Source organism: Theropithecus gelada, chromosome 9 (assembly GCF_003255815.1).
Source record: "Theropithecus gelada isolate Dixy chromosome 9, Tgel_1.0, whole genome shotgun sequence".
Taxonomy (NCBI): Eukaryota; Metazoa; Chordata; class Mammalia; order Primates; family Cercopithecidae; genus Theropithecus; species Theropithecus gelada.
This window is the reverse complement of record NC_037677.1, coordinates 18,507,547-18,651,725: the sequence shown is the minus strand read 5'-3', so window position 1 is coordinate 18,651,725 and position 144,179 is coordinate 18,507,547. Positions and strand designations below refer to the sequence as shown.

The 144,179-nt window shown below is 40.9% G+C and overlaps 1 long non-coding RNA gene and 1 pseudogene across 1 annotated transcript; one reads left to right on the top strand and one right to left on the bottom strand.

Moving 5' to 3' along the window:
* Nucleotides 1–57,674: 57,674 nt before the first annotated feature.
* Nucleotides 57,675–135,118, top strand: LOC112632039. The gene is made up of 3 exons (XR_003121242.1): nucleotides 57,675–57,993; nucleotides 133,544–133,598; nucleotides 134,561–135,118. It is a non-coding gene; the product is annotated as an uncharacterized LOC112632039 (long non-coding RNA).
* Nucleotides 135,119–140,697: 5,579 nt separating this feature from the next.
* Nucleotides 140,698–141,679, bottom strand: LOC112631733 (annotated as a pseudogene).
* Nucleotides 141,680–144,179: the final 2,500 nt, after the last annotated feature.

Below are 144,179 nucleotides of genomic sequence, written 5' to 3'. Positions count from 1 at the left end.
AGTCCCTCAGACTATTGGCCACTGTGATCCCTCTCCATTAATACACCAGGCTTAATTAGTTAAATTAACCTATTAGAGGTCAGATATTTAATTTTTAATTAACCAATTATTAGCAATTTAAATAAAATTTATATCTACCATGAGAATTCTACATGCCTATAAGAGCTTTTAAAGTCTTAACAAGACTGTAAATTAGAAACTATTATCTCTATGTACAAATAAAGTACCTGGGCACAGAGATGCTAAGGAAGTCCTCCAAAGTCATATAGCTAAGAAGTGCCACAGCTGGATTTAAACTCAGGTGACACTATAGAGTACCCCAATGCCTCCTTAATCTACATCTTCAATGCTTTTTTTTTTTTTTTTTTGAGATGGAATCTGGCTCTGTTGCCCAGGCTGGAGTGCAATGGTAAAATCTTGGCTCACTGCAACCTCCACATCCCAGATTAAAGCGATTCTCCTTCCTCAGCCTCCCGAGTAGCTGGGACTATAGACTCATGCCACCATGCCCAGCTAATTTATGTATTTTTAGTAGAGATGGGGTTTCACCATGTTGGCCAGGCTGGTCTCGAACTCCTGACCTCAGCTGATCTGTCCACCTCAGCCTCCCTCAATGCTCTGTTTGTCAAAAACAACAATTTGTCACATGGCACGACAAAGAAATCAAGGGGAAGGAGTTGACCTTCATTATGGCAAATTAATCTTGTGCAGATCCCTTGATCCCAGCTCCTTCCATCTCTCAGAGCCTAGGAGGAGTTGGGGGGAAACGGTGCCACAAAGTTAACATTGAGCTTCATCGATATCCCCCAGCTGCAAATGTTACTAGATGCTTCTTCAACAAACTATCTGCCTGAGGACAGTGCACATGAGCACATCACAGGCTCTGTGAAATCTTGTGTTAAAGAAACCTGTTTGCCTGAGGATCCCTTTTTGAGAAGCATCTACTTGACACTCATTTGGAAGAAGGCAGTTTCAACATCATCGAGGTGCAGAATATCACAAAATAATAAATTTGAAATCACAGCCCCTTGGTACCAGGCAATTCCCACTGGTACTCAGAGTGCAGCCGTCACAGCTTGTCCTGGCATCCCAAACAGAAAATGTCTGTATGGGTTTCTCACTAACTTAAGAGGAGTCAGACTATTCATTGGCTCAACAAGTATTTATGGGGCATGAGCGGCCAGGCACAGTGCTGGGTGTGGCGCTTCCATCCATGAACAGAATGGCCAATTTCTGCCTCACAAAACTTACAGTCCAGGGGGGAGGGTGAACTTTGCCCAGTTGTACATGTGATGAGTATTACGAAAGAGAAGACAAAAGAGCTACAGGATCCTGTTACTGGAGGAACTGATCTTGCCCAGGCACCAGGGAAGTGACATTTCATCTGAGGCCTGAGGAATGAGCGGGAGGGGAATGGGTTGGGGTGGGCTATGCAGAGAGACCTACGTGGGCAAAGGGCCTTTCTCCTGGTAACTTTCTACTCACCCTTCCAGCCTCCACCTGGACATCCTCCCTCCCCAGGAGCTGGGCTGAGGGCCGCCCTACCGCTATCCATGGCACTTGTCACCCAGAGCCCTGGTGAGCTGTTTGCTTGTATGCAGCACCCCTCACCACATGATGAGCATCTCAAGAGCTAGGAGTCTCCTTTCTTGTATCCCTGGTCGATCGCCTGATCTTCAGCACACATGGGGCACCCATCAAAATGTTAGTGAAAGTAAAGGAGGAAGGGAGGGAGGGAGGAAAAGAGGGAACAAAGTGATTAGGGAATCTCTAGCTACAGGCACAGGTTGATTCTCTGCAATGTCTCCTTTTCTGTCATACAGAAAAAGAGCACAGTTAGAGTTCACAGGGACCGCGCCCCCGCCACACATTAATTTATTCTCCAAACATTTGTGGAAGATGCTAGAGACACAGATGCAGTGTGTTTACAAGGAGCTTATGAGCCAGCGGTGGAAGCGCAACAGAAGTGCAATTCTTTCATCCTTTTGCCCAAGCAGCCAAGGCACGATTAATTTTGATGTCAACTACCCAGGCAGGACTTTGCCCAGCCCAGGGACCCGCACGAGGCCGAGGGCAGAGATGAATCCCCCTCTCCACTGTAGTGCAGCTTCCTGTTTATTCTCGCAGTGCCTTTAATGTTTCGCTGTTAAAAGCAGTTGACTAAGACTCTGAAACAATCAGTAGAGGTTCGCAGGTGAATGGCAATATACTCTTCTGCCCACTCCCTTGATCTTCCCCTCAAGGGGCGGGGGCAGTCTGAAATCCATCTGCCCCGAGGAGAAGGGCCCCCCGGGCCAGCGCAGCTTGCTCCTCTGCAGACCCCGCTGTATTTGTGCGTCCCAGGTTTGGTAGGCCCGGCGCCCACTCCGCCCTCCCGCCCCTCCCCCGCGCCACGTCACCGGGTCACGTGAGTGACCAGGCTCCGCACCCCAACCCCCCTCCCTACTCCCGCCAGACTCAGCTGCTCTCTCTGGGAGCTGGGGAGCCGGGGGCGGGCAGCCGCGTCTGCCCTGCCCCTCCTCGCCCCTTCCCCCGCAGCCTGAGGAGGGCGTTAAGGAAGGGGCTTCGGAGAAATTAGAACCAGTGTTCTAAATTAAGGGGAGCAGATGTCCCTGTTTTGCTTGCGAGGCCTGGGTGGCCTGCTGTTCAGACAGAAATGGTTGAGGCGCTGACCTTCCGGGGCTGCTGTCAATCTCCGCGTGCAGATGGCCAGCCCGGAGCCTTGCCGCTCCCCTGCGTTGGAAATGCGGCAGCCGGGGATGCCGGCAGCTTGAGAGAAAAGTCTGCGTGGAGGAGGGGTGGGGGTGGTGAGGGGGAGGCCCGGGGAGACAGAGGGCAGGAGAAAAAGGCCGGCCCCGCTCACAATGGAGCCCCTGTGGCGGCCCCTCCGAGGACAATGCGGTCCCCCGGGACCCGCGGTGGGTTGCACCAGGCCGGTCCGCGCTCCAGCTGCCTCTTCAGAACAAGGCAGTGCAAATGTGCCCTCTTGATTCTAAATCTTCTTAGGCGCTGTCCATGTGAACAAGGAAAGGGGTGGCCCTAGGATCCTTTACAATCGGGAGGCCTGGGAGCCCTGGAGCTCCAGAAAATGTCTGCACCACGCATGCAAATGGGTCATTCGCTTGGAGAGAGGCATCTGGCGGCATCGGCAGAAAGGCTCTCTGCCCAGTAGACGGTGAACAAAACCCACAAAACCAGCCAGCCAACAGCGTGCAGTAAACGCTCCTCTCTGGCCCTTCAGTGCCACCGGAGTCCTGAAAAATTTTCAGGGTGTTTCCCCTGGGAGACAGCCCATGAAATGTTCAGAAAAGCCAGCTGAGCTGTGCAGTCATTAGTCACCCAGGTATTTACACTGTTTTTCCTATTTCCTTTCTCTTTTGGCCTCTGTGGTCAGCGGTATAAAATTCCTAGGAACTCCCACCTAAACACCAGCTTCCTGTTTATTCTCGCAGTGGCTTTAATGTTTCGCTGTTAAAAGCAGTTGACCAAGACTCTGAAACAATCAGTAGAGGTTCGCAGGTGAATGGCAAAACATTTTTTAATTAAAAAGTATATCTATCGGTCAGGTCAAAGGTCCAGGTTCATTTTTACTGCTTATGTCAGAATCACAGAGGGGAAAAGGTAAAATTAAAATGTAACTTAATGCCTAAGATCTTGGTTTAGTTTCATTTGGCCCCTCTGTCTACATGAACATATAAAATACGATACACTAAAGTATGAATGTTTTCATTTCTAGCAGTGGAAGACCTTTCTTTTTCTTTTTCTTTTTTTTTCCCAATGTGGCATGACATTCTTTTGTTAGAGAAGGTTAAAGTTCATGCATTAGCACAATCTGTGTGCTCCTGCGTGTGCCTTACACCTCGCTATGCCTGTTCTGCCTTAAGTTCCTGCGGTAAAACCTTGCATTTACAGAGCCATCTGAATTGCAGCCTCTCTGGCCTGGAAAAGAACCCTTGAAGTCACCTCATTCAACCCTTTTCCAATACAGAATTCCTTGTATGGTCCCTAGGGAGTGCATAACGATTCTCTGATGGGATCCCTTAGTGATGGGACCCTTTCTACCTTAGATTTTTTAAATTTATTTTTTTAAAGTAATCAATTTATTTTTTAGAGACAAAGATCCACTCTGTCGCCCAGGCTGGAGTGCAGTAGTACCATTATAGCTCACTGCAGTCTCTAACTCCTGGGCTCAAGTGGATCCTCCCATCTCAGCTGCCTGAGTAGCTGGGACTACTCATGTACCACCATACCTGGCTAATTTTTAAAAATTTTTTACAGAGATGGGTTCTTGCTATGTTGCCCAGGCTGTTTTTTGTTGTTGTTGTTTTGTTCTGTTTTTTGTTTTGAGATGGAGTCTCGCTCTGTCAACCAGGCTGGAGTGCAGTGGCGAGATCTTGGCTCACTGAAAGCACCACCTCCCAGGTTCAAGCTATTCTCCTGCCTCAGCCTTCCAAGTAGCTGGGACTGCAGGCATGCGCCACCACGCCTGAGTTATTTTTGTATTTTTAGTAGAGACGGGGTTTCACCACCTTGGCCAAGCTGGTCTCGAATTGATCCACCTGCTTAGGCCTCCCAGAGTGCTGAGATTACAGGCGTGAGCCACTGCGCCCAGCTCCAGGCTAGTTTTGAACTCCTGGCCTCCAGTGATTCTCCTGCCTCTGCCTCCCAAAGTGCTGGAATTACAGGTGGGAGCCACCGTGCCTGGGTAACAATCTTATTTTTCACAAATGTCTTCTATCTATAAAACCAAAATAAGTCTCCACTTTTGAAGTCATGCAGAATAAATCTAATTTCTTTTACACATGATATTACCCTACCAATATTTTGGAGATAGCTCTGCTGTCCCCACACAGTCTTCTCCCTGCTAAACATCCTCAGATCCTGCAGCAGTTTCTCTCATGGGTATGACTCTCTCGCATCACCCTGAGTTATCTAGCGATGCTCTAGTTAGTGTAAATCCTTTCGAAACTAAAGACAGAAATTCAACTCATGCGGAAACTCAGCTTCTCAGGTAGCACGGGGGAACATGGGTTAAAACCAAAAGAAAGATCGATCGGACCATGTTCGAGTTACTCAGACAAAACTACATTTCAGTTTCTCATTTTAGTCCTTTTCTCCTCTAGGTCGGTTATGCCACACTCAGTTATGAAGCCTAGGAAAGAAGAAAAAAGCCCTACTGTGTGCTAGTTCATGTGCTTGCATTTTATCCTCACAGAGAACCTCTGAGTGGGTACTATGGTGTTTCCCCTTTTATAACCTCAAAGGTTAATTCATCTACCCAAGGTCACATAGCTAATAGGTAGGAGAGTTCATACGTCTGACCTGCGACTTACTCTTTACATTATGCAAAACTGCTGCTGCAGACGTTTCCAGCTAAAACTTATATCCCAAATTTGTTTTTCAGCATATTCTATGGCATACAGTTTTTATTCAAGGCCAGCTTGTAGATATCATATTTATACAGTGACAAGAACTTTTGAAATACAAGTTAAGAACTTTAAGGAGAAAAAAAAGTTCTTTTTGGAAGCAAATGAAACAGAAATTCCAAGTTAAAGCCAAAAGTCATCCTGAACATGCTTTTAATCCAATGGCATTACTTAACAGCAAAGTGTTATATTACCCTTGAATTTCCTGCCTAAGCTAAGGGTAGGCCAGGCCCTTGATGCTGTTTAAATTGTTCCATGTAACCCAGCTATATCACAAGCAATGCCATCACTCTTTACTTGTGCCTGATCTCCAACTTGTCAGTTAGTCAAGAAGGAGGAAAGAATCTGTTTCCCTTGCACACACTGTAATTTTTTTTCCCAGTGTTGCTAAGCCTGCCAGAACAAAAGTAAAACCACAAAACAAGATTTAGATCAGTGTCTTGATCAGCCCACTGCTATTTTACAGTTTTAGGAGGGTTGGACATCAAACACTTGAAACTGTCATCTACACATTCCTTCTCAGAATAAAGAAGCATTGGCCTGTACCCCTGCTAAATTATTCTCTACCCCCAAATGTTGGAAACTTTCTCTCCAGGAAAATGCTCTACAGAAGGCACGTTGAATTAATGGAGTTAGTTCTGAGAAAGGTTCTTACTGTCTAAGATGAACTGTCATATGCTGACTTCCGGCCAGGTGGACTCAACGCCTTAGCAGGAATGTTGCTTAGACATTTAGCTTTTTCTAATTTGTTTGCTATTATAAACAGTGCTTGAAAAATCTAAAGTACCCCCCGCCCCCGCTAAAATTACTATCACGTAGATCTGTTTATCTTCTTTATAATTGCTTATCCCAACTGAATGTTTCATTGCTTGCATACTTGTTTATGTTCTACTTTCTTTCTCGGGATCATGACTTGGGCATGACACTAGTTACCTCTTCTGTCTTGTTTATTACCACATAGTAAGGACTCAGGAAATATTTTTGAATGAATGAGTATATCTTTCATACACATGTATTTTACTGTTGTACAATTATCTTCTTAAGATAAATCTTTTGAATAGTCAAATTCATAGACACGGAAAGTAGGATGGTGGTTGACAGGGGCTAGGGTGGCGGGAGGAATGAGAAATTAGTGTTCGATTATTTGCTTTTATTTTATTACTATTATTACTTTTGAGAGAGGGTCTCACTCTGTTGTCCAACCTGGAATACAATGGCGTGATCATGGTTTACTGCAACCTGGAACTCCTGGACTCAAGCAATCCTCCTGCCTCAGCCTCCCAAGTAGCTGGGACTACAGACACACACCACCACACCCGGCTAATTTTTTTTAAATTACTTTTTGTAGAGACAGGGTCTCACTATGTTGCCCAGGCTAGTCTCAAGCTTCTAGTCTCAAGGGATCCCCTTGCCTTGGCCTCCCAAAGTATGGGGATCACAGGCATGAACCACTGCACCTGGCTGAGAGTTAGGGTTTAGTAGGTACAAAGTTTTACTTGGGGAAGATTAAAAAAAAGTTCTGGAGATGGACAGTGGTGATGATTGCACAATGTGAATCTACTTAATGCCACTGAGCTGCACAGTTACAAATGGTTAAAATGTTAGTTGCCTCACAGCTTGAACAAGTAAAATTGAAGCTGTAATTAACCTTAAAAAATACATATGTGTCGGAGATAGAATTGTAGGAATCTCCCTTCTGATCGGCCTCATTCGGGATACTGCTGGCTTCCACAGTTAGGGCAGGGTTCTGCTCTACCTAACAAGCCTTCTTTCATCCTCTTTTTTTCCTCTACAAACATTCTTGATATGTTAGTACCATGATTTTTATTTTCTTGCAAGGGATGTCTTGGTGGTGGATTAGGAGGTCTGTTTGGCCTTAAGTCTCAACCACAGGCTCCAACGCAGCTTAACCGGTGAGCGTCTGTTGGGGGCAATTGGGAAATAACAATACAGTGGTAATTTGAGTATATGTGTACAGATATGTAAAATACTTTTTAAAACGTAAACTAGAACAAAAATATTTTACATTTACCTGTAAAATGGTTAAAATGGTAAATGTTATAGTATATATATTTTACTACAATCAAAATAATTAAATTTGTTGAATTGCCATTCTTGGGCTAAGGGTAAGTGTGCATATTTTAAGCTGTGGTATGTATTTCCAGACTGCCCTTCAGAAGAATGATGCCAGTTTACGTAAAAACTAAGCAACCATCAGGGCATGAGAATACTCATTTCAACAGTAGGTTTTCTCAGTCTCTTTATTCTTTGTATTTGATAGGCAAAGACAAAGACAGACCCACACACACAGACACACACAGACACACACACACACTTTACTGTTTTATTTATTATTTTATTTGTGAATATTAATATAGTTCAAACTTAAGGTTGAATATCTTTTTTTTTTTTTTTTTTTTGAGACGGAGTCTTGCTGTCGCCCAGGCTGGAGTGCAGTGGCTCGATCTCACTGCAAGCTCCACCTCCCGGGTTCACACCATTCTCCTGCCTCAGCCTCCCGGGTAGCTGGGACTACAGGCGCCCGCCACCACACCAGGCTAATTTTTTTGTATTTTCAGTAGAGACGGGGTTTCACCATGTTAGCCAGGATGGTCTTGATCTCCTGACCTCGTGATCTGCCCGCCTCGGCCTCCCAAAGTCCTGGGATTACAGGCATGAGCCACCGCGCCCGGCCAAGGTTGAATATCTTTTCATATGTTTGGCATTTCTTCTTTTATAAGCAACCTACATGTATCTTTTCTCATTTTTATTGGGCTCTTTAATTCTTTTTATTGATTTGTAGGAGCTCTGTGTATAGTAAAGATATTAATTCAGTCCATCATATCATTTGCAGATAATTTTTCTCCAGTTCTTTATTTCTGTTTAAATGTCATTTGTGATCTTTTGCCACAGGAAATTTAAAATTATATATTGTTTCAAGATAATCTTGGGGTAAGAAAACTCCTCATTCCAAGATTATGCAAATATTCATCTGTGTTTTCACCCAGTACATTTCTGGCTTTGTTTGATGCATCTGTATGTTGATAATAAGGAATCAGGTAAAGATATAGCTGAATTGTTCTTCTTGCAAATCCATTATTTGATCATAATTTGTTATATAATCCATGCTTTCTATCAGTTATTTGAAATGTCATCTTTTCTTTATAACAAGTAACCATATTCTTAGGTCTATTTCACTGATCTGTCTATTCCAGCACCTAGACCATGCTTGTTTACTTACAGTGAAAGCTGTTATATCAGTCTATCTAGATGGTGTTTGTTGCCATAAATCCTCAATTAGTGAGTCATCTCTGTGTTTGGGAATTAATGGAAGATTGGAAAAATTTTAAGTTATATATAATCATAAATTGGAAAGGCCCAGTGAGATCAAGAATTTTCTGTAAATGGGAGTCGGCCAGTGTGTTAGAGGTAGGTCCCTAGAAGGACCAGCAATGGTAGGTAAGGGGAACCATCACTTCCTGGCAGAGCGGGACACCTGGCACAGTGTCAGGCTTTGTGCTTAGATCCAATGTATTTCCCCCATCTAGATTCACTTAGCAACCAGTGTGTTGGACAGCAAGCTGGTGGGCTTTGCCCTCTTGATAGTGAATGCTCTTTCTGCCACCTACTTTGCAATCTTAACCAATCTGCTAATTCCGAGACTAATAGCAGCTATCCAATATGATTGTTATAAAGATTAAACAATACATTTAAATGCACTCTGAAAGTGATCATATTGAAATATTGATCGTCATTATTTTTACTACTACTACTGTTGGGGAGGGATGCTTCCTTCCCATGTCTTCATGCTTGTGCCCATTCACCTGCCTCCTGGCCTTGCTGCTTCTCGTGAGACAGACTTCTCCAAGCAAGCGCTGCTATCAGGACAGTCAGACTCAGAGGCCACCTGTTGACCTCCTTTGATGATGGATGGGATTGCTGCTTGCAATGTGATGGACACTCCAGGAGTCTCCCTTCTGATCCACCTCATTCAGGATACTGCTGGCTTCCACGGTTAGGTCAGGGTTGTGCTCTACCTAATAAGCCTTCCTTCATCCTCTTTTTTTCCTCTACAAACATTCTTGATGTGTTAGTACCATGAGTTTTATTTTCTTGCAAGGGATGTCTTGGTGGTGGATTAGGAGGTCTGTTTGGCCTTAAGCCTCAACCACAGGCTCCAACGAAGCTTAACCAGCGAGCATCTGTTGGGGGCAGTTGGGAAATAACAATACAGTGGTAATTTGATTGCTATTCCTTGTGTGTTTTTAGACTCATTCCCCTTGTGTTATTACACACAATCAAACCTCATGGGAGGAGGACTGAGATTGACAGGGGATTTGGCATTCCTAGTTCCCCAGCACAAATACCATCCTGACTGTCAAACCCTCACCTCTTTAACCTCTGACCTCTATCAATGACCAATCCTTAGCATGGATCAATTACTCCCATAAGGAGGATACTCTGCACAGCACAGTACCCATAGTAAGAGTTCAGTCCATGTTTGTTATTCTGATTGCTACTGCTTTTAGTTGCTACTGCCCATACAGAAAGCACAGAAGTGGCGTGCTCTGTGAAAGTGCCCACATCTCCTTCGCTGTAACCTTGGCCTTCTGCCTGACTCCTTGCCCTTCATATGGTCTTCCATCTGGCCCGTCAGGCCTGGGACTGCATACCTGGCTCTCCCTTGATCATCTGCCCTCTGAATCCAGCCCATTTTTAAACCAGTCCCTGCCTTTCCTTCTTGGGTTTGCCTGTGTGCCTCTGCCTTTTATCTCCATTTCTCAGGCAGTTTGCCCTGGTCAATAAAAGAAAGCTGAATTACTGTTCAAGGCGTCCTGGTGATGAGATGGTGAGAGCTTCAAGGCCATCAGGGAGATCTATGAGGTGCAGGCACACTGCAAACGGTAGGCCTGGGGACACTGACAACCCCGTGGCCTGCTCTTATTAGAGGAAGGCTGCCACAATCCTCAGGCAATGTCCAATCATTAGTTTAATGAGCATTTACATTTATTGAATATATGTGCCACAAACTGGGAATAAGAGGTGGGCAAGACAGACATGATTCTTTCTTTCTTTTTTTTGACTCAGGGTCTTGCTGTGTCACCTAGGCTGGAGGGCCGTGGCATGTTCTCATGGCTCACTGCAGCCTCAACCTCCTGGGCTCAAGCAGTTCTCCCACCTCAACCTCCCAAGTAGCTAGGACTACAGGCCTTCACCACCACGCCTAGGTACATTTTGTATTTTTTGTAGAGATGGGGTTTAGCCATGTTGTCCAGGCTGGTCTTAAACTCTTAGGCTCAAGCAATCTGCCCATGTCAGCCTCCTGAAGTGCTGAGAATACAGGTGTGAGCCACTGTGCCCAGCCCAGACATGATTCTTAGCCTCGAGGAACTTACAATCCAATGAGAGAGACAAATGCCATCAAAACTAATGAATGAAATGACCTACTGTGGCCACTGTGTCCAGGTGAAACAGGGTGCTGAGATCAAGACCGAGGGGCTGGCACGGTGGCCCACTTTAGATTTGATATCAGGGATGGCCCGAATCTGAATCTCTTAATCCAGCTTTCAATATGAACAGTTTTTTCTCATCCCATAAATATTTGGAAAGATTCCCACCAACTTTTCCTACATTTGTGAGTTTTCTGTTGACAAAAGAAAAAAAAAATCACGAGTCAGAGAAACCTGAAAAATAAAGCGTCACTGTTCCCAGTCATATTTTCCTCTTCTTTTACCCTTTGACACCTTTTACTTTATTGCTTTTAGACCTAGATTAATTTTGTCTGGCCCGAGCCCCATGCTAATTTGCATGGCTATTCTGTGTACGGGTCAGATGCACGAAGACAGCAGGCCAGCCTGAATTCACAAACCGATTCACATCCATCAAGTGGCGCTGAGCTCAATGTACTCACTGCAGAAGAATGGAGGATAATGAAAAATCCTACCACGGCCTAAAATCCTGACTCATCAGGGTTGCCCTGTGGTCAAGCTTATGGGTAAACCACTCCATCATCCTTATGTTCTACTTGTCAAACACTTGTGGGATTCCATTTTGGGCTTTGGACATGTAATTATGGTTCCCATTATTTCCAAAGCCAGACTTAAGCCTCAGATTATATAATTAATTGTGAGTGAGTGGAGTGCCTTCTTGTATTTTACACTCTCGTCCATGATATTAATACAAATCCTTCTTTCGTTCCGTAATACCACATATTGCGGAGCCACACGAGTAGATAAAATGCGCATTAGTGTTGTTCTATTTGTTGATGCTGTGAATGGGTGACTGGGAGACTTGCTTACAACTGGAAAGTCTGTTTTTTTTCCTGTATTTGTTGACATAGTCTACATTCTTTTAGTCTCCAGAAGTGTCTGTTCATTCATTCATTCATTCATTTTAGGCCTATCATGCATGAGGAACTATGCTAAGTGCAAGGTAAAAAACTTGGTCTCTAGCCTCAAAATCACACAACCAAGATGGTGCCCATCTTGAGATGGGATGTGGTGGGCTGCTGTATCTGAATCACCTGGACAGCATTCTAAAGTCATTAGTGAGTCAGGCACGGTGGCTCACATCTGTAATCCCAATGCTTTGGAGGCCAAGGCACGAGGGTCACCTGAGGCCAGGAGTTTGAAACCAGCATAGGCAACATAGCAAGACCCTGTCTCTACAAAACATTTTATTTTAAAATTATCTAGGCATGGTGGCATGCACCTGTAGTCCCAGCTACTCAGGAGGTTGAGGCAGGAGGATAACTTGAACCGAGGAGGTTGAGGCTGCAGTGAGCTGGGATCATGCCACTACACTCCAGCCTGGGTGACAAAGTGAGACCCTATCTCCTAATAATAGCAATAATAATAATAAAGTCATATATGCCTGCCCATCCCACCCCAAACTCATCATTTGAGATTCTGATTTGATAGGTCCAGAGGGAAGTCCTGACATGTGGATTTTGAAAAAACTGTAATCAGAATTACATCCTTGGGTTATGAACTACAGGTCTAGTTGTCTTCCCGGAACTCTGCAGAACTCAGCTGCTTGCTGGAGATGTACAGCCATGAGCTTCTTTGAACCAAGCTGGATAGTCAGAAGGCTGACGGTGCCTGAGTTGGTCTGGTGATAATCCTGGGCTCCTGGTCTTGAGAACCTGCCCTCTGTGAGAGACTGGGCCCAGTCCTAGGGTCCGGCCTGCTCTGGTCACCTATTCTGATACAGTTTCGATCTTTGCGCCCTCCAAATCTCATGTTGAAATATGATCCCCAGTGTTGGAGGTGGGGCCTGGTGGGAGGGGTTTGGGTCATGGGAACAGATCCCTTACGAATGTCTTGGTACTGCCCTTGTGGTAATGAGTGAGTTCTTGCTTTGTTAGTTTCTGTGAGATCTGATTGTTACAAAGGGCCTGGCAGCTCCCTCCTCTCTCTCTCTCTTGCTCTCTCTCTCACCATGTGACACACCAGCTCCCCTTTCTCTTCTGCCAGGATTGGCTGCTCCACGAAGCCCTCACCAGAACAGATGCTGGTGCCATGCTTCCTGTACAGCCCGCAAACTGCGAGCCAAATAAACTTCTTTTCCTTGTAAACCTACCCAGCTTCAGTATTCCTGTATAGCAATGCAAACAGACTAGTACAGTTCCCACGCCAACTCTAGCCAGGAGCATCTTTGCTGTTCTTCATCCTGGGCTGTTTTGGCCCCACTATGCTCAACTTACCTGATTGCCTGGCCTCTGAACTCAACTCATGACCTTTACTTTGGCCTCTAAAACCCCACCTTCTGATGTTGTCTCTGCAGTGACACCTCATGCCTGTCTTGTTCTCCTTCTGAGCCAAGTGAGCGCAGGTCATAGATGTCAGACATTGGGCTGAGCAGTTACTTTTCTGTGGGCCCCGGTGTGGGGAGCTGACAAAGCAGTCAGAAAAGTAGCATTTAGGAAAGTGTTGAATCCCAAAGGAGGGGATGGATGGGAGGGCTCAGCTACCCAAAGGGGCTGGACAGAGCGGGAGAACTCAGCACGGTGTCCCAGACAAAGAGAAAGTACCTTCTCTGGCAACAAAGGAGAGCCAAATTAGACAGTGGGGAGAGTAGGGGCTTCTTTGCATCAAAGGCCCACTGGGGATGGGAAGAGGCGTGACAGGACAGTGAAAGGCCTGAGCAGAAAGCCCATCTCAGAAAGGACACAGCCCTGCCTGCAGCCGCCTCTCCAGCTTGCTCTCCATGAGAGCTGCACCCTCACCGCCATCCTCCTCCAAGTCCCTGTCCCGATCCATTTGGCTCAGCCCTGTCCTGGAGTGCACAGGAGGAAGCTCTGGTGACCCTTGGAAGAATCCCCAGGAGCAGTGCCAAAAGACTCTTTTTTTCCCCCTTTTTTTTTAAAAAAATTTTTATTTCCAGGATACATGTGCAGAATGTGCAGGTTTGTTATATAGGTATACGTGTGCTATCGTGGTTTGCTGCACCTATTGACCTGTCCTCTAAGTTCCCTCCCCTCACCCCCCACTCCGCAACAGACCCTATTTGTGTGATGTTCCCCTCCCTGTGTCCATGTGTTCTCTTTGTTCAACTCCCACTTATGAGTGAGAACATGCGGTGTTTGGTTTTCTGTTCCTGTGTTAGTTTGCTGAGAATGATGGCTTCCAGATTCATCCATGTCCCTCCAAAGAATATGACCTCATTTTTTATGGCTGCATAGTATTCCATGGTGTACATGTACCACATTTTCTTTATCCAGTTTATCATTGATGGGCATTTGGGTTGGTTCCATGTCTTTGCTATTGTAAATAGTGCTACAATAAACATACGTGTGCATGTATATTTATAATAGAATGATTTATATTCCTTTGGGTATATACCCAGTAATGGGATTGCTGGGCCAAATGGTATTTCTGGTTCTAGATCCTTGAGGAATTGCCATACTGTCTTCCACAATGGTTGAACTAATTTACATTCCCACCAACAGTGTAAAAGCGTTCTGGTTTCTCCAAAATAATTGCCTTTCTGACTGGAGTGAGATGGTATCTCATTGTGGTTTTGATTTGCATTTATCTGATGATCAGTGATGATGAGCTTTTTTTCATATGTTTGTTGACTGGCCCTGGTTTGCCTCATGCAAAGGCCATCATCAGCTTGTGAATTCTGGTTCTTTTTTAAAAATGTCTGTTGTCAAGTCTACGATTTCAGATATGATATTCTGCCTGCACATGGCCCATATCGGTGACAAGTCAGAGAAGGTATTTTCAGCATTTTACAAATATGATCATTTTACATGTATAGCATTTGGCCCGACCAACCCAGGTTTAGGTACCATCAGTCTCTTGAGTGGATAAACAGAGTGAATTCATAAACTCTTACTGAAACTAACATGCTTTGTAAGTAGAAAACAAAATCAGGATCATGAATTGGCTAGTTTTATTTTTTCTAGTGGCTATTTGATGATTCTTGGCCTTAAATGATAACATCTTTTTGTTGCATGTCATTTGATCATTCATTCATTCAGCTTTCACCGAACACTTGTTATGTGGGACTTCCTGTGACGCTTTACAAGCTGGCCCCAAACTGTGCCTCCAGCCTGGTCTCCCACACATTCCTGTCATGTCCCTGCACCCGTCTAGCACATTTACTCTCTGGCACACCTGCAGTATACGGATGAATAAGACATGGTCACTGTCCCTCAACTTCTCCCAGTCTGGCGACAGTAACAGCCAGGCATCTGTCATTTTGAGGTGATAAAGGGTATGGTGACATTTTACCTAGGTCTTGAAGGACACAGAGCAGGTAAGTGACAGGTGCAAAGCCCTGAGTTGGGTGAGTGGGGAGGTCAGGGAGATCAAGGACGGAGTGCCTGCCTCATGCCTCATGGGGACTAACTGGCACGAAGCAGGACTGGAGAGACAGCTCCCCGCCCAGGCCTGCCTGAGTGCTCTGTGATCAGCTGTTAGAGGTCCTAGTTACTGCATGTGACATTCCTGCCATACTGCCTCTTCAATGTGCCCAGATTCCCAGGTCACGCTTCCTCAGCCACCTTTCATGACTTGCTGTTAAGGTGGAAGGGAAAACTCCAAACTTTGTTCTTGGGGGGTTGCGAGGGAGTTGCCAAAGGCTGCTTATTTCTCTTCCTTTTGACTTTCAATCAAACCACATGTAACTGCTCCCTGGATCCCTGCTCAGGTGTGCAGCAGACCTTGCGGTGCATGAGTCTCATGCCTGGTGTGGACTAGCCTCGCCGGAGACTCCTATCTGAGCCCTCAGAAAAGTCTGCAGAACACGTCTAAAAATAGGTAAGCGAAGAAGCCCAGACTCAGGGAGAAATGCTCTTACCAGGCCCCAGAACAGCCAGCTGTATCAAGTTCAGGCCTCTTCCCCGCCAAGCCACAGGGTCGTGAGAGACTTCCCCTCTTGGCTTTCCGAGTTGGGAAAGGAGGGGAGGAAGTGGAGAGGCAGGATGTGGTGGAGGGGCTGTGTGCTGCCTGCAGGGCTGGAGGCTCAAAGCAGAAATCCTCCGAAGGACTTTTTGAACAGCCAGTTAGGCGCACATGCGCATACACACACGCGCACACACACACACACACACACACACACACACACGTGCGTGCGCGCAGAACCCCCAAACAGCCTATTGGCTTTGGTTTCCTTCAGTGAAATCTGGGATCAGGAATAATCTCATCTGGGGTGGCCAGTCACTCTGGACTCACGGTTCCAGGGTCTTCTGAGTATATACAACCATCCTCCAGACCGCAAAAAACACGGTATTTACTCTGACAAAGCCACAAGAGCCCCAGGTTTATGTCCATGAAAGATCAGACAAAATCCAGGGCAGCAACTCATCAGTGGTGACTGGCAAATAACCTGATGTGCAACTAATGTACGAGTCCCTTTTCTGAGCGTCCCGTGTCAGCATGTCTTTCCTCTGCCTTCCATCTGTTTAGTTGGGTCCACTGGGGGGTGAGACAGTTTTGTTGCAGGGGATTTGGGTCCAGCTGGCTGGAATTATCATAGGTTTCAATCCCGATTTGGTGTGTTCTAGGATGGAAAAGACACTTCCTCTTTGCTTCTGACCTCTTTCCAGAACAAATAAAAAACATACACCAAAAAGCCACTCCCGGGAAGATGAAACAACATAGTCACCCCTGGATCCCCAAGGGCAGCTTCAGAGGGCTTCCATTAGCAGGGTGGATGAGCTATTTTCCCAGGGTATTACATGTGAGAAGCTTTGAGCGTGTATCTGGTGAGTCACACTGAAGGGGATGACTAGTGTTTTAGAGTCTGACAAGGATCGTTACTGAAATACATAATGCAACCATCATCAGCATTTGGGGACTCGTACATTGTAGAGATACTGATATGCTCTACCCTTTTAAGTCTTCATGCAACTAAAGGGAAAGATCCTCTCAAATAGGTTGTTCTCTTTCCTAACCCTAAGAAGAGTCTTTCTTTAAGTTCTCCTGTATGACTGTGAGATAGGATTGATGGAAAAGGAAGGGACAGGGAATTAGTATTTCCTGAGTGACTACTGGATTCCACCTCACGAATGGCCAGGGAAATGGCATTCTCACCCGAGCAGGGCTCCTCCATTAGACTAGTGTAGGAAGCCCAGAGGGAGGATGGCACATGGTTAGGACTCGCCAGAGACCAGGCACTGTGGCTCAGGTCTGTAATCACAACAACTTTGGGAGGCTGAGGCAGAAGAATTATGTGAACCTAAGAGTTCGAGACCAGCCTGGGCAACAGAGCGAGACCCTGCCTCTACAAAAAGTAGAAAACTAGCTGGGCGTGGTGGCACATGCCTATAGTCCCGTTACTTGTGGGGCTGAGGTGGGAGGATTGTTTGAGCCCAGGAGTTAGACGCTGCAGTGAGCAGTGATGACAACATTGTGTTCCAGCTTGGGTGATAGAGTGAGATCCTGTTTCAAAAAAACAAAAACAAAACAAAACAAAACAAAACAAAAAAGCCCAGTATAGTGGCTCATGCCTGTAATCCCAGTACTTTGAGAGGGCAAGGCGGAAGGATCGCTTGAGTTCAGGAGTTCAAGACCAGCCTGGGCCTCATAGTGAGACCTCATCTCTCAAAAAAAAAAAAAAAAAAAAGACAAGCCTAAAGTCACACACTGCCCAGTTCATATTCTAGTTCTGTCACCTACAAGCAGTGTGGCTTTGGGAAAATTGTTTAACCTCTTTGCAACTCAATCTCTTCTTCTCTATAATGGGAGAATTGAATGAAGATTTCTCAAAACTCTAAAAATATGACTTCCATTCAATTCAGCAATCCCACTACTGGGTACCTACCCAAAGGAAAAGAAATCGATATATCAAATAAATACATGCACTCTCTTGTTTATTGCAGCACTATTCAAAACTGCAGAGACGTCAAATCAACCTAAGAGCCTATCATTGGACAAATGGATAAAGAAAATGTGCTGTATATATACATAATGGAATATTATTCAGTCATAAAAAGGAATAAAATCCTGACATTTGCAGCAACATGGCTGGAACTGAAGGTCATTATCTTAAGTGAAATAAGTCAGGCACAAAAAGATTAATACCACATGTTCTCTCACTGACACATAGGAGCTAAAAAATCTGATCACATGGAGGTAGAGAATGAAAAGACGGAGAACAGAGACCAGGTGGGGTGAGTGGCAGGGTCAGGGAGAGGATGAAGAGAAGTGGGTCAAAGGCTACAAGCCTACAGTTAGATAGGAGTAAATCCAGTGTTTGAGAGCAGTAGAGTAGGGTGGCTATAGTTTAACAAAAATATATTATACCTGGGCAATGGACACCCTAAACACCCTGTCTCGATCACTCCACATTATATACACGTAACAAAATTTCACGTGTACCCCACAAATGTGTGCAAATAATGTAAAAAATTTTAAAAATAAAATAACGTGGGAGGACTGAATTCCCTGCCTCATGGGTTCCTGTGAATTGAATGAGCTCACACACTAGCACTTGGCGCAGTGCCTGGCACAGAGTAAGTGCTCAGTGAATGCTAACTCCCCCTCCTACTGTCATCATCATTTACAACCAATAGACCTGAAAACGTCTGATGTTAATTAAACACCTTGATTCATTTGGAAAGATTGATCTGGCATTAATCGGAACTACTGTACAAAAACGATGACTTCTTTGGATACATATTTTTTGGGAAAAGGCCCAAGGTATGGGCCATAAAATAAACTGAGAGTTTGCCTTTTGGGAGCGTAGAAACATGTCATGAGTTCTACACTTCCACACTCATAGAACTAAAGCCTCCCAAGTAGAAAAAAACTCCACTCCCAGAGGGTACTTAACTCTCTATTTGGAACAAGCTATTACTTGAAGCTTCTCCCTTTTATTTCAGAAACTTCTTGCATTTATTCGATTTAGTTCTAAAGACGTGAAGTGTTATGGAATAAATTTGCTTATGGTAATGGATGGGCATTTTGACAACCCAGGACCTTGCTTCTAAAGCATTTTTATGACCACTTGATATCACCAAACAGTGAAACAGCATAGGACACCAATCAATGAGGTGCATATTCTACTCAGGCAGCAGAGAGAAGAGGTGGCCTGTTTAAAAGTGCCCAACCCGGCTGCGGTAATCCCAGCACTTTGGGAGCCCGAGGTGGGCAGATCACCAGAGATCAGGAGTTCGAGACCAGCCTGGCCAACATGGCAAAACCCCGTCTGTACTAAAAATACGAAAATTAGCCGGGTGTGGTGGCAGCCGCCTGTAATCCCAGCTACTTGGGAGGCTGAGGCATGAGAATCGCTTGAACCTGGGAGGCGGATGTTGCAGTGAGCTGAGATCATGCCATTGCACTTCAGCCTGGGCAAGCCTGGGCAACAGAGTGAGACTCCATCTCAAAAACAAAACAAAACAAAACAAATCAAAACAAACAAACAAACAAAAAACCTGCTCAGCAAACCGGTGACAGGCAAATTGAGATGCCACTGGGCCACACTCCTTCACACAGAGGTCAAAGGAAGGAGCTGGCCATCCTCTGCCCATATGTCTTTAATTAGAAACAGAGGAAGTCAGGATTTTTATCCACTTGAGAAAAACATGAAACTTTACCAGCTAAATTGAAAAATCCCTGTTACTAAAAGTCTGTGTCATTGCACTTCGGGAGGGCGGGCCCAGTGGCATACGTTTGTGACGTGGCTGTCCAGTCACACTGGTTGTGAAGAGTAGGAGCTACTGGAGAACCATGACGCAGAGGATCAGGGGCAGGGCCCTGGGCATGTCTTTCTCAGCCGTCCTGCGAGCTGTCAGGATGGTCACCCTTCTTCTGTTCTCTCCTCCTAAGGCAAAAATTTTATACCACTTTTTTTTCCCCAATCCAGATGCAAAACCAAACACTCAAATCCAACTTTTCTCAGTCACGTGAAAGCATTCCAAGACCTCAGAAATGCTCACTCACCAAAGACCGTTTTCCTGACTTGTAATTTGGTCAGTTATCACCGGTTTTAGACAGGTTCCGGGTGGTCCAGTTTCCTCTGGGAACTCTGTAGGTTTCATGGTTTCCGTTTCCGGAGTTTTCTGCTTGCCTAGGAGTTCCAGGGCAACTGAACTTGCTGAGAAAGTGAGCACCCACCGCTCAGCTGCACAAGGTCCTTTGGAAAACCCAGTTAGGGTTCCTGCCCCTTTTTTTAACACCAGGAGTTGGCCCTAGCAGGCTCGTATGGAGGTGGAGGCAGTTACATTTTGATCCGTAGTATACCTGCCTTAGAAAGATGCTGGACTTAAAATTTCAAACCATTTCATGATGATTTATACATTTTTTAGTAAGTGCCATTAGTTCTCCTTCCACCTTTCAGGTGTCAGAACTGCTGAGCCTCATGTAGCTTCTTCCCTAAGGGCCCAAGTAGGTTGTTAGTGGGGTGGGTTGAGTCTCTGATTCCTGCATACTTTAATGCGATCTTCTAATCTGAAGTATGCAAACTAGGTTTGCTCCCTTCGGAACGATCCCATGCAATTTGGTTGAGGAGCTGAGCACATTTCACAGCAAGAACATAGGGACCATCCGAAAGGGATAGAAATTGCTCAAATGAACAATTTGCATTTACTGTCCTCCTGGGGAAAAATAAATGCAAAAACATCTGTTGTGAAAGTTAAGGTATAATCTTCAACTCCTCCAACTTTCCCCATCCTTGGTTTGTACAGCACAGCACTAACTAAAGGCAAAGTGGTTTTTTTTTGGTTTTTTTTTAGAAGCACACACAGAGAGGCTAATTCACCATAAATGGTCCAGGCCACCACTATGGAGACTGAGAACATGAAAGTGAAAAGCAGGCCAGTCAGCTTGTAGAAGAAGTCAGTGGTGGGTTCCTCTGACAAGGGAACTGGTTGAGAAGTGTCAGCAATCACACCTGGGCATCCCAGGGCTGTCCCCTACCCAGAGAAGGCCATTATCCTGCTCTCTGTAATAATAAACATCAGAAAGCACAGCCTGGTTGTCTAAATGAGCAGGAATCTTTTCACACTTTTCCACCCCAATCTAATATTTCTCCTTTCAGAGGTAAGAAGAACCTGTATTCACTGAAGCTAAGAAGATAGGTTTTTTTTTCAACTATATATATATATTTTTAATATATATTTATATATATATATTATTTTTTTTAGTGTTTTTTTTTTTTGTTTGTTTGTTTCAGACGGAGTTTCGTTCCTGTTGCCTAGGTTGGAGTGCAATGGCACGATCTCAGCTCACCACAACTTTCGCCTGCTAGGTTCAAGCAGTTCTCCTGCCTCAGCCTCCCGAGTAGCTGGGACTACAGGCATACACTACCACGCCCGGCTAATTTTGTATTTTTAGTAGAGATGGGATTTCTCCATGTTGGTTAGGCTAGTCTCGAACTCCCGACCTCAGGTGATCTGCCCACCTTGGCCTCCCAAAGTGCTGGGATTACAGGCGTGAGCCACTGTGCCTGACCTAAATATATATATATATATATATATATATAGCACAAGTGCAGATTTCTTACATTCATATGTTGTGTAATGAAATAATGAAGTCTGGACTTTTAGTGTATCCATCCCACCTGAATGGCGAACATTGTACCCCACAGGTAATATGGCAACCAATAAGAAGACAGTTTGAGATACCAAGTGGAAAGCCACCTCTTGGAGGTTACTAGATTCCGTCTTTACTGTCAGTTCCCGGGGAGCCCAGGGAGCTCACATGGGTATCAGATTATCAGATGGGATTTTCCTCCACACAGCTGCATAGCAATTGTGAGAAGATCAGGCAGTACCAGATCTAGAGTTCCGTATTCAATTAGGGCAGGTATTTTATCAAATGTCAGTGTACAAGTCAGTTTTCTTCCTTCCCCTCAGAATTGCTTTTTCTAATTTCATTATGTCCCTAGGCTTGCCATGAAGACCAATTAGAAGAGAAAAAGATAATGCCTGGGAGTGTGTGGGCTGAACAGATAAAAGCTGTCACTTGCAGATCACAGTGGAGCTTTCCTGCAGGAGTGACTCTCCTGAATCCAAACCACTTGGAGCTTATCTATAGGATGCCTTGACTTTCCAGGACAGCTGATAGACCTGCTTCAGTCTGATTTGCAAAAGTATGCCATGCTTTTCAGCTATGACCTTGACTTGCCTCTCCCTGTCTCTCCAAGCAGGCCACTCTCCATATGCAGTTTAGTTCCATTGACCAAGGATGTTAGAAGCAAGCTCTGGGCTCAGACCTGTCAATGGGTCCTGTCTCCTTGCCCCTCAGGATGGAGGAACTCTGTGCCAAGATTTTATCTTTGCTGATCTTGGCACATTCTGACATCCTGCATGTGTGGGCCCCAGACGAGCCCCAACTGTGTCCAGCTGGATAGATGTCACCAGGGAAAACCTCTCATCACAGCAGGTCACTTCCTTTCTCAGGCTATAGCCACCAGAGCTGGGTCAACTGGGGCTAGGGAAAGTAGGCCAACACAGAACTGGCTGGAGAAGGAAATCATGCAGGGTTTATTTAGAAGTGTCTATGATCCACAATGAGATTGATACCTCATCTCTGTGTAGGGAGATTTTAGAATGATCTCCATTTCCCTTCTAATTCTGAAGGCTGTGTACTATAGTTCCAACCACGTAATTCACCCAAATTAGCACTGATGAACTAGCTTTTCACATACAAATATCTTTTCCAAGCATCAGCATAGTTTTATTTTGTGTCTCCAAATATTGCCAGTGATGTGTGCCCAGGGTGTGGATATAGCAGGGCCAAACTTGGGTTGCCATCTGCACGAGGAGATGTTCCTCATATGTGCTCCTTCACCAGTTTGCTGCCTGAAATCCTTAAATGGGAAACTCAGTCTTTAATTCTACCATCTGATATAAAGACTCTATGCCAATGTGATGGGAGAAGATGCTCATTGAAAATTTCCCACCAAGATTTCAATGAATCATACAGATTCTTGCCTGAAGCTAAGTTTTTTAGGCAGTTGGTATTGGGGATGGGGAAGGACGTTTGAAGCAGGAGGTCCTGCGGCCCCCGACGTGGAAGAGACTGCCTGGAAGTGCACTAAAAGGAGTATACAGAGAAAAGGAGGACAATTTCACCCACTCCATAAAGTGCTGAGTCTCTCAGTTGATGATTCCCCTGTCAGCTGAGTCTGCCTGTGGGCCAGGCATCTTGGAAGGAGAGAGGTTGCCTTGCTGCTCTCAGGCCATACTAACAGAGGCTTAGCGTCTCAGGCTTCCTTGGGCACCAAGGCTAGCAGCACCCAGAGCTGGGTGTTCGGTTTGCCCTGAACTGCACTGACTCACTCCCAGCAGAACTGGGAGGAGCTGACCTCGTCGTGAGGCCCAGTTCTCATTCACCTGGTTATAGGCACGGTGACTCGGCCCTGTGGTTTTCAGGCCTTCGCCAATGACGCACCTTCATGGGCAGGAATCCATGGGCCCACCCGGGTCTCTGTCTTAGTTCATTTGTATTGCTATAAAGGAATACCCAAGGCTGGGCAATTTGTAAAGAAAAGAGGTTTATTTCACTTACAGTTCTTCTGGCTGTACAGAAAGCACGGCGCCGGCATCTGTATCTGAGGGCCTCAGGCTGCTTCCACTCATGGTGGAGGGTGAAGGGGAGATGAAAGGGACCTGGTGTATAGTGATCCTGTAGCAAGAGACAGGAAGAGAGAAAGGGAAGGAGATGCCAGGCTCTTTTAAACAACCACTTCTCATAGGAACTAAGAATAAGAATTCACTCACTCCTGCAAGAATGGCACCAAGCCATTCATGAGAGATTCACCCCCATGGCCCAAATGCCCCACACCAGCCTCACCCCCAACACTGGGGATAAAATTTCAACGTGAGACTTGGTGAAGACAACAAACCGTACCTAAACCACCACAGTCTCCATTCAAGGAGCACTGATATTGAAGCGGAGTCTACTCTTGACCCAACCACCCTTTCCATCAGATCCTCCAAAGGCCAAACTAACATTTATCTGGACAGTACAGAAAGAGGAATTTCTTATCAGAAAGAGCTCTGCAAGAAGACAACCTGACTTCCCCTCTCCTTCTCTTTTTTACTACTTTCTTTGCTTGACTTAGCCAGGCAAGCTCTTACCCCAGTCTACTCTTCTTGATGGCACTGAAGGGAAGGACGTAGAAAAGACTCACATCTAAGTTTTCTCATAAAAACTTCTTGAATTTTTTGGTCAAAAGTACAGTGAGCACATGGTGTTGTATATAAATGTATCTAAACCATTGAAATGGCTGGGGATGTACAGTCACCAGTCACTTACTATGCTGTTAGGTGATTTCATCATTGTGCAAACATACCAGAGTGCACTTACGCAAACCTACATGGTAGAACTTCCTACACACCTAGGCTACATGGTATAGTATTGTTCCCAGGCTGCAAACTTATCCCAGGGTCCCTAGGTTTTTGGGTATAGACTGTGAAAAGGTAACCACTAGTACCTGTTGCACCTTGAGTTCTTGTTGTTTCCAAAAGTTCTAGGAAGAAGCTTAGTCCTGGAAAAGCCCATTGGATCCAGAGGTGCCTGAGTTGGAGATGAACTTTGGTGAACTTCCCCTCATTACCATACTAAAATCCCTGCCCAGAGAGGAACTTGTCATTTTGTATACATGCGACGTATGTAGAAGCATGATCAATGACTGCACACGGGCTATTAATATCTTGCTCCATCTCAACATATAGTAACTCAGCTCACCAGCCCAATAAAAGACCTGTTCTCAGCTTTGATTGGAGGAGGCACTCCTTTGGGAATTATCCCCTGTGTCCTCCTTATTTGTTGCCAGTAATAAAATCCCCTTCAGTCCCCATTGATTAAGTCCCCATTGGTTGTGGTCATTGGACTGCCACCTGCCAGGTGATGGCACTCACCCGTTGTATGGGTAACAAAACTTATACAGTGTATCACTGTCTTGGATACTGCAGGCAATTGGAATGCAATGCTAAGCATTTGAATAACTAAACATAGAAAAGGTATAGTAGGACCTAAACATAGTAAAGGCTCACACCTGTAATCCCAGCACTTTGGGAGGCTGAGGCAGGCAGATTGCTTGAGCCCAGGAGTTTGAGATCAGCCTGGACGACATGGAGAAAAGCAGTCTCTACAAAAAATACAAAAATTAGCTGGGATTAATGGCCCGTGCCTGTAATCCCAGTTACCGAGGAGGCTAAAATGGGAGAATCCCTTGAGCCCAGGATTTTGAGGCTGTAGTGAGTCATGATCACACCTCTGCTCCAGACTGGGCAATAGAGTGAGACCCTGTCTCAAAAAAAAAAAATAAATAAATAAATAAGATACAGTAAAAATATGGTATTATAGGTCAGGTGTGGTGACTCATGCCTGTAATCTCAGCACTTTGGGAGGCCAAGACAGGTGGATTTCTTGAGGCCAGAAGTTCAAGACCAGCCTGACCAACATGGTGAAACCCCATCTCTACTAAAAATACAAAAAATTAGCCAGGCATGGTGGCGGGCACCTGTAATCACAGCTACTAGGGAGGCTGAGGCAGGAGAATCGCTTGAACCCAGGAGGCGAGGGTTGCAGTGAGCCGGGATCACGCCACTGCACTCCAGCCTGGGCAACAAGAGTGAAACTCTTGTCTCAAAAAAAAAAAATGGTATTATAATTTTATGGGATCAATATCCTTCATGTGTCTGTCATTAACTAGAATGTTGTTATGCAGTGCATGACTCTTCTTGGTCTCGACCACCTGGGACCTGGTTGAAGAGACTGGATACCAGCTAGTTCAGCCTTTATCTTGACAAAATCAGAAGAGTTGCCAGAAAGTCTAGAATCACCAATTGTATTTTAAATATTGTGCGTATAAATATAGTAAGCAGTATTTGGTTTTACTACCAGCATTTATTTCAGCATAATAAAAGTCATTTCTTCTTAAAAATAGACTGTCATATTTATATTTATAATCTGAGTTCAAGATTCTAAATTTTACTAATTCTTTTACTATTTCGTCTTTTAAAAAAATCATCTAACATATGAAAAGAAAATGGAAAGAGTACTCACTTAACTGGAATCATGTTTGAAACAACTCTGAATATGTTTCCTAACATTTCCTGATTGATTGCCTGGGAAATAAATACACCCAAATGGTAGCATTATATTTATAATTCGAAGTCAGGAATATTTCCCTTATTGTTCTGCCTCTGAAATAGAGTCCCAAGAAAGTGCATAAAATATCAAAATAGCATTTTCAATATCTGCCAAACCTGAACATTTGCATCTCAGCAAGCAAATGTGCAACTAGTGAGTAAACTGCCTCTTTGTCAAACATAAATGTGGCAAATTCTAAGGCAACTCCTTTTCGACTAAATTGTCTCAGCATGCAGAGCAGCAGGGAGAATGTTTGCTATAGGACACCGGCAAAAAAACAATCTTTATATTATTTTTTCCAGGAGGGTATTACATTACGTTTCAGAGAGAAATGATGAGCTATTCATGATGAAATGGCACATTTTCTTGCAGAATCACCTACTCCATTTAAATGTGTTCGATTCTTTAGAAGGTGTCCCTAATGTCCCACTGAGTCCCAGTCTCCTCCCTGCCTCCTCTCCAAGTTCTTCCTTCCCAGCAGAGGAGATGTTAATGAGTTATGAAGCATGACTCCTTGCTCTGGATGTCCACGTAGCCTGACCTCTCTAGACTGACTCTGACAGCACATACATGCTTTTCAAGAGACACAATTTTGTCTTGTCTGGAGAGCAATGTAATTAGAAAGCAATTTGGCCCACACACGCAGCTTCCATGGTCACTTGGCACGGCCTCAGCCTCCTTCTGGCGGGGCTGGTTTTGTTCTGCTTTGGCTGGCCTCCTAGATGTCTAGCGGCTCAGTGATCCTGGTCCTCGCTTGCTCGGAGCCCAGGCTTGGCCAGACTTAGAGAGTGTCAGGTGCTGTCTGCTGGGAAGCCGTGGGGGCTACACTGGAGCCCGGCGTCGGCCCCGTGTCCCACATGGCCTCCGGACATGTGCGGTGACGCCTTTGCACAAAAGAGACTCAGAGACCTGACATGAGCTGCCCAACCACTCTGTCTGACTGACTTCCTTGACTTTATTTGCTGAGCATCCAGTGTACAAAGAGAATCCGGTGGCACATCCAGCCCCCCAGATCTCCCTTACTACATTGATCACAAATTTTTCCTCATCTCCCAGGCTCCAAATTGGCAGTGATCTTTAATTCGGCTCCCTCCACTTCTCTCTGCGTCCAACAAGTTGCCATATCCTACACATTTGGCCTTCTCATTTCTGCCCTCAATACTGTAATTCAGGCCTCTTATCCAACCATTGTAACAGCTTCCCAGCTGTTATTTCTACACGGAACTCCACTTCCTCCAATTTTATTATAGCATTTCCCGGTGGTCAGATTAGTTTTCCAAATATATAGCATTGGCAATGTTATAATATCATCCTCCTGCTCACAAATCTTCAGTGGTTTCTCATGGTCTGTAGTTTATTTGTGCATTCTGGCCCACTGCCTGTTTTTATAAATAAAGTTTTATTAGAACATAGCCACATCCATTTGTTTATGTATTGCTTATGGCTGCATTTGTGCTATGATAGCTGAGTTGAGTCATTGTGACAGAGACTACCTGGCTTTCAAAGCCTAAAATACTATTTGGCCTTTTACAGAAAACATTTGCTGGCCTCTGCTCTAAACTATGGTTCTGATTTTCCTTTCTGGTTTTATTTCTTTTTTTTTTTCCCCCCCTTTTTTATTTGAGACAGAGTCTCGCTCTGTCACCAGGCTGGTATGCAGTGGTGCAATCTCAGCTCACTGCAACCTCCACCTCCTGGATTCAAGTGATTCTCCTGCCTCAGCCTCCCGAGTAGCTGGGACTACAGGCACGTGCCACCACGCCCGGCTAATTTTTTGTATTTTTAGTAGAGATGGGGTTTCACCATGTTAGCCAGGATGGTCTCGATCTCCTGACCTCATGATCCACCCGCCTCGGCCTCCCAAAGTGTTTTTATTTCTTTATAGCCTGGGCTTTCATGCTGTCTTGCCTTGGCTTTCATTAATGCACTCTCTGCTTAGGGAAATACACCCCTCCAGGCCCATTTCAGGGGCACCCTCTGCATGGACGCTTTCCTAACTCCTGTTTCAATGTGACCTCCCCTCACTTTTTACTTTGCTACAGCATTTTGAGTGTTCTGGCTTTTACTACAAATATTAATCAGTATCCTATTGCTTCTCCTCTCACCCCAGTCTCTAAGCTCCTTACGGGCAGAAGTTATGTCTTATCCATCTTTAAATCTCCCCAGGGTTACCTGAGTATAGTTACTCAGTAGATATTTGGAGATTTTCCTGACTCGGAAACTAGGAGTCTTTTCTTCCAGTGGCTTCCAGAATAGATAATCAACATTCCCCTACTGGGGAGAAACAAGGTGGGAGAATGAATACAACCTCTGCCCCCCTAGGAAGGTTTTAAGAATTTTATTTTGTGTTTCCTGTTTTGTTTTGTTCTTTTGCATAAGAGATTGAGGAAATACACAGCTAAGAGACTCCTTCAGAAAGGGATGGAGTCAAGACCAAGGAATGCACAAAGGATGGAGTATTTTGCCATAAAAAGTAACTGCAATACACTGAATGTTTGTGTCCTCCCAAAGTTCATATTTTTAAAAAATTAAATAACTGCTTTTATTGTGATATAATTTGATATTTTGATATGCATATATATTGGGAAATTATTACTATAGTCAAGTTAATTAACATATCCATTACCTCATATAATTAACCTTATTTTTGTAATGAGAACACTGAAGATTCACTGTCTTAGCAAATTTCAAGTATACAATGCAGCATTATTAGCTATAGTCACCATGACGTACATTAGATTTCTAGAAGCTAATTCATCCCAAATAACTGAAAGTTTATACCTTTTGACTGATGTCTCCATTTCTCCCAGCTCTCAGCCCCTAGAAACTGTAGAGATCCATGTTTTTGCAAATGACAGGATTTAGTTTCCTTCTTTTCTAAAGCTGAATAATATTCCTGTGTGTGTATCACACACACATGCATCTATCTACGTATTACCTATCTATCTATCTATCAATTTCTTTATCCATTCACCTGTTGATAGACACAGATTGTTTCCATATCTTGGTTAGTGTGAATAATGCTGCAATGAACATGGGAGTGTAGCTACTCTTCAATATACTGATTTTATTTTCTATAACTTTGTAATATACTTTGGAATAGAGAAGTGTGATGCCTCCAACTTCGTTCTTTTTTCTCAAGACTGCTTTGGCTATTCAGGATCTCTTATTGTTCCATACAAATTTTATGATTATATTTTCCATTTCTGTGAAAATTGCCACCAGAATTTTGATAGGGATTGTGTTGAATCTCTGGATAACTTTGGGTTGTATGGACATTTTAACAATATTAATTCTTCCAGTCCACAAACACAGGATATCTTTCCATTTGTGTCTTCTTCAGTTCCTTTCATCAATATCTTATAGTTTTCTGTGTAATAGATCTTTCACCTCCTTGTTTAAATATATTTCTAAATACTTTATTACTTTTTATGCTACTATAAATGAGATTTTTATTGATTTCCTTTTCAGATAATTTGTTGCTGGTGTAAAGAAACACTACTGATTTCTGCATGTTGATTTTGTATCCTGCAACTTTACTGAATTCATTAGTTCTAACAGTTTTCTATAGAGTCTTTAGGGTTCTCTACATATATAATCATATCGTTTGCAAACAGAGATAACTTTACTTCCTTCTTTTTGATTTGGATGCCTTTTATTTCTTTTTCTTGTCTAATCACTGTGGTGAGAACTTTTAGTACAATGTTGAATAGAAGTCACAGGGTGGACATTCGTGTACCAGACCTTACGGGAAATGCTTTCAGATTTCCTTCAATGATTATGACATTTGCTGTGGGTTTTTCATAAGTGACTTTTAATGTGTTGAGGTAAGTTCATTTTATACCTATTTTGTTGAGAGTTTTTTTTGTTTTTTGTTTTTTTTTTGAAACGGAGTCTTGCGCTGTGTCACCCAGGCTGGAGTGCAGTGGCGCGATCTCGGCTCACTGCAAGCTCCGCCTTCCAGGTTCATGCCATTCTCCTGCCTCAGCCTCCGAGTAGCTGGGACTACAGGCGCCCACCACCACGCCCAGCTAGTTTTTTGTATTTTTAGTAGAGACGGGGTTTCACCATGTTAGCCAGGATGGTCTCGATCTCCTGACCTCGTGATCCACCCGCCTCGGCCTCCCAAAGTGCTGGGATTACAGGCGTGAGCCACCGCGCCCGGCCTTTGTTGAGAGTTTTTAGCGTGAATGGATATTGAACTTTGTTAAGTGATTTGTGTGCATCTATTAGGATTATCATGTGATTTTATCTTTCATTCTGTTAATATAGTGTATCATGTTGATTGATTTGTATGTGTTGAACCAACCTTGTATCCCAGGGATAAATCCCACTTAGTCATGGTGTGTAATCTTTATGTGCTGCTGGACTTTGTTTGCTAGTAATCTGGTTTGCTGGTATTGAGTGTTCTTGCTTTTTTATTTATATATCTAAAGATTTTATACTTTTTATATATCTAAAGAGATATTTGTCTTTAGTTTTTATTTTTCTTCCTTGAGGTGTCTTTGTAGGACTTTGGTGTCAGGGTAATGCTGGATTCACAAAATGAATTTGAAAGTATTTTCTCTTCTATTTTTTGGAAGCGTTTAAGAAGGATTGATATTAATTATTATTTGAATGTTTGATAGAATCAATCAGTAAAGCCATCATGTCCTGAGCTTTTCTTTGTTAGAAGGTTTTTGATTACTGATTTAATTTTCTTATCTCTTAGTGGTCTCTTCAGGCTTTCTATTTCTTCTTAAGTCTTAATAGGTTATATATGTCTTGCAGTGCATCCATTTCTACTAGCCTATCCAATTGGTTGGTGTGCAATTGCTCATAAAAGTCCCTTATGATCCTTTTTATTTCTCGGGCATCCATTGTAATGTTTTCTCTTTCACTTCTGATTTTGTCTAGCTAAGGGTTTGCTAATTTTGTTTCTTTTTTTCAAAAAATCAATTCATCTTTGATGATTTTTCTGTTCTTTCTTTTAATTCTCTATTGGATTTATTCCCACTCTAATCTTTATTCTTTCTAGCTAACTTTGGGCAAAGTTTGTTCTTCCTTTTCTAATTACTTGAGCTATAAAATTTGGTTATTTGAGGTGTTCTTTTTGTAATGGAAACAAGCATTTATTGCTATAAACTTCCTTCTTAGTAGTCTTGTTGCTGCATCTCATAAGTTTTGATGTGTTGCATTTGCATTTCTGTTTGTTTTGAGGTATTTAAAAAATTCTTGTTTGATTTCTTGACTCAATGATTATCAAGGAAATGCCATTTGGCTTCCATATATTTGTGAATTTTCCTGCTTTCTCGCTGTTATTGATTTCTATTTCATTCTCTTGTGGTCTTAAAGATACTTGGAATGATTTCAGTCTTAAATGTGTTAAGATGTGTTTTGGGACCTACTTGTGATCCATCCTGGAGAATGTTCCATATATGTTTGAGGAGAATGTGTATTCTTCTGCTGTTGGGTAGAAAGTTCTAAATATGTCTGTTAGGTCCATTTAGTCTAGAATGTTATTCAGTCAGCTATTTCTTTATTGATTTTCTGTCTGGTTGTTCTGTCCGTTATTGAAAATGAGGCAGTGAATTCTCCTACCGTTTTTTTACTGCTGTCAATTTCTTCCTTCAGATCCATCAATATTTGCTTTATATATTTAGGTGCTCTGGTGCTGGGTGTATATATTTTCATAATTGTTAGATCACTTGACCGTTTTCTCATTTTGCAATGACTTTTTTTTGTCTTTGGAGAGTTTTTAACTCAAAGTCTATTTTGTCTGATGTAAGCATAGCTAGCCCTGTTTTCTTTTGGTTACTATTTGCATAGAATAATTTTTCCTTCCCTTCACTTTCAACCTATGTGTGTTTTTGAATCTAAAGTGAGTCATCTATAGAAGAAAATTGATGGATCTTCTTTTTTAAATACATTTGGACACTCTAAGCCTTTTGATTAGGGAGGTTAATCCATTTATATTTAAAGTAATTATTAATAGGTAGGACTTACTCACTGCCATTTTGTTAATAGTTTCATCTATTTTGTTATTGTTTTGTTTCTCTCTTTCTTGCTGTCTTTCTTTGGTATTTGATAGTTTTTGGTAATGATTTGTTTTGATTCCTTTCTTTTTATCTTTTGAGTATCTATTATGGACTTTTTCCTTGTGGTTATCATAGGGTTTGCATAAAATATCTTATGGTTATAATAATCGTATTTTAAGTTGATAACTTGACTTCAATTGCATTAAAAACTACACTTTTACTCCCCTCCTCTCACACTTTGTTTTCTTGTAGTCAGAGTTTACTTCTTTTTATATTGGGTAGCCATTGACAAACTTTTGTGATTCTGGTTATTCTTTTTTTTTTTTTTTTAAGACAGTGTCTCGCTCTGTTACCAGGCTGGAGTGCAGTGGCATGATTTCGGCTCACTGCAACCTCCGACTCCCTGGTTCAAGTGATTCTCCTGCCTCAGCCTCTCAAGTAACTGGGATTACAGGCACGTGCCACCACGACCAGCTAATGTGTGTGTGTGTGTGTGTGTGTGTGTGTGTGTGTGTGTGTTTTAAGTAGAGATGGGTTTCAGCATGTTAGCTAGGATGATCTTGATCTCCTGACCTCATGATCCACCCACCTCAGCCTCCCAAAGTGCTGGGATTACAGGCGTGAGCCACCACTCCCAGTTGATTCTAGTTATTCTTAAAATATTTTTTAACTTTTATATTAGGGTTAAAATAAATTTATGCACTGCTATTACAGTATTATGTTATTCTATATTTGACTCTATATTTATCTTCATTTATAAGATTTATGTTTTCACATGCTTTTACACTGCTATTTAGCATAATTTCATTTCAACAAAGAACTCCCTTAAGTATTTCTTGTAAGGCAGGTCCAGTGATAATGAACTTCCTCAGTTTTTGTTAGTCTGGGGAAGTGTATTAGTCAGGGTTCTCTTAGAGGGACAGAACTAATAAGATATATATATATAATATATATAATGTATTTATAATATGATATATTATATATTATAAATATATAATATAAAAATATATTTATATTTTGAGTGGCAGCTCAAATGAGTGGCAGCTCTGACTCTGTCAAGGGAGGGTCAGCACACGGTGGCTCCAGCTCCAAGAGATACAGTGGCTCTGGCTCCAGGCAGTGCCGGCAGCTAGAATCTGCATCAAAATATAAATATATAATAAATATAAATATATAATATATAAATATATTTATAGTAGGATATATACACACACATATATATACAAAGGGGAGTTTATTAAGTATTAAGTTACACAATCATAAGGTCCCACAATAGGCTGTCTACAAGCTGATGAGCAAAGAGAGCCAGTTCAAGTCCCAAAACTGAAGAACTTGGAGTCTAATGTTCGAGGGCAGATAGCATCCAGCATGGGAGAAAGATGTAAGCTGAGAGGCTAGGCCCGTCTCACCTCTTCACGTTTTTCTGCCTGCTTTATATTCACTGGAAGCTGATTAGATTGTGCCTACCAGATTAAGGGTGGATCTGTCTTCCCAAGCCCACTGACTCAAATGTTCATCTCTTTTGGCAACATCCACACAGACACACCCAGTATCAATACTTTGTATTCTTCAGTCCAATTAAGTTGACACTCAGTATTAACCATCACAGGAATAATTTATCTTTCCTTCATTCACAGAAGATAATTTTGCCAGGTGTAGAATTCTTGGCTGACAGTTTTTTTTTTTTCTTTCAGAACTTTAACTTTATATCATCCCACTCTCTCCTGGCTTGAAAAGTTTCTGATTAGGAATCTACTGGTAGCCTTATCGAGGTTCTCTTACATGTGATAAGCCACTTTTCTGTTGCTGCTTGCAAAATTCTCTCCTTGTCTTTGACTTTGATAATTTGATTATAATGTGCTTTATTATATGATGCACTTATAGTTGTATATCTTAAAATGAGGTCCTCTTTTGGTTTATCCTATTTGGGAACTTTTGAGTTTTATGAATCTGGATGTTGATTTCCCTCTCAAGATTTTGGAAGTTTTCAGCCATTATTTCTTTATGTAAGTTTTGTGCCTCTTGTTTTCTCTCTCCTCTTCTGAAAATTGAGTGACTATATTGGTTCTCTTGGTGGTGTCCCTTAAATTCCATAAGATTTGTTCATTCTTGTTCATTCTTTTCTCCCTTGTCTGTACAATCTCAAATGATCTGTACTCAAGTCCACTTATTCTTTCTTTTCCTTGACTGAGTCTACTGGTGAACCTCTCCATTTTACATTTCATTGTATTTTTTAGCATCAGAATTTCTGGCTCTTTTTTTATTTCTATCTTTTTGTTGAAATTTTCACTTTATTGATGCATTCTTTTCTGATTTAGTTGAGTTCTGATTTAGAGATCTGTTTAGAGATCTGAGCTTCTTTAAACCAATTATTTTGAATTCTTTGTCTGGCGATACATAGATCTCTCTTTCTTTGGGATTGGTTACTGGAAAGTTATTGTATTATTTTGGTGGTGTCATGTTTCCCTGTTTGTGTGTGTGTGTGTGTGTGTGTGTTTCTTATAGCTTTTATGTTGTTGTCTTTGCATTTAAAGAGGCAGTCACCCATTCCAAACTTGAGGGACTGGCCTAGGTAAAGAAAGAGCTCCTTCTATGGGAAGGCACAAGGGCACCAACTGGGTAAGATGTGCAGTGGTGGCCGGGCACGGTGGCTCACGCCTGTAATCCCAGCACTTTGGGAGGCTGAGACGGGCGGATCACAAGGTCAGGAGATCAAGACCATCCTGGCTAACATGGTGAAACTCGGTCTCTACTAAAAATACAAAAAATAGCTGGGCGTGGTAGCGGGTGCCTGTAGTCCCAACTACTCAGGAGGCTGAGGCAGGAGAACAGTGTGAACCCAGGAGGCAGAGCTTGCAGTGAGCAGAGATCATGCCACTGAACTCCAGCCTGGGCAACAGAGCGAGACTCTGTCTCAAAAAAAAAAAAAAAAAAAAAAAAAAGATGTGCAGTGGCTTCTGATCTGGGTCTGCTGGTTCCAGGAGTGCAGCCAGGGCTTGAGTCTGTTGGACATATGGGCATACACTCAGATACCTGGTCCATTAGATGTGGTGTGCATGCACTGTGGCAACAGTGAGCATGCAGGAGCCCAGGCTAATGGGCAGTGGGTACAGTTTCAGGGGCACCTGGTCCCATGGCTGTGAGTGTGCAGCTGAAGTAGTTACCTGTTCCCATGTACATATGGATGCATATTCAGTGGCACCAGCAGGCACTGGGATTGCTGTGCAGGCCTGTGCTATGCAGCTGCTGCCTAGTTCCCAGGTCTAGGCACACATGGACTTACCAGGGTTAGGGTTGGGGATGAGTGGCAGCTCTCCCTCTGTCAAGGGAGGGTCAGCACATGGTGGCTCCAGCTCTAGGAGATACCGTGGCTCTGGCTCCAGGCAGTGCCAGCAGCTGGAATCTGCATCAAAAACGATCACTGGAGTCATTTGTAGCTAGGGCTGTTGGGATCCTCAGTGGCAAAATTGTTGAGGTTCCCTACTCTCACTCTCCTCCCATAAGGGGAGTTCATGGACAAAAGGATTCTTTCTGGCCCTGTGCCAGCCTGGAGGATGGAGCGATGCGGGCAGAATATTTTCTACCCCTTTCAATGCATCCTTCCATAGTCTCTGAACTCCTCTGCATCACTTTAGGATTCTAGGATTCATACCCTAAATATACTGTGGGATTCTCCCGAAGCTATCCTCATCCATGCAAAGTTGACTTTATTCTTGTTTTTGTGTGCAGGTGAGGTCTGGGATCTTCTATTCTGCCATCTTACGGACATTACTCCCCAAATTTATATGTTGAGTCCCTAGTTCCCAGTGTGATGGTATTAGAAAGTGGGGCCATTGGGAGGTAATTAGGTCATGAGGGTGGTGCCCTCAGGAGTGGGATTTGTGCCCTTTTAAGATGGCCCCTGAAAAAGCGTTCTGACTCTCTATCATGTGAAGATAAAATGAGATGTCAGTAGTTTGCAACCTGGAAGAGGACCTTCACTAGAACCTGGCCATGCTAGCACCCTGATGTCAGACTTCCAGCCTCTATAAATTTCTCTTGTTTAAAAGCCCCCGCTCCCCAGCTCCCTGCAGTATGTGATACTTTGTTATAGCAACCTGAACTGCCTAAGACAGTAGTATTCACTAGTTCCAGGGATTGGGACCTAGATATCTTTGGGGGCCATTTAGCCTCCCGCAGGAGCTATACAAGAAAAACAAGCAGCAGTACCTCACATGGGAATGGAATGCTGCTGTGAGGGGAAGAGGCTATGGAAGCAGGAGACACTGTGGCTGGTTAAATGTGGAGCGAAGGGATGAGGGAGGAAGAAAATTATTGAAAGGTTCCATGGTACAGGGCAATGTTCTTAGAATAAGGACTCTGAATGCCAGAGAAGCACAGAAAAAAAATGTGGGTTTGCATGAATGTGACTCATTGGTGACAAAACATGATGTAGGCAGGCAGATCCAGACTTTGTAAGGACTGTAGCTTAGATTACCTTGAGAATGTCGTTAAGAACAATAGTCCAAAGTTAATATACAAAATTGAGTAGGAATGTGAATTTTTTAAAGAATGCGAACAGAAAAATCACAATAAATCAAAAATTGTGCAGCCTGGGCAACATGGGGAAATGTTGTCTCTACAAAAACACATATAAATACAAAAAAAATTGACTGGGCATGGTGGCACAGCCTGTAGTTGCAGCTACTCAGGAGGCTGAGGTAGGAGGATTGCTTGATCCAGGAAGGCAGAGGTTGCAGTGAGCCAATATTGTACCACTGCACTCCAGCCTGGGCGACAGAGTGAGATCCCATCTCAAAAAAAAAAAAAAAAAAAAGAAAGAAATCATAAATTGTGTAAAGCTGACAAATACCACAAACATATATGCTCTAAAAAATAACATTCTTTTATTAACTGATGCCACTTTATGATGCTGTCATTCTAATTTCATGTCTGTATACTTTTTGAACACCATTTTGTAAAACAATTTTATAGTATTTTCTACAGCAGGAAGAGATGGCTAATTCAGTCATGTCCTCTAGCATGATGGATCAAAATGTGGTTTCGTAATTGATAGTTTAGAGAGGTTTCTTTCATCTGTGCAACTACTATTGGCAATACCATAATACCACATACATTTTTAGGATAGTTGTCAAATTTGAAAAAAATCCTGTTTCAAGTCTCTTTCATATATGGACTATTAAAACTGTATTTTCTCCCTACTTACAGCACCATGATACTAAAACTAAAACTAGCCCTGAAACTACAGGAATTTTGGTCATTTCATTTTGTGCAATTTCTCATTAAAAAAGAACAAAATGCATAATGCACTTATCATTGTATATGCTTCATTATCAAGTATAAATCCTGACAGGAGAGACTTTCCGTTTGGGTTCAGCAATTAGGAAAAGAAAATTTTTTGCTGACAGTTCTATATATCTGATGTTTGAAATAATTTACCTGTCTATGGCTCTGTACATTTCAAACCTTATTTATCCTGCTAGATAGTGTAGGACTCATTTATATCTCCTTCATGTCATGATGCTGGTGAGTTTCTACACTGGGTGGTAGGAGTGTTCCCTGCAGTATTCTCATACTGGGATGACTAGTAGTAACTTAGCTGTACTCAAAAGAAACCACCATCTACATATATAAGCCCCTAAACCAAAATGAAATATATCCCCAGTTGAACTTCCCCTTAACCAGATGCCCAAAATGTCCATGAGCCCTTTAAAGCCATCCAAAACAAGGGGAACTATGATAGTAGAAAGAGGCAGTTGCCTTGACAGACTTTAGTTAAAATATCTTACTTTCGGGAAAAAAAAAAAAAAAAAAAATGACCACATTGTGTGGGTCCTTCTCAGGGCCTTGGAAGGAGCCAGGGTAAGTGAGGAGGAGCCAGGGTAAATGAAGAGGAGCCAGGGTAAGCTCAAGGTTCATTAGCTTCTTGGTCAATTGACCCCTGTATCTAGGAGTCACTCAGATGTGAACCCTTTAATGAGACTGCTCAGGAGAGACAGCTGAGGGAATAGAGAGACATGCTCTGGGCTAATGAGGTTTCCAGATCCAGAGGGTACTCTTATCACTCAGTCTTTGCTATTGCATAGCAAATGCCCTCTTCTACATTTTTAATTTCATCTGTTTTTTAAAAAAAATCTTGCAGGTTTGGCCAGGTGCCGTGGCTCACACCTGTAATCCCAGCACTTTGGGAGGCCAAGGTGGGCGGATCACCTGAGGTCGGGAGTTCGAGACCAGCCTGGCCAACATGGTGAAACCCCGTCTCTACTAAAAAAATACAAAAAATTAGCCGGGCATGGTGGCGGATGCCTCTAGTCCCAGCTACTAGGGAGGCTGAGGCAGGAGAATCGCTTGAACTCAGGAGGCAGAGGTTGAAGTGAGCCAAGATCATGCCACTGCACTCCAGCCTGGGCAACAAGAGCAAAACTCTGTCTCAAAAATAAATAAATAAATAAATAAAAATAAAAAAAATAAAGGAAGAAACAAAGAAAAAAAATCCTGCAAGTTTGCAATGGGAAACAGTTTGGTAGTTTCTTGAAAAGCTAAACAGAGAATTACTGTATGGTCTGGCAATTTCACTCTTACGTATGTATACCCAAAGGAATTCAGAGCAGAGACTCAAACAGACACTTGTAAGTCAATATTCATAGCTGTGTTATTCAGCATAGCCACGTGTCCATCAACAGATGAACAGATGAACAAACTCTGGTATATGCATGCCAAGGAATATTATTCAGCCATAAACAGAAAAGAGTTCTAAAACATGATACAATATGGGTGAACATTAAAAATATTACACTAAGTAAAATAAGCCACATAGAAGAGGACAAATAGTTTATTATTCTACTCACATGAAATATCCAGAATATGCAAATTTATAGAGATAAAAAGTAGATTAGAGGTTACCAGGAGCTAGGGAAAGGGAGTTGGGGTGAGGAACTATTATATCCAAGTTTCTATCTGAGATGATGAAACAGCTTTGGACATAAATACTGGCAATGGTTGTACAGCATTGTGAATATAATTCATGCCACTGAATTGTACACTTAAAAATTATTAAAATGGTAAGCTCATATTCTGTATATTTTACCACACTCAAATAAAAGAAAAAAAGAGCAAGGTAAGATTTGAGCATCAGAAATGAATTTTTCCAGATCAGGTTATTCATGCATAAAAAATATTTACCTAAAATGATCATAACAGCTGAGGGGTAGTTGCACGTGCCTGCAATCTCAGCTACTCAGGAGACTGAGATGGGAGGATTGCCTGAGTCCAGGATTTCAAGATCAGCCTGGGTAACACAGTGAGAACCCATCTGTAAATTTAAAAACAGATATAAAGTGATCACAATCTCTTGAATAAGAATTCTGTAGATCTTACTTCACACCAACCACATGTATATCCAAAAAAATCTCGCAGATTACTGAGCCAATGAAAATGAGTATTAGGCCGGGCACAGTGGCTCATGCCTGTAATTCCAGCACTTTGGGAGGCCAAGGCGGGCTAATCACCTGAGGTCAGGAGTTTGAGACCAGTCTGATCAACATGGAGAAACCCCATCTCTACTTAAAAAAAATACAAAATTAGCTGGGCTTGGTGGTGCATGCCTGTAATCCCAGCTACTTCGGAGACTTGAACCTGGGAGGCAGAGGTTGCGGTGAGCCAAGATGGTGGCTTTGTACTCCAGCCTGGGCAACAAGAGCGAAAACACTGTCTAAAAAAAAAAAAAAAAGAAAGAAAGAAAGAAAGAAAATGAGTATTCATCTGGCATACATTCGCCAAACCTCCCTACACTTGTCAGCAATCTATTATGGGTAGATTACACGGCAGTGAACATGTAGTTTGGAGAGATGGTGTGGGTTGTATTTACCACTGTTTGCCTTCTAAAAAAGAACAAACTTACTTGATGGTGATTCAGCTGGCCTAATTTCCTTCAGACCCTGAAGTGCCTAAGGTCTGCTTAATGTGCCTCAATGTCTATCTGTTTAGACACCGACAACCAGCTGGAAAAGCAGGGAGGCTCCAGCCCCTCACACCGAGGCCCAGGCAAGCTTGCAGTTTCACCCTGAGCACGAAAGCATTGATAAGGAGAATCCTTAAGTGGATGGAAGATACGTGTGCTACCAGGACATTTTGAGTCATCTCTCTAAATGTATAATCATTTGTAATTCCTGCCTCCCATTCCTCCTTTCCCCCAGATTCTCCTTTCTCCCAGTTACCTCTCAGTTCCTTTATCTAAGACTCAGCAGTGTCCAAGGGGGAGAATATAGTCATGGGTTCTGTATTAGTCTATTTTCACACTGCTATAAAGACATACCCAAGAGTGGGTAATTTATAAAGAAAAGAGGTTTAATTGACTCACAGTTCCACATGGCTCGGAGTGGGGGGCCTCAGGAAACTTACAGTCATGGCAGAAGGGGGAACAAAGACCTTCTTCACATGGTGGCAGGAAAGAGAGAGCTAGCAAGAGCAGGGAAAATTGCCTTATAACACCAGCAGATCTTGTGAGAATGCACTCACTGTCACAAGAACAGCATGGGGGAAACCATCTCCTTACTCCAATGCTTCCCACCAGGTCACTCCCTAAACACCTGCAGATTACAATTCAAGATGAGATTTGGGTGGGGACACAAAGCGTAACCATATCAGGTTCTTAATTTCTGTTTCTGGTTGGGTCAGTAAAGCCCCTTCCTCATCCCTCTTTTCCACTCATCACTAGAGACAGAAACAAAACCGTGGATCCAGGCTGCTAAAAGCCTAAAACAAAACAGAACAGAACAATAACAACAAAATAAGGTGAGTTGGACAAGCTTGGTAGAGACTATATTGGGTAAGGTGAATTAAGTACTGTTTGATTCTGAAACAAATTCCAGAATAGCTTAGCACAATAAAAGTCTTATTTTCATTCAAGCAAAATCTGATATGCTTGTTCCTGTTCGGCAGCTGGCTTTCCATGTAGTCATTCAGGCATCTGCACTCCTTCCATCTTGTGGCTCCACCATCTTATAGGGCTTCCAGGTTTTCTGCTAGATTCTGTGTATGTGACCAGTAAGCAGGAGAGACAGGTGGTGGAAAACAGCTGAGGTTGTTTCTGGGAGTCAGGCCTGGAAGGGATGCACAACACTTTTGCTTACATCTCATTGGCTGGGACCCAGTCCCATGACCCCCACCTAGCTGCAAAGGAGTCTTGGAAATAGGTTCTGGTGAGTGTATAACAGTGTCTCTGCATAGGGACTTTAAAAGTCATGTGACCAAATGCCTTTTCCCACCTTCTGTGCTATTTTATCCTCACTCCACCATCATAAAACAGGAATAGTCTTGCCTTACAAGAGGAGGAAATGGAATCACAGAAACCTCGAATGCAGGACTGAAGCCTGGATAAGGAAGCCTGGGATGTCTTGACTCTGTGTGCCCCTCCACCTTCCTGGCTGGGTGCCTGTGGTGTCTTCTTTCGTGACCTGCTCTGAGTTTCAGGGCAGGCTAGGACAACCTCCTCCCAGAGGGAGATCAGCTTGGAACATCTGGGATCCATATGCTGCTGGTTTCCTTAATAGCTCTGAGTGCAATGCAAGGTATTGGTCTTAAGCCCTGAAATCCTGCCTGGTCTGCTTTTCGTCTCTCTGAGAGATCTCCTCTCCGCTATTGCACTATTTGAAGGTGGATTTCAATGGACACCGCCTTCTATAACAGCTGACAGGGAATTCTCAGTGGAGGCCAGTTGATTTTGGAGCAATTCCTGCTGTCAGTCCTGCAAAGTCCAAGTTTCCTGACCTATGGGGCATGATGACAAACCCATCTGCTTTTGCAGTTAGTCATTTGAGGGGCTTAATTGTAAAACGTTTGTCTAACATTAAGCTGAGATGGTGCACAGAAAAGGATACATTTATTTGACCGGTCATCCCACTCCCTGCCCTCTTGCAAATCTGCTCCAGGACCAAGCAATGCAGGTTGTCAGGATATCCAGGACACGTTCAGCAAGAAAAGCCTTTTGCCCTCTCTCTGTGTAGATCTCCATCCAGACATCTGTCTTGGCATTTTATTTTTCATGAAAGTGATCTTAGAGATGAAGTTGGCCTCCACCATGTGATCTTAATTCATCAAGTGAAGAGCCATATTAAGAATTGGGGAGATTAATAAATGGTCAATTCATAATGGATTTCTATGGGAAACCAAAGTGTATGGTGTGCAACTTTAACTTTCTGAGGTTGCAACCAAGAACTGCATGACTATGAATGTTCTTCCCAAGGCATCCTTTAGTCGCACATAGTCCTGACCTAGATGGACTGTGTGCTGACTCCCAGAAAGATTCTTTATGTTTTCACATAGTTCTATTGCTAAAGTTGCCTTACAAATAACTGTGAGAAAGTAAATGTTACATCAACACAGCATACAAAAGCAACAAGGCTGAAAAATACAATTGGTTTAAAGTTAGGGAATGTAGCTTTCAAATGTTCAATGAAAGGGATAAGATCTGTATTCCTGTTTTCTCTTTCACTATTTCTGAACATATGTGCATTCAGATTTGCTTTCTCTATACCACAATGAAGAAGGAAGGGAGGTGCTTTTTGGGGGATGCTTTCAAATGTGCACATCTGACCAAAAGTGGGGTTTATCTCCTTACATAGCCAGACATCCTGGAGGTAGGGTGGTGCCAAGGTTGGTTGATTCAGTGGTGCCAAGACATGATTTTTTTACTCTGCAGTCCTCAGGCATTCCCCCCTCATAGCCACAAGATAGCTGCTGCAGCTCCAGACATCACATCCTCACACAACTATTGCTAAAAGCTGCAATGTGTTTTCTCCTCTTATGAGAGAGAAATATCTTTGTTAGAATCTCCTAGTAGACTTCCACTTGTATCTCATTGGCCTGAACAAGGTCAATTCTTATCCCTCATACAATCATTGACCAAGGGGAATGAAATTATCATAACTGGTTTAGATGAGTGGTTTTCAAATTTCAGCACAAATTGGAATCTACTTCTGGGGTAGATTGCTAAAATATAGATTGCAATGCTCCACCACCAGGGTTTCTGATTCAGTAGATTCTAGTAAGTTGTCCGGTATTCTGCTGTGGCTAGTCTGGGAATTATACTTTGGGAACAACTGGTTTAGATTGATTTGATTCATTTTCTAGTGCTGGGGAAAAGTCACCTTTATTGAAATCTACTCTGAAAGCAGAGTCAAGGTTGGGGGAACTAGGAAAAAGCATTAGAATAAATGAGTTAGTGAGAGAAAGCTTATTAGGTAGGCACCCAGATTCATCTACAATATATATTTTTAAATTTTTTCCTCCAATTTTTTTGCCTTCTTTTCAAGACCACTGCAGATTTGATGGTTTTCATGAAATATTTTCATTAATTTGATTCCTACAGCAAGTCCTTTTCCTTTGGGACTAACATAAATCCTAAATCCATCACTGTGTACTGCACACACTAAATTATGTAGAGCTTAAATTATTTCTCTCTGTATCTATTACCTTTTGCCCTTCTCTGTAAAATGTTATCAGTCTTAGTGTTTGTTCAGTCAGCCAGCTTTATTAGATCCATCTTAGGTTTCTCACCACCCTCCTTAGCTCTTCCCAACCTAAACACTTCTGTGTCATCAGCAAATTTTTCCACATGGCCATTCACTGCATCCTCTAAGTCATTAGCAAGTATATTGCGCTAAATCACTGGAACTGCTAACTTGAACTTCGTGTATTAGCAGCATCTGAAACAAGTATATACCAAGACTGGCAGTACACTTAGATCAGAGATTCAGTTTCTTGGTTGAAAAATAAAAAATGTATAACTCATATTTGATTCCATTCTTTCCTGTGCAGAGTTTGCAGTAGATTCATTGTGCTTGTGTTATTGTGACTGTAGTGTTATATGTAAGAAATCTTTGCCTAACCCAAGGCCAGAACAATTTTCTCCTATGTATTCTCCTAGAAATTTTCTAGTTTTTGTTTTTATGTTTAGATCTCTGATCCATTTTGGTTTAATTTTTGTATACGGTGCAAGAATTGAACCAGAATTAATTCTTTTGCCTATGGATATCTTATTTTTCTATCTCCACTAGGTCAAAACATTATACTTTCTTCCTTGAATGGTCTTCATACTTGCATGGGTCTATTTCTGGATTCTCTCCTTTTTCCTCTGTTGATCTTGTTGTCAAGACCGTCTTGACACCAGTATTGTACTTATTTTAATTACTCTGTTCTTAATTACTCTACTCTGTTCCGCTAATCTATTTATCTCTCTTGATGCAATACTATAGTATCTTAATTACTGTAATTTTATAATAAATATTAAAGTAAGATAATGTAAAATATTTCTTCGTATTTTTTTTTCCAAGTTGTTTTGGTTTTCCGAGTTCGTTTACATTTTCAAATGAATTTTAGAATCAGCTTGTCAGCTTCAACAAAAAATTTCCACAAAATTTTTATTGTGAATTTATGTTTCTATAGATTAATTTGGGGGAAATTTGACATGTCAGCTAGACTGGGCATCTGACACATCAAACTGGGAAATCTATTTATTTAGATGTTTCACTTCTCTCAGCACTGTTTTGTATTTTTAAGTGTAAAGGTCTTCTACATATTTTATCAGATTTATCTCTGTTTCACATTTTTATGCTATTGTAAATGAAATGTTTAAAAATTTAATTGGTAGTATACAGAAATAACTGATTTTTGTATAATAATTTTATATCCGGTGATATGTCTAAAGCCATTCATTAGTTTGAGTAACTTTTTATAGCTTCCGTAAGAGGTTTTACATAGTGTCATCAGGAAATAAAGACAGATTTACTTCTTTTTCTATCTGAATGTTAGAACCTCCAATAAAATACTGAAGAGAAGTAGTGAGAGTGAACATCCTTGTCTTGTTCCTGATCTTCAAGGGAAAGTATTTGTTCCTTCACTATAAATGTTAGCTATAGGCTTTTCATTGATAACCTTTTTCAGTTGAAGGCATTCTCTCTGATTCCCAGTTTGCTGGGACTAGGAACTCCAGTTATACATATATTAGGCCACTAAAGATGCACTACAACTCATGGATGCTGGTGGGGGGTGGTATTTTGGTTTTTGTTTGTTTGTTTTTTAGTGTTTTCCCTCTCTATTTGCTTTTGCTTTGTTCCTATTGCTGTGTCTTTGCTAATCTTTTCCTGCATAATGTCTCATCTGTTTTAATTCCATTCAGTGCATTAAAAAAACCCTCAGATATTGTAATCCTCATAGAATTTCACTTTTTTGTGTTCTATGTTCCATGTCTGTACTTATCACACATGATCTTTCCTCCAATTTCTTGAACATAGCGAAACAGATGATGGTTTAAATGCCTTTGTCTACTAATTCTGTTATCAGTGTCACTTGTGGATCAGTTTCACTTGGTTGATTTCTTCTTCTGACTGTGGGTTGTATTTTCCTCTTTCTCTGCATGCCTAGTAATATTGATTGCATGCCAGACATGGTAAATTCTACCTTTTCGGGTGCTATATATTTTTGTATGACTGGAACTACTCTGAAACTTTATTCTGGAGCACAGTGACATTACCTGGAAACAGTCTGAGCGTTTCAGGTTTGCTTCTAAGGTTTGTTAGGCAGAAACGGAGCAATGTAGTCTGGGTCTAATTCTGCCATACCACTGAGGCAAAATACTTCTGCGTGTTCTACCTAGCACTTCATGAATTATGACATGTTTTGTTCTGGCTGGTGGGAACAGAAACTGTTTCTGGCCCTGTGTGATCTCTGGAAAGTGTTCATTTTAATCCTTTTGGGTAGTTCTTTCACTGAACTTGGACATTTCCTCACATCCATGTGCTGATCAGTTGTCAGCTAAAGCCTCATGGGAGACCCTCCGCATGTTTCTGGAATTCTCTCTCCATATAGATCCCTTCTTTTCTGCCAAGTTAATCACCTTGGCCTCCCTAGACTCTCATCTCTGGCTCTTCAACTTGGAGAGAATATGAGGATCTGCCTGGGTACCTCGATTATAATGCTCAGTTGTTTGGTCAAACACTAGTCTAGATGTTGCTACAAAGGTATTTCATACTTTCGTATTCATATTCATATTCAAGTATGAATAACATTTACAATCTGCTGACCTGAAAGAGATTACATTTGGTATTATAGGTGGGTCTCATCCAATCAGTTGAGGCCTTTAGAGCAAAAACAGGTTTCTCAGAGAAGGAATTCTGCCTCAAGACTGTAACTTGGAAATTCTGTCTGAGTTTCCATCCTGACAGCTAGTCCTGTGAATTGTGGACTTGCCAACCCCCATAATCAGTTGAATAAATTCCTGAAATGTATCTCCATGTGGATAAATCTAGATCTATCTTATAGATAAAGAATTCTTACAAATATGTTTGCAGTTCATCCTATTATAAACTTGTAAGTTCCCCAAGGAAAAAGACTATACCCATTCTATTCACTCCTCTAACTCCAGCATCTAAGCAGAGCTGGATGCGTAGTAGGGGCTCAATAAATAATTTTACAATATTTATGGTGGGTGAATGAGGGCCCTCAGGCTCTAATTATCTCCTAATTAATGGAGATAATTAGGAGTGAATGACAGCCTGAGGTCCCTCATTCACTCACCATAAATATTTTCACAGAGGCCTTCTGGGGACAATATCTCAAACCAGGCGTGGACAAGTTAAATGTGTGACAGCAGATTCCCTGCACTAAGCAGGACAATTGCTATTGACAGTTCTTTTGTTTTCTCTCGGTTACTTTCCTGTACTCACTACCATGTATTGACTTTACAAATAAGTGTTGCAAACTATGTACGTGTGTATGATTTCATTTAATCGCTTCCAGAAGGTTATCATTCATAAGCTGCAATGTACAAGTCAATCTTTTAAAATGAAACACATCTTCTCCTAAACTATGTCAGTGTTTATATTAAACAAATACGTGCATGCAGCTTCAACAGTGGAGGCCATATGGGTAAGTGACAGATATTATTTTCTCACCCACTTCAAGTCTGCATACTTCCTTTCTAAATAGGACTGCCCCTAAACCTTCTTCCCCTCCACCTTCTCCCTTCCCTGAAGCAGTCATTGGGCCTAGTGAAAAATTTGGGGGTCTGGGCCAGGAAAGTGAAGTTGAGAGACGAAAGCAGGGGCGGCGTGAGGTTGGACTGATAATGAAGGAAAAATAAAGCCCCAATTATTGTTGGGGGGTTTTTGCTGGGTCTTTTTAGAGACGAGGTCTCACTTTGTCACCCAGGCTAGAATGCAGTCATGTGATCATAGTTTACTGCAGCCTCAATCTCCTGGGCTCAAGCTAGCCTCCTGCCTCGCCCTCTCCTGAGTACCTGGGACCACAAGCGTGTGCCACCATTCCTGGCTAATCTTTTTTTTTGAATGTTTTGTAGAGATGGGTTCTCACTGTATTGTTCAGGCTGGTCTCAAACTCCTGGCCTCAAGCAGTTCTCCTGGCTCATCCTCAAAAAGAGCTGAGATTACAGGCATGAGCCACTGCACTCAGTCCCAAATTTTTTAGACTGAAAATCCAGGGCAGTCTATACCTACCAGCCTGATTTACACTTTGCAAAGCAGGATTTAAAAGCTATGCCTTTTCACTCCAGGGCCTAGAAAATTAAGAGAGTAAGCAAGGAATCTTTTCAACAAGGAGAATATCCTTTTGCTAAAAAAGAATTTGAGTTTTTCTTTTTCTTACAGTACTGTTTACACTATCACCATTAAGAAACCCTGGTATTTGTGGCAATGTGTTTTCACTGTTAAGCATCTAAACAGAGATTATGAAGTGAGACTTTAAGCAGAAAATCTGTGTTCACCTTCATTCTATCAACCTATTTGCTTGGGTAGATGTATGTATTAATTCAGTTACAGAAATAGTAACTTAAATAATGGATGAGCTCTTATCACTTTCTGTAGACAAAGAGATTTAAGCAACAGGAGAAAAGGCAATTGTATTCATGCTAGTAAACATGTATAATTTATAGTAAAGAGAAAGAAATTGAGAATAACAATGGGAAAATATTAGATATTTTAATGTATCCACTCTTCTTTTTCTTTTCACAGTGGATTTAGGAAATTGAAATGTGTAAGCCACAGCAGCTGAAATTTTAAGTCCTCGGGTATTCTGACATGTGATTACTTCAGTCACATAGAAATTTAAATTTCTTGCTTTGGAAAGAGGCAAGATAATGGGAATAAGGAAAAAAGATACTCCGATAATCCAAGGATGAATTTTAATATGGTGCTTGATTTACTCACCTAACCATCATGATTTGATTCATGCTATGAAACTGGCACAAATAAACACTAAATGAGGCATAAATAAATTTTTAGATTTTAGAATAAATTTAAGATGGAAAGCTTTGGTAGAGAGGGAACTATATTGTACATCATTTGGTAAATCTCATTTCCCTGAAACTTTTTACTTTCTTTACAGTTTTATTGGCTTTTTCTTGCCAGTTTTTATTCTTCATAGTTGAATCATTATGACTGTTAAAAAGAAAGCCAAAATTCATGAAAAACATATAAAAGAAGACTAGATTAATTTTGAAATTATGGACACTCCAGGAAGCAGTAAAATTAGCACACCTGGTATACAACATACTTGGACTGTTTTCATATTTAATGAAAAATATATTCCACTGAGTATTAACACTAAACAACAGTACCTAGAAATCCATTAATAGTTTTCTAGCTTATTGGAAGATTGAGGTTTTACTATTCCCAGTATTCGGAGCATTATGTAAAAATGCCTTTAAATTTCAACAACTAACCCTGAAGTCATGCCAAATTACTTCCTGCCCCCAATTAGTGGAGTGTACCATTAAATGAAAATATGAGAATTTCAAGAATATCCACAGAGACACTACAAATTACATAGATATTCAATCATCTAATATGAGATGGATCTATGACCAGAACAGGAAGATTCTCTAAAGAAAGTGAAATATTTATTTAAAGGGCCAGTGGATCATGGGACACATGATGGGTTTGTAATGTTCAGTGAAATGTTATGTTCTCACTTCAGGGAGTGTGAACGGTCCAATTTCCTCTAAACAGAATTTTCGTTGTTCGACAAAACCAACTATTACGCTATACCAAGAAATAACAACCTAATAAATAGCGATACAGATGGATTTTCCCTCCTCCCTGTGAAACTTCGCTGGAATTTCCTGCTTCTCTTTTATGTAAGGGATTTCTTTTTTCCATCGTTCTTCTTCTTCCTCTGATTGGTTTGTATCATTTTCGAACATGCATTTTTTAAAGAAATATCAGATTAAAAAATTCTCAGCCTTACATTGTCTCATAAAGATTGCACTATGATGAAAACCAGACCCAGATTGTAGGTCTGCTTTCATTTTTTTTTTTCCTGAAACACAAACAAGAACAATTTCAATAAAAACATTCCACTTCCCACCAGAGACACTGACGATGGTAATTCAGGTATTACCCTATCTGCAAATATGCATCTAACACAAGGGGACTGCATGGAAGTATTTTAAAAGCTTAACCTAAGATTTTCATATTAAGAATGGAATGCTGTATCTTTTGATTCCGTAAAACCCTAATTTTGAAGAAAGGCACGTTTTAAAATGGTCTGGGTAATGACCTGGGACTGCTAACAGGTATCCTGTTGAATAATAAGCTCGCTTGTTCCCCGTTTAGCAGTAGGGAGATGGCACTCAAAGATAAATGGAAAAGGCTGCTTGCGGCAGCATTGTTTATAATAGCCACTAACTGCATGCAGCTTGACTGTCCATTGGGGGAAGCGGATGAAATAAGTTGCAGGATGAAGGGGATGCTGGTGGAGGGTTTAAGAGCAGAGAGGGTAGAAACCAGCTGCCTCATCATGGATCCTGGTCCCACCGCTTACGAGTCACACCTTAGGCAAGTTACTTGAACATCAGTTTTCTCATCTGTAAAATAGGGACAACAATAGTGGCAAACTTGGCCAGGTGCAGTGGCTCACGCCTGTAATCCCAGCACTTTGGGAGGCCGAGGTGGGTGGATCATGAGGTAGGAGTTCAAGACTAGCCTGACCAATATGGTGACACCCTGTCTCTACTAAAAATACAAAAATTAGCTGGGCGTGGTGGCATGCACCTGTAGTTGCAGTTACTCGGGAGGCTGAGGTAGGAGAATCACTTGAACCCAGGAGGCGGAGGTTGTAGTGAGCCAAGATCACGCCACTGCACTCCAGCCTGGGTAACAGAGTGAGACTCTGTCTCAAAAAAAAACACAAAAAAACAAAAAAACAAAGAAAAACAAACAAACAAAAAAATAGTGGCAAAGTCTTAACGTTGAAGTGAAGTGTGAGATACAGTTTCTAGTGTTGTTGGTGTTCAGAACAGTGCCTGGCACATAATAGATACACAATATGTTGAACAAGTGCAGTGGCTCACGCCTGTAATCCCAGCACTTTGGGAGGCCGAGGTGGGCAGATCAGAAGGTCAAGAGATCGAGACCATCCTGGCCAACATGGTGAAACCCCGTCTCTACTAAAAATATAAATATTAGCTGGCCATGGTGGCATGCACCTGCAGTCCCAACTACTCAGGAGACAGGCAGGAGAATCACTTGAACCCGGGAGGCGGAGGTTGCAGTGAGCAGAGATCGCACCACTGCACTCCAGCCTGGGCGACAGAATGAGACTGTCTCAAAAAAAAGAAAAAAAAAAAAGATATGTGTTGAATAAATATAAAGAGCTGGCCAGAGTGTCCAGACAATAGGTGTCATGCAGATGGTAGCTATTATTATGGTACATCCATGCAAAATGGAATATTAGACAGTAATTGTAAAACTTTATGTATCACTATGTAAAAATAGGTTAAAATGAAAAATAAGATAGAAAAAAGCATGTATAAGGTGCTACAAACTTTATAAGAAAATGGCCAAAATGGGTATAAAATGTACAAGTATTTTAATATACATGTATACACACACGCACGCACACACGCACGCACGCACACACGCAGCCTGGAAGCATCCATCGGTGCTGGTATGCCTATTTTCCTTTGCACACTCTTTTTACTGTTTGAATTTTGACCACTTGCGTATGTGGGAGGATCCTCTTCTAGGAAGCAGACTCCAAATTGAGACTAGTGTGTCAGAAAATTATTAGCTCTTGGAATCAAAACTTGTAGAGGGGAAGAAAAGGAAGCAGGACTGGGCAGATGGAGAAGTTGATCTACTGTGGATTCCCAACCAAGGCCTCAGTCAACCACTCAGGGAGCTCCGAAGCCGGGATAGCCCCTCGGAGTTGCCCCAAGATGGGACAAGGGGTCAAGCCCTCCTACCTCTGACGACCAACTGATCAGTCACTGGCTGCAAGCTGTCCCTGGAAGGGGGCAAATCCTGAGAGAGATTTTCTTCAGCTAAGGCAATGCCCAAAGAGGGTTGACCATTCAGAGCCTGTTCCAGCAAAACCCCCAGCAACTGACAGGTAAACTCTTCCTTCCTAAAGGGAGACCATGTGGTACATTACAGAACCTGCTACATCATTCATTCTTTCAATAAATGAACAACGTAGATGTCCATTTTTATTTTATTTTATTTTATTTTATTTTCTGACCGGAGTCTTGCTGTGTCGCCAGGCTGGAATGCAGTGGCGTGATCTTGGCTCACTGCAACAACCTCTGGTTCAAGTGATTCTCCTGCCTCAGCCTGCTGTGTAGCTGGGATTACAGGCATGTGCCACAACACCCAGCTAATTTTTGTATTTTTAGTAGAGACAGGATTTCACCATGTTGGCCAGGCTGGGTCTCGAACTCCTGACCTCAGGTGATCCACCTGCCTCAACTTCCCAAAGTGCTAGGATTACAGTATGAGACTCCACTCCTGGCATTATCAAATATTTAATTTTCAGTGTCAATGGTGAAAACACAGAGCTAGCCCAATTATGGGGAGCAGGTAGCCTCTGTGATGTGATTTAAGGGGTGCCATAGGGCTATCTGCCCTTCTCCCAAGTTTTTTCCACACTACCCTGCCAAAAGTACATGAAGTTTTAACAGTTTGTTAAGGGATGGCTTAAGGCAGTGCTTCCTGGAGAAATGTATTTGTGTTCATTAACTGCCTTAATAAGTTACTCAATAATTGTTTCTTATCTATCAATAATTCAGAAAAACATGGACTTGGCCAGTAGAGAACAAAACATTGACATTGTCCAGTTTTTCTAGCTTAGACTTTCTACTATTAGTAGGAGTTTAGGGTCGATTCTCTGAACAACCAAAGGAGCATGAATAGAATACAGAGAAATGTTCTACAAAATGGGTTGTGTGCACTTGACAGGGTGCAAAAGACATCGGCTGGCCCTTTCTTGGAAGCATAGACGTTTGCTATGGAAAAGAAATGTGAGACCCTCTACACATCATATTTTTGCCTTTAAAAAAAGAAAAGCAAGGAAGAAGTGGATTTTCTAGTATCATATTTAATAAACATTTGGAGGCCCCCTTATTTGGTCTGTAAGTCTCATTTCAAGGACAGTACCGGAGAGCTGCAGTGAAAAGCCCTAATACCACAACAGAGATGGAGGGGACAAAGACGGCTTCACTTATAGCTTCTTGTAGTATTTTGCCCATCACTCATTCTTGGAGAACCACATTGCCAAAATTATTTAGTTTTTTAGATTTTTTTTTTTTGAGACAAGAGTCTTGCTCTGTTGCCCAGGCTGGAGTACAGTGGTGCCATCTCAGTTCACTGCAACCTCCACCTCCCGCGTTCAAGTGATCCTCATTACTCAGTCACTGTAGTAGCTAAGATTACAGGTGCATGCCACCACTCCCAGCCAGGTTTTGTATTTTTAGTAGAGACGGGGTTTCACCATGTTGGCCAGGCTGCTCTCAAACTCCTGACTTCAGGTGATCTGCCTGTCTTAGCCTCCCAAAGTGCTGGGATTACAGGTGTGAGCCGCTGTGCCTACCCAAAAATTATTCTTTTTTTTTTTTTTGAGATGAAGTCTCACTCTGTCACCAGGCTGGAGTGCAGTGGCACAATTTCAGCATTTCAGCTCACTGCAGCCTCCGCCTCCTAGGTTCATGTGATTCTCCTGCCTCGGCCTCCCAGGTAGCTGGGACTACAAGTTTAGTCCCACCACGCCCGGCTAGTTTTTTGTATTTTTAGTAGAGATGGGATTTCTCCATGTTAGCCAGGATGGTCTCAAACTCCTGACCTCAGGTGATCTGCCCGCCTTAGCCTTCCAAAGTGCTAGGATTACCGGCGTGAGTCACCGTGCCTGGCCTATTTAGTTTTAGCTAAACAAAATTATTATGTGGCATTGATCATTTGGTGACATGGTATCTTGGATTGGATCCTGGAACAGAAAAAATATATTGATGGAAGAACTGGAGAGATACAAATTAAATCTGTGGTTTAGTTAATAGTGCTGTACTGGTGTCAGTTTCTTAGGTTTGATAAGTATATTATGGTTATGTAAGATGTTAGTATTCGAGGAAGCTGGGTGAAGGGTGTATGGGAATTCTCTGTTCTATCTTTGCAATCCTCTGGTAAACCTAAAATTCTTTTGAATTAAAATTTCTTTTAAAAATATATTTGAAATATAGCTTTTTAACATGCATTATTGTTACCAACAAACATTGAGCCATGGATAGTGTTGCTTTGCAATGTTAGAAACTAATTTGAAATGAAGAACCCACAATATTAAAATGAGCCTCTGGTTTTGTTTCAAGTGTAAAGTTGTGTGAGTCTCAAACCAGTATTTTAAAACTTCTTATTAAATATTTATACATACTTAGCAACTACTTATGAGATTTCTTATCTAATAGCAAAGCTACTGTTGAAGAAACTGCTACAGTATAAACCAGTGAAATCATTTACATAAAAGCATAGTAAAAAATCAAAGTGCCCTCTTTAGTTAGAAAAATCTTTTGGAAGACACAAAGCACAAAATGTTAGTGAAAATGATAAACCACAGGGTGATTGCTGAATGGGTTGTTGCTGAATGAATAAAAGTTGAGATGCTTCCAACATGATTCCATAATTGAGCTGCTAGATTCTGTTTGAATAATGAAATACATGAAGAAATGCTTTTATATGGCTTGCCAAAGAAAAGATGTACCAGAAAAAGATATATTCTCAATAGTAAATGACTTCTTTAATTTAAAAAATGAGGAAAGGGGGAATGGGGGTTTACCCATATGAGTCTAACTACTCAGGGAGTAGCTGCTTTGATGGAATTATAAAAGTAGAGACATCAGCCGGGCGCGGTGGCTCAAATCTGTAATCCCAGCACTTTGGGAGGCTGAGGCAGGCAGATCACAAGGTCAGGAGATTGAGACCATTCTGGCTAACACGGTGAAACTCCATCTCTACTAAAAATACAAAAAATTAGCCGGGCGTGGTGGTGGGCACCTGTAGTCCCAGCTACTGGGGAGGCTGAGGCAGGAGAATGGAATGAACCCGGGAGGTGTAACTGGCAGTGAGCCGAGATCTCGTCACTGCACTCCAGCCTGGGTGACAGAGCGAGACTCTGTCTCAAAGAAAAAAAAAAAAAGAAGAGACATCAAGGGGAAATCCACAGGCATGGCCCCTCCTGAAACATCCGTTCGCTTCATCATCAGCCATATGAATATTATTGCTACAAAAAGTTGAACCAGAAATCCACAAAATGTTACAGGTGTCATCGGTGTGGTTACTTGATTGAAAAATAGAAGCAGAATCTTAATGAGATAGGGAATAATGGTGAAAATCTTTTGTGCCCTTGGAGGGTTAAAAGTTATTTCATGGCAAAGCGCTTAAAAGTATTGTTAAACTTGAGATAGATAATGCGTTATTCTTTTATAAATACAAAGGTTCAAATCTGGCTTTTTCTGAGGCCAATACACTCTTCATCAGATATTTCCAAAACTATGTTTGATCTGTCCATTTGAGATAAAGGCGAGGAGAAAATAGTGTTACAATGAGGGAGAACGTAATAATTCTTGAAAGAAATTCATGCTATGGAAAGAGCTCTTTGGAAATGCATGCTTGGAAATATTCTCAAATACACGCGGGTTTTGTTGCCAAAAACAATACAAAAACTTACATCTGTACACATTAAAAACCCTGGAAATATAATTTTCTAACCTGCCCCAGTTTTTTTTCTAAGTGAAGAATTTTACCATGTTTTGAAAATATTTGTTGGAAATACTAAAAATGTCAAATCTTCCAATTAGTTTGCAACAACCACTATTTGATAACCAGAAAAGCAGAAATTTACCAGCTCATAAGACACTTTGGCATAATTAGTGGATGGAATTTAAAAATCAGTATTATAGGTTATTAAGGATAGTTTTCTAAAAAGATACTTCTTGTATGTGAATCTACATACAGTATTTTTGTGAAGCATACTTGAATCTATTATAACTATTAAAATATACCAAACTTGGCCAGGTGCCTCATGCCTGAAATCCCAGGACTTTGGGAGGCTGAGGTGGGCAGATCACTTGAGCCCAGGAATTTGAGATCAGCCTGGGCAACATGGTGAGATTCAGTCTCTACAAAAAATACAAAAATTAGCCAGGCGCCAGGGCGTGCGCTTGTGGTCCCAGCTACTCGGCAAGTGGAGACAGGAGGAGGCAGAGGTTGCAGTGAGCCAAGATCCTGCCACTGTACTCCAGCTTGGGCGACAGAGTGAGACCCTGTCTCGAAAAAAAAAGAAAAAGAAAAAGAAAAAAAAACCATATATATGTAGAGAGAGAACTCAAAATCAGTATCACAAATTGTGTTTGATATTGCTATGCCACAAAGTGTTAAACCAAGATTTTCACTAATCAAAAATTTTTAATCTTATTTCAACTTTTTTCTTTAAAAATTATTTAATTTTTATATTTTATAATGTTCATAATGTTAATATTTAATATTTAACATAAAATAGTAGCTATTAAAGCCTGGTGACATATAAATAAATATAGATGTTAGATATGAAATATTTTAAAAGTAAATATATTAGAAACACATGCTCAAAAGTTTTTTCTGACGGGGCACGTGATATGTGGTCTTTTACAGAGAATAGCCAGTGAGACACAGCAAATAAAATGGGTTCGTTTAGTTCTTTATACAATCTATCAGAGAAAATGTTCCCTACAATATACATGACATACCAATCCTAAAGTATGCATTGATCCTCTATTGCCAAGCAAGCCAAATTGGGAAACTAATTACATAAACGTTTTTAGAACTGTTCAAAAAAGTCGTCCATTTACCTCTGGTTAAAAGTCAAATTCTTGGAGCACAGCCCTAGAGATGCTGATTCAGCAAGATGACTATAGACCCAAGAATCTAGATTTTTCAAAGCACTGAAGCAACTCCTAATTTTGAAGATGAGGAGAGGCAGATCTAGAGAGTTAACATGACTTGGTCAATGGTATATGGGGAGTTCACCAATCAGAGCCAGGGCTAGAGCCTCCCCAGCCCCGTTATTTCCCTGTGCAGCGCCCCCCTTTGGCACATCCTGCTCCTCAAATGAAACTCTGGTGCCTGCCTACTTAGATATTAGCAGATTGGAGGAAAGCAATCAAGGGGCTCCAATTTCAATGCTTCAGCTAGAAACCACTCGTCACTTGCAAAATATCCTTTGAATTTTCTGGTGAGACTAATGGCCACAGCACTTTATAGAGCTAAAAACAAAAGGCTATTGTTGAGTTTGTTATTGTTGCCATGTTGCTAGGAGAGCCTCTGCGATGGAATGTGCCATTCAATACAAGCTTTGCTTCTCTGGTACAACCCTACCATGTGCAAGGGACATGGCCCAGGTGCAAGGGGAGTGAGACCATACATTGCAAGGCCAAGGCCAGAACAGCAAGAGAAACGGGAGATTTCCTCTTGGGCTTTGTGGGAGAAGAATCAAAGACTAGCACACAAGTCCTGAAATCACAACAGGGTTCTTCAAATTTAAGAAATAAGCATACATGAAAATTCCAAACGTTAAGCTGTTTTTGCTTTTGTGGTCCCTAAACTTGCCCATTGCTCATTTGGTTATAGCAAACAGCAGTAAAATGGTCCTGAAATGTACATGACCGTACTTTGTTGGAAATAGGCCATGCCCTGGCCCCAAGTTTGATTTGCTACTCTTGGAAATACTCCAAGCATGGTGGTGGTATGAGAGTAGGATATTTGCCCAAACACCTAGTTGATCAGATCAGCAAATACAGGCAAAGAAGGTGGTAGATGAACAGAACTGGATACACGTGTGTAAGACAAGTGACAATGTCCTCAATTATATGCTGGAATGAAAAGCACGTGTCCACCACTTTAAGCACCTGAATTCCAAATGACATCACTTTCCTTTGTTATTTGCATGCTAGAAAATACACCTCCAAGGACAATGTGTGCATATATATACATATATTTCCAGGGTGAGAGAAAGTATGAAGAATAAAAGGAGAATTGACGTACCATTTAACATTTTTGAAATGTTTGAAAACTGCCATTGGGAAAATCGTATACCTTTTGCTTAAAAAAAAAGATGCATTTTATTTAAAAATATTCCTGCATTTTTTATTTCAGGAGAAGGGGAGGTAAGGGCTGTTGTTTAATAAAACCTCCCAAGGCTGAGCATGGCTGTCATTTCTGGAGTCTTTCTGCTGAGGCCATTTCTCCTGTGACCGTGGGCTAAAGGGCACAGCCGCATGCCCCCACATCTGCTTCTGAATTCTGAACACAGGCCAGAGGAGGGGAAGGGCAGGGTGTTTGCAGAAGCAGAGCCGACCCTTGGGTAAAAATGGGAAAACAAAGAGTGGTCAGGATAGATTCCAGAGTAGTTGGAGTTACAGGGAAATCTTCACTTCCAGTGCCCTCTAGATCCTCAGCGCTACGCCCTGGCCAGCCCTGAGGTCGTGGAGCCCCCTCTCCTGCCCTGGACTGGCCACCCCTCTTACTGGATGAGTGATGTGCTCTGGCTCAAAGGCTGAGGAGGCAGGTGGAGGATGCCTGCTGTGGAACGTGGGTGCTCCCTCCATCAGCATCTACTCACTGGGGAGAGGATCTGCAGCCGTCACCTCCAGCCCTGGTCCTGGTAGAGCTGTTGAAGAAAATGGTAATGTCTGCATGGTCACTGGGACCACAACTCAAGGGTGGAGGGGACTGTAATGGGAAGTGGTGAGGAGGAGGCTCCAGGTTCCACTCAGCTGCCCAAAGGCTGGAGGGATAATCTACGACCCTATCCCTAAGGGAGGGATGAAAGCCTTTGCCCTCCATGAAAGGATTCGAGGGGCCTGAGGACCTTCTTAGTGGCCCTGAGGTCATGACGCTAGTTTGTGCTGTGTTGTGTAGGCCACCATTGTATTTTGCTATTGTGGGAAAACTGAGGCAGTGCAATGACTGAGGAAGAAGAAGAATGCAATTCTGTTGGGGGCTTGGAAATCTCCAGCAGGGGCCATCCACGGAAGAGGACACCCCTGGGCCAGGGGAGAGGAAAACAGAGTGCCTAAGGCCTCAGCTTCTCCACTAAGCACCTGTCTCCTCTGCAAGGGGAGAGGGCCACCAGCCGAACCAGTGTCACCTTGCCCAGATCCCAGAACTTGGGCTCCACAAGCAGCAGTCAGAAGCTTCTGGAGCAGCTCATAGACCCGACCCAGGCCCCCTGCACTCTCTGGTGGTCCTGTAGCAGCCTCCCGCTGGAACTGTCCTCTCACTGCTTCTGTAGAATTATGCCACAAGGGAGAAGCACCTGGCAATACATGTGACTGGATTTTTCTTTTGTTTTGTTATAATGAGAAAGTGAAGGAATACTCGTGGGCCAATTTGTAGAGAGACAGAGAGAAAGAGAGAACATATTAAATATGCTATAAGGAAGGTGGTCTCTCATTTCCCTGCACATTGTTTGACAAAGATGATGTCATTTCATTCACATGTCGAAAGTAATTGGTCCCTTACCAACCACCTATGAAATTAAGAGCATTTCACATAGATAGATGGAAGATTCAGGGAGCACGGTTTTCATTTATGATTATTTTAGTAATTTCAAAGTGAAACTTTTGCCAGACTAAACAACAAAGTTCTTTGCTTGTTTCAAGAGTCCTCTGAGTGTGAATCATGCCTTGATAGACTATTTTTTTTTCATTTGTAGTCTTCACTGAATCTCCAAACGATGGTACACCTAATTCGTCATCACCAGCAGGTTATTGCTGGAGATAGACAACGCAAATCCAAAGACTTCTTGCAAGGTTTTTCTGATGGAGTTCCTCAGAGACTCCTTATTTTTCCAGTTCAGCTCACAGTCTTGGGTATCAAATGCTTTTTCTCACTCTCTAACTTTGTCCCTATCATTTCTAACAAAAACACAATTACATTTTGCTCTCAATTCAAGATTCCAGGGCTAGTAAGATGATACCAGGGTTGGGTATCCACTGAACAGGAATGGCCAGAAAGATCCAGGAACTGAAATTGGGTTAGCAGATTACAGCTTCGGTGACCCTGAGAAGTTGAGCCCCCAAACCATGGCTCTACCCTGAGCCATGAGAGGCAGAGCCAAGGGGTTTGGCATCAGGCAGATATTGCAAACCCGAGAAGGCAATACCTACAATCCAGGAACTCAAAAATCAGAGATGCAGCTAGGTAGCAAACACAGGGTGTGGGAGCCAGGAATAAGCCGGGAAGAGACTGGGGAAAGGCGCCATGGCTGTCACATGCCTCCCACCAGGGCCAACTAGAATCCCAACTGCAGAGGCTGGGCCCATTGGCGACCCCAAGCAGCACCCACAGTCTGGAGTGTAAAAGTGGGTGGAAGCGCAGCCACCTGACAGCGATTGCAAGGGAGCAACTATTCCATGTTTCTTGATACATGCAGCAGTTCCGAGGTGATGCCCGTAAGCAGTCTCAGTCTCATTGGGTTCTTCTGTACATCGACTGTAGTGACGCCTGCATTTCACAAAACATGTGAAACTCAAGGTGGCCATGTACAAACATGAAGAAGAAGGGATGCAATATTCAGCTTATGTAGATGAAGATGAAGTATCATTTCATGTGGTGACAGGGTAGCTGGCAGTGGTAAAGAGTGGTGAACTTTCAGGGAGGCATGAAAAAAATTATTGTACATAGAGCAGAAAGTCAGAAAGCAAAAATGTGAAGGTCCCAGGAGCTATTTTAGAGCAATGCTTCCCAGCCTTTTTCTAACCCATGGCATTCAGAGAAATTATCATTTTTCTTTTCTTCTTTGACATTTATTTTAAATTCTGGGGTACATGGGCAGGATGTGCAGGTTTGTTACACAGGTAAATGTGTGCCAAGGTGGTTTGCTGCACAGATCATCCCATCACCTAGGAATTAAGCCCAGCAGCCATTAGCTGTTCTTCCTGATGCTCTCCCTCCTCTCGCCCCCCACTCGCAGGCCCCATTGTGTGTTGTTCCCCACCATGTGTCAGTGTGTTCTCATCATTCAGCTCCTCCTTATAAGTGAGAACATGCCATGTTTGGTCTTCTGTTCCTGGGTTAGTTTGCTGAGGACAAAATGTGGCATGAGAGTAACATGTAATAGGAGCACAACATGAGGCTTCTCGCTCCATCCATGTCTCTGCAAAGGACATGATCTTATTCCTTTTTACGGCTGCATAGTATTCCATGGTGTATGTGTACCACATTTTGTTTATCCTGTCTATCATTGATAAACTTGGCATTTGGGTTGATTCCATGGAGAAATGATCATTTTTCTAAGGCACTCTTGGATAAAGGTTTGCTTGCCACTGAAGGCAAGAGGTTCTGGGTTTCAGCCCTTGGGCACTTGCCTGGATGCCCTAAGTGTTAAACTGGGGGCTAAGGGTAGTCACTCTCTCCTCACACTTGGAACTCATTCAAGGTTCTAAGTTGAGGAGCTCAATTTTAGAAGACTGGGAAGGAATAAACAGAAATGAAGCATGTCACAATGGACTTTGGATCAGTGTACAAAAACCCATACCTGCTGTGGGCCAAACTCCACTTATACTAGGTGTAAATTCCTGCTCTCAAGGAGCTCCCAGAAGACGGAAAGAATGGAGAAAGAAAAGCACTTGTTATGACGAACTAACTGTGACCCACGGGGTGCGATGAGAAGGTGAGTTTATTCTATCGCCACCTCCTTTTAGAGCATTTGCTAAGGCCCACCCTTTCACAGCCTGGGGAAAACTCAGGGGCCCATAGCTTTCCTCATCACCTTTAGACATTAAAAGTGTCCTAGTTGCTTAAATCTCAAAACATCAGCTCTTTCCAGTAATTAATATGTTGAATCAAGTGTAATAATCAAAAGTATCATGCTTCATTTAAGCATAAAACTTCTCCTGGTCCCCCACCCCCATTGCATTGAGGATGGAGTGCAGTGGTAGTCATGGCTCACTGAAACCTCAAAGTCCCAGGCTCAAGAGATTCTCCTGCCTCAGCCTCCTCAGTGCTAATGGCTGCTGCAGCCAGGTGTTCACTCCAGCTGGTTTCTGAGTTCCCCAGGATCAGATCAGGGAGGAGAGAAGGAAGCTGAGCAAAGGCCTGGAGGCCAGGGTCGCAGCAGTTGGAGGCCAGGGTTGCAGCAGCTCTTCTCTTGTGCGGTGCCTTCACAGGTTCTTCTGAGACCCTCCAACTCTCCATTCCCTGCTGGGCCACAATCCTGGGGCTGTGTCCCCCAGAGCCCCTTGGGACCCTGAATGCATCTCTTCTGGCTGCTTGCTTATGGCTCTTCCTCAGCCCCAGGGAATCTGAAGTCACTTCCTACTGGGGCTGCCTCACTCTGTATTTGGCTCCTCTTACTCCCTCCTTTCCCCGAACGGCCCTCACCATTCACGGGAAACACGGCGAGTCCTTTGTACCCAACTCTGAGTCTAAGCTGACCCCAACACCACAGAGCAATCAACCAGCCAGGGTCCCCACTTCTCAGCCAGACACCAGCCCACTGCATCCCCCAAGCATCAGGAGGCACCCCTACACCTTAGCTTGAGGTAGGGCAAGTGACTTCATTCTTTCTTCCAGGTGAAGCCCACAGCAGAGCTTTCCTCCAAAAATTCCCTACTGTAAATTTCAATGCTTTTCTTGGCTTCTCTCTCATCTTTTATATAGTCTGGAGGTGGGTGGTTGGCTGAGAGTACAAAACTGGTTTCCATAAGCACTTTTTGCAAATCTTGCATCTCACTTTGGAATGTTCTATCTATTGCTTTGGGGCCTCACTTGAAACTGAGACTAAAATAATTCCAATTTAACACCTAGTATAGCAAAGAGCATCCCCCCTTTTTGTTTCAGGGCATAGCACATACAGAAAATGATGATATTTGTGTGGTGCTCTTGGGTAAATGGATGTGCTTTCCATGGTGAGAGCTAACTGGCCAAGAGCTCCAGCTGCTCCAGTTGCCCAATGTGGTCAACTCAAGGCCTAGGGGTGCAAGCACAACCTATTTGCAACATGCCAAGTGCAGGGTCTTCACAGATTCTTTCGAGACCTTTCTATTCCCCCTTCCCAGCTGGGTTATAATCCGGATCCACGCCTGTGTTATTTGATGTTGTTTGGGAAGCTGTGTGCTAGGCTGTGGATGACGCTGGGAGTGATGCAGAAGAATAAACTATTCATTCGAGCTGTAGGATCAGGCTGCCTGGAGGTGGTGATGCCTGAGCTGGGTCTGGATTTTGAAGGATGAATAGGAGTTCTCTAGGCAACTGCCTTAGTCTGTTTTCTGTTACTTAAAACAGAATACCTGAAGCTGGGTAATTTATAAAGAAGAGAAATTCCTTCCTTCCTTCCTTCCTTCCTTCCTTCCTTCCTTCCTTCCTTCCTTCCTTCCTTCCTTCCTTCCTTCCTTCCTTCCTTCCTCCCTCCCTTCCTTCCTTCCTTCCCTCTCTCTCCCTTTCTTTCTTTCCTTTCCTTTCATTTCTTTCCTTTCCTTTCCTTCCTTTCCTTTCCTTTCTTTCCTTTTCTTCCTTTCCTTCCTTCCTTCTCAGGGTCTCACCCTGTTGCTCAGGCTGGAGTGCAGTGGTGCAATCTTAGCTCACTGCAACGTCAAACTTGCAGGCTCAGGCAAACCTCCTGCCTCAGCCTCGCAAGTAGCTAGGACTACAGGTGGGTGCCACCATGCCAAGCTAATTTTTAATTTTTTGGCAGAGATGGGGTCTCCCTCTATTACCCAGGCTAGCCTTGAACTCCAAGCCTCAAGTGATCCTCCTGTCATGGCTTCCCAAAGTGCTGGGATTACAAGTGTGAGCCACCATACCCGGGCAGAAATGTATTCCTTATAGTTTTGGAAGCTGAGAAGTCCAAGGTCAAGGGGCTGCCCCTGGTGAGAGCCTTTTTGATGCTAGGGTCTCCACAGAGTCCTGAGGTGGCATGGGACATCACGGCATGCTAGCTCAGGTCTCTCTTCCTTAGGGATCAAGATCCCATATGAGTTTCGGAGGCCACAAACATTCAAACCATAGCAGTAGCCACCAGAGCAAGGACATTCTGGGGAACACAGTGTTTGGTGCAAGGGGTGCACTCAAGCATGTGACGGGCAGGAGGGAAGTGGCTGGGTGGGAGGCTGGAGGCTCCATCCTGGGCAGCCCTTGCTTTCAAGACCTCCTCACGGCTGTGCCCTGCAGCAATTTCACCTCAGCCTCATTCACAATTCCTTCTTCTCCTTCTCACATCTAATTAATTATCAAGTTCTTGTTTTCATCTTTTAATTATTTTCCCATTTTATTTCTCACTCCGTGAACTCTCCTTCCTTCCCGTAACCTGTCCAGACCCAGGCACTTTCCCCAATGACTTCATCGGATCTCCACTCAAATAGCACTCTATCAGAGACCCTCCTATAAACGGCAGCACCCTACCTCCAAGACTCCATTTCCTTACCTGGCAGCATTGATTGTCACTTGACATGTTGCATGTTTATTTCATCGTTGTCTGCCCCAGCAGAATGTGAGCTCCAGCAGGCAGGGATTTGATCTTGTCTCTTGATGCCTCTCCCATGCCTGGCTGGTAGGAGGCCCTCAGTGATAGTTGTTAAATAAATGGGTGAGTAATCCCAGCAGTGAGGCTGAGGCAGGAGGATTGCTTGAGGCCAGAAGTTCAAAACCTCCCTGGGCAACATAGCAAGACTCCCGGCTCAACAAATAATTTTTAAGTTAGCCAAGCATGATGGCTCACACCTGTAGTCTCAAGTACTCGGGAGGCTGAGGCAGGAGAATCACTTGAGCCCAGGATATTGAGGTTGCAGTGAACCATGATCACGCCACTGCACTCTAGCCTGGGTGACAGAGTGAGACCCTGAGTCTATAAACAAATAAATAAGTGAATAGAGTGAGGTGTGAGGAGACAAGCGAACTCTGACTCACTTTATACTTACAGTTTCTTTGTGGCATGTAAAGCCATCCTTTTTAACAGCAACCATTCGATATTTATTGAAGATTTACTCTATGAGCAGTGCAATGCTAGCTATTTTATGTGTATTATCTCAGTCTCCACAATAACCTATGAAATAGGTACTATTTCTAGCTCCCCTTTTCATGTAAAGGCCCCTCGACTTTGGACTTCTCAGCTTCCAAAACTATAAGGAATACATTTCTGCCCGGGTATGGTGGCTCACACTTGTAATCCCAGCACTTTGGGAGCCCATGACAGGAGGATCGCTTGAGGCTTGGAGTTCAAGGCTAGCCTAGGTAATAGAGGGAGACCCCATCTTTGCCAAAAAATTGTTGTTTTCCATTTACTTATAGTAAATAAAAATATGTAATAATACATTAAAACATCAGTAATGTACACTTTACATTGCACAAACTCTGGCAACTTATTTTTTCAGATCTTTTGCCATGTACACATACACACACATATAGTTGACCTGGAGTTTGTGTATGTGTTTATTTGCTTCTTTCTTGTTTTTACTATTTTACAAAAATGAGATCTCATGATATATATTGTTCCACAAGGTGATGTGTTTCGGATATTTTTTTTTTTTCATGAAAGTTACTAAGATGGACCTCATTGTTTTTTTTCGACTTGCATATGTAGGATATACCATGATGCATTCAATCTCTTCCTACTGATTGACATTCACATTGGTTTTTTGGTTTTGTTTTGGCTGTACTGTGTTACAATTTTGCAATCAATCTATCTTTCTATATTGTTGATCGGGCCCAGGTATGTAAGGACATCAGGAGGGAGATTCCTAAATGTGAAATTGCTAGGTCAGCAAACACGCACGTTCTATTTATTTGCTATAATATGACACTAGGGTTGTGGTTTCTGTAGCACACATGCCTTGTGGCCGACCCACATCCCCTCCCAGCTCCCATCTCCTGCGTCTGTCCCAGCTTTTTGCCTGAGGCTTTCTCTGGCCGCAGAACTTGTTCTGTCTGTGTCTGAGCCATGGAGTTAAGCCCCCTCACCCCACCCCGCCCCAGCAGCCTTCAATCAATGACCCACAGGAATTGATGGTTAAATACCTCCTTGGCTGGGTGGGTTAATTCAGATACATGTTTTATGCTGGATCACAGTTTCCAGTTGCCCACAGTGGTAACTTGATTGACAGCACGCTCTTCATTCACTCCCTCGCCTGCCCAGTCTCCCTTCCTTACTCCCCCGCTGATATTTCTTAGGGTGACCCCCCAAACAAATGCTTGCACTCAAATCTTGTCTCAAGGTCTGTTTCTGGGGAACCAAAGCTAAGAAACTCTCATTTATTTATGAAAAAAAGTAAAGTTTGTCCTTTAAATAAAAGTGATGCATATACTTTGTTTTTTTAAGTATAGAAAGATAGAAAATTAAAAGTAAACATCATCTTCCAACCCAAAGGTAGTAACAGTTAATAGTGTCCTTCATTTCTTCCGAGAAAGAGACATGATTAAACAAATATATATATACACATTCTTTTATATTTACATAAATGGAATAACACTAAACACAATGCAGCCAGGCGTGGTGGCTCAGGCCTGTAATCCCAGCACTTTGGGAGGCCGAGGAGGGCAGATTACGAGGTCAAAAGATTGAGACCATCCTAGCCAACACGGTGAAACCCCCGTCTCTACTAAAAATACAAAAATTAGCTGGGCCTGGTGGCACTTCCTGTAATCTCAGCTACTCGGGAGGCTGAGGCAGGAGAATCACTTGAACCCGGGAGGTGGAGGTTGCAGTGAGCCGAGATCCAGCTACTGCACTGCAGCCTGGCAACAGAGCGAGACTCCGTCCCAAAAACAACAAACAAACATGATGTTTGGCACTTTTACCCACTTAATGATACATCTTGGAGAGCATCGATACTTACATATACAGAGCTTTTAGTGGCCTTGCATTTTAGGGCCACACCACACGGTTTTTAATCAGTCTCCTATTAGAGAACATTCAGTTGTTTCTAATATGTAGTTACCATCATGCTGTGACAAATATTTTTGTACATATATTTTAGGTCATTTAAAAAATTTTAAATCATAACAGAATCGCTGGGTCAAGGTGTAGGTGCATTTTGTTTTTGTCTTTTAGACATTACTGTTTCTTCCTCTTCAAGTAGGCTGCACTGATTTCTACTTCTACCAATAGTATCTGAATGCCTGTTTCCCCACACCTCCTCAACACTGGATTTATCAAACATCTTAATATTTACTAATCTGTTAGGTGAAATAAGTATTTAATTATTTTATTATGTGTTTCTTTGAGCATCTATTCATATATTTATTGTCATTTATGGTTCATCCATGAATTATCTGTTTCTATCCCGGACGTATTTTTCTACGGGATTTTTTGGTCTTCTTCCTTTTGGTTTCCAAGAGCCTTTATATAGGGTATGGCTATTAACCTGTTAGATATGGTACTTATATATCCTCCCATTCTGTGACTTTTCTTTAACTTTGTTTAAGAATGATGAAATATTCTCTTATACAAGAGTTTTACATTATTAAATCAAGTCTATTCATTTATTTTCTTGGTTTCTGGATTTAATGTGATGCTTGAGAAGTCTATTCTCCAATTTTATAAAAATATCCATCTGTATTTCTCTCAGTTCTTTCATTTTTACATTTGCATCATTAATTCATTTGGAGTTTATTTGGTGTTTGTTGTGTTTGAAGAAACTACAAAGAAATGAGAATGAAGCAAAGAATACAAGCCTGGCTTAAAAGTGCTGAACACCAGTCAGTGGCTTATGCCTATAATCCCAGTGTTTTGGGAGGCTAAGGCAGGAGGATCATTTGAGGCCAGGAATTCAAGGCCAGCCTGGCCAATAAAACATTACAAAATTAGCTGGGTGTGGCTGAGGCGAGAGGATCCCTTAAGCCCAGGAGATTGAGACTGCAGTGAGCTAGGATTGCGCCACTGGACTCCAGCCTGGGTAATACAGAGAGACCCTGTCTCTTAAAACAAACAAACAAAAAAATGTGCTGAATGCTTGCTTGGGTGGTGATATTGGGGAGCTGCCATTGATCAGGACCTGCTAAGGGGTTTTCCTTCATGGGGAGGGTGGTCCAGGGTCATTTTTCATGGCTATTATCAGCATATGCCAGAGCTAGCAGGTACTGGCTCATGAGTGCCAATTTATTATGTGTTATATGTTATACAGCCATTCTTATAAGTCTTATTACATTATAATTAAACAAATAATACTTTTTTCAGAAAGGTAAAAACATTTAAAATCTACCACTTCCAAATCATTTTACCATGTTGTCTTCTTACATATGCCTCTGAGGTTATTTACTGCCATCGTATCTATGTGGTGGAAATAGTACATAATGTTGATATCACATTGGTTGCTTGAATTGGCCATGGTGGGAGTGAGTATTCACACCTCAGATCTTGGCAAATGCTACCAGTCAGGTTCCTTTTTTTTTTCCTTTGGAGATTAGCTGATAAGCATTTACCAGCACAACCCTGACTTTGCCTGTCTCCAGATATACTTATTCAGGGAAGAGGCAGGTGTGCTGGAGAGGAAATCCCAGCATCCATTAGGGAATCAGACTTGAGAACAGTTAGGTTCTGCCCAGTCCTACCACTCTACGATTCCGGGATACTCATGATTATTCTGCATGGCTACATTGCCAAGGGGAATTTAGCTCAGAAAAAACTGCTTTAGGGGATTTCTCCAGAGTCTTCACATTCCTAACCTGGATCTCATTTTGGTGTAATTCGGCCCTCCGATGAGGAGTGCGCAGGATTTTCCCTGCAATGTCTCAGATTTAGATTCCAACATGGCAATTCAGACCTATAGACAGAATTATTTATCATCATTCATCTGTTTTCCATTTAATATTAAGTGTTCTTAAAACATTTGACTCTCTGTAAATGCTGTCCAAGTAGCCACAATGTATTGACATTTTTACTTACTCTCTTCCACATGGCAGCTCATATTTTGTAGAGAGCAAAAGAAGGTTGGGGAAAACAGGTTTGGGATCTCACACCCACTCTTGAAATAAGGCAAGCATTATTTATCCCAGTTATAAAGAAGAGCCTTTGTTTTATCTTTGTAAGTCAGTTTTTTTAAAGAGCTAAAAACATGTAAAATACATAAAAATCAAAGGAAAAAATATATGGTTCAAGTAGCTGTTACATAATTGTATGAGAACCTTCTCACTGAGAATATGAGAAAGTGACTTTTTCTGCTCCAGTATTGTATTTCAAAGGTAGAGAAACTTGTAAGTGTTAGCACAAATTTAGAAATTCCTACTAAATCAATTATAACAATAATTTTATGCCTTCACATCCTGAAACAGACCCATGTACCATATTAATAATGTTTTGAGGGGTACATTTCACCAGGAGTTTTAATTATTTTTTACAAATATATCTTGGAAGTCATTTCTGCCCACATTTCACAGATGGTTAGATTGGTCTATTCACTGGCTCTGAAACATTCCAACCTAATTTCCAGTTTCTCTCCATCGTCCTACCTTAAATGCCATCCCTCCTTTTTTCCATGGAATCATCTCAAGTCTTCAAGATTCTACAGTTTTTCCATAATTATTCCCAAGATGAGTGATGCATTGCTTTTCTGGACTTATAACAATTTTCCATATCACCCATTCGGTACCTGATTATACTTTCTCTTGTAACTTACATTGTGAGGCAATTTCTACTGTCTTTACAGTTGACCCTTGAACAACATGGGTTTGAACTGCATGGGTCCTATTATATGGAGAGTTTCTTACATCTCTGGCACCCCTGAGACAGTAAGATCAACCCTTCCTCTTCCTCCTCCTCAGCCTGTTCAATGTGAAGACCAAGAAGATACAGACCTTTATGATGATCTACTTCCACTTCATGAATAGTAAACGTATTATCTTCTCCTTATGATTTTCTTAATAACAATTTATTTTCTCTGGCTTCTATTATTGTAAGAATATAGTATAGAATACATAGAACCTATAAAATATGTGTTAATTGACTGTTTATGTTATCAATAAGCCTTCTGGTCAACAGAAGGCTATTGGTAATTAAGTTTTTGAAGAGTCAAAAGTTATGCATGGATTTTTTATTGCAGTGGGACTCAGTGCCCCTAACCCCTGTGTTATTCAAGGGTCAATTGTAGTTTTACCTCAACATTCAGACAAGAGGTTCTGATTCTGAGATGTGTAGACTCCCTTGGGACTTTAGGGAAATTGGTGATATCATAAAATTATACGTAAAATTTTGTGTACGTGCCAATGTGCCTTTTTAGGGGCAAAATTCCTTATTGTTACCAGATTCTCAAAGGGATTTTTGACCCAAGAGTCTAGTCTCCTGGAGGAATGTAATTATATGATATGCTTTATTATATTCTTCACAATGTCTTCAGCAACTCAGCTGAGTGATTAAATGGGCACACGACAGATCTAATGTTTTCACTTATTTGCCATCAATTAACATCTTATTTTCTAAACTATGGAAGAGGGACAATAACTTCTATTTCCATCTCACAGATGTAATGAACATATATGAAGATAATAGATGTGTCAAAGTTTTGAAAAGTTAAAAACAATACCTTATGGTTCTGATAGCCCATGTTGAGAGATACGATAAGGAAATTCTGCACTTCCAGAATTCTCCATCATTTTTATTACCTTTTCTGAATCTTCTTGTAGAGCAGCAGAGCTTGGAAAATGTCTTGTCCCTTGACTCTGACTTCAGCAGCATTGATTTCCAATACCACCTCTCACCCAATAGCTTGTTAATAAAAATTGCTTTATCCCCTGTTCATTACTCTCCATTCTTTGACAATCTTAAGTCCTGATTAATTACCTTGTCCCCAGTACTCTTCCTTTTATAACTCTTGGCGGCTGCAATATTCTTGCAGATGCTGCTTTTAATATCCTGACTCCTTATTCCTGGACCTTCACTTTTCCAGTGATCTTGTCCTCCACTCCACTTTAGTCACCACCTCCCATGGTCAAACCTAGACCTTGTCTTTATCAATAACTACAATCCTTCTCTTGTAGGCAGAATAACAGACTCTCACAAAGATGTCTACTTTCTAATCCCCAGAATCTATGAAAATGTTAGATTACATGGCAAAGGGAAATTGAGGTTGCAGATGGAATTAAGGTTGCTATGCTGGATTATTCAGGCGGCCCCAGTGTAATCACAAAGGTCCTTAAATATGGGAGGCAGAAACGGAAGAGGTCAGAAGGGTGTTCTGGATAACTCTACCCACTATCACTGGATTTGCAGATGAAGGAAGATGGCCATGAGCCAAAGAATGTGGTTGGCTTCTATGTCCTGGAAAGGACCAGGAAATGGATTCTCCCTAGAATATCCAGAAAGGAACAAAGCCATGTCAACACCTTCATTACAGCCCAGTGAAATCTATTCAGAATTCTGATCTCTAGAACTACTAATCACACATTTGTGTTGCTTTAAGCCAATAAATTATGATAATCCATTACAGCAGCAGGAGGAAACACATACACCTTCCTTTCATTAGCAGATGAGGCCAAGGTTGCCTTCATGCATCCCACTCTATTTTTGCAATGTACTTCCTCTAGTACCCAACTCTGATAATATTTTGATCCCACTAAATCCTGTAATCCATTGATCCTATAACCTTTTTACTGCTTCTCATTCCACTCCCCTCTGTTTTTCCTACTTGAGCAGCTCAGATTCGATGACCAAGTGCTGGAATCACTCACCTGCAACTCTCAACTGCAGAGTAATTCAGTTAAATCCAACCCTCTCCCTATCTTGTACTTGAATCTGCTAGTTGAATATGGTTGGAAAAAAACACAGAGCCAATCTGACTGGTCTCACTTTAAGTTCATGACTCTAAAATATCACATGGGACCTTAGTGTGCCAGGAAGTCCCTGCTGGGATTTCACGATCCTTCCCTCTCTAACTTTCCTACGAGACTATTTCACAAATTGTCTTCTCTCTGGAAATATCCAAATTCTTTTTCTCTATCTTCACTCTCTGCTGATTTTGTGTGTAGGTAACCTTATTTCTTATTCCATTGAGAAAATAGATGATCAGAAGACTTCCTTAAATCCCCACCACCCTACATACCCACTCACCCACCTACACGTCTTCCCTCCCATAGCTGTGAACCATTGGTGAGGGCAGGGAAGATTCACCAGTCACATCTCCTGCTTCTGTCTCTTTTGGTTCCATGAAATCACTTTTCCCACTTTCCACTGGATCACTCTCATCAGCATACAGACATTCTGCTATTTCTCCTGTCTTAGAAGAACCCTGTCTGGGCCCCACATCCCCCTCTGTCTCTGCCCTACTCCTCTGCCCGCCGAGAGGTGTCTGCACCCCTCTCCTCCTCCCATCTTCTCTTGAACTAACTCCAGTAGGGTTTTTGTCCTCTCCTCTACCCTGAAACTGCTGTTGTCCAAGTCACCAAGGCTTCCCCAAGGCTAAATCCAGTCATCAGTTTCCGGCCCTCATCTTACCTGACTTGTCGGTAGCACCAGATACCATCTCTGGTCTAGATTCTTGCAAACGTCTCTAACTGGGTTCCCATCTCCTGCCTTTGGGACGGTGCAGTCTATTTTCTACTGGGCAGTGGAGGATTTCTGTTTCATTTTGGTTTTAGTGAGTCACATTATGTTGCTCCTCAGCTAATCACACTTCAATCACTTCTCAGCTCACTCAGGTAAAAGCCAGACTTCTCTCAGGGACCTTCAAGTGCTGCACAAAATGGCCTGAGGTCACTGCCTTCATCTGCAGACATGCTCTGGGCTCACTCTGCTCTAGCTTCGGACCTCCTGGCAGCTCCTCAGACTCACCAAGCACCTTTCTCCCTCAGAGCCTCTGTCTGCTGACCGTGCCCTCTGCCTAGAACAGTCTTCCCCAGAGGCTGATGTGGCTTGTTCCCTTCTCCTTCCAGATTTCTCATCAAGGTAGTGTTCCTGACACCCTCCAACATGAAGGAAAAGCACCTCCTGCTCTGTCCCACCCCTGCTTCTTCGTTTTACCTTATATTTTTTTCCTTGGAATGTATCATTATCTGAGATTGTATATATATAATATTATTCAGTTACATATAATAAATTATATACTAGTACAGTCCTATGCCCTGTAATGTGGGCATTCACTGACAACATCACTGTTGTCACATATAATAAATTATATACTAGTACAGTCCTATGCCCCCTATATGTGACATTCTGGTCACATATAGGACATTAGTTCCATAAGATTCTAATACCATTATTTTCCTTGTACCTTGTCTATGTTTAGATATACCTAGATATACAAATATTTACCATTGTGTTCCAGTTGCCTAATGGCATTTAGGACAGCCACATGCTGTACAGGTGCATAGCCTGGAAGCTATGGGCTATACCACACAGCCTAGATGTGTAGTGAGCTAGACCATCTAGGTTTGTGTGCACTCTGTGATGTTTGCACAGTGACAAAATGGCCTAACGATGTATTTCTCAGAACATATCTTCATCATTAAGTGAGCCGTGGCTGTTTATGTTTATGTAATATATTATATCTGCATATCAAATGTATTTATAGACACATACAGTGTGTGTATATATATATGTGTGTATTTCTATGTGTGTCTGTCTACATATACATGCATAATTATTTCCCTCACCAACTAAACTATAAATGCCACTGAGGCAGGGAGTTTGTTTTGCTCCTGGCTATACCTCCAGCAGCTAGGAAAGTGCCTGTGTACTGCTGAATAAGTTTGTTGAATCAATAAAAGAAAGAATAAATGAATGAATGAATTTAAGTAAAGCTGAACAGGCACTCAAATGGATCACAGCTTGACTGCAGATCTTTGTTGTCATTGTTTTGCAGCCAGGCAGGCAAGATGAGCTTCTCCTAGCTGTGTGTGTGTCAGCTTCAGTACTTATCAAATATTGATAAGTTTGATCTTGGGAGTTAGTCTACCTAATGTGTTTCAAACCTCAAGAGGCATCTTCTCTAGGGAAGTCCTAGAGTCCTGTGATGTCACCACTACCTAGATTTCTTTGTTGTCTTTTGACAATCTTCCCTTAAATGCATGCTTCTCAGGGGATAAGAATAAGGAATAGAAGTTAATTATTGATGTTGCCAGTGAATGTTTTCTTCGATATATGTGAAAATCATTGCCTTTTTTCAGGAGAAGCTTACCGGAGTAAAGAAGCACTGTGTTCTCCACGGTGAAAGTGAGAAGCTCAATTCTAAAATACCATTTGAAAATCATGTCCGTCCAATAAACAGTGTATAATGATTGGGATACCCTAATACCATTCTTATATTTACTAAGGGATGTGCGGAAATACACACTCCTAGAAAAATTAATCCAGTTAAATTTTTCTCTTTCATTTTTAAATTCTTTAAGCCTCAACAACCCAAGAGTGTAGGATACATTTATACCTGGGCTATCAGAGCTATTTTCAGTTTTAACTATTCCAAGTTTCCATCCTCTCACAAGGAAATGTTAGCAACTCAAGGTTAATCTGGGCCATGAGCAGAAAGAAGTTTTCCCTTTCTCTTATTTTGATGTAAAGGAAAAATTTCTGTAGAAACACATGTTTTTGGAAACACTGGACTTAGAGAACACTTTGTGGTGGAGAACTATGGAATTTTGATCAGACCAAACATTGTACTACTTATATCCATCCCTCTGAATGAAAGAGTAGATACAGCACATGTAATAGTGGGAAACTGAGGTTTGCCAGGGCTTAGACAATGTGTTTATGACCAATTCAAGGGATCTTAAATGATGGATAAGTTATTTTCAATGTTTCTGTAATTCTAAAGTGCAGGAATGATGCTGCGTGATAGCTAACCAACAATGGTGGGTGTTAAGAATTCCATTCATTGGGTATTAATAGCATCAGGATTATAACTGTCTTACACCCTTGCTTATTTCATAATCTATTTCTGGAACTGGAGATTTGGAGGTTCACCAGGTCTGCAATCCTGTCAGCTTTGACTTGATCAGTGGGAGCCAAGCGCATTAACCCAAAAGATTCAACTGAGAGAGGGAGGAGGAAAAGGAAAACTTAGACTAAGTCTAAGTTTGTTGGAACCCTGCACAAAAGAAATTGTACAGTCCAGATAACTATCTGGGAGAGTTGCTAACAACTGGAGAATAGCTGAATAGCCTGATATGGGAATTCAGAGAAGTTTATGGCAAAGTGAGTGTTAACTAAAAAATATATCATTCATTCATTTATTAATTCACTAACAAAGCTATAATTAAGCACCCACCTTGTGTTTGGCAAGTGGCAGAGAGCAGGTGTGTATGCCAAAATTATTTTGGGGGATAGAGATTTAAGAAGGCCACAAGTGTGGTGAAAATGTTATCCAAAAGGGCTTGGTTCCACTTTTTATCTGCTTGACCTTGGACACATTACTTAACTTTTCTGAGTCTGTAGAATGGGAATAATAACTCCCAGGTTAAAAGATTTCTGAGGATTCAGTGAGACAATTCTATGAACAATAAGACAATGACTTGGAAAGCATCTCACATGGTTCATGGTCCATGAAAGGCATTCAACAATGTAGGTTTCTGTCCCCTTCTCCCAGGAAAGGTGTGTTAGTCTGTTCTGCATTGCTATAAAGGAATACTTGAGACTGGGTAGTTTATTTTAAAAAAGAGGTTTATTTGGCTCACAGTTCTGCAGACTGTACGAGAAGCATGGTGCCGGCATCTGCTTCTGGTGAGGGCCTCAGGAAGCTTCCAATTATGGCAGAAGGTGAAGGGGGAGCAGGTACATCACCTGGTAAGAGAAGGAGCAAGAGAGACGCCATGCACTTTTAAACAACTAGCTCTTGTGTGAATTAACTCATTACCATGGGGAGGGCCGCCCTCTTCCCACTAGGCCCCATCTCCAACATTGGAGGTCACATTTCAACATGGGATTTGGGGGCAGGACAAAACATTCAAACTATGTGAAAAGGGAATGGCTCTGAGCGATTCCCAAGGAAGGCAGGAAGGAGTCCTGGGAAGCAGGTCTGGCTCTAAGAAATGGCACTCCTGAATTCTGTGTAGTGTATGTAGAGAAACACCCCATGTTTCCCATGAAATGCACGACTCAAGTGTTTGGGTTGACGTCCTTGGACCTTATGGGTTGGCAATGGTGCCCGACTGCTTCCCTTTGCTCACAGCTGAAAAGGAAAAATTTGAATTGTGACTGAAGAAAATGTCAAGTATATATATATATGTGTGTGTGTGTGTGTGTGTGTGTATATGTATGTATATATGATGGGATACTACTCAGCCATTAAAAAGGAATGGAATAACAGCATTTGCAATGACCTAGATGAGATTAGAGACTATTATTCTAAGTGGAGTAACTCAGGAATGGAAAACCAAGCATCGTATGCTCTCACTGGTATGTGGGAGCTAAGCTATGAGGACACAAAAGCATAAGAATGATACAATGGACTTTGGGGACTTGGGGGAAGAGTGGGAGGGGGAGCAAGAGATAAAAGACAACAAATATGGTGCAGTGTACTGCTCAGGTGATGAGTGCACCAGGTTCTCACAAATCTCCACTAAAGAACTTACTCATGTAACTAAATACCACCTGTACCCCCAATAACTTATGGAAAAATAAAATTTAAAAAAATTGTGTCATATGTAATGTGAAATGCTGGAGAAGGATGTGCTTTGGCCATTTCTGAAAGTCTCCACCAACTGCAGGTTCAGGCAACATTTTTTATTGGCATCGGGCAACTCCCGGTCTCAATAGGACGTCATTACCAAAGCTGGGGTCTGTTTGTGTGGTCTTGCAGCATAGCACAAGAGGTGCTAGGAACAGCAGCCCTGTCAGCAAAGCGGGTGTCTATACTGCCCTCTTGCCCAGTTCCATAAGCAGCTTCCCAGTGGCTTCTGGGGCTGGGTCAAGTAGATTCTCTTTCAAGTCCCTGCCAGAAGGAACCAGGGCCTCAAAAAATAGCCAAAATGAATCAATCAATCAATAAAATCCTAATAGTGTCTTGTTTGTAAACTACTATGTATTTTTTTTTCTTTTTTTGGAGACAAGGTCTTTCTCTGTTGCCCAGGCTGGAGTGCAGTGGCACAATCATAGCTCACTGCAGCCTCAAAACTCCTGGGCTTAAACCATCCTCTTACCTCAGCCTCTCAAGTAGCTAGGCTTACAGGTGCACACCATCACATTTGGCTAATTTAAAATGTTTTCTTTTAGATGCAGAGTCTTGCTATGTTGCCCAGACTGATCTTGAACCCCTGACCTCAAGCGATCCTCCCACCTTGGCCTTCCAAAGTGCTGGTATTACAGGCATGAGCCACTACACTTGGACCCAAACAGGTACCTGTTAAACTGGCTTTACCTTCATTCACCCTTTGAGCCTGAGAGTGACAGGAGAAGTGTTACCTGCCAAGTCTGTAGCAGAAGGAGTGAATGTGGTAGCTGGATCACCAGCTCTGGGCTCCAGCCCACCCTTGTGGCTGGTACACTGGGGCAGATTACTCAGACTCTGCAGGTAACGAGGCTGAACCTGAGGCTGAACCTGAGGCTGAACCTGAGGCTGAGGCTGTCTGCCTGTATGAGGGGGAGAAATGATAATCGCTCATGGTTCATTGAGCTGTTGAGGGATAAATGAGCTAATATGTGAAAGGGATCGGGACGGTCCTCAGCGCCTCATTGGACTTCCTAAGTTAATTCCCACTGCTCCATTGGCTGAGGAGTTCACTTGTCACAGCCTGAGAAGAGGTGGCTGCCTGCGTGGAGCAACTTAGACGCCCGAGGCCCTCTATGCCATGAATGAGGCACAGCAAAGGGTGGGGTGAGAAGTGCCCTGGTGAGGTTGGCCACCTTTCGGCTTTGGGACCTTGCGCTTGGTAATTAACCAAGCCTTAGCTTTTGCATCCGTGAATGGGGATGATGATATTACTTAAATCACAGGATTGTTGAAAGCCTTTGAAAAAGTGCTTACAAGTTGCTTATCTTTGTAACTTGGCGCATGTTCAGTGAGTATGCACTCTTCATCATCATCACCATCTTTCCCATCTGGAAATCACTACGCACATTAGAACCACCTTGGGTAAGACAATCTACATAAGGACAAGCGAGGGGGAACACCCCTCCTTTTCCTATTAATATGTGATGATAGGTTTGTACTTTTAGTTGTTCCTCAGACGACCCCATGAAAAACTGTGCAAAGGATATAAACAGACACTTCCCAAAAGGAAAAGTACAAGTGGCCAATAAGTGGCCAATAAACACATGAAAAAAATGCTCAACATCACTAATCATCAGAGAAATGCAAATTAAAGCCACAACGAGATGTCCTCTTACACCAGTCAGAATGGCTACTATTAAAAAGTCAAAAAGCAACAGAGGCTGGCATGGATGTAGAGAAAAGGGAACGTTTACACGTTGTTGATAGGAATGCGAAGTAGTTCAATCTCTTTGGAAAACAATATGGAGATTTCTCCTGGAATTTGAAAAATAGAGCTACCATCTGAGCCAGCATCCCACTACTGGGTATCTACCCAAAGGAAAATAAATCATTATATAAAAATGATGCCTGCACTCAAGTGTTCATTACAGCACTATTCATAATAGAAAGTCATGGTGCCAACCTAAGTGTCCATCAATGGATGGCTGGATGAAGAAAATGTGGTCTATATACACCACGGGATACTATATGGCAGTAAAAAAATGAAATATGGGCCAGGCATGGTGGCTCATGCCTGTAATCCCAGCACTTTGGGAGGCCAAGGGGAGTGGGTCATGAGGTCAAGCGATTGAGACCATCCCGGTCGACATGGTGAAACTCCGTCTCTACTAAAAATACAAAAATTAGCCGGGCATGGTGGCACGCGCCTGTGGCACTCAGGAGGCTGAGGCAGGAGAATGGCTTGGACCCGAGAGGCAGAGGTTGCAGTGAGCCGACTGCATGACTGCACTCCAGCCTGGTGACAGAGTGAGACTCCGTTTCAAAAAACAAACAAACAAACAAAAAACAAAAAAAAGAAAGAAAAAAAAAAAGAGAAATCATGTCCTTTGGAACAACATGGATGGAGCTGGAGGCCATTGTCCTAAGACAGCTAACTCTGAAACAGAAAATTAAATACCACATGTTCTTACTCATAAGTGGGAGCTAAACGATGGGTAAACATGGACATAAAGATAAAATAATAGACACTGGGAACTCCAAAGACAGGGAGAGTAGGAGGAAGGCAACGGTTGAAAAATTAACTATCATGTACAGTGTTCACTGTTTGGGTGATGGATGCACCAGAAGCCCAATCCCCACCACTATGCAATATACCCATGTAACAAACATGCACATGTACTCCCTGAATCTAAAATTAAATTAATTTTAGAAACAGAAATTTAAACAGACATAAAAATAAATATAGAAATACAGTGGTTTCTGTGGAAGACCTGGAGCAGGGCGCTAGAGTGAAATGGGAAGAGCCCTAGGTTTGGAGACAAAAGCCCTGACCTTGAATCTTGGCCTTGCCCCTGCCGGCTTTCCCTGAACAGCTCACAACCTCTCCGTCACCAGCGAGATGCCTGAATGCACGGGAAAGGAGAAGGAGCAGGCAAGCTTCCACGATGGGGCAATACCAAGGCCCAAGACATCAGCAGAGGTGGGAAAGCCCAGCCCAGGTCAAAGAGGTGCCCTGGATGTGGCTGCCTGAAGGGAAAGTGCCTCCTGAAAGCCCTGAACCCCCGCCGGCCTGGGAAGTGGTGCTGAGGCAACTGTCCTCAGCAGTGGCATCCCTTTGTCATTCTTTTTTGGGAAACCCCATTTTGTTCCAGCATCAGCTGTGGAAGGAGTGGAGTGGCTTCTGGGTAGCTCCAGATACAGGACTCGCAGACAGGAGGGCAATCACTGGGCAGAGCCTCACAGAGGGTCCAAGAGAAAGACAAAAACTGTTGCTCTTCCTTTCTCCCTCTCTGCTGCTAGATTAAGTAAATGGTCCTAATTATCAACTCATTCACTGAATTCCTAAACAAGAGCCATAAAGAATCCCTTTACACACCACTCTCTTGAAAGGTTAGAGGGGGAAAACTAAACTCTATGGTAACAGCCCCAAGACAATTAAAATGTGCTGCCCGCCCCGCCCCCGCCCCCGCCCCAGCAGCTGTTGAAATGCCTCAGCCTCCCACTTCCCCAGCCTGGCTGGCTTCCCCTGCCCCGCATTCCTGGCAGGTCTAGGAGTTGAGAGAAAAATCCACCAGAACAAGAAGTGCCTGGGTGTTCTCCAGTTCCTAGCAGGTGGAAGGTGGGGCTGTTCGGATGAAAATGGTTTTGACAGATGTGCAGAATTCAAGGGTGTTTCCCACTCAGCAGGCGGGGCTCTGCCAGGCAGTTCCCCAGAAACCCTGTGTTATGTTCTCGGGGGGACGTGTTTCCCTTTTTTTATGAAGTCCTCACTCTTTTCACCTGTGTTGGCCTCTGCCCACACCCTTGGCCTCCATGACAGTAGAAAGCCTTGTGTGTAGCCCTCTCCTTTAATTTGCTCTGGAATGAGTTCATGGAGAAGCCCTGAGTCAAGGGCATTTCTCTCCCCATGTAATGCTGTTCGAGGCCTTGGGAGCTTACTTACGTCTTCTCCAAAATGTACTGTGAGGCACGAAGCACATGGCTTTTGCTTTACATTTTTACCCAGAAATTATGGTATCGAATTTTGATACTAAATGACAAGTGCTATTTACCCTTGTAAATGAATTGGGCCATGGCTTATGTTTTACTTTTTCGCCCCACATGCAGTCTCCATGAAGGAGAATGTTTTTTAAAGGCTTGACGGTACTGATACTGAGTTGCAGAGTCATTCGCAGGAACGATTGGTAAGTGCCTCAACTGCAATGGCGGCGATCAGCAGCTTCCATGAGTCCACTTTACCAGATGCCACAGCTCTCTTCATGTCTTTCCAAAGTATTACAAGAACTAGGAAGTAGGTTTTGTAGGAATTCTAAATTGGACAAGGCACTGTGGTGGTGCAAAAAGAATTCTTACTCCGCCTATTAAAAAAATAATCATGCCTATGGTTTCCACAGCTTACCTTTCTACTTGCTATAAAATGCATGAACTGCAGGTATGCTGATACTTTTGTGCTGGCCTTCAGCCTCTAGATGCTTGCTGTTCCTAATCACACTCGAGGTCCCTCCTTGTCACCTGCAGCTGTCGATCCCATGGCTGTCTCTTGGGCCCTGCACGGGGCGGGCTAGAGATACGAGGAAGCTGATGCCCCACAGCTCAGCAGCTCTTTACAAATGATCATGGAGGTCAGGGAGACAACTCTGAGGTTGTTCCACGCCATTTCCCGCAGGCCCCTGCCGGACTAGCCCGGTGCCTGCAGTGTTTTCCCTCTCATTCATGCAGCAATGTCAGCTTTCTCCCCTTCTCTGTCTCATTTCCCACCCGCTGCTGCTCCCTGGGATGACACCCCCATGTGTCATCAGCCTCAAATCCTTGGTCTCAGGTGTGCTCTCGGGGGATGCAAACTAAGACATGAAGCTCCACCTAGGACAGGTAGGGGAGGCCCTTGAGAGCCAGCAAACCCTCCACTGCTTCACCCACCCATACTTTGAGACCCTGCTCCAGAGCTCCCCAGGGCCTCCCTCACCTGCCTCTGGAGGAAGCACTTTCGGCACTGGCTCCTCCTGTTTCCCCACTGCCCAACCAAACCAGCCCCCTCTTCTCCTCCAGAATGCCCTCCCAGACTACTACTGGGAACACTTCCTTTCTGGAACTTACATTGCATTTACAGAAGGTACCAAGAATTTAGCACCCGATGCTACGGTAATCCCCTCTGTGTTGGTTCTACTTCCCTAACTAAACTGTCAGGTTCTGAAGGGCTGGGGATCCTGGCAAATGCTTTTTAATTCCGTTTAGTTTTGGGATCTGTATTATCCCGTTCCATGCCTAGCATAGTTCTCATGACAGAGTAGGTACTTAATTAGTATGTAGATTCACTCAACATTCAGCAAATAGGTATTGAGTACCTGCTATGTGCTAGAGGCTGGGGATATATTTCTCCCAGATTAACTGCTAGTTGGGATACAGACGATTAGCAAAAATAAATGACTAATCACATGGTATGTTGGGAAGTATTAGCAAATACCAAGAAAATACAGTGGGAAGACTAAAGAGATCCTCGGCTTGGGGGCATAGGGACGTTGTGATTTTATTTCTATATATGTATCTATTAACAAAAATTGTTTATATTTCAGGTGTACAATGTGATTTTTGGTATGTCTATACATAGTGAAATGATTACTACAATCATGCAAATTAACATATTCATGTCCTCACATAGTTTCCTTTTTGTGTGTAGGCAAGAACACCTAAAATCTCTCTTTGCAAATTTCCAGTATATAATATAGTATTATTAACTATCATCATCACAATGAACATTAGGTCTTTAGACTTATTCATCCTACATAACTGCAACTTTGTACCCTTTCAACAACTTCTCCCCATTTCCCCCACTCCCCCACCTTTGATAGCCACCATTCTACTCTTTGTTTCTCTTTGTTTCTATGTATTAGACTTTTAAAGATTCCACATATAACTGAGATCACACAGTATATTTTTTTCCTGTGTCTGGTGTATTTCACTTAGCATAATATCCTTCCTGTTCATCCATGTTGTCAAAAATGGCCGAATCTCCTTTTCAAAGGTGTAACAACATTCCATTATGTGTGTTTATATATATAATCACAATTCCATTATAAGATAAAGGATAACAAGTGTTGGCGAGAACGTGGAGAAAGGAAAGCCTTATGTGCTGTTGGTGGGAATGTAAATTGGTACAGCTATTATGGAAAACATTATGGATGTTCCTCAAAAAATTAAAAATAGAATGACCATATGATCCAGCAATCCCACTTCTCGGTATATATCCAAAGGAAATGAAATCAGTATGTGGGAGAGATATCTGCATTCCCATGTTTACTGCAGCATTCACAATAGCCAAGACATGGAAACGACTGAAGTTGCGATTTTAAACAGTTTCTGCAGAAAGCTGCATTGAAGAGTTTACCTCTGATCAAAGACTCAAAGGAGAAGAGAGAACCAGCTCTACACATATCTGGAGGGGGACTGTTCTAGGCAGCATGAACAGCAAGTACCAAGACCCTGAGATGTGAGCATGTCAGATACATTAAGGGGACAGCAAGGAGGGCAATGTAGAGTCCACAAGGGCCACAGTAATGGGAGGCTGGAGATGCAGGAGCCAGACCCTGAGGGCCTGAGACTGTTGCAAGGACTTGGGCTTTGCCTCTCAGTGCAACGGGGCAGGAGCAGGTTTTGCTGAGAAGTGACACCACCTCACTCACATATTAACAAGATCTCTCTGGCTGCTGTGCTGACAATAGATTCTAGATCCAAAAGGGGAAGCAGGGACACCCTTGACTGGGGTGAACTGCGACCTTGTCTTGAGAGGTGAGGGCAGTTTGGCTGGATATGTTTTGAAGATAGAGCCTACACGATTTTCTATTGAATTGACGTGGAGTGTGTTAACTTAAATGCCTTGGTTTAGGTGGTATCTGTCAGGTTTTTCCATGGTAAATGATTGCTTTTCCTTCTGTAATTAATAGGTAATTTGTGGGGAGGCATGTTTAGATGATATAAATATCCTTTTCCTTATCAAACTTTTACCTGCTATCCTAAGCATACATTGATACTTTTTCTTGAATCAATTATTACTATGATAATTGTTACACAGGGATTTTACAAACCCTGTCACTCATTCCACATTCATTAATTGGTACTCCACTGTAATGAAGCTTTGTCCTCTCCCTTGATTATTTATTTAGATAAATGTGGACTCACGTGTTCCTGTTTTGCTCACCGGGTTACCATCTGTTAATGTCATTGTATATTTTGATGCTCAAAAATGTCCCAGATTTTTGGTCAGTGGGACCCATTTCAAGCTGGCTCCTGTGTCCTTTATGACAGGCCTCCATCATTCTTTAAACACAAACTATGTTCCAGGCTCATGATGGGCTCTTTTTGTCCTATACCTGGAATCAACTGTTTCTCCAAGGAGCTCTAGTTCCTTTTAGTGGAGAATGGTATTTAGAAACCAAGATCTGGGCATATTATGTATTTTTAAATTATGGGGTTTTTTTAGTCCTCCTTGCTACTGCTAAAGTAAAAATTCTTATATCTTCATTTTAACAGTTAAACTTTACCTGAGCCCAAAAGAAGAAACATGAAATGTTAGAAGCTGTCAACTTTAAGACGTTCTTCATATTGAGACACAAAGTGATGACCATTGTAAAATCTGAAGTGAAGTGTCTTGCCACACCCGAACACATTTTGTGATATTTAACTATGGCAGGACACCGTGGTGTTAACACTCTGTACTTATCCTAGGGTCATTCACTATCTAGAAACAATAGAATATGTTTAAAATCTTCTCCATAAAGGGGATCTAACTGTTCTTGGTTTTATTTTCTCCATGCATACATTACCTTTTATATTTCCACTGGTGTGCAAAAATGGAAGAAAGAGGCCTGAACAAGGCCACTTTTGCTCCATGATACCCCTTTTCATCACAATGATTACTTAACTTCCTTTGTGCTTTTCTCTCTCTGTTTCTAGGTACTAAGAAATACAAAATCATTATAATAATAGCAGGACGCCATCCATGAATGACTTTCACTTATTTCTCAGCTGACCTCATGACAAAACCTTTTAAAATAGGCAAGGTCATTGTTCTTATTCAATTTACCAATGGAGAAAGTAACAGAAAGCCTCATTGACTTTCCTAAAGTTTCATACATGGCAAATATGATCTGGACCACTTTTTCTAACATCCAGCTTGCTTTCCTCTGTGTCTCCAACCCTGCCGGCATATTTGAATTAAAAGACTGGGGCCCAAGCCCCACCTTGAGAGGTTCTGCATCAATGTGTGGGGTGGCAGGCCAGCCTTGGCAGTTTTCACAAGCTTGCCGCCGTGCCCATGGGCAGCCAGAGGTAAGCAGAGGTGAACTGTGTGGTGCACCGGTCCCCCACTGGGTTACAGAACAGGTAAGTCCAAAACCTCACATGTGTGACAGGTCAAACAAAGGGAGTGACTGTGATGGGGCCAAGGCTGGGCAGGTCTGAGAAAGAAAAGGCTCCAAGCCTGGAGAGGCATAAAAAGGGTTCTGGGGACCTGGCTGTGGCCCGGGCCCATGTGCCAGAGACCTTCTCACCTGCTTCACTCATCCTCAGACACCATCCAGGTGCCTGGTTAGAGCAGAGTGTGGGGGTGGGCGCCACACGGCAACTCTTGTGCTCTGGGAAAAAGGAGCCACTGCTGAGTGGGGGCTTGCTATGTCCTTTCCTATTTTAGGCCTTATCCTGCTTGACAATGTAGGATTCTATTTCTCCACACTAGATGTGGAAAATATTCTCCTAAGTGTAAAGAGGGAAGTAAAACAGGAATGGTCACTTCCATCTCTATCTGCTTTCTGTATCTTCTGGTACTCTTACTCCTAGCCACAAGCAAAGAATTCGTCCCTTTGTTATTTTTCTTGCTGTTATGGCTTTAAATGCCTTCTCATACCTTTCAGATCTTTGCAGGTCTGAATTCAGACTGAACCTTTGCCCTTCTTTGACTTTTGTAGGTTTAGGCCACTCTGTCATCTTCATTCTTGGTCAGGTTCCCTTGATTCCGTCCTTTTCGCCTGCCCACTGAAACTATGAACTTGTAGATGAGCTGCGAATCTAATCACATGGTTTCTTTAGATCTCTTCCCTCTTTTGTCCTTTACAGGTTCATTTGTGGTTATATTGTTGGCTAAGTCCTTCCACTTCTCCTTTTAGAACTTCTAGTCTTGGCGTGGAGCATCTTTGTATTCAATCTATGAACTTTCTTTTCCTAAATCTTGGGCCCAGTGGAAACTAGGCATTGTGAACTGTGGCCCACAGCCCCAGTCTGGGCCCGGCTTACACACATTTGATTTGGCAGCTGTGTTATTTACAAAAGTTTGATTCTGAGCTCCCTGTTTTCTCCCACCTCTTCCTATCATCGCATACATCTGCCTGCTTCACACATTTTCTGTACCTGCCTGGCTGTTGTAGACATTCGAGTTTCTGATCTCTGCCTGATCTCTGCCTGGTGTTCTTCCCTCTGTAATGATGCGCCTGATGTTCTGACCCTACTGAAGGCCCGTTTCAGCAGCGAAGGCTGCAGAGGTCCCACTGAGCCTTTGCAACTCAGGCAACAGCACAAAGTGGCACAAGCCTCTACCCCAAGGCAGGCCTGACTCTTCACTGTCCTGGAAACCAACTGTATTCATGATCACTTGTTCGTCTGCTCCCACTGGGCACCTTCCTAGGAATGTACTCACTCCCTGGCACTTCGTATCAAGTCAGTTGACCCCAGCAGTGCCCCTTCCACCAACCATACTCCTTTCCCAGTGTTGCCTCATGCCTGCATCTGTGTCCTAAAACCTGGCCAAGTGTCTCTGCTCCTGTCCTCCCCTCTCCTGTCCAGGAGGCTGCAGCCTCCAAGGTCTGGAGCCTGGCTCTTGGATGGGCCCCACTAAACATCCAAATTTCCACGTTTCTCCTTGTAGGATGCTCCTGGGGCCCTGACTGCTCTACTTCTTCCACAGCCTTTCCCTGGGAGCCCCTTGGCATTCCTGCTTCTCTCCTGTTTTGCAGCTCCCAGGCTCTGACTTCTCATCCCACTCTCTGGAATGGCTTGTTCCTTTGCAAACTGCATCCTGTTCTTGCTATTATGAAATCTAAGATGACTAGATGACTGATTGCTTTTCTCCAAGCTTCCCAAAATGTCTCCCTCATCAAATAATCGTTTCTTGATGACCTCACTAAGTTCTGAAGAGTCATGTACCTTCTTGCATTGGCCAACTCCCCACCTATTCTCATGTGCAATGAGAGCAGCTTTTCACAGTAAGCTCCTCAAACACTTCCTGATTTTATCCACAAATGGTTGCATGATTTTTGACACAATTTTGCTATGTCTGGAACCCCGATTCTTTGAAAATTGGTTCAAACGATGTTGCCAAACTTATTTTCTGGAATGCTCAGTTAACTAAACCATTTGTATCAGCCCTTCCCAAACCATTGCTCGTTGCCAAATCCTTGTGTTATTATCTTCGACAAATAATTTACAAATTAGGGTATCCCAAAAGAAAAACTCTGGCACCTTTTCCTAAATGGAAGGTAAAGCTATCATCGAAGGACAGCATCGTGTGCAGACAGAACTTAATTAATAAACCTGGGATAATGATACTGGTAAATGGAAAGAGAACGTTCTATGGAACCCCTAGCCTTAGCACATTTCAGCAGCAGAGCTTTGCTCAGTGGTGAGAGAAGCTTTCTACAGCTACAAATTCCAGTTTACATTTCAGAGAGAACTCGTGCGCCATGCCAAAAGCAGTAAACTTGACATATTCAAAATGTTACATCCTTTAAGGTAAACCAGTTCTAAGTGGAGACCTTGGCCTCCTGGCTGCTGGTTGCTACAGGAAATCTTATTCACAGTGGAAAATGATGATACCTAAAGGACTAATAAAAAGAGGAATGAAAGTGGAGAGTTTCTTCATGCCTTTAATCAAGGTTATTTTCATTTTCCTCTTCATGATTATTGCCTTTCAGTAAATCTGCTCAGTGCCCAAGCCCTCAGATATGACACAGCATATCTGAGAGCTCCTGGGTGACAGCGCCTGGGAAAAATCGAACACAGAGAGGACTGCAGCTCCCCGCGGGGTGCTCATGGAGGGCTACGCAACTTCTGTGCAGGGTCCACTTCATTTCAGGGCTGCTTCACTCACCACAGGCCCCAACCAGGGGGGCAGGGTGAACAATGAGGCGGCCAGGGCCAGCCCCTCTTGGCCAGGTGGTTATTCATTCTTGGCCAGGTGATCAGGCTGAGAGGAGGCAGGGAAAGGGCTCAGGCAATTAGTGCTTCAGAAAATGTTGCGGCGAATCAGTGCCAATTCCAGACTGATTACTGTTACCCAAAACTTTTCCTTCCTGCCCAATCATTACGTCCTCCCCGGGGGTAAGTTCACAAGGCCCAGAGTTCTTTCAGTGCCTGGTTGAATGGAGCTTAAAACAAATAAGCAACAACACTTGGTCCATGCACCCTTTTCATCTTTGGAGGGGTGGATGAGGGTGGGTGGGATGCAGGGAGTCAGGAATTGGGGCTTCATCCTGTCCTCAGGGTCCCCTGAGCCTGCCCACTGGTGTATTAGACACCCACCGCCCACAGCAGCACCCAGCTGGGATGCCATCACTTGCCCCCATGAGATTCCTACACCCGACAAAGCTCCTCGTCTCTAAAGGTTTTCAGGCTGAGTCCAAAGGCTTGTCAGGGAGATTGTAAAATGACTTCCTTCAATGGGAATAGGGGGTCCCTTCCACATTTTTCTTTTTTTGGAGACAGGGTCTCTCTCTGTTGCCCAGGCTGCAGTGTGGTGGTGTAATCACAGTTCACTGCAGCCTCAAACTCCTGGGCTCAAGAAATCCTCCCACCTCAGCCTCCTGAGTAGCTGGGACTACAGACACATGCCACCAAGGCCGACTAATTCTTGGTATGTTTTGTAGAGACAGGGTCTTGCTATGTTGTCCAGGCTGGTCTCGAATTCCTGTCCTTGAGTGATCCGCTGTGCCCGCCTCGGCCTCCCAAAGTGCTGGGATTTCAGGCATGAGCCACCACGCCCAGCCCCCACCCTCCAACCTTAAGATTACAAACTGAACAACCTGAACCTCTCTGGCCTCAGCTCCTCCTTTGTAAGATGAGGATAATAGCAGCTGCCTTTTCTGGTTGTTGCGAATGGAAAGAGGGAACACTTAGGAAGAGAGGTAAATGCTCAGCAAGTGTCGATCATTAGTATGATTCTCACTCAGCAGAAAGCCAGGCATTGCCATTTACCTCTAAACTGTTAGGAAATCAAGCCAAATGTGGAAAATTCACCAATACCCAGGATCCCTAAGGAGCATTGTCTTTTAGTTGCAAGAGTGGATATTCAAATGGCAAACACTAAGAGGACATTTCTCCTACAGAATAAGGAAAGAGAAAATCTAAGATTCCTCGTCTGCCAGGCCCAGAATTTAGGTCATAAGTTTATCTCATTCAAGTGCAGGAAGGCATATCTTCAACAGGGAGGAAGAAGTCCGATCCCAGAGACTTCACGAAGCTTGTCTGTGGGGTGCAACAATAAAGGTGCTTATGTGAGACTTTTCATAATCAATTGGAGAACTTTCAGTAGCCAAACATTGAAGCCATACTCAGAGTATTTTTTTTTTTTTTTTGAGACGGAGTCTCGCTCTGTCGCCCAGACTAGAGTGCAGTGGCCGGATCTCAGCTCACTGCAAGCTCCGCCTCCCGGTTTACGCCATTCTCCTGCCTCAGCCTCCCGAGTAGCTGGGACTACAGGCGCCCGCCACGTCGCCCGGCTAGTTTTTTGTATTTTTTAGTAGAGACGGGGTTTCACCGCGTTAGCCAGGATGGTCTCGATCTCCTGACCTCGTGATCCGCCCGTCTCGGCCTCCCAAAGTGCTGGGATTACAGGCTTGAGCCACCGCGCCCGGCTACTCAGAGTATTAGGCTGAATTTATTGAAGAGTATTTGTTTTCTTTTTTGATGTTGCCCATGCAGCATTGCAAATAATAGAATTTCATTGTTACACAGCTCATTATTTTCTTCAATGAGCTGGAATACAAGTTATGAGTAATGGGTTAGTAGTGAGTTCACAGGCATGCAGAAGAATAAAAAGGAAAAAAGGATCTAAAAGAATACTATTAGCATTAATTATGTCTGTGCATTTCCCATTTACAGAGACTTACTATAAAATATTTTTTTCATTTTTCCTAATCGGATTGCCTACTAGATTTATAATCATAGAAGAGCTGTTTTAGAAAGCAATTCCTTATACAAGAGAAAATTCTAATTCTGAAAAATAATTATCTGGGATGTGTTATTTTATCTTTCTTGACTTGTGAATGTGGTTATTGATCTCTAAATGGAATTTCCAAACCAGTGACTTTTATAAAAATATGATATACTGTGGAAAGAGGTAGGAAATAAGAAGCAGGAGGGAGGGAAAAGAAAGACAATTTGCAGAACAAACTCAAACAATAACTTTAATGGTCTTCATCCATCCCTACAAATCAACGAATCATTTTCCCATAGGTCAGACTGTTACAGTAGAATTTGGACTCATTCTGCTCATTTTGGAGATGGTTACAAGCGCTCGGACTGGTGCCATGTTATGCATTTGGAAGAATGATTGCATTATAAAACCCATTCCAAGCTTCCCACTGTTTCAGCAATGGAAATAGTGAAGAATGTTTGGACTGATTTAAAACGTGAAGATGTAATTCCAGTATCATAGAAGTTTTCTGCCACCCAAACATTCCCCCAAATGAGTCTCAGTTGTGTGCCTAATTAAATTCTGATGTTAGGTAAAACAAAAAACAAAAAAAAAAAAAAAAGAAGGGATCCTTTTTTCTAATAGTAAGTAGTAACTTGCACATAGCTCATAGAACTATTCAATATTTAAATTGCACCTAGCAGAAACTAGTCCACTTCTATGGAATAGATTTGGGGACTCCATTTTCAGAGGTGTGGCTGATAAGATACCCTAAGTGACCCTCATGACTAAAAATAAAAATACCAGATTAAATGTTGAAAGAACATTAATTTAAATGCATTACTGAGCTGGCACTAAATTAAGAAATGTGCAGAGCCCCCAAGGGAATGAACACATGAATCTTGGAAGGTAGGCTAGTGTAAGACTTCACTTATGTCCGCAAAGTGTGGCTGAACCCCGGAGATGCTAAGTATCTGCTTTGAGAACTACATAGAGTCCAGAAGACAAAAGATTAACCTTAGGGTCTGCCCAAAGGGGAATCTCATAGGAGACCCCATAATTATCTGGACTGCTAAAGGCGATAGCCCTAAAGTAAGGATGAACGAGCAGTAAACACTGATATTCAGAAGGGGGCAGAAAGAAAACTTGCTTGTCTCTACGCTGAACTGGAGGTGGGGAAAACTAAATTCCTTTACTCTTCTGAGAATTCGAAAGCACAAGCCAGCAGTCCAAATTCACGCTTCCTGAGTGGCACAGAAAAACTCAACCTGAAAGGCTCACACCTGTAATCCAGCACTTCGGGAGGTGGAGGTAGGAGGATCGCTTGAGACCAGGAGTTTGAGACTAGCCTGGACAACATAGCAAAACTCGTCTCTACAAAAATAAAAAGTAAAATAAAATAAAATGTTTCCAGGTTGGTGACTGAGAAGCAGGGGCAAATCCTCTCTAGAAGAACTCCACTTCAACTTAGGCCTCAACGAATTCCCACATAGAAAATCTTCCAGAACAATCAGGCAAAATTCACTAACATTCAAGGAAAACAGACATCACTGGTGAAATTCATCAGAAAAAAAACAAAAAAAACCCCAAAAAAACAGAAAACAAACTCACAAATACCTTATATATTGGACATATCAGGCACAGAATAACTTGTTTAATATGTTTAAAGTGAATATAATAATTGAAATTGAAAATTCAGTGGACTTTATAACAGATTAGACATGGCTGATAAGAAAAAAGGTAATGGGAGATAAATCCAAAGGAATAAATAAAATCTGGAGAATAAAGGATGAGAAACATGAAAAAGAGGCTAAGATGCAAGAGGGATAAAGTTACAAGGTTTAGGCCAGGCGTGATGGCTCATGCCTGTAATCCCAGCACTTTGGGAGGCCGAGGTTGGTGGATCACCTGAGATCAGGAGTTTGAGACCAGCCTGGCCAACACGGTGAAACCCTGTCTCTACTAAAATTACAAAACATTAGCCGGGCGTGGTGGTGGGCGTCTGTAATCCCAGCTACTCCGGAGGCTGAGGCAGGATAATTGTTTGAACCTAGGAGGTAGAGGTTGCAGTGAGCAGTGATCGTGCCATTGCATTCCAGCCTGGGCAACAAGAGCAAAACTCCGTCTCAAAAAGAAAAAAAAAAGGTTAGGTTTACTATAAACCTAACTTCAGTTTCAGAGTGAGAGAATACAGAGAATGTGAACTCTTCAAGGATAGACTTTTTTGGGTTGTTGAAAGACAATCCTTGGATGCAGTAAGCCCAGTGAATTCCAACTAGGATACATTTTTGTAAAATCACACTAAAACCAAAGAAAAACAGAAGATCCTAATGGCAGCCAGAGAAAAAGACAGATCACTTACAAAGAAGTGCAATTACATTAGCTGATGATTTCTAAACAGTGATAGCTGGAGAAAAGGTGGACGTCCATGACTTTCATCAGTATAAATTGGTTTTGCCTGTGATCGAACTCCATGTAAATGAGATCACACACTAGGTAATTTTTTTCTGTTTATTTCTCTCAACATTGTGTCTGTGAAATTCATCCCTGTGGTTACATCTAATAGTAGTTGGTATTTTCTTTTCTTTTTATGGAGTATCCCATTTCATGAATATATTATAATTTATGTATTTTTATCACACTGCTAATGGGCATTTGAGTTATTTCCAGAATTTTGCTATTATGAATACTATCCTTCTATGACTCTGGTTTTTTTCTTTTTTTTTTAAAGAAAGTGTGTCTTACACGTCCTGCAATGTTGTGAACTTTTTCTCCATAGAAAACTAATAAAGAGGGTGGCCGAGGTGGGCGGATCACCTGAGATCGGGAGTTCGAGACCAGCCTGACCAACATGGAGAAACCTCGTCTCTACTAAAAATACAAAATTAGCCCAGCATGGTGGTACATGCCTGTAATCCCAGCTACTCAGGAGGCTGAGGCAGGAGAATGGCTTGAACCGGGAGGCAGAGGTAGCGGTGAGCCGAGATTGTGCCACTGTACTCCAGCCTGGGCAACGAGAGTGAAACTCCGTCTCAAAACAACACAACAACAAAAAAAAGCGAAAGAAAAGAAAAGAAAGGAAAAGAGAAAGAAAGAAAGAAAGAAAGAAAGAAAGAAAGAAAGAAAGAAAGAAAGAAAGAAAGAAAGAAAGAAAAGAAAGCGAATAAACATTTACATGTTAACAAAACACCATTCTTATAACATTGACTTGATTTCACATCCAGGAAGTTTAAACCCTTAATAACATACCTCACTACATTCTTGCTGTGGTTTAATGATTACTTTTTTCAACTCTTATTCCCTTGAAATTTTTTTAGCAAAAGCTAATGTAGGGTTTTGTGTGTGATTCCCACTCCAGTTAGCTAGAGTGTGTGAAAAACCACACCTTGTCCACATTAAGAAAGTAAAAGGCAGTCAACTTTAGATCCTAATCAAAGCAAACTTAAAAGCATACACAGTGCATGGAAAGCAAGTAGTGAGTACCTGCTGATTAAGAGAAGACAAAGAAGAAAAAACATGTGCACAATACTTCTAAGTTTAGGTCTTTTCTAAATAGCTACAGTTTTGTACAACCCCTATGTATGTTTTGCTATATTTGCAAATCCCTTCTGGCTGCATGATGCATTTTCCCATCATGATCTCAAAACCAGCGTTATCATTCTTGCCTGTCCTTTCCATAGCCTTCAGTGCTGGGCTGTGCTTGACCTGCTTGCAGCTAGAGTGTTTCATACTGTCCTATCACCTTTCTTCAGTTGTTGTCTGCATGTGTACTAACTCCCTAACAAGAGTGTAAATGTAATGATTACCCTACAGACTCTTGAGTCCCTCCCAAAGGACCTATAATTTCTCACAATAACCAGATATCCTGCATGTGATAAGGTAAAAGGTAAAGGAACGTTGATCAGAGTCAAGAATTTCCAGCCTGCGACATAATGCACATCATTAAGTTCTCATGATAAGCAAAAGTCTCAAGGAACTAGTTGAGGTCGAGAAGAGAGTGATTCTATTTCATATATGTTATATATACAAGCAATCTCAAAGCAATAGTCTAATCATTGAAATTTAGGAAAGGCCCCCACCCACGGCATGTTTAATGGCAAGTTTCTGCCAACCATGTGATTTTATGGTTGCTAAATAGAGCCTTAAAAATTGAGGTTTATGTCTGACACAGTATTGTCTACACTATAGAAAGAATAGCACTATAAGTAAAAGTAGCCTGGAAAATGGCAATGATATACTCATGCCATTAAAGATCAGTACACCTCCTGGCTTTTATTTCGGAGGCTAAAGCTGGAGATTTTTAGCATTAATAAAGACAGTGTAGTAACCATAGAAACATAGCATTTATTAATTTCCATGGTAAAGAAAGCAGTTCCTTCCATGGAATGATTTGAGGTGCTCTAGCAAGTACTTCTGCCTAAAGAGCTCTCCTATAGGTCTGAACTATTTAAAGCAATGGGAAGTCTCTAAAATAATACACAATCCATTTAATAAGAGGCATGACAATTTTGATTGAAAGTTAAAATATACCTACTATAAATAAATGTAGAAGTGTAATGGCAATGGGCCAAACAATCCATAGTAAAAAGGAAAACAGCAAAGGACAAAATCAATCTTCAGATTGCAAGGAAAAGGAAAACTGACATTTACTGAAAGTCTACTCTTTGTCAGACACTTGTTATACTTCATTTCATTTAATCCTCATGACCATCCTTTGAATATATATATATTTATTTCCATCCTTTTCTAATTGCTAAAGTAATACATGCACGTGGTAGAAAAGTTGGAAAATACTAAAGAAGTACCAAGCAATAAACACCACATACCTTACCATGTACAGTGACCACTGGTAACAGTTTGATGTATTTCTCTTCTCTTTGCATACTCTTTTACATAATTAAGATTGTAACAGATTCCTGTTTAGCTTATCGTTAAATAGTCTTAGCATATAAGCTAAATAAAGGCATAATTTTTTGTTTTTGCTCATTGTTTAATCATCATTTCTTCACACATAGTAAAACTCAATAAATACTTGTTGAATGTGTAAATGTGATGGTTATGTCATACTAACCATCCCTCTCTTACTCTAAATATTTTGATTTTTTAAAAAAATGTATAAATCTTTATCAGAATTTCTGATTTTTTCCTTAAGACTGACTTTCAGACATGAAATTCATAGGTTAAAAATTATAGGTCTTCTTGAGTTCAAAACACATATTGACAATTTGCTTTCTTAAAAGTTTCTAGCTGAGCTTGCCAGCACTATATGAAAGTCTCTATTTTATTCAATCCTCATAGGCATTGCATAGTTTCTATTTTAAATATTCTCTTACATTTTACAGACAAATAATTTCTTAATATATATTTTTATTATTAATACACATTAGTATACTATCAAGGTAGTAGACTTTTTCCTTATTATTGCAACTGTTTCCACACAATTAGTTATTTTCTTTAATCCAATTTAGGCTTATTTTTCCAATAGCAAGGCTTTCAAACTTTATGTTATCAATTATTTCCCTTGAATTATTTTTCATTGCTTCTATGCTTGGAAATTCCTTTTCCAAGAAGCAGAAAACAATCACTTTGTTTTCATCTAGCTTTTCATGGTTTCATTGTCACCTTTATTTCATTAATCACCTGAAATTATTTGGGATCATGGCGTGAACTGAACATATTCCAGTTGATAAAAATTGTTTATTTAAAATTTATTTAAAAATTCCTTCTCTTCTTCTTTGATTTGTGATTTTTCTTCATATACTAGATTTTAACATAAATTAGGGTTATTTTAGTTTATTTATCCATTTATTCTCATGCAAGTGTGGCTGTGTTTTTTTAATTAAAAACATTTTATTGTGCAGCAGACCAACATGGCACAAGTATACATATGTAACAAACCTGCACGTTATGCACATGTACCCTACAACTTAAAGTATAATAATAATAAATAAATTTAAAAATAAAAATAAAAAATTAAAAAAAAAATAAAAATAAAAACATTTTATTGTAATATAGGTGCACATTTAAAAAAATCAAATAGTACAGACTATGTTCATAACAAAAATTAACACCCCTCCCCCTCCAATATTTCCTTTCCTACCCATAGTCCTGTTTACCGGAAACAATTTTAACCATTTCTGCTTTTTTTTTTTTTCTGATATTAACTCTATGTAGTTAAATAATAAAATATGGCCTTAGTCATTATCTATTGAATTCCTGCCAATGAATTCAATAGACAAATTCAATTTATGACTAGTAAAGACTTAGCACATTTATATTATTTTAACTCCTTTTCTTCATCCCTCAATATTTGATAGTTTTATTGCTGTTTTTGATCATCTTTTGGTTATCTTTGTGAATTAAAACACTATACAGTGTCTAAACTTCTTTTTCCTGTTCCATCAGTTTTTAACAGCGTATCTTGATTCCCTATTCCACAATATGAGAATATTACTGCCACTACCCTTTCCTATGAATTTTAACCTTCTACCTTTCATAGATCTTATTTTATGTTGTCAAAACATGTTATGTACATTTTGCCTCTATGTACAGTTAAGTATTTCAAGGCTTGCCTATTGATTGATTCTAATATAGGAAGTCAATGAACAGTGTTAGAATTATCATGGCTATATAATTCTTCTTCATTCTAGGGCCAAATTTCTTCTCTCTTGTTGCAAAAATTTAATACCATTTTCCTTCAAAGAGAATGTGCTAGGGCGGAGCAAGATGCCAAATAGGAACAGCTTCAGTCTCCAGCTCCCAGCGCGAGCGACACAGAAGACAAGTGATTTCTGCATTTTCAACTGAGGTACTGGGTTCATCTCACTAGGGAGTGCCGGACAATCGGTGCTGGTCAGCCGCTGCCGCCCGACCAGCAAGAGCTGAAGCAGGGCGAGGCATCGCCTCACCTGGGAAGCACAAGGGGGAAGGGAATCCCTTTTCCTAGCCAAGGGAACTGAGACACACAACACCTAGAAAATCGGGTAACTCCCACCCCAATACTGCGCTTTACCAAGGGTCTTAGCAAACGGGCACACCAGGAGAGTATATCCCACACCTGGCCAGGAGGGTCCCATGCCCATGGAGCCTCCCTCATTGCTAGCACAGCAGTCTGTGATCTAAGGCAAGGCAGCAGCGAGGCTCGGGGAGGGGCACCCGCCATTGTTGAGGCTTAAGTAGGTAAACAAAGCCACTGGGAAGCTCGAACTGGGTGGAGCTTACAGCAGCTCAAGGAGTCCTGCCTGTCTCTGTAGACTCCACCTCTGGGGACAGGGCACAGCTAAACAACAACAACAACAAAAAAGCAGCAGAAACTTCTGCAGACGCAAACGACTCTGTCTGACAGCTTTGAAGAGAGCAGTGGATCTCCCAACAGGGAGGTTGAGATCTGAGAACGGACAGACTGCCTGCTCAAGTGGGTCCCTGACCCCTGAGTAGCCTAACTGGGAGACATCCTCCACTAGGGGCAGACTGACACCCCGCACCTCACACGGTGGAGTACACCCCTGAGAGGAAGCTTCCAAAGCAAGAATCAGACAGGTACACTTGCTGTTCAGCAATATTCTATCTTCTGCAGCCTCTGCTGCTGATACCCAGGCAAGCAGGGTCTGGAGTGGACCTCAAGCAATCTCCAACAGACTTACAGCTGAGGGTCCTGACTGTTAGAAGGAAAACTAACAAACAGGAAGGACACCCACACCAAAACCCCATTAGTAGGTCACCATCATCAAAGACCAGAGGCAGATAAAACCACAAAGATGGGGAAAAAGCAGGGCAGAAAAGCTGGAAATTCAAAAAATAAGAGCACATCTCCCCCTCCAAAGGAATGCAGCTCATCGCCAGCAATGGATCAAAGCTAGACGGAGAATGACTTTGATGAGATGAGAGAAGGAGGCTTCAGTCCATCAAACTTCTCAGAGCTACAGGAGGAATTACGTACCCAGCGCAAAGAAACTAAAAATCTTTTCTTCAAGATTATCTTGAGTATTTCTGGAATTTTATATCCCATAAAAATTTTAGAATCAGCTTATTGATTTTCACATCCTCCCCAAAAAACGTTTGTTGAGATCTCTATTGAGATGCATTTACTCTATAGATCAACTTGTGGAGATGTCACATCTTAATAATATTTGTCTTTCAATCTAGACTGTGGCAAACTTTATTTAGGTCTCTTTAATTTGCTTCCATAGTATTTTTAAATTTTCTCCATAGAAGTCTTGCATATTTTTTGTTAGATGTATTCCTTGATATTTGATTTTTTGATGCCATTATAAGCAGTATACTTAAATTTTTATTTTAAAATTATTTGTCACTAGTATATAGAAATACAAAAAATTTTCATATTGATTTTTTAATCTAATGTCCTTACTATGTTCACAACAAATAACAGTGTGTAGATTGTTTTGAATATTCTAAGTCTAACGGCAGTTTTATTTCTTCCTTTCTAATCATTCTATCTTTTTGCTTTATTGTGCTGGCTAAGACCCCTATTACAATGTTAAATAAAAGTAGAGATATTAAGTAACTTTGTCTCATTTTTGATCTGAAAAGGAAAACTTTTCATATGCCAAACTTAGGTATAAGGCTTGCTCTAATTTTTTTGTACATCCAACTAAGGAACTTCCCTTCTGTATCTACTTTGCTAAATTATTTCCCTTTTTAACCATTATTGAGGTTTAAATTTTATCCAATGCTTTTACAGCGTCTATTGAGATGATAGTAATTTTTCTCTTTTATTCAGTTACAGTGTTGAATTGCATTTTACTGATTTTTATAATGTTAAATTAACCTTGCCTTCCTGGAATAAATCCAACTTTTACTATAATGTAACATGCAGGGGTGGAATGAGGTGGGGGGATGGGTGGGTAAATGTTTATCCTACTTAAAGCTTTTAGTTTTTTTTTTTTTTTTTGAGATGGAGTCTTGCTCTGTCGCCCAGGCTGGAGTGCAGTGGCCGGATCTCAGCTCACTGCAAGCTCCGCCTCCCGGGTTCACGCCATTCTCCTGCCTCAGCCTCCCGAGTAGCTGGGACTACAGGCGCCGCCACCTCGCCCGGCTAGTTTTTTGTATGTTTTAGTAGAGACGGGGTTTCACCGTGTTAGCCAGGATGGTCTCGATCCCCTGACCTTGTGATCCGCCCATCTCGGCCTCCCAAAGTGCTGGGATTACAGGCTTGAGCCACCGTGCCCGGCCGCTTTTAGTATTTCTTAAATTTGTGGCTTGTTTTGTTGGCTTTGGAAACATGTTTATTATTATTTCAATATTGCATTTTTCTCATTTTCCCGCCCCCTCTCATTCTGGAAGGACCTTCTGAACATGCCCCATATGTTTTCTACACTGCATTTCTACTCTTCTTGTTCTCTGTGCTCAAATCTGGTTATTTTCTACTAATATGACTTCCAATTTACTAATTCCTTCTTCAGTTGTATTTAATTTATGATAAAGTGCATCTAGTTACAGCTTAATTTATCATATTTTTTAGTTTTTGTATTTTGGATTTTCCTTTAGATTTAACAGTCTGATAAATTTTTCCATATTGATTTTAATTTTTTTTTTTTTTTGAGAAGGAGTCTCATTCTTGTCATCCAGGCTGGAGTGCAGTGCTGCAATCTCAGCTCACTGCAACCTCCGCCTCTCTTGTTCAAGCAATTCTCCTGCCTCAGCCTCCCAAGTAGCTGGGATCACAGGCGTTCGCCACCACGCCTGGCTAATTTTTGTATTTTTAGTAGAGACAGGGTTTCACCATGTTGCCCAGGCTGGTCTGGAACTCCTGACCTCAGGTGATCTGCCTGCCTTGGTCTCCCAAAGTGCTGGGATTACAGGTGTGAGCCACCGTGCCTGGCCGATTTTGTAATACATTATTTTAAAGTACATGTCTGATAACCCTGATACCTAAGTCATGAATGTGTCCTATTTTTTTGGTATGCCTGATATTATTATTTTTTTTTATTTTTAGCTATTCCTTTTTTATTTATTTTTATTTGATTTTACTTTAAATTCTGGGATACATGTGCAGAATGTGCAGCTTTTTTACATAGGTATACATGTACCCTGGTGGTTTGCTGCATCTATTGACCCATCTGCTAAGTTACTACCCTCGCCCCCCTATCCCACAATGGGCCCTGGTGTGTGATGTTCCCTTCCCTGTGTCCCTGTGTTCTCATTGTTCGACTACCACCTATGAGTAAGAACATGCAATGTTTGGTTTTCTGTTTCTGTGTTAGTTTGCTGAGGATGACGGCCTCTAGCTTCACCCATGTCCCTTCAAAGGACATCATCTCATTCCTTTTCATAGCTGCATAGTATTCCATGGTATATATTTACCACGTTTTCTTTATCCAGTCTCTCATTGATGGGCATTTAAGTTGGTTCCATGTCTTTGCTATTGTAAATAGTGCCACAATAAATATACATGTTCATGTGTCTTTGTAGTAGAATGATTTATATTCCTTTGGGTATATACCCAGTAGTGGGATTGTTGGGAGAAATGGTGTTTCTGTTTCTAGATCCTTAAGGAATCACCATACTGTCTTTCACAATGGTTGAACTAATTTGCATTCCCACCAACAGTGTAAAAGTGTTCCTGTTTCTCCACAGACTTGCCAGCATCTATTGTTTCTTGACTTTTTAGTAATTGCCATTCTAACTGGCGTGGTATTCTCATGGTATCTCATGGTATCTCATTTTGATGGTATCTCATTTTGATGGTATCTCATTGTGGTTTTGATTTGCATTTCTCTAATGATCAGTGATGTTGAGCATTTTTTCATATGTTTCTTGGCCATGTGAATGTCTTCTTTTGAGAAGTGTCTGTTCATATTCTTTGCCCACTTATTGATGAGGTTGTTTGTTTTTTTTCTTGTAAATTTGTTTAAGTTCCTTGTAGATTCTGGATATTAGACCTTTGTCAGATGGATAGATTGCAAACATTTTCTCCCATTCTGTAGGTTACCTGATCACTCTGATGATAGTTTCTTTTGCTGTGCAGAAGCTCTTTAGTTTAATTAGATCTCATTTGTCAATTTTGACTTGTGTTGCAATTGCTTTTGGTGTTTTCGTCATGAGGTCTTTGCCCATGCCTATGTCCTGAATAGTATTGCCTAGGTTTTCTTCTGGAGTTTTTATGGTTTTGGGTTTTACATTTAAGTCTTTAATCCATCTTGAGTTAATTTTTGTATAAGGTATAAGGAAGGGGTCCAGTTTCAGTTTTTTGCATATGGCTAACCAGTTTTCCCAGCACCACTTATTGAATAGGAGATCCTTTCCCCATTGCTTGTTTTTGTCAGGTTTGTCAAAGATCAAATGGTTGTAGATGTGTGGTGCTATTTCTGTGGTCTCTGTTTTGTTCCATTGGTCTATATATCTGTTTTGGTATCAGTACTATGCTGTTTTGGTTACTGTAGCCTTGTTAAATATAGTTTGAAGTCAGGTAGCATGATGCCTCCACCTTTGTTCTTTTTGCTTAGGATTGTCTTGGCTATATGGGATCATCTTTGATTCCACATGATATTTCAAGTATTTTTTTCTAATTCTGTAAAGAATGTCAATGGTAGCTTGATGAGAATAGCATTGAATCTATAAATTACTTTGGGCAGTATGGCCATTTTCATGATATTGAGTCCTCCTATCCATGAGGATATAATGTTTTTTCATTTGTTTGTGTCCTCTTTTATTTCCTTTAGCAGTGGTTTGTAGTTCTCCATGAAGAGGTCCTTAACATCCCTTGTTAGCTGTATTCGTAGGTATTTTATTCTCTTTGTAGCAGTTGAGAATGGGAGTTCATGCAAAATTTGGCTCTCTGCTTTTTTATTGTTTGTGTAAAGGAATGCTTGTGATTTTTGCACATTGATTTTATATCCTGAGACTTTGCTGAAGTTGCTTCCCAGCTTAAGGAGTTCCTGGGCTGAAAGGATGGGGTTTTCTAAATATAGAATCATGTCATCTGCAAACAGAGACAATTTTACTTCCTCTCTTCCCATTTGAATACACTTTATGTCTTTCTCTTGCCTGATTGCCCTGGCCAGAACTTCCAGTACTATGTTGAACAGGAGTGGTGAGAGAGGGCATCCTTGTCTTGTACCGGTTTTCAAAGGGAATGCTTCCAGAAATCCAGAAGTTCTGTGAAAGCAATGAGAACAAAGAGACAATGTACCAGAATCACTGGGACACAGCTAAAGCAGTGTTCAGAGGGAAATTTATTGCACTAAATGCCCACATAAGAAAGCTAGAAAGATCTCAAGCTGATGCCCTAACATCACAAATAAACGAGCCAGAGAAGTAAGAGCAAACTAATCCAAAAGCTAACAGAAGACAAGAAATAACTAAGATCAGAGCAGAACTGAAGGAGATAGAGACATGAAAAACCCTCAAAAAAATGAATGAATCCAGGAGCTGGTTTTTTGAAAAAATTAACAAAATAGATAGACTTCTAGCTAGGACTAACAAAGAAGAAAAGAGAGAAGAATAAAATAGACACAATAAAAAATGATAAAGGGGATATTATCCCTGACCCCATAGAAATATAAACTACCATCAGAGAACACTGTAAACACGTCTATGCAAATAAACTAGAACATCTTTAAGAAATAGATAAATTCCTAGACACATACACCCTCCCAAGACTAAACCAGGAAGAAGTCAAATCCCTCAATAGACCAATAACAAGTTCTGAAATTGAGGCAGTAATTAATAGCCTACTAACCAAAAAACGCCCAGGACCAGATGGATTCACAGCCAAATTCCACCGGAGGTACAAAGAAGAGCTGGAACCATTCCTTCTGAAACTATTCCAAACAATTGAAAAGGAGGGACTCCTTCCTAACTCATTTTATGAAGCCAGCATCATCCTAATACCAAAGCCTGACAGAGATACAACAAAAAAAGAAAACTTCAGGCCAATATCCCTGATGAACATAGATATGAAAATCCTCAATAAATTACTGGCAAACTGAAGCCAGCGGCACATCAAAAATCTTATCCACCACGATCAAGTCAGATTCATCCCTGAGGTGCAGGGCTGGTTCAACATATGCAAATCAATAAACGTAATCCATCACATAAACAAAACCACACGATTATCTTAACAGACGCTGAAAAGGCCTTTGACAAAATTCAACATCCCTTCATGTTTGTTTTTTTTTGAGACGGAGTCTCGGGCTGTGTCACCCAGGCAGGAGTGCAGTGGCGCCATCTCGGCTCACTGCAAGCTCCGCGTCCCAGGTTCACGCCATTCTCCTGCCTCAGCCTCCGAGTAGCTGGGACTACAGGCGCCCGCCACCAAGCCCGGCTAGTTTTTTGTATTTTTAGTAGAGACGGGGTTTCACCATGTTAGCCAGGATGGTCTCGATCTCCTGACCTCGTGATCCACCCGCCTTGGCCTCCCAAAGTGCTGGGATTACAGGCTTGAGCCACCGCGCCCGGCCTTCATGTTAAAAACACTCAATAAACTAGGTATTGATTGAACATATCTGAAAATAATAAGAGTTATTTATGACAAACCCACAGCCAATATCATACTGAATGGACAGAAGCTGGAAGCATTCCTGTTGAAAAATGGCATTATTTTTAAATGAGGACATCTTGATGTTAAAAACTGATGGCTTTGGATGCTGTCATTATTCTCTAGTGGGAATTTATCTATTTTCTGTGAGGCATCTAGAATGGTTGGAGCCAATTGGTTGGAGCCAATGATGAATTCAGTTGACTTAAGGTAGAGTTGTAATCTTTTTGTAAATTGACATATAGTAACTACATATTTATGGGGTACAGTGTGATGTTTTGGTACATGTATACACTGGTAATAATCAAGTCATGGTAATTAGCATATCCATAAAAAGGACAAAATCCTGTTATTTGTCACAACATGGTGAGCCTGGAGGACATTATGTTAAGTGAAATAAGCCAGGCAGACAGAGAAAGACAAATATCACATGATTTCACTCATACATGGAATCTTAAAAAACTGATCTCATAGAAGTAGAGAGTAGAACAGTAGTTACTAGGGTCATAATGTTTATAAGGCTTAGTTTTTCTCCATGGTGAGGTAGCCTCCAGGGTGTGATAGTCTCCAGGGATCTCAAGTGACAGCTTGGGTATTCACTACCTCCCTGACTCCTTTGAGAGTTTCTGAAACCCAACTTTTGTCTCCCAAGCACGAAGAGACTGTCGAAAATTCCATTCTGCATTTCAGTTGCATCTGCTTAGTTTCCTAAATTTGTTCTGTATTCCTTAAGATTCATTAAATGACTTGCAGGAAGTAGATAACCACACATTGAACAGAACATATAAGGACAAACACTGGAATTCAGAAGAGAAATGAGAGAGACCCTCTGAGGCACAGAAACTCAAGATGGCAGCACAGAGAGGGAAGTGAAGCAGCTGGCCAGGATCAGCTTGGAGCATCGGAGCATGGACAGACTCCCCATTGTGGGGAAACAATAAGCCAGAGATCCCCAACAGTCCATATTCCCACCAGAGATACCTGCAATCCTAGCTACAGGAGAGCCGCAAGGCCCTCACAGGCCCTAAGCCTAGTATGGTGAGCTTCCTGGAGTTCACACAACTACATTGTCCCAGTGAGGGAATTGATGCTGGGTCCCACCCACCCACTAGGATTCAAGCTGCTGCTTCACAGCATCATTTTGATAATGGAGCCAATATCATACTGCATCTCATCCTGGGGGCCCCAAAATCCCTACATTTCCACATCCCTGGGATCCCACTGACATCACCCTACAATCACTCAGAGGGTTGCAGTGTCATAAAGGTAGCTAGACTTACCGTACCAGTGGTGCAGCCATACCCCCAGTACCCAAGCACATGCAGTATTCCATACATGGAGGAACAGGTAGTTCAGCAGATAAGGGAGACTGTCCCCAGGACACAGAGAACTGAAGCATGCACTCTCTGGAGCCTGAGAGTCACTGTCCCTGGACTGCCACCAGTGACAGTGATCCCTCCCTCTCCAGTAACAGGGCCACTATATTCCTGCATGTGATATCCAGGAACCCAAAACTTAATTTGCTCAGGCTATGACCACTAACACAGGTTCCTCCAACCACTTGGGGCCCCAAGTATTAGCCCTACTAGCTCAGCGAGCCTGCTGCCAATGCCAACACATGCCACCCAGGGGCTTATGGATTGGTCACCCAGCCTGTTGAGGCTGCTGCCACCAGCAGTGCTGGTGTGTACCACACAAAGTCCCAAGGATCATCCTTCACAGACAGCCATCACCATAGATGAAGCCCACGTACCCTACGCAGGGAAAAGAGGACTGGCCCATCCAGGGCACACTGCTGCCACCACTGAGGTCCATGTGAGCCACTTAGGGCCCTGAGGACTGGCCCACCTAGTATCCCAGTCCCCAGTAAAGCTACACCACAGCCTGCACAAAATACTGCAGCTGAAGCCACTGAGGAACTTGCAGACACTGCTGATGTTGATTATAGCTGAAGAAATCACACGCATGGAGATTACGCTACAGTGCCACTCAAAACCAGAGACAGGGCACCCTACCCAGCCAACACTATAGATATGTCTATGGAAAATCCTTTATGAAAGCTACTCCATAAAATTCAGTGAATCAATTGTTATACCAGATGCACAGATATCAACATAAGGACACAAGAAACATGAAAAAGGAAAGAAACACAACACCTCCAAATGAACATAATAATTCTCCAGTAACAGATCCCAAAGTAAAGGAAATCCATGTGGCATGTGAAAAACAATTCAAAACAATGATTTTAAAGAAATTCAGTGAGACACAAAGAATGTAGGCAGACAATACAAAGAAATAAAGAAGCCAATTCCTGATCCAAATGAGAAATTCAACAAAGCAATAGATATCATAAAAAAAGAACCAAACAGAAATGTGGCAACTAAAGGATTTAATGAATGAAGTAAAAACTACAAATTGAGAGCTTTAACAATAGACTTGATCAAGCACAAGAGAGAATTTCTGAAGTTGAAGACATGTCTTTTGAAATAACCCAATCAGAAAGACACAAAAAGAAAAAAGAATAAAAAAGAATGGAAAAAGTCTATGTGACATATGGGACACCATAAGTGAATACATATTCAAATTTGGGGAGTTCCAGAAGAAAAAGAGATGGAAAACGTCACAGAAACCCTATTTAACAAAATAATAGCTGAAAACTTGCCAAGTCTTGGAAAAAATATGGATATCCAAATGCAGGAAGCCCAAAGATCCCCAAATAGATTCAACTCCCAAAAAAGTCATGTCTGAGGAACATTGCATTCCAATTATCAAGAGTCAAAAACAAAGACAGAATTTTTAAAACAGCTGGAGAAAAGTATCATGTCACACATAAGGGAATCTCCATTAGACTAACAGCAGACTTATCAGCAGAAACCTTACAGGTCAGGAGAGATTAGAATGATACACTCAGAGTATTGAAAGAAAAAAAACCTGCCAGCCAAGAATGTTACACCCAACAAAACTATTCTTCAGAAATAAAAGAAATATAAAGTCTTTACCAGATAAACAAAAACTGAGGAATTACATCATCACTAGACCAGCCCTACAAGAAATGCTCAAGGGATTTCTACATCTAGAAGCAAAAGAATAATATCTACCATTGTAAAAATACTCAAAAGTATAAAACTCACTGATAGAGCAGATACACAAATGGGAAAGAGGAAAGAATCAAATTTCATCACTACAGAAAACCACCAAATTGCAAAGATAAACAATAAGAGAGGAAGAAAAGAAACATCAAACAATCAAAAACCAATTGATGAAATGACAGGAGTAAGTTCTCATCTATCAATAAAAATCTTGAATGTAAATAATTTAAATTCTTCAATTAAAATATATAGACTGGTTGAATGGCTGAAAAACAAGGCCTAACTATATTCTGCCTAAAGAAACCATTTAACCAGTAAGAACACAAATAGACTGAAAGTAAAGAGATAGAAAAGGAAAATCCATACAAATAAAAACTATGAAGGAGCAGCCATACTTATATCAGCCAAAATAAACTTTAAGTCAGTAAGCATAAAAAGAGGTAAAGAGGGGTCATTATATGATTATAAAAGGATCAATTAAGCAAGAGGATATAACAATTTTAAATATATATGCACCCAACACCAGAGCACTTAGATATATAAAGCAGATATTTTAGAACTAAAGAAAGAGATTGATCCCAATACAATAATAGTTGGGGACTTTAGTACCACACTTTCAGTATTAAACAGATTCGTCTAGACAGAAAATCAGCAAAGAAACATCAAACTTAAACTGCATTATAGACCTAACAGACATTTACAGAACATTTTATTAAACAGCTGCAGAATGCACATTGAAACTATAGTCTTCTTTTTTCTTGTCAGCACATGGAACATTCTCCAGGACAGACCATATATTGGGCCACAAAAGAAATACCAGCAAATATTTAAAAATTGAAATTATATCCAGTATCTTCTCAGACCATAATGGAATGAAACTAGATTTCAATAACAAAAGAAATGTTCAGAAACTTTACAAATACAAAAAAATTGAATAACATTCTCCTGAATGATCATTGAGTTAGTGGATAAATTAAAAAGGAAATATAAAAAGTCTTAAAACAAGTGAAAATGGAAACACAACAAACAAAAACCTATGGAATACAGCAAAAACAGTACCAAGAGGGAAATTTATAGCCATAAATGTCTATACCAAAAAAAGAAAACATTATTTTTAAAAACAACCTAATGATACAACTCAAGGAACTACAAAAGCAAGAACAAACCAAATCCAAAATTAGTAGAAGAAAATAAATGATAAAGATCAGAACAGAACTAAATGAAATAGAGACTAAAAAATATAAAACATCAATGAAAATTTGGTTTTTTGAAAAGATGAACAAAATTGACAAACCATTAGCTAGACTAAGAAAAAGAGAGAAGATTTAAATAAATAAAATCAGCAATGAAAAAAAGGAGATATTAAAATGGATATCACAGAAATATAAAGAATCATCAGAGACTATTATGACTACCTATGCACCAACAAATTAGAAAACCTAGAGGAAATGGATTAATTCCTGAACACATGTAACCTACCAAGATTGAACCACAAAGAAACAGAAAACCTGAACAGACCAATAGTAAGGAATGAGATTAAATCAGCAATACAAATTTCCCAACCGGAAAAAAAAAAAAAAAAGCCCAAGAGCAGATGGCTTTACTGTCAAATTCTACCAAGCATTTAAAGAATAAACTCCAATTATTTTTAAACTATTTCCAAAAATTGAAGAGAAAAGAATTTCTAACTCATTTTATGAGGCCAGCCTTATACCAAAACAAGACAAGGACAAAACAAAAAAAAGTAAGAAATAAGTTCATGTATTTATAGCCAACTGATTGTTGACAAAGGTGCCAAGAATATACATTGGGGAAAGAACACCCACATCAATAAATGGTGTTGAGAAAACTGGATATTCACATGAAGTAGAATGAAACTTGACCTTTATCTCTCGCCAAATACAAAAATCAACTCAAGATGGATTGAAGACTTAAATGTAAGACCTGAAACTATAAAACTATTAAAAGAAAACATAGCCAAAACACTTCAGAATGTAGGTCTAGGCAAAGATTTTATGGGTAAGACTTAAAGGCACAGACAAGAAAAACAAAAATAGAATATACCAAACTGAAAAGGTGCAGAGCAAAGTAAGCAATCAACAGAATAAACAACCAACCTGTGGAATTGGAGAAAATACTTGCACAGTATTCATCCAATAAGGGAGTAATATCCAGAATGTAAAACAAACTATAAACACTCAACAGCAAAAACAACAACAACAAATATTTCAATTAATAAATAAGCAAAGGATCTGAATAGACATTTTTCAAAAGAATGTATACAAATGGCCAATAAATGTATGAGAAAATGGTCAACATCACTAATAATAAGGGGAATGCAAATCAAAACCACAATAAGATAACACCCCATCCTAGTCAGAATGGCTATCATCAAAAAGACATACACACACACACACACAAACCAAATATTGATGAAGATGTAGAGAAAAGGGAACTCTTACACACTCTTGGTTGGAATGTAAATTAGTGCAGCCATTATGGAAACAGCATGGCGATTTCTCAAGAAACGAAAAACAGAACTACCATACAATCCCGCAATCTCACTATGGGTATTTATCCAAAGAAAAGAAAATCAGTATATCAAAGTGATACCTACACCTCATGTTTATTGCAGCTCTATCAACAATAGTCAAGATATGGAATCAAACTAAATGTCCATCAACATATGAATACATAAAGAAAATGTGGTCTATACACAATAGAATACTATTCAGACATAAAAATGAAATCCTGTCATTCACAGCAACACAGATGAGCCTGGAGAACATTCTATCAAGTGAAATAAGTCAGACACAGAAAGATAAATACTGAATATTCCCACTCATGTGTTTGAATTTTTAAAAATCCTGAGCTCATAGAAATAAGGAATAGAATTGTAGTTATTAGAGGCTGGGAAGGGTAGAGGTAGGAGAGGATAGGGAGAGGTTGGTTAATAGAGACAAAATTATAGCTAGATTGGAAAAATGAGTTCTAGTGTTCTGTAACACTGAAGGGTAAATTTGGTTGATAATAGTTTACTGTACATTTTTCAAAAGGCTGGAACAGAAGACTGAATATTCACAATACAAAGAAATGATAAATGTTTGAGGTAGAGGATGTGCTGATTACCCTGATTTGATTGCTACACATTGTATGCATGTATTGAAATATCACTCTGAATCTCATAAATACATACCATTATTGCACATCAACTAAATGAAAATAAGTATTGAAGTCAATCAGAGGTCGTGACTCTCCACCTAAAGAGTTGATAATATTTGTTAAAAATTGGTGTATATATATCAGATTCATATTTTTTAAAAATCAACACATTCTGAAACATAGACCAGCAGGAAGAAAATACACATAAAAATCCGAGCTGGGATTTTTTTAAATCTTCAAGATATGAATTTTAAAGTTTATACAAAGCCCCTTTTAAAAAGCTAAGATTTCATTAACACTCTTTTTTAGTAAATTTCAATGTATTATTTATCAATTGATAAGTCATGGGCTATTTTGTGCTTCTGTGTCCTATCACTTAAGACTGTTTCAGAAGGAAATTTGATAAAAATCAAATGTGGCTGGGCAACAAATGAATTCATTATATTGAAGGTGAATACATGTCTATATTTTAGAATAGATGATTTAAACCAAACATGACAGTATGGAAATTAACATTTGTTTTTATTCTCACTACAGAGAATACTGCACAGTGGTATTCTCAAGTCTCATTTCCCAGTTACAATAACATGAATAGATATTGATATACCCTATTATCTCAGCAATAATGCATATTACAACAAGCGATTACTTATTAGCAAGAAAATGTTTCTCCAGGGCTTAATTTAGAATGCCTGAAATGAAATAACAAAATCTCAGTCTTGGAAGTATCTTCTGTATAGTTATTGTTTAGGGAAATTTTTATTGCTTCACAACAGTTTAAGATCCTTAATTGGCTAGGTCTTCAAAATGAAAGCATGTGGTGAAGTACCAAGGTCTTGGACAGCTAATGTGAACGAACACATGCAATACTGTAAACCAGGCTTCTTGGAATTATTGGCAGGTTTTGATTCAGATGTAGAAGATGTAGCTATCTCTTTCATGCTCAGTGATTGCCCTAAGACTTCTGGATAGCCTGCTGCCTTAGCAACTTTCGCCCATGCCCCAGGATTCTATGGGCAGGTAGAAATTTGGATATGGATGGGTTAATTCACTAAACTCTACTCTTGCATGCTCAGGATGTAGTCAAACATCAATTTAGGCAGACTGAGTTGAGGCTGGGTTGAGATGCAAAGCCTGGCTGATTCAATGCCTGAGAGCAAGTTGTCCTAGAAAATTTTAGTACTGCGGGAGCTAAATCTACTTTACATTTGACAAGTACCAGAGGAGTGTGATTCTGCAAGTTCTTGTGATACAAAGGTAATCTTCCAATTTTGAAAATACAGAGGCAAGGAGGAGTTCAGGTGTTCAGGAGAAAGATAAGGATGCAGGTTCGGAATTTCTGAGTCCCAAGGGAAAACCTGATCAAAAAGCATAAGGTAAGAATACATTTACCAGATACGGGGGTGCTAGGTCAGAGTAGGTGCTAGCACAGGGATGACTTGATGCTAAGTCCCCAAACTGATACCTAAAGATTTCCTATATTTTCCCTGACCAGAAATGCAGTTGATCATGGAGTCTGGGACACAGCTGAGTCTCCAGGTAGTCACTACATGGTCCCAGCTGTGGGACAGGAGAGCTTTAGGGGCAGGGAATTTCCAGGTCATTATACCTTTCTATACTTTAGGGCCTTTTTTTGTGGACTTCTTTATCCTTTTCAAAGCAGCTTAATTTTTATAAATTGATTATAATCTAGAGGCAGTTTTTGCCTGGATTGCCAGGTATCTTTTTTGTGATCACTAATGGATGCCCAGAGCTGGAGCAGAGACCTAGGTATCCTCTTCCTGGAATGGCTGCAGTTGTGCTTAGGTCTTATAGATGGCCCAGGGCCCTGGGTTTTTCCTTCTGAGCTTCCTTTAAATCTGCTGACTGAGGACTGAGTAATGGCTGGATATGTCCACGACTGAACTAAAATCTCCACCCTTCCAAAACACGAAAATAAATTTCCTTAATGGAACTGCTGGCTAGAGGAAAAGCATATATAGACTTTTGACTTGTACTTCTCTCCAAAGCTTTTTTCTATGATTCCAAACTCCAGGCTCTCAGTAAATTGCTTAATTATTTGGAAAGGTGCTGAGCAAGCAGCAGGTAGCCTTACTCAGCCCAGATCTAACCACACTGCAGTGGTATGTTGCCCCCATTTCCTAAGCAAGTCTACTGAAATGTAGACCACTCACTCAGCTAAACACATCTCTCGTGTTCAGCCTCCTTAGTGCAGAGTATCAGGACTGTGCTTAGAAAGTAAAGGTATAGGCAAGCGAGGAGACCCTGGAACTCAATGACTAGACACATGCAACACAAAAAGCATGATCTTGTGGGCAGGTGAGGATGAGCATCTTCCACTGCAGGTGAAGAGAAATCCAGCAAAAGAGTGGATCTGATGTTCAGTTGATAGACACAAATAGCAGGAAGTCAAGAGTAGCACAGTGTAGGGGGAAAAGAGTGATCTTTAGGTTTTTGCAAACTCCAAATAAAGTTTTAATACTTCCATTGATTATCCATTCATTCATCCATCATATATTTACATCATATATTAGCCCAGCTAATTTCATCCATCCAATATTTACTACAACCTACTATGTGTTCCAGTGCTGTCCTAGACATATACCAAGTTCACCTTCTGTCAGAGGAGCCTGGTTCTCTAGGCAGAGGTCAGAATAGGATGAAATAAAGAAACTGCCATTTGTTAAGTATCTATTATGTGCTAGGCACTTTCATATTGATGATTTAACCATCAAAACAATCCTGTGGCTATTATTATCTCCAGTTCTGAAGAATGGCAAGGAAAACATGTTTCATGAATGCAGAATAAAGAGAAATCAAACCAGAGAAAGGACAGGCATTCATGTGACCTACACAAGGAACAACTTCTGAGTCTCTGTTTACTTATCTGTGAAACCTGTCTTGGAGGATTAGTTGTAAAGAGGAGATTGCATTAAGTAGCAAATATGCCAGTCTTCCCATGGTCTTTCACACCTGGGGAGGGTTGGTGTGTGTGTGTCTTCTAAATGCCCATAAGAAGTCTTACAGGAGGATGACTAGGGAGGTTGGCAGAGTGCAGGAATGACAGCCTTGGCAGGATGATATACAGCAATCCTGGCTGGGAAGAGCTGACAGGGGACACCCTAGCCATAGGTAACATGGCTTCAGAAATCCAGAGCTCAGCCCCCAATCCGGAGGGACCTGGAAAACCAAGGCTGGAGTGAATGGAAACCGGGAGATTAGTCAAAAGCACAAAGCAGAAGCCGGTCACCCTATCTGAGGTTAGGGAAGAACTGGTCAGATGACAAGAGCACTGCTGCATTTCAACAGGGCCTGTAGCATCAGCCCCCTGCACGGAGCAAGTCATTGTCAGAAGTCATTGCTCCCCCATTCCCATCTCCAGGAGTTATGACTCTCAGTCCTTCCTTCCATGACTCAGCAACTACTCAGCTCTTTCCACCTGTCTCAGACTTGCTTCTCAGATCCCAAGGGCTGACTCTCTGTGTCCCTGATGCTGTCTTCTCCCAGCTGATGTCAGCTTGGTTCATAGTAAGCTCACTGGGTGCTGAGTCATCCAATGTCAAGGGCCCTTTGATCTGCCCACCAGACCTGGGGAAGGCTGAGTCACCAGACCTGGGGAAGGCTGAGTCTGCCAGTGGAATACGTGGTCCCAGATGGGGAAGGAAGTGACTGCAGACACAGAGCACCAGGGACTTCCTTCGGGGACCTCCACCCTTCATAGAACATGGTCAGTTCCTGTTGCTGTCCTCTCTCTCCCTCTCTCTGTCTCTCTCTCAACAAGTTATGGATATGGTGTAAAGGTACCTTGACAATATTGCTCCATAGGAGAAACCCTGCTTGGCTTCTGAATATTATGACAGTTTCCTTCTCACAAGTGAATGAAGGTGAGTGCACCATAGAACTTAAAAACAGGACTTTCTCTGAATCTTGCTCACTAATTATACGATAATTGAAGAGCAGAGAAGAAAGTTTGTTTTGTTGCCACGTAATTCATGTAATAGGGTCTGGATACATGACAGAATTGTCACATTCCTCCTGGTTTGAACCCCTACTCAGAATCAATCCTGAGAAATTCTCTTCCTTGAACACTCAGCAGGTTTGCACTAATTTGTTGCTTGAACCCATGGCCACAAAACTTCAGCAGAAAAGGGTTTTAGCTATGAGAACAGAAAGAAATATGCACGTAGAGACGAGAATGTGCCAATAACAGAATATTTGAGTGAGTAGATCCGGGGAGAGAAATTATTAAAATGTTATGAAGAATTCCATTTTTCATTGAGAGCATCATTTTCCATATCTCATCTCTGAATTCAAGTTCTTCCACTCAATCATAACTTAGATAAACCTTTCCCTGATCATCTCTGTAACTAATAATTTCTTCCTTCTCAGAACTCCCAAAGGCTATCTTACATTTCTTTTGTATCACAGTCATTACTTTGTACTGGGGTAAATCCAAGTTATGTGGGGTTTGAAGCTTAAACAATTTGGGGGGACCTCTTTAGGGAAAATAATTGAAAGTGATTAATACAAAATTAGGCATGAAAATGAATATTTACTTATAATTTGAAAAGCATCTGTAGTTCTAGCTTGTAAGGAGGCTGGGGCGGGAGGATCACTTCAGCCCGGAAGTTCAAGGCTGAAGTGAGTTGTGATTGCACCACTGCAGTTTAGCCTGGGCGACAGAGCGAGACTCTGTTTCTAAACAACAACAGCAACAACAAAAGAGAAATTACAACAAACTCGTTTTGAAAAAGTTAACAGATACCACAGACATTCCACAATCTAAACAAATAACATTTGTGTTAGTCAACTACCTACCACAGTGACTTAATTGTAATATTTTCTGTAGAGAACACGGAAAGATAGTTCAGTCTTCCATAATAGTCATAATTTTTTACTGTCGATAACTGGAATGAATAAAACATACAACTTCACATACAGATGCACTTATTCTTTGAAATACTGCTATGGGTTTGTGCCCTAGAAATCCATACATTATATTATCTTGTGTAATTACCGACAAAAAGAAAACAAACGGATAGTGCATGTACAATTGGAGCTGCTTACGCTGTGTTATTGAAAGTATTCCTGAAGTCAGAGAATTCTGGGGTTTTTCAGAGAATTGTTTTGACCAGGCACTGATGGGAACGAAATCCACTGTTCAGTTTTATATGTCTGATTAGAAGCATGTTCTACAGACTAGCTCCTTGCTCCATACACGTCAAACCTTGTGTCTCCTCCAGCACTCACCTACTTCCTGTGCTGGGTGCAGTAACTTTTTGTTTGGCAGCAAAATATCTGTAAGCCCCAGACATGTATTTCAATAAACTCAACTGAATGTGTCTTAAATACTTTGCCTTTTTGGGCCCTCAAAAATATCCTTTGCCATTCTAACAGTGGGGAAAGTCAGAGGAAAGAGACAGCAGTTTAACTAATTGAAGATTTTTTTAAAATTTCACTTTTGCAAATTTTACCAGAATACATGACCACGTAAATATACGTATAGGGTCTCTCCCAGAGTGTTGGAAGGGGCCCATGTAAGTGAGGGGCACCGATGCTTGAGTTTCATTTGCTTCATGGAAAATCTGCCTCTGCTTTTACTTGCTATTATAATAATTTATGTACTCATATAATTATGCCTACTATATTTGACAGCATTTTTACATCTCCAGTTCCAGAGAGAGTTCTTTTTACGTGGAAGCTGCTCAGTAGATTTTGTTGCATTAACTAAGAAATTCATATACACTAAGGGGTAAGTGCAGTTACACGATTTCTCTCCCCACATGACTGAGTGTGCAGAGGAATTCCAGGCTGTCCGCCTCAAGGAAAATTACAGTTCTGTTTCTCCTTGGAGAGGGCCCCAGTCAGTAGCTTTGGTCTTGAGTTTTCCTGGAATCCCAGGGGTTTTTTCCCACCAGTCTCAAGAAGGTCAGAGACTTCTTGGTGAGGATTTCTGTAAGAATCATAAATGTATTAGTTTAAATAAGACTAATAGTATTTTGTCACTATGATTTAAAATAATAATTATAGGAATAGATTGGTGAAATTATGTTACAGCTATAAAATGGAATACCTTACTAAAATGCATGCAGTGGAATATTTATTTTGAAATGGAAAAACATTCATAGCATCCCATCAAGTGGATAATAATGCTCCACTTCAAAACCCTCACCCGATCAAGCCTCTACAACCAGTTTTGTTGTTGTTGTTGTTGTTGTTGTTCCAGCTTGCCTGCTCAAGAACCCCATGGCACTCTCTCTTCTGCAATCTCAGTGGTGCTTCCACCCACTCATCTCCCCACTTTCTACTTTCCTTCTATCCAGGTTGGATTCCACGGTCCATTACTTCAACTACTCTCTTGCAAATACTCTCAACTCCCTTGGCCCCTCCTTGTACCTTTGCTCTTTTGAAAATATTTACTTTAGGCCAGGCGCGGTGGCTCACGCCTGTAATCCCAGCACTTTGGGAGGCCGAGGCGAGAGGATCACGAGGTCAGGAGATCAAGACCATCCTGGTAAACACAGTGAAACCCCGTCTCTACTAAAAATACAAAAAAATAGCCGGGCGTAGTGGCAGGTGCCTGTAGTCCCGGCTACTCAGGAGGCTGAGGCAGGAGAATGGCGTGAACCCAGGAGGCAGAGCTTGCAGTGAGCCGAGATCCTGCCATTGCACTCCAGCGTGGGCAGCAGAGTGAGGAGACTCTGTCTCAAAATAAAAGAAAGAAAATATTTACTTTGTTGTGGTAAAATAAAAAATTTGCCATCATAACCATTTTCTAGTGCACGGTTTAGTGGTATGAAGTACATCCATGTTATACTTGGTGGCAATCATCACTACCATCTACCTCCTGAACTCTTTGCATCTTGCAAAACTGAAACTCTACACCTATTATTTATTTAAAATTTCAATTTGTCCTTTTGATTCAGGGAGTACATGTGCAGGATTGTTACAAGGGTATATTTCATAATGATGAAGTTTGGGGTAGGAATGAACCCATAACCCAGGTAATGAGCATAGTACCCAATAAGTAGTTTGGCCTCCCTTGCCTCCCTCCTTCCTTCTCTCTCCTGTAGTGACCAATATCTATTGTTCCCACCTTTATATCCATGTGCACCCAATGTTCAGCTCCCATTTATAAGTGAGAACATGTGGTATTTGGTTTTCTGTTTCTGTTTTCATTTGCTTAGGATGATGACCTCTGGTTACATTCACGTTGCTGGAAAGGACATGATTTCATTCTTTTTTATGGCTGTGTAGTATCCCATGGTGTATATGTAACTGTATGTAAATATGTCAATTTATGCAAATTTGTAAATTTTCTTTACTGAATTCACCATTGATGGGCACCTAGGTTGATTTCATGCCTTTGCTATTATGAATAGTGCCTCGATAAACATAGGAGTGTATTTGCCTTTTTGGTAGAACAATTTATTTTCCTTTGGGTATATACCCAGTAATGGGATTGCTGGTGTGAAATGGTATCTTACTGTAGTTTTGATTTGCATATTTCTGATGATTAGTGATGTTGAGCATTTTTTTGTGTTTGTTGGCTGCTTGTGTGTCTTTTGAGAAGTGTCTGTTCATGTGCTTTGCCCACTTTTTAATGGGGTTTTATTTTTTGCTTGTTTAATTAAGTGCCTTATCATTTCTGAATATTAGACCTTTGTCAGATGCATAGTTTGCAAATATTTTCTCCCCTTCTGTAGGTTCCGTTTACTTTGTTGATAGTTTATTTTGCTGTTCAGAAGCTCTTTAGTTTAATTTGGTCCCATTCATCAAATTTTGCTTTTGTTGCAACTGCTTTTGAGGACTTAATCATTAATTCTTGCAAAGGCTGATGCCCAGAATGATATTTCCTAGGTTTTCTTCTACTATTTTTATAGTTTTAGGTCTTACATTTAAGTCTTTAATCCATCTTGAGTTAATTTTTGCATGTAGTGATAGGTAGGAGTCCTGTGAAACTCTGTACCTGTTACACAATAACTCCTCATTCCTTCCTCCTGCTAGCCCCTGACAACCACTATTCTTCTTTCTGTGTTTATAATTTTGACTATTGTAGGTGCCTCATATAAGTAGAATCATGCAGTATTTTTCTTTTTTGTGACTGCCTTATTTCACATAGTATAATAATCTCAAAATTTACCTGTGTTGTAGCATGTGTCAGAGCTTTCTAACTTTTTAAGCTTCTGTGGTATTTCACTGTATGTACATACGTATATACCACATTTTGCTTATGCATTCATTTGTTGTTGGACATGTGGTTTGTTTCCATGTTTTAGCTATTGCAAATAATGCTGTATGAAAACGGATATACACATATATCTTTGAGACCCTTGTTTCTTTTTTAAAAAATCTTTTAAGTTTAGGGGTACATATGCAGGTTTGTTCTGTAGGTAAACTTGTGTCATGAGGGTTTGTTGTACAGATTATTTCATCACCCGGGTATTAAGCCTAGCACCCATTAGTTATTTATCCAGATCCTCTCCCTCCTCTCCTGCTCCCCTCTCCATTCTCAGATAGGCCCCAGTGCTGTTGTTTCTATGTGTCCATGTGTTCTCATCATTTAACTCCCACTTATAAGTGAAAACATACAGTATTTGGTTTTATGTTACTGCTTTAGTTTGCTAAGGATAATAGCCTCCAGCTACATCCATGCTCCTGCAAAGGACATGATCTCATTCCTTTTTATGACTGCATAGTATTCCATGGTGTATATATACATTTTATTTTATTTATCCATTCTACAATTGATGGGCATTTAGGTTTATTCTATGTCTTTGCTATTGTGAATAGTGCTGCAATGAACATACACATGCATGTGTCTTTATGATAGAATGACTTACATTCCTTTGTGTATATACCCAGCAATTGGATTGCTGGGTCAAATGGTATTTCTGTTTTCAGGTCTTTGAGGAATCACCACACTGTTTTCAACAATGGCTGAACTAATTCACACTCCCACTAACAATGTGTAAGCATTTATTCTCCACAACCTCCCCAGCATCTGTTATTTTTTTGCCTTTTCAGTAATAGCCATTCTGACAGGTGTGAGATGGTATATCATTGTGGTTTTGATGTGCATTTCTCTAAGGATCAATGATGTTGAGCTTTTTTTCTTATGTGTGTTGACCACATGTATGTCATCTTTCGAAAGTGTCTGTTCATGCCCTTTGCCCACTTTTTAATGGAGACCTTGCTTTCAGTTCTTTGGGGTATATATTAACAGGTGGAATTTCTGAATCATATGGTAATTCTGTTTTCATTTTTTTTTTTAGAAACAATCTTTTTTTTATGGTGACTATAGTATTTTGCATTCTCATCAACAGTACACAGGGTTCCAATTTCTCCAAATCCTTACCAACGCTTGATATCTTTGGGGTTTTTATACTTTTAAGTTCAGGGATACAAATGCAGGTTTATTACACAGGTAAACTTGTGTCATGGGGGTTTGTTGTGCAGATTATTTAATCATCCAAGCATTAAGCCTATTTTTAATAGATGACATCCAAATGAGTGTGAGGTGGTATCTCATTGTGGTTTTGATTTGCATTTCCCAAATGATAAGTATGTTGAGCATCTTTTCATGTGCTTATTGACCACTTGTACATCTTCATGTGAGTAATGTCTATTTAAGTCTTTTGCCCTTTGGAATCAGGTTATTTTTTAGATTGAGTTTCAGAAGTTCTTTGTATGTTCTGAATATTAATCCCTTATCAGATATATGATTTGAAAATATTTTCTCCAATTAACCTGTGTTGCCTTGTCACTCTGTTGATAGTGTCCTTTGATGAACGAAAGTTTTTAGTTTTTATGAAGTCCAATTGGTTTTCTTTTGTAGGCTTGCCTTTGATGTCATATGCAAAAAATTCTTGCCAAATCCAAGACTATGGGGCTTTAGTTTCACAGATTTATCTCTTAGCTTTAAGTCTTTGATCCATTTTTATTTAATTTTTGTATAAGGTAGATAAGGGTCTAACTTCATTCCTTTGCATATGCATATCCAGTTTTCAACAATTTGTTGAAAAAATTCTGCTTTCTCTGTTGCATGGTCTTGACAGCCTTATTGAAATCATTTGACCATATAAGCAAGAGATTATTTCTGGGCTCTCTGTTATGTTTAATTGGCCTGTGTGTCTGTTTTCTGGACAGAATCATGCTGCTTTGATTGCTATAGCTTTGTACTAAGTTTTGAAATCAGGAAGTGTGAATCTTTCAGGGTTGTTTTCTTTTCTTTTTTTTTTAATCTTATTATTTATCTTTTTTTTTGTCTTTTTTTTATTATACTTTAAGTTCTAGGATACATGTGCACAACGTGCAGGTTTGTTACATATGTATACATGTGCCATGTTGGTGTGCTGCACCCATTTACTCGTCATTTACATTAGGTATATCTCCTAATGCTATCCTCCCCTCCCTCCCCACAATAGGACCTGGTGTGTGATGTTCCCCTTCCTGTGTCCAAGTGATCGCATTGTTCAATTCCCACCTATGAGTGAGAACATGCGGTATTTGGTTTTCTGTTCTTGTGATAGTTTGCTGAGAATGATGGTTTCCAGCTGCATCCATGTCCCTACAAAGGACACAAACTCATCCTTTTTTATGGCTGCATAGTATTCCATGGTGTATATGTGCCACATTTTCTTAATCCAGTCTGTCACTGATGGGGTATTTGGGTTGATTCCAAGTCTTTGCTATTGTGAATAGTGCTGCAATAAACATATGTTTGCATGTGTCTCTATAGCAGCACGACTTATAATCCTTTGGGTATATCCCCAGTAATGGGATGGCTGGGTCAAATGGTATTTCTAGTTCTAGATTCTTGAGGAATCACCACACAGTTTTCCACAATGGTTGAACTAGTTTATAGTTCCACCAACAGTGTAAAAGTGTTCCTATTTCTCCACATCCTCTCCAGCACCTGTTGTTTCCTGATTTTTTAATGATTGCCATTCTAACTGGTGTGAGATGGTATCTCATTGTGGTTCTGATTTGCATTTCTCTGATGGCGAGTGATGATGAGCATTTTTTCATGTGTCTGTTGGGTGTCTGTTGGCTGTATGAATGTCTTCTTTTGAGAAGTGTCTGTTCATATCCTTTGCCCACTTTTTGATGGGGTTGTTTTTTCTTGTAAATTTGATTGAGTTCTTTATAGGTTCTGGATATTAGCCCTTTGTCAGATGAGTAGATTGCAAAAATTTTCTCCCATTCTGTAGGTTGCCTGTTCACTCTGAGGGAGGTTTATTTTGCTGTGCAGAAGCTCCTTAGTTTAATTAGATCCCATTAGTCAATTTTGGCTTTTGTTGCCATTGCTTTTGGTATTTTAGACATGAAGTCCTTGCCCATGCCTATGTCCTGAATGGTATTACCTAGGTTTTCTTCTAGGGTTTTTATGGTTTTAGGTCTAACATTTAAGTCTCTAATCCACCTTGAATTAATTTTTGTATAAGGAGTAAGGAAAGGATCCAGTTTCAGCTTTCTACTTATGGCTAGCCAATTTTCCCAGCACCATTTATTAAATAGGGAATCCTTTCCCTATTTCTTGTTTTTGTCAAGTTTGTCAAAGATCAGATGGCTGTAGATGTGTGGTATTATTTCTGAGGACTCTGTTCTGTTCCACTGGTCTATATCTCTGTTTTGGTACCAGTACCATGCTGTTTTGGTTACCGTAGCCTTGTAGTATAGTTCGAAGTCAGGTAGCGTGATGCCTCCAGCTTTGTTCTTTTGGCTTAGAATTGTCTTGGCAATGCAGCCTCTTTTTTGGTTCCATATGAACTTTAAAGCAGTTTTTTTCCAATTCTGTGAAGAAACTCATTGGTAGCTTAATGGGGATGACATTGAATCTGTAAATTACCTTGGGCAGTATGGCCATTTTCATGATATTGATTCTTCCTATCCATGAGCATGGTATGTTCTTCCATTTGTTTGTGTCCTCTTTTATTTCAGTGAGCAGTGGCTTGTAGTTCTCCTTGAAGAGGTCCTTTACATCCCTTGTAAGTTGGATTCCTAGGTATTTAATTCTCTTTGAAGCTATTGTGAATGGGAGTTCATTCATGATTTGGCTCTCTGTTTGTCTGTTACTGGTGTATAAGAATTCTTGTGATTTTTGCACATTGATTTTGTGTCCTGAGACTTTGCTGAAGTTGCTTATCAGCTTAAGGAGATTTTGGGCTGAGACAATGGGGTTTTCTAAATATACAATCATGTCATCTGCAAACAGGGACAATTTGACTTCTTCTTTTCCTAACTGAATACCCTTGATTTCTTTCTCTTGCCTGATTGCCCTAGCCAGAACTTCCAACACTATGTTGAATAGGAGTGGTGAGGGAGGGCATCCCTGACTTGTGTCAGTTTTCAAAGGGAATGCTTCCAGTTTTTGCCCATTCAGTATGATACTGGATGTGGGTTTATCATAAATAGCTCTTATTATTTTGAGATATGTTCCATCAATACCGAATTTATTGAGAGTTTTTAGCATGAAGTGCTGTTGAATTTTGTCAAAGGCCTTTTTCTGCATCTATTGAGATAATCATGTGGTTTTTGTCTTTGGTTCTGTTTATATGCTGGATTACGTTTATTGATTTGCGTATGTTGAACCAGCCTTGCATCCCAGGGATGAAGCCCACTTGATCATCGTGGATAAGCTTTTTGATGTGCTGCTGGATTGGGTTTGCCAGTATTTTATTGAGGATTTTTGCATTGATGTTCATCAGGGATATTGGTCTAAAATTCTCTTTTTTTGTTGTATCTCTGTCAGGCTTTGGTATCAGGATGATATTGGCCTGGTAAAATGAGTTAGGGAGGATTCCTTCTTTTTCTATTGATTGGAATAGTTTCAGAAGGAATGGTATCAACTCCTCCTTGTACCTCTGGTAGAATTCGGCTGTGAATCTGTCTGGTCCTGGACTTTTTTTGGTTGGTAGGCTATTAATTATTGCCTCAATTTCAGAGTCTGCTATTGGTCCATTCAGGGATTCAACTTCTTCCTGGTTTAGTCTTGGGAGAGTGTAATTGTCCAGGAAATTATCCATTTCTTCTAGGTTTTCGTTTTTTTTTTTTTTTTTTTTTGAGACGGAGTCTCGCTCTGTCGCCCGGGCTGGAGTGCAGTGGCCGGATCTCAGCTCACTGCAAGCTCCGCCTCCCGGGTTCCCGCCATTCTCCTGCCTCAGCCTCCCGAGTAGCTGGGACTACAGGCGCCCGCCACCTCGCCCGGCTAATTTTTTTTTTATTTTTTAGTAGAGACGGGGTTTCACCGTATTAGCCAGGATGGTCTCGATCTCCTGACCTCGTGATCCACCCGTCTCGGCCTCCCAAAGTGCTGGGATTACAGGCTTGAGCCTTCTAGGTTTTCTAGTTTATTTGCGTACAGGTGTTTATAGTATTCTCTGATGGTAGTTTGTATTTCTGTGGGGTCGGTGGTCCCTTTATCATTTTTTATTGTGTCTATTTGATTCTTCTCTCTTTTCTTCTTTATTAGTCTTGCTAGCGGTCTATCAATTTTGTTGATCTTTTCAAGAAACCAACTACTGGATTCATTGATTTTTTGGAGGGTTTTTTGTGTCTCTATCTCCTTCAGTTCTGCTCTGATCTTAGTTATTTCTTGCCTTCTGCTAGCTTTTGAACGTGTTTACTCTTGCTTCTCTAGTTCTTTTAATTGTGATGTTAGGGTGTCCATTTTAGATCTTTCCTGCTTTCTCTTGTGGGCATTTAGTGCTATAAATTTCCCTCTACACACTGCTTTAAATGTGTCCCAGAGATTCTGGTATGCTGTATCTTTGTTCCCATTGGTTTCAAAGAACATCTTTATTTCTGCCTTCATTTCGTTATGTACCCAGTAGTCATTCAGGAGCAGGTTGTTCAGTTTCCATGTAGTTGAGCAGTTGTGATTGAGTTTCTTAGTCCTGAGTTCTAGTTTGATTGCACTGTGGTCTGAGAGACAGTTTGTTATAATTTCTGTTGTTTTACATTTGCTGAGGAGTGCTCTACTTCCAACTATGTGGTCAGTTTTGGAATAAGTGCAATGTGGTGCTGAGAAGAATGTATATTCTGTTGATTTGGGGTGGAGAGTTCTGTAGATGTCTATTAGGTCCACTTGGTGCAGAGTTGAGTTCAATCCCTGGATATCCTTGTTAACTTTCTGTCTCGCTGATCTGTCTAATGTTGACAGTGGGGTGTTAAAAGTCTCCCATTATTACTGTATGGGAGTCTAAGTCTCTTCGTAAGTATCTAAGGACTTGCTTTATGAATCTGGGTGCTCCTGAAGGAAGCACTAAACATGGAAAGGAACAACCGGTACCAGCCATTGCAAAAACATGTCAAAATGTAAAGACCATCAAGGTTAGGAAGAAACTGCATCAAATAGTGAGCAAAATAACCAGTTAATATCATAATGACAGGGTCAAGTTCACACATAACAATATTAACCTTAAATGTAAATGGACTAAATGGTCCAATTAAAAGACACAGACTGGCGAATTGGATTAGGAGTCAAGACCCATCAGTTTCCTGTATTCAGGAGACCCATCACACATGCAGAGACACACATAGGCTCAAAATAAAGGGATGGAGGAAGATCTACTAAGCAAACGGAAAACAAAAAAAGCAGGGGTGCAATCTTAGTCTCTGATAAAATAGACTTTAAACCATCAAAGATCAAAAGAGACAAAGAAGGCCATTACATAATGGTAAAGGGGTCAACTCATCAGGAAGAGCGAACTATCCTAAATATATATGCACCCAATACAGGTTTTTTTTCTTTTTAAAGATTGTTTTGGCTATGGGTTCCCTTGAGATTCCATATGAATTTTAGGATGGATTTTCTATTGCAGACAAAGTATCATTGGAATTTTTATAAGGACTGCATGAATCTCTAGATGGCTCATTTTAATAAAATTTTCTTCTTATCCATGAATGTGGGATGTGTTCCATTTATTTATGTCTTTTTAAACTTCTCGGCAATATTTTGCAGTCTTCATCATACAAGTCTTTCACTTCCTTTGTTAAGTTAATCTCTAAGTATTTTATTGTTTTTCATTCTATTATAAATGGAATTGTTTTCAAAATTTCCCTTTCAGATTGTTCATTCTTAGTGTATAAAGATGACATTTATTTTTGTATGTTGACTTTGTATCCTACTTTGTATTCTGCTACTTTGCAAAATTCCTGTATTAGTTCTAACAGGTTTTTTTGTTTTTTTGTTTTATTTTGTTTTGTTTTGTTTTTGGTGTGGAATCTTTAGTGTTTTCTACATATAAGAGCATATTACCTGCAAAGAGAGGTAATTTTACTTCTTCCTTCCCAATTTACACGCTTTTGATATTTTTTCTTGCCTAATTGTTTTGGCTGTGGCTTCCAGTACTATCTTGAATTACTGAATAAAAGTGGTGAAAGTGGGCATCCTTGTCTTGTCTTCAATCTTAGAGAAACAGCTTTCAGTCTTTCACCACTGAGTATGATGTTTTCAGTGGGGTTTTCATATATGGTCTTTGATATGTTGAGGTAGTTTTCTTCTATTTTTTGTTACTTGAGTGTTTTCATCATATAATTTTGTATAATCTTGTCAAATGCTTATTCTGTTTTAATTAAAATATCCATGCTTCCCCCCTTCTTTTTGTTAATATGGTATATTACAATGATTGATTTTTATATGTAGAGCCATCCTAGCATTCCAGGAATAAATCCCACATAGTTATGATTCATAATCCTTTTAATATGCTGCCGAATTCAATTTGCTAATATCTTGTTGGGGATTTTTGCATTAATGTTCATAAAGGGTACTGTTCTGTAGTTTTCTTTTCTTGTAGTGCCTTTTTCTGTCATTGGTGTCAGGGTAATGCTGGTGCCAGAATGAGTTATGAAGTGTTTTCTCCTCTTCAATTTTCTGGAAGAGTTTGAGAAGGATTGGTATTAGTTCTTTAAATGTTTGGTAGAATTCACCAGTGAAGCCATCAAGTCAAGGACATTTCTTTGTTGAGAGATTTGGATTACTGGTTCAATTTCCTTACTAACCATAAGTGTTTTTTGATTGTATAACTCTCTGTGATACAGTCTTGGTAAGTTTTGTGTTTCTAGGAATTTTATCTAGGTTATCTAATTTGTTGGCATATATTGCTCATAGAATTCTCTTATAATCTTTTTTATTTTCATGGAATCAGTAATAATGTTCCTATTTTCTTTCTGATTTGAGCAAATTGAGTCTTCTCTCTATTTTTTCTTAGTCTAGCTAAAGGTTTGTCAATTTTGTTAATCTTCTTAACCATTTTTTGGTTTTATCTATTTTCTCTATTATTTTTCTATTTACTTATTATTACTATTTTCTATCTCATTTATCTCTGCTCTAATCTTTATTATTTTATTCCTTCTGATAGCTCTGGGTTTAATTTGCTCTTTTTTTTCTAGTTACTTAAGTTGCAAAGTTAGGTTGTTTATTTGGGATCATTCTTGCTTTTTAATGTAAGCATTTATAGTTATAAATTTCTCCCATAGCACTGCCTTCCCTATATCCCATATGTTTTGGAATGTTGTGTTTTGTTTTCATTTGTCTCTAAGTATTTTCTTTTTCTTTTTCTTGTGATTTCTTCTTTGATCCATTGGTTGTTTATTAGTGTATTAATTTTCACAAATTGATGAATTTTCCAGTTTTCTTTCTCTAATTGATTTCTATCTTCATCCTGTTTTGGTCAGAAAAAAATACTTTGTATGATATCATCTTTTAAACGTCTGTTAAGACTTAATTTGTGACCTAAATAACCTATGGTCTGTCCTGGAGAATGTCCCGTGTGCACCTGAGAAAAATGTGTATTCTGTGATTATTGAGTAGAGTGTTCTGTATATGTCTGTCATAACCCTTTGCTTTATTGCGTTGTTCAAATCCTCTATTTCTTTACTTTATCTTCTGTCTGATTCTATCCATTACTGACAATGCTAACGTCTCTTTATTGTGGAACTGAATTATTCCCTTGTGTCCACTTATTTGTCTTTCTTTTATTCTTTTTTCCCTTTTCTTTCTTTCTTTTTTTTTTTTTTTTTGAGACGGAGTCTCGCTGTGTCGCCCAGGCTGGAGTGCAGTGGCCGGATCTCAGCTCATTGCAAGCTCCGCCTCCCGGGTTTTTTTACGCCATTCTCCTGCCTCAGCCTCCCGAGTAGCTGGGACTACAGGCGCCCACCACCTCGCCCGGCTAGTTTTTTGTATTTTTTAGTAGAGACGGGGTTTCACTGTGTTAGCCAGGATGGTCTCGAACTCCTGACCTCGTGATCCGCCCGTCTCGGCCTCCCAAAGTGCTGGGATTACAGGCTTGAGCCACCGCGCCCGGCCTCTTTTTTCCCTTTTCAAAAAATGTGAAGTTTTAAAAATATCCACTAGAATATAAGCTCTATGTGGCTGAAGATTTTTGTCTATTGTTCAGTGCTCTCTTTGTAGTTCAGTGCTCTATCTTTGGTTCTAGCAGTTTGGGATATACTAGATACTCATTTTGAATGAATGGACATGGGAAAGTACAAAATTAATATAGAAAACACATTGTACCCCCATGCTTTATCAAAATTTGAGATATTACCATATTTGCCCCAGATTTCTCTTTTAAGAAATTAAATATTACAGATAAAGTTGAAACCCCCTAGACACCTTTCCTGGATCTTATTCACCTCTCTCCATCCCCAGTGATAGTTGCTGTCAGTAATTTGGTGTTTATCTTTATTACGTAAATTTTTTTACTTTGCGACATATTTAGAAATCTCCATAATAATGTATAGCATTGTTCTGAAGGATTATAAACTTTAAATAAATGACATCATATTTTACATACGATTTTCTATACTACATTTTATGAAATTTTTCCTTCTATGTTATATTTATGAAATTAATCCATGTTGATACATGTGGATCCAGTTCATTTATTTAAATGGTATTTTGTTTTGTGGGGTTTTTTGCTTGCTTGTATCAAAATTTGTTTATCTATTCACCTACTGATGGACATTTAAGTGGTTTCCTGATTTTTGCCATTTCTAGCACTGCTACAATAAACATTCATATAAAAGTGTCCTTGCACAGCAATCTTCAAATGTTCCTCTGTGAAGAATCTTTGTTTAGGGCTGGAAAGCTGGTGCACAGGGTATACAGAGTTTCATCTCTAGTAGATGTTGTCAAATTGTTCTCCAAATATTTTGTGCAAATTAACATTCCCAACAGAAATATTTGAGAGCTCACCTTGCTTCACATCCAAGCCACCATTTGGTATCATCAGGCTTTAAGTACTTTTTTTCATCTTATGATGTGAAGTGGCGACTTACTTTTATTTTGCATTTCTCTGTTTACTAGAAAAAGTTTAACAATGTTTTATATGTTCATTGGTCATTAGGCAATCCTCTTCTATAAACTGCTATCTAATATAACCGTCTATTTTTTAATGAGCGATTTCTCTCTCTCTCTTTTTAATTTGCAGGCAATCATTACATATGCTGGCAACTAACCCTTTGTCAGCCATATGCATTGTAAATACCTCCTTTTGGTCTATATTTTATCTTAACATTATTTATAGTATCCTTTTTGTAAAGAAGTTTTATATTTTAATGGAGCTAAGTTTATCAGTTTTTTTTCTTAATTGCTTAGTATATTGTTCAAGAACTCTCTCTCCACCCTCAGGTCTTAAAGATATTCTCGTATGCTATTATCTAAATTTTTAAAATGCTGCTCTACACATTTAGTTTTTAATTTAGTCTGGGGAATGAGGTAAGAATTAAATTTTATCTTTTTCCATATGGACAACTAATTGCTCCACTACCATTTTATTACCCCACTGATCTGTAGTGCAGCTCTTGACATATTATGTTTCCCTGTATGCATGCGACTGAGTTCTGTATTCCATTCCACTTGTCATCTTGTCTCTGTGCCAAAATCACATTGTAGCAATCACGATAATTTTACAAAAATTATTCATCTCTTCCTCACCTTGTTCATCTTCAAATTTTTTGGGGCTATTGTTGTCCTTTTCTTTACCATTTAAATATTAGGGACATTTGTCAAGTTAAATATAAAACTCTGATGGAATTGCATTGGATTTATAAATAAATTTGGAGAGAACTGCCATCTTTATTATAGTGAATCTTCCCATCCAAAACCATGGTTTTTACTTGGGACTTCTCCATTTATTTAGGACTTCCTTTACTTCAATAATGCTATATACTTTTTCATTATCTTGTACATCTTTATTAGATTTCTTGTTAGGTAAATTATAGTCTTTGTTGTCGCATTGTGAAAAGTATGTTTTTTGTATTGCTTTTCTGGTTATGAGTGTTATTGATTATGCTGTGCTTTGTATCCCAAAATCTAGATCAACTCTCAACTTTGTTTTAAAATTATGTATTTGTTAATCATTAGAAATAATACCTCTTAGATTTTATGTGTATGTAAATATGCTTCACATTTATTTCCAATTCTATATCCTTATGTTTTTATTTGTCTTATTGGATCGACTATAACCTTCAGTACATTATTGAATAGAAGTGGTGACATAAAATATCTTTATCTTGTCCCTGACTTTAACGGTAATGCTTCTAAAGTCTCATCAGTAGGCAGGATTACTGTAGATTTTGAATATAAGGTAAATAAAATTCACTTCTATTCCTAGTTTAATACATTTTTAAAAATTATGATGAATATTAATTTTTCATCAAATGCTTTTTCTGGAGTTACTGAGATAATCATAAGGCTTTTCTTAACGTCTAAATATGGCATACCATATCAAAGTATTTTGGAATCTCTTCTTGAAACCATCCTTCCATTCCTGATATGAACCCAACTGGAACATAAACACTGCTGATTTTGATTTGCTAACATTCGAATTAGAATGTTTTATCTCTCTGCCGATAAATGAAATGGATCTATAGCTTTATTTTCTTATACTTTTTCTGATCTCAAGATTACACTAGGTTTGAAAATGAGCTCTGTGGCTTTTCCTCTTTTCCAGCTCCCTGAAATAATGTGCATAAGTTAGAGACTATCTATATCTTGAAGATATAACACCCAGCTGTAAAATCATCAGTACCCGGTGGCTTTTTGGTGGGGAAGAGTTTTGGTTACTGACTTCACTTCTTTAACAGTGATTAGACTATTCATATTGTCAAATTTTTCATTCAACCAATTTTTGTAATTTATTTTTAAAGAAATTGTTTCCTCTAAAATTTTAAATTTGTTACTAGTAGTATTTTGTGGTTTTAAAAACATCTCCATCTGGAAAACAGTGGTTCCCATGGGTGGGGTGGGGAGAGGAAGTGAGGAGATGTAGGTCAAAGGATATAAAATAGTAAATATGTAGGATGGACAGGTCTAGAGATTTAATGTGCAACATGAGGACTACAGTTAATAAAATTGTACTGTATTAGGAATTTTTGTTAAGTAAGTAGATTTTAGTAGCTATGTGAGACGACAAGTATGTTAATCTGCTTCACTATAGCAACCGCTTGACTATATGTATCCTATAATATCCTGTCACAAATCTCAAACATACACAATACATTTTTTAAAAACATATATATCTATAGGAAAGTCCCTTATTTAGATGCTAATATTATACATTTGTGCCTTTTGTATTTTTTCTTGATTGTTCTCTTTTTTCTTTTTTTTTTCTTTTTTTATTTATTTATTATTATTATACTTTAAGTTGTAGGGTACATGTGCATAACGTGCAGGTTTGTTACATATGTATACTTGTGCCATGTTGCTGTGCTGCACCCATCAACTCGTCATTTACATCAGGTATAACTCCCAATGCAATCCCTCCCCCCTCCCCCCTCCCCATGATAGGCCCCCGTGTGTGATGTTCCCCTTCCTGAGTCCAAGTGATCTCATTGTTCAGTTCCCACCTATGAGTGAGAACATGCGGTGTTTGGTTTTCTGTTCTTGTGATAGTTTGCTAAGAATGATGGTTTCCAGCTGCATCCATGTCCCTACAAAGGACACAAACTCATCCTTTTTTATGGCTGCATAGTATTCCATGGTGTATATGTGCCACATTTTCTTAATCCAATCTGTCACTGATGGACATTTGGGTTGATTCCAAGTCTTTGCTATTGTGAATAGTGCTGCAATAAACATACGTGTGCATGTGTCTTTATAGCAGCATAATTTATAATCCTTTGGGTATATACCCAGTAATGGGATGGCTGGGTCATATGGTACATCTAGTTCTAGATCCTTGAGGAATCGCCATACTGTTTTCCATAATGGTTGAACTAGTTTACAATCCCACCAACAGTGTAAAAGTGTTCCTATTTCTCCACATCCTCTCCAGCACCTGTTGTTTCCTGACTTTTTAATGATCGCCATTCTAACTGGTGTGAGATGGTATCTCATTGTGGTTTTGATTTGCATTTCTCTGATGGCCAGTGATGATGAGCATTTTTTCATGTGTCTGTTGGCTGTATGAATGTCTTCTTTTGAGAAATGTCTGTTCATATCCTTTGCCCACTTTTTGATGGGGTTGTTTGTTTTTTTCTTGTAAATTTGTTTGAGTTCTTTGTAGGTTCTGGATATTAGCCCTTTGTCAGATGAGTAGATTGCAAAAATTTTCTCCCATTCTGTAGGTTGCCTGTTCACTCTGATGGTAGTTTCTTTTGCTGTGCAGAAGCTCTTTAGTTTAATGAGATCCCATTTGTCAATTTTGGCTTTTGCTGCCATTGCTTTTGGTGTTTTAGACATGAAGTCTTTGCCCATGCCTATGTCCTGAATGGTACTACCTAGCTTTTGGTTTTATTTATCCAATCTATTGCTCCTTTGTTTAATTAATTTATATTCTTTATTATTTCTTTTCTTCTACATTTCTTGTTTTTATTTTGCTTTTCTTTTTCTAACTTTTTAATCCAATCGCTAATTTATTTTAAAATATCTTCTTTCCTTCCCTCCCACCAAGACGGAGTCTTGCTCTGTTGCCCAGGCTGGAGTGCAGTGGTGTGACCTCAGCTCACTGCAACCTCCGCACTCCTGGGTTCAAGTGAGTCTCCTGCCAAAGCCTCCGGAGTAGCTGGGATTACAAGCGTGTGCCACCACGCCTGGCTAATTGTTTGTATTTTTAGTAGAGACGGGGTTTCACCATGTTGGCCAGGATGGTCTCGAACTCCTTGACCTTGTGATCTGCCTGCCTCGGCCTCCCAAAGTGCTGGGATTACAGGTGTGAGCCACTGTGCCCAGCCAATATATCTTATTTCTTAAAGATGTCATTTTGTGCTGTAAATTGACCTCTGACTACCATAACTTTAGCCATTTGCTATGTAGTACATTCATTACTGTTTAATGCTAAATGTAATTTCTATTGTGATTTCCCTCTTTAACCTGTGTTATTTAAGTTTCCAAGCATATTTTTTCCTGCTGGATCAAATGGTAGTTCTACTTTTAGTTCTTAGGGAATCTCCACATTGTTTTCCATAATGTTTGTACTAGTTACATTCCCACCAGCAGTGCAGAAGTGTTCCCTTTTCACTGCATCCTCACCAACATCTTTTATTATTATTATTATTATTATTATAGCCATTCTTGCTGGAGTAAGGTGTTACTGCATTGCGGTTTTGATTTGCATTTCCCTGATCATCAGTGATGTTGAACATTTCTTCATATGCTCGTTGGCCATTTGTACATCTTCTTTTGAGAATTGTCTATTAATGTCCTTAGCCCACTTTTGGATGGGATTGTTATTTTCTTGCTAATTTGTTTGAGTTCCTTGTAGATTCTGGGTGTTAGTCCTTTGTTGGATGTATAGATTGTGAAGATTTTCTTCCACTCTGTGGGTTGTATGTTTACTCTGCTGACTGTTCCTTTTGCCATGCAAAAGCTCTTTACATTCATTCTTTAAAAGAATATCCTGTAATGACAGTTTATGACTGGTTACTTGTCTAAGTCTTTGTGATTATAAAAATGTCCTAATTTTATGTATTTTAATAGTTTTGCTTGGTATAAAATCCTCGATTGAAAGCTAATTTCTCTCAGCCCAGGAAGATATCACTGTCTTCTTACATCTCAAGTCCACTGTCCATCTACTGAGTGTTCCTTTGCATGGAATCTCTTCTTTCGGATAGCTCTTAATATTTGTCTCTTTTTTGTTGATGTTCTTCAATTTACTATGTTGTACATTTATTTTTATTTATCCTGCTTGCTACTAGTGTGCTTTTAATCAGAGTACTCCTGTCATCTTACAATTCTGGAAAGTCCCAGCTTTTATTTTATCATATATTGCTCTTCCATCCCCCTTTGCTGTCACTCCTATTAGGCACATATTATAGGACTTATGTCACTCTATCAAAATCCCTACTCTTGCCCACAAGGTTGTACCAATAATGTTTTGCCATCATTCTAAATGGAAAATTAAAATAAAATATAATGAAATGTTTATATTTTCTTAATGAAAAATGCTAATTCATAAATACAATGAGTCACATTTGTATTTCAAATAAAGGGAAGACTGTAAGATTATTGCAAAATTCTGTGTACTATATTACATTACAAGGCTAAAAATATAATTACACATTGAATTTGATAAACAAACAAATCAGAAAGATTCTTGAGACCTGAAATTTATAAGTGACAATAACATCACTTATCTCTAACTTCAAACTAGTTATATGACATTTTTAATTGTTGAAACCTGAAGTCATTAAAAATTTGTTGGTACATATTTATAGAAGCATGTATTAATTCTATTTGTGGTTGTCTATGTGTATATGTATGTATATTTGTGTGTGTACATATGTATATATAAATCTTATATAAAATGACACACTTCAGCAGCCCTTACTTAAGTTTTCTTTATAACAATCATTATTTCATACCAATTTTTAAATAACAATGATTGTTTAAAAACAATATATTGCAATCTGATATATTGTTTGTCTATTTTCTTCCTCTAAAATGTCATCTCCATGAGGGTAGGGACTTAATCTTTTTTTGTCATTATTGTATTGCCTGGAACACTTCCTAACATGTAGTACTAGTTCCTTAAATATTTGTTGAGTGAATGGTAACATTTTTATATGTTCCAGACCTGAATTTGAATTAAAATTGAGCAAGAGAGAGACTTCCATGAAATATGTGAACTAGAAGGGTTATAGGTAAGCTGTGGATCTAAATGGATCGTAAAGTTGAGGAGTGTGGAGTGTGTGACTGAGAGAGGTAGAACGAATTAGGCAATGCCACAAGTCAGAGGACTCAAAGAGTGTGTAGTTCTGGCCTGACCAATGTCAATTGAGGAAAGCTAGGAGAGGAAAGCTGCCAAATGTTTGGGGGTGTACAAACTTGTTCAAGATTAAGCCTGCAAGCTTAGATGCAAGCATATAAAGAATCTGATGGATGGCTGCTCCAATAGAAACACCCTACATGGGGTCTGCAGCCATACCACCCTGTATGCACCCAGTCTCATCTGATCTGGGAGGCTTAGCAGGGTCAGGCCTCAGTAGTACCTGGAAGGAAAATGCAGCACATACGATGTGTCCTTCAATAGATCCCACTGACATTCAAACTCCTTAGTATGGCACACAAGGTCCTTCACATCCTGGTCTCCCTGTCCAGCCTCCTCTATCATCACTCTACTATTGATCTAAAGTTGGCTCCATCGATTTTTGACTAATCACACATCCCTAAACTGCACATTCACGTTTCTCACAGGCTTTGGCCTCTTCCTTTCCTCCTGCACAGAATATTACATCTGGTCTCTTTACCTTCGTTTTCCCCTTAAGTCCCCTGCCTATCCTCTCTTGTGTTTCAGGTCTTCGCTGAAACATGGGCACCCGTGGGAAGTGCTTTCTGCTCCCCAGACTCAGGTATGGTGTCTTTCTGATGTGTCTCCACAACACCACTCACTCCTATGTAACATTTGTCATGCAGTTCTGAAATTGCCACTCTTGAGGTCTGTCTTTCCAACCAGTCAATATGCTCTTCAAAGACAGGGATTGGGTTATGTTCCGGCACCTGGCACAACAATTTTTTTTTTTTTTTTTTTGAGATGGAGTTTCACTCTTGTTGCCTAGGCTGGAGTGCAATGGCACGATCTCAGCTCACTGCAACCTCCGCCTCCTGGGTTCAAGCGATTCTCCTGCCTCAGTTTCCCGAGTAGCTGGGATTAAAGGAACCCGCCAATATACCCAGCTAATTTTTTTTTTCGGTATTTTTAGTAGAGATGGGGTTTCGCCATGTTGGCCAGGCTGGTCTTGAACTCTTGGCTTCAGGTGATCTGCCTTGGCCTCCCAAAGTGCTGGGATTACAGGCATGAACCGCCATGCCTGGCCTGTCACAACAATTGACACATAGAGGGCACTCGGTCAATAGTACTGAATAAATGATGAGTGAAACAATATGAATGAATGAACGTGGACAGGTGCAGTAAGGCCGTTGAATCATAGGCAGTGTAAAGAGGCATGGTTATTTAGTTGGTTAAGTCTCAAACCCACCGAAGACGAGTATGTTTGGTGCAGGAGTCAAGGGAGCTTTAGGGAAGACCGGGAGGCCTTGGTATCCCAACGGAGTTGCTTTGAGCAAGGTTAAGTCCAAGGCAGGTTAAGGATATGGCAGGGCAAAAACATCAGGTAGCCAGAGTTTGTCTTTGGAAATTCCAGCCTTTCTTTTCTGGTGATTTTCCCAACCCCTGCTGCAGCAGTCTCTCATTTACTCTGACTCAAACACCAAATTCCCTCCTACTGCTCTTTCTACTTTCTACGACACCAGCTCTCTAGGTATCTTTGTTCCTAATTTAAATTTTTTTTTTTTTTTTTTTTTTTTTTTGTAGAGACTGAGGTCTCCCTATGGTGTTGCCCAGGCTGGTGCTGAACTCCTGGCCTCAAGTGATCCTCCTGCCTCAACCTCCCAAAGTGCTGGATTATAGGTGTAAGCCACCTCTGGACATCTTATCTGTGAAATTTTAGGCACTGATCAGTGTGGAAACAGCCATGAACTGCAGGATGTTCTCAGAGGCTCTGGCATTATGGCCCATAAGAAGCTGCCCACTCGGTTTCTAGTCAGTTAGGCGTGGACTTCATCAGTCACAAAATGAAGACTCAGAGAGCCTCCCAGGAGGACACAAAGATGCCTCAGAGAGGCATGGAGGTGTTAAGGAGGAAGTGCCTGCTAGAATTTCAGTGGGTTGGAAATGCTCTTTAACGATGCACAAATCATAGGTATACATTTTCTGACAATTGGAATCTATTATTACTCTTGAACCAGCTGTTCTCCAGGCTGTTTCCTGTAATGGAAGGGATACTTTGAGTTTTTATTTTTTCAATCCTACATCCTCAGAAATCTACACTGATACTAATAAAGGGACTCATTTCTCTTACAAGAACCCCTATGCGAGAAAAGTATGTTTGGGTATTGCCTAATGCACTCATAATAAATATACACAGCCATAAAACAGAGCAAAAGTCCTGGTAAGCCTGTTATTTGCAGTAATTGTAGATTGTGAGTGGACATTTTAAAGAGAAGCTTACAAGTTAGTTGTACTTTCTGGTAGTAATTACCTCCCACAAACATGACTCACTTCAGCAGTTTAAATGCAAGAGTTGGGTGTCCCAAAATCAACAGTTTTATAAATAAATCTCTGAATCATGAACTGAACGCATAAATGTTTAAATGTTTCTCCTCCTTGATCTCAAAGATAGCTTTAGATTTAAGATATTGCATATATCTTAAATACCTTAGGGAAAAAATAAAAACAAAAAAAGCAAAAAAGGTGATGGATGTCTCTGTACACTGCAGAAAGGCTTTAACTTTGGAAGTTGATATCCTCTTTGCAGGAATGAACCTCCAGCAACCAGAGTGTTAAGTGGATGTTTTCTTCAATCCAAGAGGGGAGGCTACTATCAGTCTGTTCTAATGCGGCCCATTTGTTTGTTTTTTGAGTAATACTCACAGGGCAGACTTTTATGGTAATGTAGCAACATTAATGCTTTTAGGTGGGACTCTCCTGCAGTCTCATGGGTAACAGAACATATAATGGAAGAAATGTGGCTGTGTCAGCATGGAATGCTGCAGAAAGAACAATTCATGCCAGAAGGAGACATTCGGATTTTTGGAAGGCTCACTCAAAGACATTGTGTATCTCAATGAACTTGAGCCTTCCAATCAGTGAAGCTTTAAAAAAAAAAAAAAAAAAAAAAAAAACCTGAAAAAAAAGCACACTCCAAAATTATTAGCAGAAACATCATCCACCCCACTAGACTCATTTTTTGGTGAAGTTCTAAAGTTTTATTTATGTCTGGTTAAAAAGGGAACTGTATTAGAAGTCTGTTCTATTCTTGTATCCATGTTTTTCAGAATTTATGATTAATCACCCACATGGATCTAAGAGTAAAATCTGGAGTCAGAATTCTATATCTGTGTTTAAATTATAAAATCACAAGTCGATCTACCTATGTTTTTCCCTCTGTTTAAAATAGCAATGTGATAGCCAACTTAGCATTGAATCCTATAGAATGTTCAGTGTCGAAAAAGAACTGCTTCTGCTGGTTTTTTTTTTTTCAGTCCTTTTCTGAATTTGATGCCTATTTTGTTCCCAGTTATTTTCATATCCTCAGCTGCTGCTATTACATTCCCATCTCTTGGAAGGAGCCAGAGCCAGAGAAATACAGGGTTTCTCTGTGGCCAAGGGAAAAATGCCTGCCAAGAATGCTGAACTTCTGGTGAAGGTCACTAAATACTACAAAACGGACTAAGTACAGTAAATAATAATGTTGGTGCACACAAATGAATAGCCAATTGCAATGGCATTTTGTGGGGAAATCTGATATTGTATAATAACACTAGTACATCTAGACATGGAGAAGCTAGTAAAATACCTCCAAAGGGCATGCAGCAATTCTGTGATTAGACAAGGACCAACCCAGAGCTCAGCGTGTCCCAGAATAATCATCCTGACAAATAACTGGTATCTTTGGTTGCACATATTAGACCCCTCAGTATCGTAGGCCAGAAACTTTTCACCTGGGTCTTATTAGAAGTTTTTTGTATGGGAGGGAAAAACCAGACTCATAGAGACCATTCTCTTGAGTGCAAAACGATCACCTATAACTGACTTTCAGACTCCTAGCATGTCAAAAGATGGGGCAAGTTCCTTCCATATAGCTCACTGGAGGTACTTACAGTGCCCAGGATCTTATTTATGGTCTAGGAAGAGTTTGAGTTTTTGGTGGCAGGCAGGGGAGTATACTCTGTTTGAGGGAGATCCATCACATGTCTTTTTCAACACTGAACATTCCACAGGATTCAGTGCTAAGTTGGCTATCACGTGGTTCTCAAGTCACGTTTTGAACAAGAGTAATTTACTGCTAAGTATGAAGCTGTAGGGTACATTAATAAGCATCTAGGGAGAATATAAGTTGCCTTGATGATGATCAGAAGTGGCTTGGGAGAGGCAGGAGAATGCTAACTGATCCTCTAATCCCCAGGCTCCTATGCCAGGGAATGAGTGAAGTCTTTCCCCCAAAGGCAATAGCAAATCCCTTTGACTTTCAAAACAGTATCATCCTGTCTGCATTTTCTCTTTAAGTTAGGTTACTTCACAGGGACTGGTGGTTACATCAGGAGATGGCATTTCTTCATTAAGTTGAGGGGTCCCACCCTCTCCCTTTTATAATATAGCTTTTTGTTAATTTGATCCTAATGGAAGCAAATCCAAGAGAACATAAGGAACATGCTTTTAGGAGTAAATGGGAGAACTTCCTTTTCAAATGGTCTTGCTATGTTCTAGAATGGGAAAACTGGATAACAGAAAGAAGGGAACTTATTCCATATTTACGTTCTCTCGGCATCCCTTCCATTGCTCTGCCAACTGTCCTGCGCTGGCTCTGCCTGGGATCTGTCCAGGACCCCGTCTGACACCTGGGCATGACACACTATGGAACACTAGGCTCTGAGTCATGTTCAACCCTGAGGTGTGTGGAGTGAACTCCCTGTGGGATGAAACTTAAATATAAAGAGATATAAGGGCCAGTGAGTGAAACTTAAACCAATGAGTTATGAGGGCCCCTTCTTCCTCATGGACTGACTGGTTTGAGACGCTGCTCAAATTCTCAGGGACAGCCCTGTAGAAAGAAACAAGCAGGTGCACAGAGAAGCAGCCAGTGAGCTAGCACCTTCTTGTATAGGCTCTACTTTCCCTGCTTCATTCTCTGGGATGCTCTTGGGTGTCTCCTGGGGTTGCACTTCCTAATAACATTAAGCCTTTTGTCTTGGCCTGTACTTTCTAGAGAAGTCAGGCTAAGACACACTTTCAGAGGGGGAAAAAGTTACACAGTAGTTCACCTGGAAGAAAAAGCCATCTCAAAATGTGTTTATTTTATTAAAAGAAGACTGGATAATGTTGTGTCAATGTAGGTTCATAGAGGTAACAGATGCATTATTCTGGTGGGAGATGTTGTGGGAGATGTTGACAGTAGGGGAGGCTGGGTACATATGGGGATGGGGGATATGGGAAATCTCTGTGTCTACCACTCAAATTTTCTTTCAACCTAAAACTGCTCTGTAAAATAAGGTACATTAAAACAAACAAATGAACAAACAAAAAAGAAAACTGGTAAAAGACTACCCCAATTAAATATTAAAGTATATTATAAAACCACAGTGATTAAATCAGTCTGCTCCTCATGCAAGGAGAACCAGACAGGAAATTCAATGTGCCTGCTCTGTGTTAGGCCCTCTATTATGCACTCTACATGAATAATCTCATTTCATTCGCATAACAGCCCTGCTTGGTAGGTATCATTTATGCCATCATTTTAGAAATAAAAACAAACAAACAAACCTGAGGCCTAGACACTTTCCCAAATTCAATCAACTATTATGTTGCAAAGACAGGAACTGAACTTTTAATGATAGACATAGCCACAAGGTTATATTCACTAACCATTTCCTTCTCACCCTGGGCACATAAGAAGACTACATTTCCAGGTGCACCTCTAGGTGTGGTCATGCGACCCACTTGGGCCATTCAAATGTGGTAGAGGTATGTGTGCCGCTTCTAGGCCTGACCCCTAAATCTCATGAGATCCTCTGTTCCCCTACCCTCCTCATTGGTGCAGAAGATCTAGCAGATGATTCCAGGATCCCAGACGACTCTCAGGCCCCAGAAGGCAGTGGATTCACTAGACGGAAGAAGCTAGAACCCTAATTGCTGTGGCAGGACAGAAGCCCAACCCACCACCCAGAGAGGCTGTGACAGATGTGAGAAATACATCTTTTATTCTGTTTATTTCTCAGTTAATCTACTGAGCTTCGGAGTTGTTTGTATAACAGTCATTGCAAATTATCTTAATTCAAACACATACTCGCCAAGGTTTAAAAAACAAAAAGGACTCTAAATAAAATAAAGCTATGTTAGATTTTTTTGGGGGGGCTCAAGAATTCCAAATTTAACCAGTGATTTTTTTAACCCCCTTGAAATTCTGTGAACTCAAGGCAATAATAACAGCAGCAGCCACAATAATAACTCACTGTAAGTGTTAAGTTCAATGAGTTTTGATAATTGTATAGTCATGTAACCACAATCAAGATCTCGAACATTTCCATCACCCCAAAAAGAGTTTCCTTGTGCTCCTCAAGACCTAGGTCTCAGGCAATGATATTCCTGCTACACTGGAGTTTTGCCTTGCCTTGAGTTTCATACATATGGAATCACACAGGATTAAGGTTAAGTTTTTTAAAAACTTTAAAAAGCGTAACTTATTGTATAGGTACCATTTTTACAAATAATTCCATTTTCTGCACTTTTTATATTACCAACTTTAATTTTAGGCATATTATGGTATGTCAACACCAAACCAAGTAGGACCTATTTTGTTCGATGTTATTTAAAAAATAAAAGTTCTATGGGATTCTAAGTTTTAAAGTATTTCTCTCAGGGCTAACATTACACATACATGGAATCTGTTCATTAATTTATTTGATACTCATCCCAATAAACAGCCACTGAAAATGGTTGACTTTCAACCTTTTGTGACTTCTGCTTAGCATAATGTTTTTGAGATTCTTCCATGTTGCTACATCTGTTAACAATTCGATCTCTTTAATTGCTGTGTTCTTCTTCTTTTCGGTAATGAAATCCCTAAATTCTAGTTGGGTACCTGGCTACCCAGTTAGAGATTATATTTCCAGTATAGCTGTGGTACAAAATTCATTCCAATGAGATGTGGGCAGAAATGATATACCCAATTTCCAGGTCACTTTCTTATTGCCAGGTTGCTGGTCCTAGGGATTGCTATAATGAGAAGAGACATGTATCTATTAGGTCGGTGCAAAAGTAATTGCCATTTAAAAGTAAGGGCAAAAACCGCAATTACTTTTGCACCAACCTAATCTTATTTAAACCATTGTATTTTGAATCCCTGCAAAGTAGTTAGCTCAATGAGTGCACTCTCCATGGAGCAGGGCTATATTTTATTCATCTTTGTAACCTCACCACGACTTAGCTCAGTGGTTTATAGTCAGTGGCTGTTTATTGGGATGAATATCAAATAAATTAATGAACAAATCCTATATATGTGTAATGTTAGCCCTGAGAGAAATATTTTAAAACTTAGAATCCCATAGAACTTTTATTTTATTTATTTATTTATTTATTTAAAAAGACATTTATTCAGCGTCACGATCAGACTATTACATTTAGCAATCAACAGCATGGGTGCAAAAAAAAAAAATCTACATTAAAACCCTTTGTTGGAATGCTTTACACTTTCCACAGAACAGAAACTAAAATAACCTGTTATACAATTAGTCACAAATACAGTCCTCGAGTTTTTTGCCCATACACATGAGTATTTGTCTAAAACATGTCTTCTTTGTAGCAGCTAGGCTCTGCCACCACTGTGCTTGGCTGAGTGCACAAATCTGTTGTAACCTGTAGCTTACCTGTCACTTCTCTGGCTCTCCCCTCCTGCTAAGCTTTGTTTCCTAATTAAAATCTTCTGTCACTGCCATAGCTATTGCTGCTGCTGGAACCGCCATAGCCACCTTGGTTTCATGGTTTTGCAAAATATTGGCCTCCACTGCCATAGGGGCCAGAGCTTCTGCCTCCAAAATTTCCTCCCTACATGGGTCCAAAATTTGAAGACTGATTGTTGTAATTGCCAAAATCATTGTAGCTTCCACCACCTCCAAAACTGCTTCCATCATTACCAAATCCATTATAGCCATCCCCACTGCCACCATATCCACCACCACCACGGCTGCCACCAAAGCCACCACGACCACTGAAGTTTCCTCCACAACCGAAGTTGTCATTCCCACCGAAACCACCTCCATGACCACCACCAAAGTTTCCAGAACCACTTCGACCTCTTTGGCTGGAGGAAGCACTAGCCATCTCTTGTTTTGACAGGGCTTTCCTAACTTCACAGTTGTGGCCATTCACAGTATGGTATTTCTGAATGACAATCTTATCCACAGAGTCATGGTCGTCAAAGGTTACAAAGGCAAAGCCCCTTTTCTTGCCACTGCCTCGGTCAGTCATGATTTCAATCACTTCCATTTTTCCATACTGTTCAAAATTATCTCTTAGGTGATGTTCTTCAGTGTCTTCTTTAATGCCACCAACAAATATCTTTTTCACAGCTAAGTGGGCACCTGGTCTTTGAGAATTTCCTCTTGAGATAGTTCTCTTTGTTTCCACAGCTCTTCCATCCACCTTGTGTGGCCTTGCATTCATAGCTGTATCTACCTCCTCCACAGTGGCATATGTGACAAACCCAAAACCCCTGGAACGCTTGGTGTTTGGATCTCTCATTACCACACAGTCCGTGAGCTTTCCCCATTACTCAAAATGGCTCCTCAGGCTCTCATTGGTTGTTTCAAAGCTCCACCCTCCAATGAAGAGCTTCCTCAGCTGTTCTGGCTCTTTAGGAGACTCTGACTTAGACATGACGGCAGGGAGAAGAGAGACTTTAACGATGCTTCTTCGGCGGCATCCACGGGCAGAGAGCAGAACTTTTATTTTTTAAATAGCATAGAAGGAAAGAAGTCCTACTTGGTTTGATGTTGACATACCACAATATGCCTAAAATTAAAGTTGGTAATGTAAAAAGTGCAGAAAATTGAATGATTTGTAAAAATGGTACCTACATAATAAATAATGCTTTTTTAAGTTTTTAAGCATTATAGAATCATAAAACAATCCAGGATGAATTATAGATTAACTATTTAAACTAATTTGACATTCAAATTTATACTTTCATTCTTTCAAAAAGAAAACTTATCAACTTCCAAATTAGCTAAAACATACCTATAACAATTAACTGGAAATATGTGTTTCATAAAAAGTAAGCAACACTAAACAGAGTACAGCTTGATCCTCCTTCGAAAGAAGCCCGATTTCTCGCTGACAAACCTGGTCAAAACAATTTGTAAATCTATCCTGCATCCCTTGGAAAAATTAGCTGTGTGAAAAAATATAATTACTTTAAAAATGTTATTTAACTCATCATCTGGTTGCTGCAATTAACTTAAAGACCTAGGTCAATCTTTTTACAGCAGAAAAATCAACAGAACTTCATGTCATCTCACAAACATGATTTTTAAGAAGTTGTGTGGCTGCGCACAGCTAGCCTACTTCTACTTTGATGTCATTCTTTCTGCTATCAAAGCTTCAGTGAAAAGTTTTCTGTTTTGAAAGTCCAAAGAAATATAGTATAGAGTCTAGATGTCACTATATAAACTTTGAGTTTTAGGGCTTACACTATAATACAGCATCATTGTCTTTGCTTGTTGGTTTGTTTCACAGAGGCAGGGACTTGCTTTGTCATGCAGGCTAGAGTGCAATGGTGCAATCACAGGTTACTGGAGCCTCAATCTCCTGGGCTCCAGCAATGCTCCTGCCTCAGCCTCCCAAGTAGCTGGGACTGCAGGCCCATGCAACTACACTGGAATAATTTTTTAAAAATTTATTTTGTAGAGACAGGGGTCTTGTTATGTTGTCCAGGCTGGTTTTGAACTCCTGACCTCAAGCAATCCTCCTTCCTTGGCCTCCCAAAGTGCTGAAACTACAGGTGTGAGCCACCATGCCTGGCCCATTGTCTTGCGTATACCACTGGAGTTAAACAATTGCCAGCCCATCTATAGGGAACTCCTACAAAGAGTTCTCAGCAGGTCCCACTCCACTCAGCAATAAGGGTACAGTTATTTCCCGAAGTCAAATTCGATCAACTATAATTGTGTATTCTTACCACTAATTTACTTACATTCTAACTCTAAAAAATAATTTTTTATCTCAGCAAATAAGTTTCCTTCGCCAATGGGTATTGTTTTCAATATAATAACTAATTAGCATCCTTTTAGTTTAATAAACTATGAATGGGATGCCCGCATTGCACTTACATTGATATTTTAAACTGCTTACCACTTAGGATAATGAAAAATCACTCCAGCCATTTACATAGCTGGCATGTAAATTTAAAGTAGCTATCCATCACAAAAATATTATACGAAATTATGAAAATGGCATTTCATTGTACTTAAAATAGTCGGTCTAGTGTAAATTTTAGGTACAGTGAGTTAAATACATTCCCCAAACAATTTCTCCTAAAAAGCCTTTACATACTGTTATTTGCCGAAGAATTTCAACAAATAACAATTATTTGCCCTACAATAAAAACTAGAATGGTCATTTGACATTTAGAATTGAAAATGGAAAGTTCTTTTTATCCCCCCTTGCCTACCTTTGGGATTGCATTTTTCTTAGTATTTTATTTTCCTGTGAGGGACTCAGCCAGTTTTCCTGACTTTGGGTCACAGGGACTTGGAAAACAATTGTGTAATTTAATAAATCACAGTAGGAAAGGATTTGCCAGAGAATCTGTCTTGATTTGCCTTTGATTCTGCTGCCCCTTGGATGGGGAAGAGGAAGAGGAGTAAAGGTTGGAAAGAATGGGAATAAAGAAGATATGCCGGGAAGGGAGGCGTGAGGTCAAGGCGAAAACATCCATCTTCCCTGTCCTCCAAGCCAGGGCTACTCTGGAGCTGGCTGAGAGGGACAGATCATCCCGGGGGCAGGACACACCACCTGGAACTGACAAAAGGGATTCAGAGCAATGATAGGTGGCTCTTGGCTCTCATACTCTTGCCTGTATATCTTGGTAGAACCAGATGCTTTCTTGGATTGACCAGATTAATTCCAGGCCCAAAAAGCAAAAGAATCCTAGAACAGAGACAGAGGCTGTGAGAAGCAAAAGGCACTGTGGAGGTTGCTGCCCTAGCTTTTGGAAGCCCGAACATTCACATGACTTGCTTGGATCTCATAGAGCCAGCGGCTGAGCTGTGGGTCCAAGTGTCAGGGCGCCTCGCCCATATCTCTATGTGCAACAGGATGTGCATGATGTGGTCCCAATCCTCAGGCCCAGTGCTACTTCTCTATTCATGCTGAGAGC